The sequence below is a fragment of the Erinaceus europaeus genome, chromosome 16 (genome assembly GCF_950295315.1).
Source record: "Erinaceus europaeus chromosome 16, mEriEur2.1, whole genome shotgun sequence".
NCBI lineage: Eukaryota > Metazoa > Chordata > Mammalia > Eulipotyphla > Erinaceidae > Erinaceus > Erinaceus europaeus.
The window spans coordinates 13,314,448-13,434,705 of record NC_080177.1 but is presented as its reverse complement, the minus strand read 5'-3'; the positions used below and the strand labels follow the sequence as shown (position 1 = coordinate 13,434,705).

The 120,258-nt window shown below is 42.8% G+C and overlaps 3 protein-coding genes across 5 annotated transcripts; all 3 read right to left on the bottom strand.

Moving 5' to 3' along the window:
* Positions 1 to 223: 223 nt before the first annotated feature.
* Positions 224 to 43,065, bottom strand: SORD (sorbitol dehydrogenase). Of its 2 annotated transcripts, XM_007534123.3 has the most exons (9): positions 42,883 to 43,064; positions 23,097 to 23,130; positions 18,477 to 18,641; positions 16,766 to 16,925; positions 13,029 to 13,147; positions 9,675 to 9,740; positions 8,022 to 8,197; positions 2,298 to 2,419; positions 224 to 936 (listed from the first exon to the last, which is right to left on the bottom strand). In XM_007534123.3, the coding sequence occupies exons 1-9, from the start codon at positions 42,943 to 42,945 to the stop codon at positions 771 to 773; spliced, it is 1,071 nt and encodes a 356-aa protein (XP_007534185.1). In that variant the 5' UTR covers positions 42,946 to 43,064; the 3' UTR covers positions 224 to 770. The 2 variants fall into 2 exon arrangements, with proteins under 2 accessions (XP_007534185.1, XP_060030543.1); XM_060174560.1 differs by lacking the exon at positions 18,477 to 18,641 and having other exon boundaries at positions 42,883 to 43,065.
* A 17,892-nt stretch (positions 43,066 to 60,957) lies between these two features.
* TERB2 (telomere repeat binding bouquet formation protein 2) lies at positions 60,958 to 83,672 on the bottom strand. Its single transcript, XM_007534107.2, has 7 exons — positions 83,195 to 83,672; positions 83,016 to 83,097; positions 82,219 to 82,358; positions 79,869 to 79,930; positions 74,135 to 74,220; positions 72,401 to 72,489; positions 60,958 to 62,023 (listed from the first exon to the last, which is right to left on the bottom strand). Exons 1-7 carry the CDS (start codon positions 83,256 to 83,258, stop codon positions 61,881 to 61,883), a joined length of 666 nt encoding a protein of 221 aa, XP_007534169.1. The 5' UTR covers positions 83,259 to 83,672; the 3' UTR covers positions 60,958 to 61,880.
* Positions 83,673 to 88,656: 4,984 nt separating this feature from the next.
* Positions 88,657 to 109,928, bottom strand: TRIM69 (tripartite motif containing 69). 2 transcript variants are annotated; one of them, XM_007534108.2, is made up of 7 exons: positions 109,565 to 109,928; positions 101,912 to 102,385; positions 100,052 to 100,147; positions 97,150 to 97,383; positions 96,201 to 96,223; positions 95,993 to 96,117; positions 88,657 to 89,250 (listed from the first exon to the last, which is right to left on the bottom strand). In XM_007534108.2, the coding sequence occupies exons 1-7, from the start codon at positions 109,568 to 109,570 to the stop codon at positions 88,709 to 88,711; spliced, it is 1,500 nt and encodes a 499-aa protein (XP_007534170.1). In that variant the 5' UTR covers positions 109,571 to 109,928; the 3' UTR covers positions 88,657 to 88,708. The 2 variants fall into 2 exon arrangements, with proteins under 2 accessions (XP_007534170.1, XP_060030538.1); XM_060174555.1 differs by lacking the exon at positions 96,201 to 96,223 and having other exon boundaries at positions 97,127 to 97,383; positions 109,565 to 109,927.
* Between the last annotated feature and the right edge of the window lie 10,330 nt (positions 109,929 to 120,258).

The following is a 120,258-nucleotide window of genomic DNA, read 5'->3' as shown; positions in this document are numbered from 1 at the left end:
AAGAAAAGTTGGTTTTTTGTTTGTTTGTTTGTTTGTTTTTTTACCAGTGGACTGCTCAGCTCTGGCTTATGATGTAGGGGATTGAACCTAGGACCTCAGAGCCTCAGGCATGAGAGTCTCTTTGCGTAACCATTATGCTATCTACTCCTGCTGATCTTTAAGGGGCAATGTTTAAAATGTGTTGAGAAGTTTGCTCTTTCTACAACCAAGGAAGACAAGCAGGTTTCATTTCACATGAAAATTTATTTGTTTGATTGACTTTAAAAGTAAGGCCAGTCCCTTACTTTCTACCTTTACGGCCAAATCTAATACATAAGACTCAAACCATCAACAAACCCCCATCCTAGATCGACCCTGAGTTGCAGGATTTTGTGCAGGTCAGCTTCTGGGCCTAGTTTTTACTCATGAAGTTATCTCTCCTCGGCCACAGTCAAGGTGGAACCAGGAACCCAACAGGCAGCTTTCTTCCCTTACTCATCTCAGGCATTCCAGGAAGAAGGGAGTTCCTGGCACGGACCTGCAAAGCTCTGTTCTACTTGCTGAACTTTGCTCAGTATGAACAGGTTCATTCCAGCTACAAATTTCCCCCAAATTCCCCCCACTGTGTTTTCAGGGTAGGCCAACTTCTCTGTGTGTGATTGTTTGTAAAGAATTACTGATTATTCCTGTTGCTCAAAATGAACTTCTGCATCAAAGTCTACCCTACCTAGTCATTTAGCCCCAGATGCGGGAAGGGTGGGAGGTGGAGGTGGGGCAGAGCCCAATGCGCTTCAGAGATTCTGGTCGCTGGGGTCACACTTGAGCATGACTTTCAACCCCAGCCCCTTTTTGGATGTTTCAAAGGCCTCCAGAGCTTTCTCCAGAGGAAACCTGTGGGTGACTAAGGACTTCACATTCACAGACTTTGAGGCGAGCATTGCAATTGCCATGGGCCACCTGAAAGAGAGCACAAGCATAGCATTCAGCCTCCAGGAGGAAAGAGTTGGGTCCCCAGAATGACCCTGGCCAAGGTCAGTGGGGCATTTTATTCACAACACCGTGGTTCTGTAAGGTTCAGCAACAGTAGAAGCGATCCTTCGATTGGCAATGTGGGAATACCAGTCTAGTCCCAAATTCCCTTCCTTCACACCTATCAGCCCCACCCTCTACTTGGTAGTGCTTGCCATGAAGTCTAGAATTCCTTCTAGACTTGAAGGACGCTGTTGACTGGCTACGGAAGAAGGGCAAACGCTAGAAGAAGAAGCATACGGCAGTCACTGAGAAAGGGCAGATAAACCCCAGGGAAGTGGCCCCTGAAAATTCAGTCACATCCTTTAGCAACTCAGTTTGGCTCTCTGCTGAGGAAATGGCTACAGATTATAAAGGTGGGTAAGGGGCACAGGACAGGGTGAGGTTGGAGCAGCAGAACAAGGGGTGGGGATGAAGGAAGGCCCTCTGATTTCCCAGGGTTTCTGAGGCTCAGGATTGGGAAGTATGGAGTGAGAGTTCTTGCTACATCCTTCTTTCTCTACCTCCATTTAAAAAAGAAAGAAAACTAGGGGAGTCAGGTGGTAGCGAAGCGGGTTAAGCGCAGGTGGAGCCAAGCACAAGGACTGGCGTAAAGGATCCCGGTTCGACGGTTCAAGCCCCTGACTCCCCACCTGCCGGGGAGTCACTTCACAGGTGGTGAAGCAGGTCTGCAGGTGTCTATCTTTCTCTCCCCCTCTCTGTCTTCCCCTCCTCTCTCCATTTCTCTGTCCTATCCAACAACAACATCAGTAATAACAACAATAATAACCACAACAACGAAGACATCAATAACAACAACAATAATGACGACAACAATAAAACAACAAGGGCAACAAAAGGGAATAAATAAATAAATATTCAAAAAAAGAAAAGAAAACTAGAGGGTTAAAGAACAGGAGAACCATCAGGGGAGAGGAGGGGATACGGTGTTCTGCTGGTGGGAATTGTGCAGAGTCGTACCCCTCTTATCAGTGTTTCCATTTTATAAATAAAAATATAAAAAAAAAAAAAGCAAAAAACAAACTAGAAACCTGGCCCCTTAAGGAAATGGAAAAGTCAGGGCATGGGTGATGACCAGAAGACAGTCCAGAAGAGCATGCTTTCAACCCCTACGCTCCTTCAGCTTCTCTGCCCTCTTATGGTCTTTTCCCTTTTGTATGGCAGTCCAAATGGCCAGGGGTTGACCCTTATGAATAAACAGGCAGGGACTCTTGGTCCCAGAGGTCATGTAGGGCCTGCCCTGGTCTTGCTGGCTACCCACCACCCCAATTCATTCACAACATACTCACGTGTTGCAATAGCGAAACACACCCTTGATGTCCACCTCGCGGATGGCTGCATGCACCAGGGGCACAGACACCATCTCAGGGCCCATCCCCACGAGCACCAGGGTCCCACCAGAACGAGTGGCCTAAAGAGGAGGTAAGAAAAACCCGGAAGGTAAGAAAAGGCAGGCTCCCCACTTAACAAACAAACAACAACAACAACAAAGAACACAGTCGGCACACAAATGTCTGCGGATGGCATCAAAGTTCCAGAGCCTGTGAATCCTTCTATGTGGCGGGACTTTCAACAGGCAAACCAGACCCAACAGAGCAGTTGAGCAAATGTTACTTCTAGTCCTGAAATAGTGTACTTGATGAATGGAGGGTTGGAACAGTGGGGCATCTGCTGTTGTGAAGGCTTGACCTGGGGAAAGCATCTTGATATCCCCAGAGACCCTGCCAGTTCCAGGAAAATTCTTACCCAACTAAAACAGTGTGTTCCTGAAATACCCTTAAGAAAGAGGGTATAGCGGGTGTGGGTTTCTCTGAAAAGAAGGTGTGGAGGGTAGGGATGCTTGATGGGTCCCCAATGAGGGTTCTAAAAACAATGGCCTATATTAGCTTCTGTAACCAGCTTGCTGCAATTGCAGTTTTTGCCTTTATATCCAGATGTATGAGAAGGCTCAGGGGGCCGGGTGGTGGTGCACCTGGTTGAGTACACATATGTTACAATGCACAAGGAACCAAGTTCGAGCCCCTGGTCCCCACTTGCAGGGGGAAAAGCTTTGCGAGTGGTGAAGAAGTGTTGCACGTGTCTCTCTGTCTCTCTCCCTCCCTATGTCCCCCTTCCCTCTTGATTTCTGGCTGCCTCTATCTAATAAATAAAGATAATAATAATAAAAAAAAAAGAAGGCTCAGGACTGCTCTCTGAACAGGAACTCGCTGAGAGATAGTTTCTGGCCAGGAATTAAAGACTCTCTAATTTGGACCTTGGTCTGGAGTGGTCTTCCTTGCTTCTACTCCACACACTGTAAAAATATCCCAGGTAACAGGCAAGGTTCTCTGGGCCCCAGTCAGTCTTTCTTCTACAAACAAGGTGCCCCAGCACCTTTCAAAGCTTTCGGCTCCAACTATTGACTTCGGCCACTTCCACACACAGCACCTGTTCCTTTCCCACAACAACAATAAAAAACAAGGGCAACAAAAGGGAAAATAAATAAATTTTTTTAAAAAAGAAAGTATTCTCCCTTGCTTCACATGTTTGAGGTCCTGAGTTGGATTTCTGGCATCCAAAGAAAACACATTTATGAACTGCTATCACACAATGGTCTCTGAGACTTGAAGAAAAAAAGATCTTTCTTAGAGGAAGCTGAGGTATAATGGCTCAGCCCCAGGATTTGTGTTGTATGCTTCACAATGATTTGGTCTCGCTCTCCCCCTGCCAGGAGAATTGGTTTGGCCCTTGCTAGTTTCGCGCCCCTCTTTCTCCCCGCCCCCTATGCTAAGGACGCCCAGAGTCCGAGCAGCAGCCGCGGGGGGGGGGGGGGGGGGGGTGAATGGTTGGGAAGCACATGGTGTGGTGATTTGCCCGCTCGTGAATAAAGATTAAACTGCAGCTTCTCAGCCCAGCCGTGTGTCCTCGAGTCTCTCTCTACCACCGCAAAGCTAGCCCGGCCTGCTGGAGACCCCGAACATTAACAATAAATGGCACCCAACGTGGGAAGCACATGGTGTGGTGATTTGCCCGCTCGTGAATAAAGATTAAACTGCAGCTTCTCAGCTCAGCTGTGTGTCCCCGAGTCTCTGTCTCTGTCTACCGCCGTGAAGCTAGCCCAGCCTGCTGGAGCCCCCAAACATTAACAACAGGTTTGTGCCCTGGAAGTACCAAGGATGGCACTGGGGTAGTTCCATGAATGGAGAAACCATGCTGTGGTATCTCTCCTCCCTTTCTATCTACTTCACCCTGTTCAAAGGAAGGAAGGGAGGGAGGGAGGGAGGAAGTTGAGCAGGGGCAGCCACTCAGCAGTATCACACATTGATTGAGGTCCTGAGTTCATTCTCTAGCACTGCATAATTTAAAAACATATTTTATGTATTTTTAAAATATTTAATGTATTTATCTGATAGAGACAGAAACCAAGAGGGATGGGGGAGGTTGAGAGGGAGAGACACCTGCAGCACTGCTTTACCACTCATGAAGCTTTTCCCCCTGCAGGTAGGGTCCAGGGACTTGAAATAGGGTACTTTTCCAGTATAACATTTGCACTGTCTAATTAAAAACATTAAAGTGCAGGGTTGGGAGATAGCTTATCCAGTAGAGTGCGCACCTTAGTATGTACAAGGACCCAAGTTTGAGCCCCCAACACCACACAGGAACACCATAAATAGCACTAGCAGAAGCTCCATGGGTAGTACAGCAGTGCTGTGGTGTTGCTTCTCCTTTGTCCATCTTTCTCTTCCTCTGTCCTTCTCTCTCCCTCTCTCTCTCAGATTATAAGAAAAAAAAAGTTCATCTAGAGTGATAAATCATGTGAGGCCTGGTGCGAAAACAAACCGAAGTGCAGAGTTACATATAAATCATCTAAGATAGAAATACCATCACTGAGCCAGAGACTATCTCATAACTGGAAAATGTTGCTGTCCCCAGTGGGAAAAAACAGTGGAGAGGGCCAAGAATTGTGAGTGAACCCCAGAAGATGCCTGATGGAAGAATATCCCAGATAAACTGCTTCCCCATGGGCATTTCCTCTTCATCTAGTTTGGACGCCGAGGTATCACACCACCAACATGGTTTCTGGGAGGCCAGCAGCTTGCTGACCACAGGCAAAGGAATGTTTAGACCAGCTGGGCATTGTTCTGGGGGTGTCACAAAGGTGATACCATCTATTTGAGCTAAGTTTTTGCCATCTCTCCTGACAAACATTATCGAGTCATGAGGTGGCAGGAAAGTGATTTCAGGTATGTCGATACAAGGTGTCTCTGCTGGACCTGCCCGCTGACTGAAGCATTCTGTGGAGACCTGTGGGACTATGTGAAAGCTTGGTAGAGCTTAGGGAAAACTCCCCCCATCCTTGGATGGAGGTCTGGAAAAGACACTCCCTTGTTAGCCTCTCTCACAGAGATGAGCAAAGGGGAAAAAGTCTCCCAGACTCAGTTTCCCCTTACTAGACTCTCAAGCCCACAGAGATCTCAGTTTCTCCCTGCTAGCAGCAGTCCACATGGCTGCCTGCTTTAAGGTTCATTCAAAGTTCACATAGTCACCCAGAGTTCACACATTCACCTCACTTTTGATCACAAAAGAGAACATACTCCATCAAACACCTCCTCAACACTAGACAGTAACCTCAAAATGTATTTCCTTATGGCTTTTGATAACTATGATTTACATCAAGCTTTATTTATCTTCTCTCTATCTCACCCTGCTGGTTTAACCCCTATGTTTCTCTCAAATACCTCTGGATAATTCAGTTGCCTGCATCATGGAGAATAATTGTCTTGACCTTTATGTATCACATCAATTCTTGTCATACCAGCCCCTACCATAGGGGCAAGCTGACCTTTAAGAAACCTGTAATTTCTGACGTATTTGAAAAATGTTCTTTGTTTAAGTTTCTCTATATATATCCAAGCCCACCCCTGAATAAATTGAGAGTGTTCGAATTCTCCCTGGTGTCTCTTGTCTATATCGTTGAGCCCTCGAGCTAGCGAGGGAGAACTGGTAGCTTACCTTTCTGGCTGAGAGTCACCCCCCCACGTGAGTACCAGCAGAGCCTTCATGCGTGATGGCTCCACTCCCCACTCAGGAGGGACTCCTGCAGGCTTACAGAGGCTCTTGGGTCACATCTATCTTCCCACCTACTTCAGGAAGCTTGGTGCCAGGCCACTACCATCAATTACCAATAAAGCCAGTCATTCCCAGACAGTTTCCAGGCAGGGCCCAAGAGGATGCAAAGCCTGGCATTGGGAAGCTGGGTGTTCCGCTGCCTCTCTGACCTGCCAATGCTGTGAGTACAGCAGACACAGCCTGCCCCATGCCATAGCACTCACAGTGTCTGACACAAAGCCTGGCATACACCAGAGGTGGGCAGGTCACATGGAAACCCATCACACTCTGTATTTTGGTTTCCCTGTACCCCTTCCCACAAGGCAACCCACATCTCTGCCAGAGAGACTGCCCAGCTGCAGCTGGGAGTTGGGCACCTACTTCCCTTGCTCCCCTACCCTCACCCCGTGCCGTGAAGTCTTGTTAGCAGGAAAGCCTGAGGGCCTCACCACATGGCTAGTGGGGTTGGTTCTCCTTGGAATGCTTTCTGGGGTATGCAGCACCCTTGTACGTACGTGACCAACTGTGACTCAAAAGGAAGGAGGAAGCTGAAGCTGCTGTGGGGAAGCAGTCTAGAGGTGGGGCTGGAGTGTCAGGGTGGCAACCTCAGGGTTCTCCCTGGGCTAGTCCCTCCCACAGCAGCCCTGTCATCTATTCTTGTCCCCTACTTTCCTGCCCCTCCTAAGTGGCCAGACAGACTGGGAGAAGCCCAGGCATTGGAGCACTGTGCTTGAGGCCAGTTACCTAGCTTCTCACTACACCATGTGGAAAATGAGGACTAACTTTTAGGACCACTGAGCAGACCAGGCATTGTGATGTTTTATAAAGCACCTACTAGGGCCAGAGTGATAGTTCAGTGTGGAGGGTGTTTGTCTAGTGATTCACACGGCCCAGATTAGAGTCCCAGGTACCATGTGAGAGGACTACAGTCCTGAAGGAAGTTTCAGTGCTATGGTGTTTCTTCCTTTACCTCTGTCTTTGTTTCTTGCTCAAAAGAAAAAAAGAAAAGAAAAAAGTCACATCAAAACAGTGAACTCATGTATATACAAGTCCATGGCAACACACACACCCTAGCCTAGGGCCCAAGCACTTAGTACAGCTGTCAACCTGGGAGATTTTCTTCCCCCTCTTCTTCCCTCATAGTTTGACCCATCAAATGCCACTCCTACCTACTCCTGCCTTTCTTTTTTTTTCTTTTCTTTTCTTTTTTTTTTTTCTGATGACAGATCTATTTTATTGACATATGAGCAAATAAATGACAAGCTTTTCTTTTATCATAAGAAAATCTGGTTTGGTTGTTTTACTTTTTGAAATTACTACTGCATGTCATTCAGTATCTACTGAATATTATTTTAAATACTCCTGCCCCCACCTCACAAATTTCCCATAAATTGTTGACTGGCTGCGTTGAGGGTAGATTATGTGTTGACAACTTATCTGTAGCTAGTTTGGGAAGAGAACAATGGTCACCAGCGGTGGCTCTGAAGCCCCCCCCCCTTTTTGGCCCTGAAAAGGCCGCAGTTTTTCCTCAGTAAAACAAGATAAGAATTTCCCACCCTCCCCTACTGCGCAGTTCCCGGATTTTCCCTTTGATCCTTTCTCTGCAAGCATGACATTTATGATGGCAGGTGTAATTGTGATAGCAATCCCCCATCCCGAAGGTGTGGGGATATTTACAGAGTTTAAGACTTTCTTACCTCATCTTGCCCTCACAGTTATCTAATAATTGTGTCAGGCAGGTGTCACCACTTTGCAAGAAAGATAAGAAAATGAAGGTAGGAAGAGCTTATCTGTCTTTCTCGAAGTCTGATAGCAAGTCTGCTGGGAAAGTCCGAACCCAGGAGACTTGGCTTCTACCTGGTTCAGTCTCCTGCATGGCGTCCCCAGAGATGGCCCGCAGCCTCGGTTCCCCACATGCCACTCACATAGATGCCCGTCTGGATGGCGGACTCTGCGCCTGTGCACTCGATGGTGACTTCCGGTTTGCATCCTAGCAGGCCCTCCACCTTCTTGGCGACTTCCTGTGGGCTCTCCTTGGATATCTGGATGATGAAATCAGCCCCGGCTTCTGTAGCTCTAGACAACCTTGAGGCAGACAGATCTAAAGCCGAACAAAAGTCTCTTTCAAACTGAGAAAAGAGATGGCTGATGAGGGAGAAAATGAAATGGGAGGGGAAGTGTTCTGATGGTAAAGCTATGGAGTTGTGGGTGGCATTGCTTAGTTCAGCGTATGTTTACTCTGTAGTATCACACATTCCCAGACAGACAATACAGATCAACCCCCCCTCCACACACACACACACACACACACACACACACTTTCATAAAAGAAGTACAGTGCCGGGCAGTAGTGCACCCGGCTAAACGCACATGGTGCGAAGCACAAGGACCTGAGGAAGGATCCCAGTTCGAGCTTCTGGTTCCCCACCTGCAGGGGGGTCGCTTCGCAAGTGGTGAAGCAGGTCTGCAGGTGTCTTTCTCTCTCCCTCTCTGTCTTCCCCTCTTCTCTCCATTTCGCTCTGTCCTGTCTAACAGCAACGGCAGCAATAACAACAACAATAATAAAAACAACAACAATGATAAACAAGGGCAACAAAAAGGAAAAAATAGCCTCCAGGAGCAGTGGATTCTTAGTGCAGGCACCAAGTCCCTGCGATAACCATGGAGGCAGAAAAAAAAAAAAAAGGTACACTGCCAGTGCACATGTGATTTATTATTTTATATTATTTTTATTTTTGGATAGAGACAGAAATTGAGAGGGAGGGGTGAGAGAGAGATCTGCCTAAACCTCTGTGCTTCATAGTTCATGAAGCTTCCCCCTGCAGGCAGGGACATGGTAATATGTGTGCTCAACCAGGTGTGCCACCACCCAATTCCTCTCTCTCTCTCTCTCCTTCACCCTCTCCCTCTCCCTCTCCTTTGCCCTCTCCCTCTCTCCCTCCCTCCCTCTCTCTTTACACAAAATACACTCTTCTATAGATACAACTCTCACATCACTGTACACTCAGTCATATACTTCAGAAATCTCACTTTACCCACATACAAATACTCTCTTACACAGATGCTTTCTTCACACGTACACCCTCTGCACTCAATGTACTTCCTTGTGTACCACACAGATCACACACACATTCCCACACATGCTCTCAAAACCACCTCTCCTCACATGCACACACCCATAGCTCTCACCCAAACCATTCAATTCACACAAACATCCCTTAGAAACTTAGCATCCACCTCACTAACTCCACATCTATCGGTCTCTCTCCTTCTCTCTCTCTCTCTCTTCCTCACCTCTTTGCCTCCTGGGCTTGGTCAGTGTACCAAGGATTGAGACAGTGTGGGTATCTTAGGCCCACAGAGTCCTCACTCAGCAGCCACTCTCTCCCAGAAGTTTCACGTCAGATTGTCCTCCAAAGCCCTATCTTAGTCTTTTTCCTTAGGGGGTTTATCAACCTTAGAGCCCAGGAGATAAGAGGAGAATCCCATTAGAAGCCCAGAATATCCCTCATGTCCTCAAATTATATACCAGTTGTTTTTCTCCCCTCAGAGAAATAATAATAATAAAAAGTTCTTACCAGTTACTACAACTTGAGCTGCTCCCATTGCTTTGGCCACAAGCAAAGTGACCATTCCAATTGGCCCTAAAGAAAGCAGGAAATAAAAGATGCTTCAAAATGCTAAACATCAGCCACCCTTACCTTCCACTCTAGGCCCTTGACAAGAACCATGTCTTCTATGTAGTCTGACATCTATCCCAGTGCCAGCGCATAATAAGATCACAAGGAACTATTTATTGAAAGTCAATAAAATAGCTTATCTGGGTAGTGTGCCTTTTTGGCCATACATATGACCCAACTTTGAGCTTGGCCCCCATCACATTAGAGGAAGTTTTGATGCTGTAAAGTCTTTCCCTGGCTCTCTGTATTTGAAAAGTCCTGAGTCCAGTGACAATAAACAAAGAAACAAACAAAACAAAACAACTTGTTTGTTGAATAAATGAACACACCAGGAATTGTTCTCCACATGAGCTCTGTTTCTCTGCTGAGTCCTCACTGTTCCTTCATAGCTACAACTTAGAAACATTCCTCTTACTGCTTGAGGCTAGCTAATCTCAAAGAACCAGGGGGCTCCAGGAAACATAGTTATTTGGTGAATAAGAATTCTCAGGGATGAGGATAGACAGCATACTGGTTATGCAAAGAGATTACAGTGTCTGAGGCTCTGAAGTCCTAGGTTCAATTCCCTACATAAGCCAGAGCTGATTAAAAAAAAAAAAAAAAAAGGAAAGAATTCTCAGAAGGCATGGAGACATTTTCTTCTCTCTGTTCCCCACCTCCATTGAGGTGACCACACCTCCACCACACCTTCCCAAGGAGGTGACTTTTTTCAGGTGGCCTTAAGAACCCCCCCATCCCCGGGCAATGTTCTGTATAGGCCCAGTTCCAAGATACTCAGGTGTTAGGCATCAGCACAGAGAGCACCTGTTTCCTATTACATCTGCATGGTAGGTGGCACTGTAGTTCCAACACTATTCATTGGATTCACAAGAGGAGGCTATACAGACTACCTTCGGGGGTTTGCTTTTCGGATGCTCTCCTTGGAAATAATTTTGTGATTTTCCCCATAAAGTATGACACTGAAAAAAATACCTGAAATAGCCGAGGCAAAGGGACAACTAGCTAAATGAACTGCAGTGGGATGCAATGTAGTGATTCAAATTTATGTCATAGGAGCCAGGAGCCTGGTTAAGCGCACATACTATAGTGCACGAGGACTCAGGATCAAACCCTTGGTCTCCACCGGCAGCTGAAAAACTTCACATTTGGTGTAGCAGTGCTGCAGGTGTCTCTCTCCGTCACTCTCTCCCCCTTTCCTTTCAATTTCTTTGTTCCATCAAATAAAATATATAAAGTTTAAAAATAAAAGAAAATGTATGTCATGGGTCATCAAAATAGCTCACTTGGATAGTGTGTTGTTTTGCTACGCTATCCAAGGCTTGAATCCAGTCCCATTGAATTAAAGAAAGCTTCAGTGTTGTGGTTCCTTGCTGTGGTTCCTTGCTTTCTGTCTCTTTCCCTCTCAGTTTCTGTCATTCATTCTGTCCTTTGAAAAATGGCATATTTTTTCATCTATAGTCATAGGGAAATATTCGTAATATATTGATTTTTTTTTTTTTAGAAGAGCAAGTAAAAAAGCATATTCAGCATAATCTCATTAAAAGAAAAGAAAGGGACTGGGTGGTGGCACACCTGGTTGAGCAAACATATTACAATGTGCAAGGACTCAGGTTCGAACCCCTGGTCTCCTCCTATGGGGGAAAGTTCCACAAATGGTTAAGCATGGCTGCAGGTGTCTTTCTGTCTCTCTTCCTCTCTATCTCCCCCTTCCTCTCAATTTCTGGCTTTCTCTATTCAAGAAATAAAAATAATTTTTAAAAAAATTTAAAAGCCAAATATTTAAAAAGAAAGGAAAAGAAAAGAAAAATTCTATGCCAAAATCATTAACAGTGGATCTCTTAGGTTGGTGGGTAATGGGACTGTGTGTGTATGTGTGCGTGTGTGTGTGTGTGTGTACTCACATATGCACCCACATGTGGAATGTATGATTTATCTTCTTTATGTCAAAAGGTATCGTGTGGTTTTTAAAGTACCTGTCACCTCAGTCCTGCAGTTTACTGGCTCACTAAAGGAAGCCTACTCTGCACCTGACACCCCCCTCTTTGGAAGCCCTGCAGTGCTGTTTTTGACTTAAACAAAGGAAATCACTTATACCGCAAGGAGTAAGGGCATGCTGCCTGGGCCAATGGCAGGTAGAGTATAAAAAGGATCTGTCTGGGACTTGAGGGTCTTGCTCTGTAAATGGAAGCAGTGGGTGAGAGGAGGAGCCAGTGGGATCAGAGCACTGGCTCCCAGTGGACTAAACTCTGTTCCACTCACCACAGACAAATCCACCTCATTGCCAGATGCACCAGGAGCCCCCTCCTCTGACAAAACTGGACGGTTCCAGAAGTGACCTTCCCCACCCCTTGGCCACAAAAAAACATTTCCCTAGATTCCTGTCAAGTGTTGAATCATAATCCCAGCCACCATACTTAGTAGTATAAGCTTATAACAACTGGTTAAATGAACCACAGAGATCTAATGCACAGTATAACAAATCTGGAAAGGGCTGGTGAATTAGCTCACTTGCATAGTACACTGCTTTGCCACGTGCATGGCCCAGGTTCAAGGCTGGCCCCCACAGCACTGAAGGAAACCTTCGGCGCTGTAGCCTCTTTCACTTTCTCTCTCTGCCTCTCTTATCTTTCTGTCCCTATCTAAAACAAACAAAAAATGAATATAGACAAAAGTATGGTACTATTGTATAATGTGATAAGTACTGCTATAAAGGCAATCAGACTACATGTAATATCTGCAAGGTTGCATGTCAGATTTATGCTCCATCCCCACAATTAAATGCATTTAAATCACAACGAGGGCAACTCAGGACACTGTGCAGAGCTCTGGATTTACAAGCATGTGGTCCCAAGTTCAATCCCCGGTACTGCACATACAAAAGTCCTGTTTTGACTTCTCTCCCCTTCATGACATAAATAAAACAATTCTTCAAGAGAGAAAATGTTAAGATACAGTCAGGAGAGAATGATACAATAAGAATATGCCCTAAAATGAATAAATAAATTCCAAGTGGCGTTCCTTAGTGAACAAAAGGAATATGTGCAGCCTGGAAATAGCATTAATTACTATCAGATCTGCATGTCTTAGTTTATTTAGGAAAGTTCTAGTCACCGAGGGATCGGGCATTGTAATTCTCTTGGATACAGAAAGCGTCAAAGACCACCTTTAGCCTAGGGAGAGGGGATAAGACTGGGCAGAAGGGTCCTCACAACCCGTTAGTGAACTTGTAACTGGGTGTCATCTATTTCTCACCAGCTCCACACACAAGGACCCTGTGTCCCAGGGTGACCCCAGCTCGTCGGCAGGCATAGATCCCCACAGACAGTGGCTCAATCAGGGCCCCTTCTTCAAAGGTGACATTGTCCGGAAGCCTGAGGAGTCATTCAACACATGTAGTTAGTCCCTCTGGGATATAATACCGACAGTAAAAGAACTAAGTATACTGAGCATGGGCTTCTGTGCTGGGCGAGGTGCAGTTTCCATGTATCCTCAGGACAGTTCTGTGGCAAATACTCTTAGTCTCATTTGACAGATGAGGACACCGAGACTTAGAGGATTAATGACTTGCTCCAAAGTTAGCGAAGGGCTCACAAATTTTGAACTGGAAACCAGTGATGTCTCTAGTTCCGGAGCCCTTGCCTACCTCCCTGCTCTGCAAATGGTTTTCTTGGAAGAAATCCCATCAGTGGGTGCGGAGAGTACTTTTCTTAAATGGGCTACCCAGTAAGAGGGGTGGGTGGGTGTGGCTGCCAGCATTAATGAAAAGTCTCAGACAAGAGGTTAACTTAATCTCATTTCAGCACCACCGCTGCTTCTCACATTTAGAAATTGTCACATTTCCCTTTAGCAAACAGTCCAGACTATCAGTAGCTTTTGCAAAACACTGAAGTAGGGGTTGTACTCCCTGTATGACACATTCAGGAAGAACAATATCTAATGGTAGCGGCTGCGTGTTTGTCCCGGGACTGGTTACAAAGAGAAAAAGACATGCCACTGTACAGCTGACTAAATGCTGTGTCATCTTCAGCACGGGCTGCTTGGTTTTCACTTCAGAGTCCGAAGGTGTTTCTGGCCCTATCAACGGCCCACTGATGGGGTCAACAAACATTTGCACAAGGCTTTACAGATTAGAGAGCTTTCTTGCCCATTATCTCACTTAATCCTCACTATGACTTTGTCAGGCAGGAAGAGCTTTATTTTTCACCTTTCTTCTGCAGAAGAGGAAACTAACGCTCAGTGACCTTGGGAGAGGTGCCCAAGGTCACAAGGCTGGTGAGTGGGAAAGCAGGGCTTGAACTCAGGCCTCTTGGACTTTACTTCTTTTGCCTGGCCAACTGTTAGCTACCTCTTGGTAGAATTAGTTCTGGAGTAGATATCCAATTTCTTCCTTTCTTCTCCTCCCTCTTTTTCTTTTCTTCTCCTCCTTCTCCTTTTAAAATTTATTTTCAATAGAGAGACACCAAAGTAGAGGGAAAGAGAGAGAAAACCAGAGCACTACTCAGCTCTGGTTTATGATTGTGTCGGGGATTGAACCTGGAACTTCTAGGGTCACAAGCATGTAAGTCTGGCACGCAACCACTCGGCTGTCTAATTTCTGCTGCCTCCTCATTTTCAGTGCCTCCAAAACATTCCCATGCAGGAATGTGACAAGTTGCCAAGAGAATTAAAGGTGGCAGCCAAACCATGGGCTCGTCCTCTAGGATCTTTCCCTGGCAGTTCCCAAGTGGTCCTCCACAAAACAAATAAGGAGACCTGTGGCTGGTGTGGCTGGCACCTTTTACCCCTCCCCTTGCATCTGCACAACCTTTCTCCCATTTCCCCAGATCAACTCGTGGGGGGAGAGGGCAGGGGGCAAAGTCAGAAATGAAATTATGAAGACCCTCCAGCTGTCTCAAAGACTCCCTGAGCCATATCTTCTCTGACTGGGTCTCCCCAGTTTAGTTTGTGTTGGTTCTAAGCAGAGGGTGACCTTTGGTCAGTAACTGGGTGCTCCGAAGACCTTCACTCTGACTTCTCTGTGGAGTAAGAGCACCAAGGAGAAACGAGACAGGAGAGTGCTTTATCTGGAAGATTGTTCTACTGACAAGGAGATGCTTCAGCGTCACATATGCAGCCAGATTTTGCTTCGTGGGAGAGCAAGCCCGACGGGAAGTAGCGACAACAGGCAGAATCCTGCGACCCAGCTCCTCAGCATTGACCTTGGCAGACTTACTGGCTCCTAACCTTTCTTGCTTTCCTGACTTTATAAATACCAAGGATGACAAGGCAACTTGGTGGTTTTCACAACAGGGTTCAGAGAACAGGCCAAAGGGTTGTAAAAGATGTTCAAGAAGCCAAGGGGGAAGGAGGAAGATGGAGAGAAAACGAGGTGGGTAGGAAAAATAAAGAGGCGGTGGCAACAGCAGAACTGTCATGTAGAGAAACCAGAGAAGACTTGGGTGCAGGGCTGGGCAGGGGGCACACGTGGAAAACAGCCAAGAAGGAGAGGAGAAGGGGAGGTTACATGTCTCCCCAGAGACCCTCCTCAGCCTTCTACTGCCATTGGCTACCAGGAGACCCCTCCCCCACCGCTACCTACAGCCCCTGCCCACAGTCCTTAGCTCAAGGTTGCCTTTAGGCCCAACCCGTAACAACTTCCAGGTCACAAGGTCATGGTCATGACACAGCAAGGCATCATGCACTGAGTACCCACTATGCACTGGTTCTCAGACTGAGTACTTGACACGCCTTTCTCATGAATTCAGCCAATGATGTGCCCGAGTTCATTTGCCTCTTTCATGCTGAGGCTACATTTATTATATCCTTTCTATTAATGCGAGTATTATGTCTATTTTATAGGCAAGCACTAAGTTTAAGTAACTTGCTCAAACACAGTGTTGGTAAATGGCAGAGAGCAGCAGTTAGTCTTGAGTTTGACCACAAGGCTGTTCTGCGTTCCAAAGGAACTATGCTAGGTGCATTGAACTGGAAAGGGCTCGGAAAGAATGGGCTGGCTCAGAAACCCAAGAACTCTATTCAAACAATCTGCTTGCTTCTGGAGCAGGTTCAAACATTGACTTTATCTCATTACAAGGTTTCTGGCCTGGGACTCCTCTCCAGTGGACACGAGAAAACTCTGATCTGTCCTACTGCCCCTGTAACCAGCAGCTGCCCCCCTCCCCGACAATCCACCCCTACAGGAAGGGTGGAATACTGCTTCTACCAGATACAGCGTGTCACCCCAAAGCTATCATGCAAGCTGTGAGCATGGGGAAGGAGTCTGAGAACCACAGCTGCCCCAGCCTGACTCCCAACTCCGCTCAGTGCCGAGTTCGTTTGCCTCCTTCTGCCTCTATCCATCCTTGCACAGGAATGTAGTGCCCGTACCTGCCACCAGGATTCTCGTGCAGGGCACACAAGATAAGGCACGTAGGGCACCTCTTAGCAGCACAAGGCCAGACACACAGTACAAGGATTTCACGCGCATTGCATTATATGACCTTCAGGTGACTGAATGAAAGCGAGGTGGAGGAAGACCAAGCCATCTCCTCAAAGTCACTTGTCAGGAAGCAGCAGGTTCAGGGTCCCAAAAGCTCATGCTCACTGCCTATCAGATCTCCTTAGGAGACCCCAGTCAGTGCAGTTATTGTTTGTTTGTGGTGGTCAAGGTCACTACTGTTTTCTCTTCTCTCTCTTGTAGCTGCAGTGGATGCCAGCAGGATGAATCACAGTGAGTTATCACTAAGACGGCAGGAGAGGACTGAGTGACTTTGCCAACCGGTTCCCAGTGTTGCTCTAGGTGAGGTAGACAGAATGACTAAAGCCAAGCACTGAGAGTCAGTTCTGGCCCTGGTCAGCCTACCTTCCCTCCCATAGGCCTGCAAGGAGTGGAGTGATGCCCATATCTGGAATCGGGGGCAAAAAAGAATAAAGAAATCGCCACAGGGAACTGGACAGAGAAGCAGGGAGGGGGAAGGTGCCAGGTGGCATGGCTGGGCAGGGTCACTGACTTGTAGCAGAAGTCGGCGTTGTGCTTGTAGAAGCGACAGAGGTTCCCATCATCCGGGGGCGTGGCGCAGAAGAAGATAGATGGCGACAGGTTGTACCGGCCGATCTTACAAAATTCATCCGTTTCTCGGGGAGCACCGGGCTCGATGGCAACTCGGTCACCTGGAGGGGAAACACAAGCAGAGCAGAGATGCTGTGAAGGACACAAGCTCCAAGGCACTTACCAGATGGGGAAGCCAGATGTCTGACCCAATAAGCACACACCTTCCGGGGGACCTGCAGTGAACTTTCCTTAAATCACACTTTCACCACTGAAGATGATTTTTTCACTTTGGAACTAAGGATTCTTTATGATTAATCAGAAGGTGTTTTCTACTATTCAGATTTACCCCCCCCCATTCTTAATACATCATCGTAATATAATGTTGTAGCAAATCATAGTTGTAGAACTTTCTTTCTGTCATCTACATTAACGTCCTGACAGAGCCTCTGCTCTGCGAAGCACATTTATACCAGCAATCCTGATGTGCAACTCCCTCCTGTGTATTGTTACTATTCAATTCTTCTTCTGGCCTTCTTCACGTCTGACCTCTTCACTAACTCTAATACAAAGCCATCCTCAAATCCCCTGATGCTGGGAAGCTCCGTGGTTCTGAACACTTGGTCTAGTGTCAGAAGCCCAAGGCAGGCACCCTACCCTCAGCCTGACCAATACATCTCCCTGGGCAATCTCCCTGCTTGACTTTTTCCATTGCTAAAGAGGAAAATAATGCTTGTCTCATAGAGTTGCTCCAAGAATGAAGCAAATAATTAAATATGCAATATATAAGTAGGCATCTAATTAACTTGGAGACTAACAGAGTATATCAGTAGCTACTACTGCTTTTTTTCTAATCTAATTTTTTAAAATTTCTTTATAAGGGATTAATGGTTTACAGTCAATGATAAAATACAAAGCTATGCACCTAACATTTTTGAACCACCATACACAGCTTTAGGAACTTTCTAGATTCCCATGGATGGTGAGCAGATGGCCATCTAGCTTCCTCAGAGTTAGTCGAGTCTTGTCCATTTAGCTGGGTCCACACAGCCTTGTAACTAACACCAGAAGGCACCTTAAGCCAGCACTGCCCACTTCTGATCTCCCAATGATTTGACATTGTCTTCAGGCTGTGCAGTGGTTTCACCAGCTGAGGAAAGTTCAAGCCAATAGCCAGCTATGCCAGGGAAGTTTGGATTAAAGTCACTGAGTTGGAGAGCCTCTGTCTGCCACAGCTAAGAATTCCTCCCTCTGGGAGAATGATTAAGTAAATATTGGTGGTTTCCCTGCCATCCAGTAATAGCAAAAGCTGTACTCAAGGACCTGTTTTTGGCATGTGGAGGCAGTCTGTGGTTCCTGTGCTGGGAATGTTTCCCCAGTTAATTTCTTACTTGTTGGATGAATCAACAGAGGTCTAGGTAGAGTACCCTGAACACATGCCATGTTCTCCTCCACTGCCTCTAACACAGCTATAACTAAGTCACTACCTGTTTTCCCCAGGCCTGTCCCTATCCCTTCCCCTGTAAGACACAAGATCCATGCATGTGGGGACCAAGGCTACCATTGCTCACTGCTGCACCACCTGCAGAGGGCCTGCCCCAGAGAAAGCACACACAGATAGTCACATGAAAGAAATAAATGACTGAATCCATTAGCTGAAGGACTTTGCTGACCTGGTTTGAGGTGTTTGACCAGTGATCCCACTTTCACAACAGTTCCTGAAGCTTCATGGCCCAGCACCATTGGCTTTTTCACAATAAAATCCCCAATTCGACCATGTTGCCAGTAGTGAACATCTGAACCACAGATTCCAACGGAGTGCATCTTTAGCAGCACCTCTGGTAAGAGAGGAGAGGGAGAAAAGAAATGAAGGAGACAAGGGAGAGAACTTGATGTCAAAGGTCAACCCAAATGACGTAAGTCTAACGAGTCTATGTGTCAACTAGGTTACGGTGTTTGGTAAACACTAGATGTTTCTGTGAAGGTAATTAATTCCTAGATGTGATGATCACTTAAATATCTTCATGTTGACTGCAGCATTTATGCACAATAGCAAAGATATAGGGGTAATCTAAGTCTCTGCCAATGGGTGGATAAAAATGAGATATAGAGGGGCCAGGCGGTGGCGCACCTGGTTAAGTACACACATTACAGTGCATAAGGATCCGGGTTCAAATCCCCAGTCCCCACCTGCAGGGGGAAAGCTTCATGAGTGGTGAAGCAGGGCTTCAGGTGTCTCTGTGTCTTTCCCTCTCTATCTCCCCCTACCCTCTCAATTTCTTTCTGTCTCTATCTAGTACATAAATAAAAATTTAAAAATGAGAAATAGATTGATGATAGACTGATAGATTGATAGATAGACAGACAGACAGATGCCAGAGGTTGGCAGTGAGTGAAATGGTGGGAGAAATGGATAAAATGGGTGAATTGAGTGAAAAGGTACAAACTTTAAGTTTAAAAATTAAAAGTCAGGGAGGTTTTGTATGGAGTTTGAGTATAATCAATCATACTGCACTGCATATTTGAAAGCCGTGAAGACAGTAAATCAATCTTTTTTATTTTCATATTTTCTTTTCCTTTCTTTATTGGACAGAGACAGAGAGAAATTGAGAAGGAAGGGGGAAATACAGAGGGAGAGAGAGGAGGAGAGGAACTTGCAGCACTGCTTCACCTCTTACAAAACTTTCCCCCTGCAGCTGGGGACCAGGCACTTGAACCCGGGTCCTTATACATTGTATCATGTGCACTCAACTGGATGTGCCACTATCTGGTCCCCAGTAGATCAGTCTTTAAAGTTCTCATCACAAGGGGGCCAGGTGGTAGTGCAACAGGTTAAGCGCAAAGCACAAGAACCAGCGTAAGGATCCTGGTTCCAGCCCCCAGCTCCCCACCTGTAGGGGGGGGGGTCACTTCACAATCAGTGAAGCAGGTCTGCAGGTGTCTTTCTCTCCCCCTCTCTGTCTTCCCCTCCTCTCTCCATTTCTCTCTGTCCTATCCAACAAGGGCAACAATAATGATAAACAACAAGGACAACAAAAGAGGAAAAAATAGCCTCCAAGAGCAGTGGATTTGTACTGCAGGCACCTCAATGATAACCCTGGAGGCAAAAAAAAAAAAAAAGAAAAAAAAAGAAAAGAAAAAAGTTCTCATCACAAGGGAAAAAATTATGATTATGATAACAGATTTTTAGCTATACTTATTTGGTATTTTGCAATGTATACAAATATCAAATCATTATTTTGTGCACTTGAAACTAACATAACATTATATGCCAATTAATTCCTCAGTGAAAACAAACACACATTTAAATCAGTTGACTGACTAAAGCAGATTACTATCCATATTATAGAAGAAAGCCCCATCCAATCAGTTGGAGGTCTTAAAAGAATAGATTGAGGTTTTCTGAAGAAGGAATTCTTAAGACAATAGTATGAAAGTTCCCCAGGATTTCCAGCCTTCTGCTTATCCCAACACTTTTCAGACTTGCCAGACCCACAGTTGTGTGAGCCGTTTCCTTAAATCTCCTCCCACTTTCTGTATATACATGTGTGAGAAAACCTACACGATAGATCACTTTCTCTCTTCTGTTGCTCTGAAGAATCTTGATGGATACACTGCACAGAAAAGGTATCATTTGTAAGAAGAAATATTTTAACCAGCTAAGAAAATAGGGGGAGAAAAGGTAGGGGTATAGCACAATGGTCATACAAAGAGACTTTTATGCCTGAGGCTCTCAAGTCCCAGGCTCAATCCCCCACACTATCATAAGCCAGAGCCGAGCAATACTCTGGTAAAAAAAAAAAAAAAAAAGAGAGAGAGAGAGAGAGAAACAAAAAAACAAAAAAAAAACACTATTTTCTGGAGGTAACTGTTTCCAGGCAGTTCTTGTCTACTCACGAGAGGGAGATTGGCAGAATCCAATGTTGTGTATCAACACTTTGAGAACTATTAGTCTGTGTTCCTAAAACATGATGTTTTCTTTAAAAGTGCAGCCTTGCTCAAAGATTTCAACTGGCATTTCCCCTTCACAGGTTTGAATAAAAGGGAGATCTGATGGTATTGTTGTTGTCAGTTTTCCAAGCTGAAAATAATAATCCTTTGCTGAAATAAGTACTAAAGGATTTACTGGCCTACTTTGACCGAAATGACCATGTTACAAGTATCTCCCTGAGAAAAAGATCTATCTTCAAAAGACAAAGAGACCCAAAGCTCTGCTGTGCATTCCAATGTCTGGCCCACTAACCTTGCCACAAACCATGGGCAATCCACCGGCCTGTAGAACTTTCTTTTGTCCTTGGTTTTGGGTACAGAGTACAAAATGGCCAGGCGAATTATTAAGATCAAAGGTAGGGAAAAGCCATTTGAGTTAGGAAGATCATCTCAGACCTTCCTCTCTATACATGAAAAATGTGTAACAAGAGAGCCCATGTGACTTGCAAGAACTCTAGCTGAATCATTTGCCATCATTTGCCCTTCCAGTTCAAGGGTGGCAAGAGACCAGAAAGAGGGAACAGACTCTTGCTTCAGAGAGAGAAGTAGTATAAAGATGCTTTGAGTCCAAGACAGGCTTTGTTGGGCCAGTTCTGGAATCAATACCAATTTTTAGAACACAGTAAGGTGTCTCTTTCACAGCTCTGAACATGATTATCTCAATGAATTAAACCCTAAATATACATCACTTGTTAAACACTGACAGAAAGGGCTACTTCTGTATTTTTATCACCATAAATCAAACTGGCCTTTGAGTAGCAAAACTCTGGAACCTGCTTCCAATCTCATGCTCACACTAAAGCTACAGTTCTGGGCTGAGGGGGGTGGGGGGCAAGGCTGAGGAGCACATCCCCAACTCTAGAAGGACAGATAAAAGGGAGCTGTGTGTGGAGTGAGCTGGCTGCACTCTGCCCCTGGCCCCTAGCCTAAGTTCAGGGGCTGATTTTGAAGACACAGATCCCAGGGATGGGAGAGGCTGGAGAACTGTCACAGGATCAGTCCTAGCCATCACACTGTGGCATGACAGACACCGCCCTAGGAAACGTGCAGGTCTGCTCGACCTGGCAGGCTGGTCAGTACAGTGAGAGGCCAAGAGTGGAGCAAAGGTGTTGGGAACCCTGCCCCAGTGTGTTCACCCACTTTCTGCACCTGGTTAGGGCAGTAGGGAGGTACCAGACAGCCCTAGACCAGAAGGTTCTGGTTACTGACAGGATGTTCCCTTTTCTAATTAAGACAGCAATTCTTTTTTTTTTAAAAAAAAAAAATTATCAGTGATTTAATAATGATCAACAGGATTGTGGGATAAGGGGGTACAATTCTATATAATTCCCACCACCACAGTTCCATATCTTATCCTCTCCATTGGAAGCTTCCCTATTCTTTATTCTTCTGGGAGTATGGACCAAAGATCTTTATGGAGTGAAGCCAGTAATTCTTTTTTTTTAAATTATTTTATTTTATTTATTTTTTGTTGCCCTTGTTACAGCCCTTGTTGTTGTCATTATTGTTATTGTTGCCACTGATGTTGTTGGATAGGACAGAGAGAAATGGAGAGAGGAGGGGAAGACAGAGAGGAGGAGAGAAAGATAGACACCTACAGACCAGCTTTGCCACTTGTGAAGCAACCCCCCTGCAGGTGGGGAGCCAGAGGCTTGAACCGGGATCCTTATGCCAGTCCTTGCACTTTGCACCATGTGCGCTTAACCCATTGCGCTACCACCCGACCTCCAAAGCCAGTAATTCTTAACTAAGATATTAAGTTGGTGGTCTGGGAGGCGGTGCAGTGGAGGAAGCATTGGACTCTCAAGCATGAGGCAGCACGTGTACCAGAGTGATGTCTGGTTCTTTCTCTCTCCTCCTATCTTTCTCATTAATAAATAAATAAAAGCTTTTAAAAAAAAAGATAAGTTCTACAGACTCATTCCTTTTAAAAGCCTGTGTTAGGGGTAAGGATGACTCATGATTTGCCAACCTAGATCGGAGCGTGTAGTGGACAGCGTAACCTAACACTGTTATCAAACCAAAAGTAAATGACTCTGCCTCGGGTCTATAAGTTGAACATAGTTTGTCAAAAGCTCTTTGGAACAAGTCAGCAGTTTGGTATGGCAAAGATCCTGGCTTCATTGCTATTTCTTTTGCTTCATGTAACAGGTCAGTGAAATCCACCATTGTCCATACTGTAAACAAAAGACAAGCACCTCAGAGACAAAGTAACTCAGCAGTAGAAAAGAGAGGTAAGGGAGCAAGCACAAGTATCTCCAGGGTAAATAACAAGCAGCAATGAAACAGAAATCAGGACCTACCATTTGGGCCTGGTTCAGGGATAGGGTAGTTCTCCTAAAGGGAAGAAAATAGGGAGAAAAAAAAACATCATTCAGCAAGTACAATTACTTTAATTTTTTTTAAGATTTTCTATTAAAATGTAAGTGGAGTTTCCTTCTAGTATTTTTTCTTAGAATTTCCACAGGACCTATCTATAATGCAGCTGGGTGGGGACCTGAGGAAATATACCAAGAAGTGCTGACTAATTGCTGCCTTTACCCCACCCTCTGCTCCAATCTGCCCAGGACTAAGGAAAAAGTGTCTTACCTGCACCCTGGGGCTGGAAAAGGGACTGCTTCCAGGTCTCTAGGAGAGCCTTTTTATTTATTTATTGGGCAGAAACAGAGAAACTGAAAGGGGAGCAAGAAATAAGGAGGGAAAGAAAAAGAGAGACACCTGCAGACCTGCCTCACAACTCATGAAGCTTTTCCCCTGGAGATGGGGATAAGGGACCTGAACCTAGGTCCTTTTGCATGGTAGCATGAACATTCTGCTAGGTACACCACTGCCTGGCCCTTTGGAACAAACAGCTTTTCATATCAGAGCCTTCTCTCTCAAAAAAAAAAAAATTAAAAACAAAATAAGCAACAACAACAACAAAAATTCTTCAAACCAGATTTGTTTGATCTGACAAACTCATACATGGAAGAGATGAAGATGCTTCTGGCACTTGCTTGTGATGGTTTTTTTTTTTTTTTTTTCTTTCTAGACAGTTTGGAGGAAGTGTGGTTGATCTCTTCTTCCCAAACCTTCCATGTGGCAGTTCAGAGACCCCTTGGGAACACCTGGAACCTACATTTTGGCTACTTTCAAAGGTTTACAAAGCAATCTCAGCTAATCTGGTGTTCACACAGAAGATAATTATAGTTTATTAAGTTCCATCACCACCAACCCCCACTGCCAAATGGCTATGGAATTCCTGGTGACATGGAAGTAAGCAGCCAGAAGAGAGGGAAGGGATAGGAAGTGTTTATGGGGAGTCGGGCGGTAGCGCAGTGGGTTAAGCACACGTGGCGCAAAGCACAAGGACCAGCAGAAGGATCCCAGTTCGGCTCCCCACCTGCAGGGGAGTCGTTTCACAGGCGGTGAAGCAGGTCTGCAGGTGTCTGTCTTTCTCTCCACCTCTCTGTCTTCCCCTCCTCTCTCCATTTCTCTTTGTCCTGTCAAACAACGACATCAATAGTAACTACAACAATAAAACAACAAGGGCAACAAAAGGTAATAAATAAATATAAAAAAAGAAAAAAGAAAATGTTTACGGCACCTACCATGTGTCAGTGCACTGGCCTTTATTTTTTATTTTTTTAATATTTATTTATTTATTTTCCCTTTTGTTGCCCTTGTTTAACATTGTTGTGGTTATTGATGTCGTTGGTGAATAGGACAGAGAGAAATGGAGAGAGGAGGGGAAGCAGAGAGGGGGAGAGAAAGACAGACACCTGCAGACCTGCTTCACTGCCTGTGAAGTGACTCCCCTGCGGGTGTGGAGCCGGGGGTTCGAACTGGGATCCTTACACTGGCCCTTGAGCTTTGCACCACATGCGCTTAACCCACCACCCGACTCCCTGGCCTTTAGATACTCCTTGGCACACCAGTCTACTGGTGAAAAACGCGAGATCGGGAAGCCAAGTAACTCAGTCCGAGTCTTACCAACAAAGAGTAACCCAAGAAGGAACGCAGGTGTGGCCGACTCCGGAGCCTGCTTCCACTGTATCTCTCACTGCATCCCCAAGGCGGGGTCTGCCTTTTCTCCTCCTGGGGTGATACAAGGAGCTGGCAGTCAGGTGAAGAGAGTGGGTGCTGGGCCCTGTGCAGAATGCTCTGGGAGAAGGCATTCCTCAAAGATTGCCTCTTGGTGTACTGCACCAAAGTAAGAGACCCTGGGGTGGGGCGGAGGGTTCAGGTCCTGGAACATGATGGCAGAGGACGGCCCAGTGGGGGTTGAACTGTTATGTGGAAAACTGGGAAATGTTGCACATGTACCAACTATTGTATTTTACTGTCGACTGTAAACCATTAAACCCCCAATAAAGAAATTGAATAAATGAATAAGTAAGTAAATATTGCCTCTTTCTGAAAGCTTGCTCTAGAAGCTTTTATGAGTAACACTGGGATAAAATAATGGTAATAATACAAAAAATACCTGTATGGCAAAAATCATGCCATCAATTCAGTAATAGGTACCCTCCTCTGCCCTGAGCCTGAGGGAGAGGAGGAAAGTGGGAGAAAAGAGGGCAAACAACTCCTACTTAAAAATATATATATATTTATTTATTTATTTATTTATTCCCTTTTGTTGCCCTTATTGTTATATTGTTGTAGTTATTATTGTTGTTGATGATGATGTCATTGTTGGCCAGGACAGAGAGAAATGGAGAGAGGAGGGGAAGACAGAGAGGGGGAGAGAAAGACAGACACCTGCAGACCTGCTTCACCGCCTGTGAAGCGACTCCCCTGCAGGTGAGGAACTGGGGGCTCCAACCGGGATTCTTTTTTTTTTTTTTAATATTTTATTTATTTATTTCCTTCTGTTGCCCTTGTTGTTTTATTGTTGTCGTTGTTGGATAGGACAGAGAGAAATGGAGAGAGGAGGGGAAGACAGAGAGGGGGAGAGAAAGATAGACACCTGCAGACCTGCTTCACCGCCTGTGAAGCGACTCCCCTGCAGGTGGGGAGCCGGGGCTCGAACTGGGATCCTTAAATTGGTCCTGGGCTTTGCGCCACCTGTGCTTAACCCGCTGCGCTACAGCCCGACTCCCTCCAACCGGGATTCTTAACATCGGTCCTTGTGCTTGGCGCCACGTGCACTTAACCCGCTGCCCTACCGCCTGACTCCCAAGAGCTCCTACTTTTTAAATAATCACTCTCTGATATACACAAGAGGTCTGAGGTTCTCTCTTATCTCAGATTACCGGCCCAGTGATAGTGCTCACACTGATGGTAGGTCTCACATTAAATGGTCTCTGTGTATCATCTCCTTTCACCCTCAAAACAGCCCTCTGTTAAATTTTCTACTCACAACCCATTTGCTACATGAGGAGACTGGAGAGTGAGATGATTCAGCAACCTGCCCATGGCAACACAAAGGCAGCAGAGGGACCTGCTGCATCCAAAGCAGCCTGATCTGGAGAAACGGAACTAAAGACCATTTTTCATCATCTGCTGATTGAATGTCTCAAACTTTTTAATGCACAGACCATAGGCTGAGTCTTTGAAATTTTGATGCTCTTAAAAGCTTAGACCAGGGAAAACAGAAGCAATCAGTGACATTACTCTATAAGACACAACTATATACAAATAATGTCAAAGGACATAAATTATGGTGATGTTATGTATGATACAGAAAATCCTAACAAAAGTATTTTCAAAGTTAACCCAATTGCCAAATAATTTGATTATAGCAATAACTATCTATTGCCTCCTTAAACCCTAAAACAACAGGAACCTCCCGCTTCCTATATAAAGCCTATATTTCCCCAGTTCTGGAACCTCTAGGGTGGGGCTCACTTTCCTGCATGCTTCTCTCAATTCATACCAAATGATATTGCATCTGCTGATCTCAACCTAATCAACTCAACAAGTACCACCTCAGCAAGCTTCACTTCAGACTGTGTCCAGAGACATCAGGTGTGGAATGTCAACCCTTCAGCCTCATTACTCGGGTGAGACCTTTCCTTTCATAGGATTCTCTAATTCCATTTCAGGTGGTTCACTTCCTAACAAAGTCCCAAACCAGGTCCCATGAGATAGGGCATATATTCACATGTATCCATAAATTAGGGCAAAATATATTTAAAAGCAAAAGTGCACAACTGTCTGCAGTGAGTCAGTATATGTAGCAAACAAGTAAAAAGACCTAAAAAGACACCATAAAGCTCATAATGAAATAGTGTCTACTTAGACTTAGATACCCTCCTCACCTACTTCCCTCAGTCACTCCAAAACTAACCTTAACAAAGTAAGGACTACAAAAGCTGAATAAGGGCAAGAGATTGGCATACTTTAATGATGACTCTTTAGTCACTATCAGGCCACCCCATCCAAAGGGAGGCTGAACAACATACTCCATCTTCCACCTGAGGAAGATGGGTTCTGAAATCGGGGCAGCTTAGAACATTCCTACTCATGACCACAGAATGAGAGCTCAGATCTACAGGGATGCAGAGGTCACATAGGCTCCTAAGCTGAATATGGGCCCCAGATCACATCAAATCGATGGGGTTTACAGTCAACAATATTTATACACCTTTCCTATATTTTGGAGCTACTCTCTTCCCTGATCCAGCTTTCTGGTCCTTTTTCCAGCCATGACATCATCTCCCCAGACAATAACTTGGGTCCACCTGCATATCAGATGTCAGGCTCAGAAAAAACAAACAAACAAACAAAACACTAGTATAGTCATGGGCCCTTTGGAATACAACTAAAATAGGCCTACTAACTATCTACAAAACAGAGACCCCCAAGTCTTCATCTATACTATTCCAGCCTTTAGGTTCATGATTAGTAAACCAACAATTTGTTTGGCTTTATATGTTAACTCTTCTTTCAGCCACCAGGTTCCAGTTGCTACCGTGATGCCAACTGGCCTTCCCTGAGCAGATGACCCCACCAGTGTGTCCTGGAGCCCCACCCCACTAGGAAAAGAGAGAGGCAGACTGGGAGTGTGGATTGACCTGTCAACACCCATGTTCTTCGGGGAAGCAATTACAGAAGCCAGACCTTCCACCTTCTGCATCCCACAATGTCCCTTGGTCCATGCTCCCAGAGGGATAAAGAATAGGAAAGCTATCAGGCGAGGGGATAGGATGCAGAATTCTGGTGGTGGGAATTGTGTGGAGCTGTACCCTCTTATCCTATGGTTTCTGTCAGTATTTCCTTTTTATAAATAAAAATTATTTATAAAAAAACAAGCAAAGAACATGTTCCTGTGGGTGGGGGTGATAGCATAATGTTTATGCAAAGAGACTTTCATACCTGAGGCTTTGAAATCTCAGGCTCAATCCCCCTCACCACCATAAGCCAGAGCTGAACAGTGCTCTGGTAAGAAAAAAAAAAAAACATACACACACACATTCCTGTTATGCTGGGTGAAATTAAAAATTGCAGGTTGAACCGCAACTCAAGACAAAGATCTTTCTTTCAAACATAAAACAGCAGCACTTGTAGGCAATTTCCCAGGACATGGGTGAGGATTTCTCAGCATACTTTTCATAACCTCAACACCCTATTTGAGGTGTAGGGGTGGAGATGTGGTAAGAGTGAAGCTCAAAGCAGGAGCTGGGTATACCAAATAGGCCCTGGGTCACCAACGATTACTACTGTAAATATTTGCTCCAGTTAACAGAGCTGACCAACTCTGGCTTTAATAAACCGTCAAGGCTGCAATGACTCACTCCGACACTAGAGGGTGCTGTAAACAGTCTTTTTTTTTTTTTTTTTTCTTAGTAACAATACTCATTAGTTATCCCTCCCGGAATATAGATTTTCTCCTTCTTTGAGTCACATTCAGAACTCCACTTAGCTTAGCTTCTGACTGCTTCTCCTCTCAGCAGGGGGCATGCCACCCGAGCACAGGAACTTGTAAATATTATCCTAATCATGGCTGTGGAGTTTCAGAAAGCTAGCAGATCAGGGTTATTAAAGATATCTCACTTCTCTCCCCACATCCCCTCTCTTCACTTGCAAAGGCTTTACAATCTCAGGCACATTCATTCATACTGCTGTTGCTTAAACAGAACTTATCTTTCAGTTATGGGATATAAGGTCCATGGAATACTACTCTGCAATAAAAAAAAAAGATGATATTCTGTCCTTTGGGACTAGATGGATAGAACTGGAGATGGTTATGCTTAGAGAAATAAGTAAAGAGATGAAAAGACAACTACCAGATGGTTTCTCTCATATGTAGAGTCTAGAGATCTGATTCATATGAACTTACAAAAGAAAAAACGCAAAGCAAGCAAACTGTTTCTAAGACTAAGACTTGTGAGAACTATGGTGGTTACCTGGGGGAGGTTGGGAGGGTGAGGACATAGAGCTTTGGTGGTGGGTGTGGTGTGGAACCAGACACCTTAATCTTACAATCTTGTAACATACTATTAACATATAATTTTTTTAATAGGGCAGAGGGTAGATAGCATAATGGTTATGCAAACAGACTCTCATGCCTGAGGCTCCAAAGTCCCAGGTTCAATCCCCTGCACCACTATAAGCCAGAACTGAGCAGCACTCTGGTTAAAAAAAAAAAAAGATATTAAAAAAAATTTTAATAGAATTCATCTTTCTGTGGGTGACAGTAACAAGTGTGTGTGGGAGGGAGAGAGGTTACTTCACTACAGTTCTTTGCTTTCTAGTATCTTTCATTCTAAGTGAGAAAATAGGTGACATATTTTCTCCTCTGCCCTACCATGCACACATACACACACACACCATTTAACTCATTGAAATACACCAAGAAGAAATCTCTGTGGGCATATGGAACCATTGTTACCTCCTGGATCCTAAATGTTATCTTGCCTTTTCTGAAAAGTACTTTCTCCAATTTGCCTCAGTTATCTATTTGCTAAATACATCCCCTTTCTTCTGCTGCTGCCTGCACACCTGAGCACATGTTCTTGGTGAAGGCGTTCCTGAGTTGCAGCCTCAGCCTCAGCATGTGGAGAGACCAGGGTTGGTGCAGTGGTGAGGGAATCGGACTCTGGAACCACCTGTCCACGTGCAGACCCAGGCTCACCGGCAACGGCGGCCCGTGTGATCCCAGGGTCGCTGTGTTAGCCCTTGTGCCCTCGATCTTTGCCTCTGAATAATGATAACGATGAAAGAGATACCCGGCTCAGTAAATAAGCTAGCTCTTAGTACGAAAGAAGGCAATCCAATGGTCTTGCTCTATAATGAACTTACAGGATGGCTGACCTAGCTCTGGATAAACTAGTGCTCGTCCTCTTGAAAAGGGTAACATTTTTTTAAAAATGTTTATTTGTTTATTCATTCTCTTTTGTCACCCTGTTTTTATTGTTGTCGTTATTCTTGTTGTCATCATTGTTGGATAGGACAGAGAGAAATGGAGAGAGGAGGGGAAGACAAAGAGGGGGAGAGAAAGACCTGCTTCACCGCCTGTGAAGCGACTTCTCTGCAGGTGGGGAGCTGGGGGCTCAAACCGGGTCCTTATACCAGTCCTTGCACTTTGTGCCACGTGCACTTAACCCGCTGTGCTACCGCCTGACTCCCAGAAAAGGGTAACATTTTACCAATAAAACATGTTGGGTGGTAGGTGTGTGCTTTGCCATCACCTTCATGTCATTAAAATATATACATTTTATTTATTTACTTAATTTATTTTTATCAGAGCACTGCTCAGCTCTGGTCTGTTGTGGCACAAGGGATTGAACCTGGGACTTTGGAGCCTCAAGTATGAAAGTCGCTGTGCTATCTACCCTGCGCCCTTCATGTCAATTTCAAGAGAATTTGATCCTTAAAAGGCAAGAGTTTAGTCCAGGTATGTGGTACAATGGGTTAGGCACAAAATTCGCAATGCATGAGGTCCTGAGCTCAATCTCCAAGCCTGCAAAGGCACTCTGGCCTTTCTCTCTCTCTCCCTCTCTCTCTCCTCCTTTTTTTGTTTTTTAATGAGATAGGGACATATACAGAAAGAGAGAGACCAGAGCTCAGCTCTGATTTACAGTGGTGCTGGGAATTGAGCCTAGGACTTCAGAGCCTCAGGCATGAAAGTTCTTTGCATAACCATTATGCTGTTCATCCGACTTCCTTCCTCTTGTCTCTTTCATTCTCTCTCTCTACTCCTTTCTTCCTCTTTCTTTCTTTCCTTCTTTCTTTCCTTCTTCCTTTCTTTCTCTCTTTCTTTCTGTTCTTCCAGAGTGCGGCTAAACCCTGCCTTCTCTATAGCCACCCTGTCCATTCTTGTTGTTTTTGTTTGTTTTGGATGAAGAGTAATAAGAGTGGCCTGTGCACTCTACTTGATGGGCTACCACCCAGACCCTCCCTCTTTTTCAGATCAAACGAATAAATAAATAAAATTTACTTGTTAAAGCTAGCATTTCAAAAAGAAACTTGGATTCCAGCAGTGTTTTTAGGCTTAATTCTATCAGCTGTGGGAGAAGGAGTTATGTCCCTTAGAGTAAGGGACAGCAGGCAGGATGTGAGAGTGTGGCTGGTCTCACTTCAGGTCTCCACTGCCCACCTTTGCTCACCACCTACTCCAAGGGCCAGGTGGTCTGCCCACCTGTGGCTTACTGCCTGTGTCCTGAAGGAGAACAGAGCAAGTGACTCTGCTGCAGCTCCCCTCCCCCCTCAACTCCCCCTTTCCTTAAGTGTTGGCAGGGTGTTCTGAGGATGGGAGGGAAACCCAAAGGTTTCCTAGTTGTCCATTTAGTTCTAAGACGTTTTCTTCTAGCCAAGGTGTTCCAGCAATCTCAGGGGCAAAGGACAAGGGGTGGGCATGCATGCCAGAGTCCACAGAGCTCCTCTCCAGCCCAGGCTTTCCGGGCTCCAACCTGCCTTGCTCTACTGATCACAATCTTTCTAAAACACACATCTGTTTGTAGTGCCCACTGGCCCCATACAATTCTAAACCTCTCATATGGTGGCCACCATGCCACTAGTAGTGCCCAGACACACCTGTGCTCATCTGCTCACCTCATCCCATCCCCCTGGGGCCATTCTAAACCCACTAATTCCTCAGCTTGAGGACGAAGGAGCACCTGGATGAGTCCCATTCCTGTGGGGACTTGAGGATACTTAGGTTTGGACATGTTATCATTGTGGTGTCTGGGCACATGCAGGTGGGTTTATCCCAAAGTACTTCTCTTCCTGGGGCTGGTGCTCAGGTGTTAAGGCAAGGCTAGAAACTCAAGAACCTGGAGTGAGAGCAATCACTTGGTTACCTCCTACAACAAGTCCTGTCTGCCTTCACCCTGCTGGGGAGACTATCTTTTCCTTTGAGCTTCTCTAGCACCAAGAATTGAATCCGAATAGAAGGGTTAAAGGACCATTTAATTCGCAGCTGTGATAGACAAACAGACCAACTAACTTAAATGATAATTAAATGATCAATGATCATTTCCTCATAATCTCAAAATACACATGCATACAAAAATATGAACTCTCAGAGCTTTGTTGAATGCTTCTATTCATAATCCTGATTAAGTGTTTACTACGTTTAAACCTATGGCTTGAACCTTGAGAGTGAAGGAAGTTGTTGAATTGAATATCACATCCTGAAATATGAATACATTTTTCCCCAGGAGTCAACGTTTTAAGTGTAAATTTGGTTTTGAAAGGTGGATCAGCTTCCAGGGCCACTTTTAAGAAAGGAATAAAGTGGATACCGACACCGTAAGTATTTATGCATTGTTCTCCTTTTGCTTACCTTGTCATGCAATTATCTTTAAAAAAAGAAATCTGGGGGCTGGGTGGTGGTACACCTGGTTAAGCACACATAGTGTGCAGTGCAAGGACTAGTGCAGGGACTCCAATTCGAGCCCCCGGCTCCCCCATCTGCAGGAGGGTCGCTTTACAAGCGGTGAAGCAGGTCTGCAGGTGTCTTCTCTTTCTCTCCCCCTCTCTACTTTCCCCATAGCTCTCAGTTTCTCTCTGTCCTATCCAACAGCAACAACAGCAGGCACAACAACAGCAATGGATGACAGCAACAACAGTGGAGAAAACGGCCAGCAGGAGCAGTGGGTTTATGGCGATAACCCTGGCAGCAAATAAATAGAGAAAATAAAATAAAGTTTTACTTATCATTAAGGAGAGAGGGAAGAGAAAGAAAGAAAATGAATCAAAGCATCACTCTGGCACATGCTCTGCCAGAGATAAAATTTCATGCCTGAGAGCCCAGAGCCCAATGGTTTTTTTATTATTTACTATCTTTTGTTGCCCTTGTTATTTTATTATAGTATTAATGTTGTCATCGTTGTTGGATAGGACAGAGAGAAATGGAGAGAGGAGGGGAAGACAGAGGGGGACAGAAAGATAGACACCTGCAGACCTGCTTCACCACTTATAAAGTGACTCCCCTGCAGGTGGGGAGCCGGGGATCAAACCGGGATCCTTCCCCGCCCCCCCCCACCCCCCCCCCCCCCCCCGTCCTTGCGCTTTGTGCCACATGCGCTTAACCTGCTGCGCTACCACCCCACTCCTGAGCTCAATGTTTTATCCACTCCACTGTTTTATCCAATATTTTGTGCCACCTCCCAGACTACACTGTCATGCAATTAAAAAAAAAAAATCCCACAGCCACAATTTCTACTTTTCCTCCTCAGAATTGCGCAGCTTTGACTATGTCTTAGGAGCATTAGGACTTAAGATAAATTTTTTAAAAACTGAGACTCACAAGTGTGCTGTTGCTGACGAATCTGGTTGCTCTTGGGGGGAAATGCAAGCTTTGGGCTTCTTGTTTGTTTTTTGGGTTTTTTTTTTTTTTTCCCTCCAGGTTATTGCTGGGGCGTGGTGCTTGTACTACAAATCCACTGCTCCTGGAGGCCATTTTTTTCCCCATTTTGTTGCTCTTGTTATTGCCCTTGTTGTTGTTGTTGTTATTGTTGCCATTGATGTTTTTGTTGGGTAGGACAGAGAGAAATTGAGAGAGGAGAGGAAGACAGAGAGGGGAAGAGAAAGCTAGACACCTGCAGACCTGCTTCACCGCTTGTGAAGTGACTCCCCCTGCAGGTAGGAAGCTTGTGAAGTGACCCCCCTGCAGGTAGGAAGCTTGGGAAGTGACCCCCCTGCAGGTAGGAAGCTTGTGAAGTGACCCCCCTGCAGGTGAGGAAGCTTGTGAAGTGACCCCCCTGCAGGTAGGAAGCTTGTGAAGTGACCCCCCTGCAGGTGAGGAAGCTTGTGAAGTGACCCCCCTGCAGGTAGGAAGCTTGTGAAGTGACCCCCCTGCAGGTGAGGAGCTTGTGAAGTGACCCCCCTGCAGGTGAGGAAGCTTGTGAAGTGACCCCCCTGCAGGTAGGAAGCTTGTGAAGTGACCCCCCTGCAGGTGAGGAAGCTTGTGAAGTGACCCCCCTGCAGGTGAGGAGCTTGTGAAGTGACCCCCCTGCAGGTGAGGAGCTTGTGAAGTGACCCCCCTGCAGGTGAGGAGCTTGTGAAGTGACCCCCCTGCAGGTAGGAAGCTTGTGAAGTGACCCCCCTGCAGGTAGGAAGCTTGTGAAGTGACCCCCCTGCAGGTAGGAAGCTTGTGAAGTGACCCCCCTGCAGGTAGGAAGCTTGGGAAGTGACCCCCCTGCAGGTGAGGAGCGGGCTAGAGCTGTGAGGCACAAAGAACACAAAGTGCGCCGAGCCTGGCTGGTAGATTGTAGCTGACGCGTGAGGCAACACACACAGAAGCTGCCAGGAGCCTTCAGCAACATCCACAGATCTGTGACACTGCCGCAAGATCCACACATAGCGGGACAGAACCACTGTTCTGCTGCCAATGGGACGACACTATCAGGTGACACCTACAGTGTTCAGAAAACAAGCCATCCCTCACCCTCCACCCCCATCACCAAAAATCGCTTCTGTGAAGAAAATTTAACTTCACTGTTTCTCTATTCCAACTTCACAACTCCATAAAAACAAAACAAAACAAAAGTCTGGATTCTCTCAAAACCAAAGAAGTACAAAGTAACTAAACCAGTGAATACAGAATACAGATGAATGCAAGATTATTGCCTGCGCACATAGCACCATGCACAAGGGCCTGAGTTCGAGCTCTCACTCCCCACTGTTGGGTAGTATGCCACCTCCCCCTGGCTTCTGCTTAACCATATGCCTATATAGGATTTACTGAGACCCTCCCATTCCACCCCATCCCACCCCAACTCCCCCTTCCCCCCCCCAGGGGTCTCCTGCCTTGCTGTGTGAGCACTGGCTTTCTACCTAGTAGGAAGGAAGTTTAATTTTCCCTTCCCTATAGCTATTTTTTTAAAGATTTTATTTATTTATTAATGAGGAAGATAGGAGGAGAGAGAAAGAACCAGATATCACTCTGGCACATGTGCTACCGGGGATCGAACTCAGGACCTCATGCTTGAGAGTCCAAAGCTTTATCACTGCGCCACCTCCTGGACCACCCCTATAGCTATTGTATCAAGAAAGAAGAATTCCTGCTTTCTCCACAGGAAGGAGAAAGACTGAGTGTTAGGTTTCCTTCCTGCCAGACAAGTTTCAAGGAGCCAAGTCACCACTGGCCAATAGTTGGCCTTCCATGATGCACAAAGAACTGGGGAGACAGGGGGTCACTTGCCTTCTGTCCCTGCTTCTGATTTTAGGAGCAAGCCTTTCCCACCAAACAATTTCCTCCCCACAAGTTCCTGAAGCAGAAATCATTTCTATCTGTACACCCTGTCTGGCCAGTCCAAGTGATTAGAACAGGAAATCTGGTTTTTCCTTTCAGTTCTCCCACAGAACAGAGTCACAGTGTCCTCTCTCAAAACTTCCCTGCTGCCCTCTCTGGTTTATTACTACTCCTAGCAACCCCGATCGCTAAACCATTTAGCTTATTTACCTTAAAGAAGGGGCAGAGACTTAGAGATAATGGTAAGTAAGTAATCAAAAGTTCGTACTCCCTTTCCTCTGCATCAAAACGGACAGATGGGGAGTCGGCGGTAGTGCAGCAGGTTAAGCGCACGTATGTGGCATGGAAGGATCCCGGTTGGAGCCCCGGGCCCCCCCACCTGCAGGGGAGTCGCTTCACAGGTGGTGAAGCAGGTCTGCAGGTGTCTATCTTTCTCTCCCTCCATCTAGTCTTCCCCTCCTCTTTCCATTTCTCTCTGTCCTATCCAACAACGACGACAACAATAAAACAAGGGCAACAAAAGGGAATAACTAAATATTAAAAAAAAAAAAAAAAAAAAGACAGATGAAGTGGCCAGGAAAGGAAGTTAAGCAGCAGAACCTTACTTGCATACATTAGGTCTCGGATTCCAACCCTGATACCACAGGTGCCAGAGTGATGCTATGATCTTCTCTTTCTCCTTTAAAAATTTTATTTACGGGAGTCGGGCTGTAGCGCAGCGGGTTAAGCGCAGGTGGCGCAAAGCACAAGGACCGGCATAAGGATCCGGGTTCGAACCCCGGCTCCCCACCTGCAGGGGAGTCGCTTCACAGGCGGTGAAGCAGGTCTGCAGGTGTCTGTCTTTCTCTCCTCCTCTCTGTCTTCCCCTCCTCTCTCCATTTCTCTCTGTCCTATCCAACAACGACAACAATAATAACTACAACAATAAAACAACAAGGGCAACGAAAGGGAATAAATAAATAAAATAAATATTTAAAAAAGTTTTATTTACTTATTATTGGATAGAGACTAAGAGAAATTGAAAGGGGAGGGGGAGATAGAGAGGGAGAGAGCCACAGAGACACCTGCAGCTCTACTTCACCACTCATGAAACTTTCCCCCTGCAGGTGGGGACCAGGGGCTTGAGACCTTGTGCACTGTAATGTGTGCACTTAACCAGGCCACTGCCTGTCCCCCTTTCTCTTTCTCTAATTAAATAAAACAAATAAGTAAATAAAAATAAAAGCTTAGATGGATTCTCTGGGGTTAAGAATACAAAAACACAGAGGCTAGAGAGGTAGCCCAACAGTAAAGCATCTGTCTTGTATGAAGCCCTGGCTCCAACCCCCTGGACTATGAAAACAGCAGACAGATTGTGGACTCCACAGACAGTGGAGAGGTGCTTTAGGCTCTCCTTTCTGTGTGTCTCTATCACTCTCATAAAAAGATAAGACGGAGGGGGCCCAGTGGTGGTACACCAGGTTAAGTGCACATAGTATGAAGCACAAGGACCTGGGCAAGGATCCCGGTTTGAGCCCCCGGCTCCCCACCTGCAGAGAGGTTGCTTCACAAGTGGTGAAGCAGGTTTGCAGGTTTGTCTATCTTTCTCTCCCCCCCTCCATTTTTTTAAATTTCTTTATTGGGGAATTAATGTTTTACATTCGACAGTAAATACAATAGTTTGTACAAGCATAACATTTCCACATTTTCCATATAAGAACACAACCCCCACTAGGTCCTCTGTCAGCCTTTTCCTCTCTCCATTTCTCTCTGTGCTATCCAACAACAACAGCAACAATAACAATAGGAAAAAATGGCCACTGCCAGGAGCAATGGATTTGTGGTGCAGGCACCCAAGCCCCAGCGATAACCCTGGAGGCAAAAAAACAAACAAACAAAAACAAAGATAAAATGGAAACAGGGGCCTAACCAGTAAAGCATGCATGAGATGTGAGAGATTTTGAGTGTGCACTCTTGAGCAGAATAATAAAGGAAAAGAAAAGGAAGCAAAACACATAGGCCTGAACTTGGGAGTTTGGAGAATGAGACCGTGCCCCCATGAGAACAGCCACTCTTAGTCTCTTGGCTTTGACCAGATCAAGGAAGAACGTTGTGCTGATAAGAATCTTAGACCTCTATCTTGATGAACCCTAGACATTTTTTCCCTTTTTTTTTTTATTGTTGTAGTTATTATTGTTGTTATTGATGTCATTGTTGTTGGATAGGACAGAGAGAAATCAAGAAAGGAGGGGAAGACAGAGAGGGGGAGAGAAAGACACCTACAGACCTGCTTCACTGACTGTGAAGCGACTCCCTTGCAGGTGGGGAGCCTGGGGTTCGAACCAGGATCCTTATGCTGGTCCTTGCGCTTGTCACCACGTGCGCTTAACCTGCTGTGCTACCGCCCGACTCCTGAACCTTAGACTTTTACCTCAACAAACCTGGCAAGAGGCTAGTGAAATCCTGCTTGACAATTCGATCATTACCATACAAAAAAAAAAAAAAACCCTAACAAAAGGACTTTTCAAAGTTAACCCAATTACCAAATAATGTGATGATAACATTAACTATTGATTGTCTTTTTGAACCCTAAGACAGCAGGAACCTAACATCTCCACTATAGAGCCCCTACTTCCCCCAGTCCTGGAACCCTTGGATAGGGCCCACTTTCCTGTATGCCTCTCCCAATCCATATCAAATAGTATTGCATCTGCCGATCACAACCTAATCAACACAACGATTGCCACCTCAACATGCTTCACTTCAGACTGTGTCCAGAGACTTCACGTGTGGAATGACAACCCTTCAGCTTCATTCTCGGGTGAGACCTTTCCTTTCATAGTATACTCTAATTCCATCTCAGGTGGTTCACTTTCTAACAAAGTCCCAAAACCTAGATATACACCAGTTTCTGTGAGAGAGAGCATATGTTTACAAGTATCCATAAACTAGTGCAAAATAAATACCTGAAAGCAGAAGTACACTAGAGTTTGCAGTGAGTATTCCCCTAACACTTCCTCTCCACTATTCCAAGCTTTGGGGCCATGATTGCTCAACAATTTGTTTGGCTTTGTATGTTAACTCTCTTTTCAGTCACCAGGTTCCAGATGTCATCAGGATGCCAGCCAGGCTTCCCTGGACTGAAGACCCCACCAATGTGTCCTGGAGCTCTGCTTCCCCAGAGACACACCCTACTAGGGAAAGAGAGAGGCAGACTGGGAGTATGGACCAACCAGTCAACGTCGATGTTCAGCGGGGAAGCAATTACAGAAGCCAGACCTTCTACCTTCTGCAACCCACAATGACCCTGGGTCCATGCTCCCAGAGGGATGTAGAATGGGAAAGCTATCAGGGGAGGGGGTGGGATATGGAGATTGGGTGGTGGGAATTGTGTGGAGTTGTACCCCTCCTACCCTATGGTTTTGTTAATTAATCCTTTCTTAAATAAAAAAAAAAAGAAAGAAAAAGAAAATGCAGTAATTCTCCCCCCCAAAAAAAATACACCCCAAGATGCTTCCCTGATATTTTCTGCAATGCTCTGTACGATTTATGTATGTTCATTCTAAGTTCCTCAACAGTGTATGTTCAACATGCTCTCACCCCCATCAAAGGCACTGACTTTTCCTGGAAATCTCCCAAATATGTTTAGACTAGTACATTGCCATCATTCTACCTGGCCTAAAACCAGATCCCCACCTGTCTTTTCTGAAGCTTGTTCTATTATCCATGCTGGCTAGCCAGCTTCTCCCCCCGGAATTCTTTTTTTTCCTTCTCAGTAAAGAGCTCTTGTCTCATCAGCTGTTCCTGTGACTCCTGGACAACATACCCTAGTGGCGGGCTACTCTCTGAAAGTGAGGGGTGCTGACTGTGCTCAGGAGGGTCTGCGGAGGGTCCAGAAGAGTCTGTGTGATGGGCTGCAGGTGTTTCTGAGGCAGCAGCAGCCTCCCTGGCCAGTCTCTGAGGTCCAAAGCTCTTTCTCCCCTTCCTTCTCTAGTGGTGGGTGCTCTGCCGGGTAAGGTCCCCTACCCGTTTCACTCTGCACGCCCCCAGACAGCCTAGGCAAGGCCACCCACACTCCATGTCTCACTAGGGTGCTGCTGAGGCAGGATATACTTCTGTTGTAGAGGACAGTGCTGTAAACTGTGTGAAGTCTGCCCCTTACACTTTTCCAAGGAACTCCTGGGGAAGGAGATGGAGTACTGCTTAGTGGAGGAAATACCTACCTCCCGGGGGTAGGGGTGGGGGGGTGCAGGCAGTGGCTCACCTGGGTGAGTACCCATGTTACCATGTGCAAAGACCCAGGTTCAAGCCTCCAGTTCCCACCTGCACACGGAAGTTTCACAAGTGGTGAGGCAGTGCTGTGGGTGTCTCTCTGTCTCTCTCCCTCTCAATTTCTTTTTGTCTCTATCCAATAAATTTTATATATATGTGTGTGTGTGTGTGTGTGTGTGTATATATAATTTATTGGATTATATGTTATATATATGTATAAAACATTTTAATTATATATGTGTGTGTATATATATAATTTATTGGATTTTATGTTATATATGTATAAAACATTTTAATTTTATATATATATATGTGTATATAATTTATTGGATTATATGTTATATATATATGTATAAAACATTTTAATTATATATATATGTGTGTGTATATAATTTATTGGATTATATGTTATATATATGTATAAAACATTTTAATTATATATATGTGTGTGTATATAATTTATTGGATTATATGTTATATATATGTATAAAACATTTTAATTTTATATATATGTGTGTGTATATAATTTATTGGATTATATGTTATATATGTATAAAACATTTTAATTATATATATGTGTGTATATATAATTTATTGGATTATATGTTATATATATGTATAAAACATTTTAATTTTATATATATGTGTGTGTATATAATTTATTGGATTATATGTTATATATGTATAAAACATTTTAATTTTATATATATGTGTGTGTATATATATAATTTATTGGATTATATGTTATATATATGTATAAACATTTTAATTTTATATATATGTGTGTGTATATAATTTATTGGATTATATCTTATATATATAAACATTTAAATTATATATATATGTGTGTGTATATAATTTATTGGATTATATGTTATATATATGTATAAACATTTTAATTTGAAAAAAGAAAAATACCTTCCAAATCTGTATCTCCAGCACAGGTACTATCCCTGCTGGTACTCCTAACTCCTGGAACCAAACCAAGTACTTGCTCAAAGACCCTTCCCCCTATTTCCATTTTACCTTTTTTTTTTTTTTTTTTTGCCTCCAGGGTTATCGCTGGGGCTTCAGTGCCTGCACTACAAATCCACTGCTCCCGCAGCCATTTTTTCCCATTGTTCTTGTTGCTGCTGTTGTTGGATAGGACAGAGAGAAACTGAGAGGGCAAGGGGAGAGAAAGATAGACACCTGCAGACCTGCTTCACCACTTGTGCCACGGGCTCCAGCCGGGATCCTTACACTAGACCTTGCACTCCGCGCCAGGTGCAACTAACCCACTGCGCTACCACTTGGCCCCCCAAGGTTTTCAAGGTTTTCTTTTTTGTGGTCAGGTAGGTCCACCACCCCCAGGGCTTCTTTCTTATTCCATCAAAGCTCTCACTCTGCCTTACTTACTGTTCACTTCATCTGACCATCTTCCTAGAGCAGCTTAGGGGGTAGAAGCTGGGTTCCAAATCTCCAGCCAACTGCTTGGCAAAGGGCAAGCACCCTCATTTAGTAAGTGTTTGTGGGGTGATGGACTGAGTTTAAAATCACATTGTAACTTATGGAATCACTTTCCCTTCCTTATTGTACCACCTATTTTGTGACAGACACCAAAAGTGTCACTTATATTCCTTGGGTGGAGGCTCCACAGTGAGTGGAGAGCACTGGAACAGGAGCCGAGCTATTGAGTTCTCTTCTGGACTCGGTTAACAACTGGGGATGTCACATTCATCAGCTTGTCATTTTGAGAATGGCATGTTCCTCAATGGGGGAAATGCAGAGTTGACAGGAATTCTTAGTTTGGGGTCCACAGAACTCTAGAAGGTCTCAGAAGAGGCTTAAAAGAACTCTATGGGGAGTCAGGCGGTAGTGCAGAGGGTTAAGCGCACGTGGCACCAAGCACAAGGATCAGCATAAGGATCCTGGTTCCAGCCCATGGCTCCCCACCTGCAGGGGAGTCGCTTCACAAACGGTGAAGCAGGTCTGCAAGTGTCTATCTTTCTCTTCCCCCCGCCCCCGTCTTCCCCTCCTCTCTCCATTTCTCTCTGTCCTATCCAACAACAACGACAGCAATAACAACAATAATAACTACAATAATGAAAAAAAAGGACAACAAAATGAGAAAATAAATAAATACTAAAAAAAAAAGAAAAAAAAGAAGAACTCTATGACTTCTCTGCCGTTGTTGCCACACACTCAGCCTGTCTGCATTCTAGGGAAAAAGACTACAGGTTTCTCAAATAGTCAAGAACTGCTCACCCTTGGTGCATGTTGTCTGGAAAGGGAGAAGAGGCTGAGGAGCAGTGGAGATGGCTGGCTCCCTGCCCACATACTCACTGCCATTCCAGGCCCATCTGAGATGGACTTTGTCAAGGGAGCCCTGGCAGGGCCACAGCGCTGACTCTGCAGCAGCCTGAACTTGGGTGAGCTAGGGAGCAGAGTGGCAGGGTCAAAGAGACTCGTGCATAATGGTCTTAAAGAGACAGGGATGCAGAATCAGAAAGGCAAATGGCTGGAAAGTGAGCCCTGTGTGAGCTAACGGAGAAAAGGAGCTGGAGAGACACAAAAGCTATCAAGACCCAGAAGTCTGACACCTGTGCAAGGAATCCCTGTACTCCTGGTACTCAGCGCCTACTAAGTGCTGAGCATGCTCTTGATCACAATAATCCTGCAAAGGAGGTCTTATCAACCCCAAGCAAGAAAGATTAAATACAAGGCCTTTTTTTTTTTTTTTTTAACCTGAGCACTGCTTAGCTCTGGTTGATGGTGGTGCAGGGGATTGAATCTGGAACTTTGGAGCCTCAGGGAGGAGACTCTGTTTGCATAACCATTATGCTATCTAAACTCTGCCCTCAAGTCTCAGGTTTTATGTGTCTCTCCTGCCCTTCATTCTGCCCTGAACAATCTGTCTAGAGAAGTTCAGGTCCTAAGTCTCACAGCCTTGCTGGTTTCTCTTCTCTAACGTGCAGCGACAAGGGCTTGCACTGCAAATCTGTTGCGATCTTCCTGGGATCCTGCCACGTGCTGGCCGCAAGACTGGGTTCCTGGATGTCAGCTTAGATCCCTGTCCTTAGCACCTTAGTAACAACAGCCAGCCACTCTCCTGCCCTCGACAAAGTAAGCAGCCGGGGTCTGGGCAGCTAGGCAGGGCAATGCGAGGTGGAAGATGGGACCCTGGTGGGTGGGGCAGGGTCGGGCGAGGCTCCCCAATCCCTTTTCCGTTTTACCAGGCGTAGGTCCCCGGGTCCGTGCACCACCAGGGTGAGGTTCTCCGGCTTGGTCGCCGCCATGTCGTTCTCTCGCTCTGGAGCGGGGTCTGCACTTTACCCGACACTCGAAGATTGTGGCTGTTGCAGGGTTGTTGTCTGTTGCAAGGGTAGAAGGCCTGGCCTGGGGGAGGCGGCGCGCGCCCGGCCGGGGGCGGGGCTTCACCTTAACACGGGAAGGTTGAGGGGCGGGGCTTCTCCCTTGCTGTGCCTGGGCTCGCAGGGGGCGGGGCTTCGCTCTGACTTCCAGGACTGGGTCCGCAGGGGCGGGGCTTCGCTCTGACAAATGGGGCGGGCCCTGAGGGGCGCGGTGCTGCTCTCCATCCCAAATGAGCCCTTTGGTACCCCGGAGCTGCTTAGAGAGCCCGGTGCAAGCTGTAGGGTAGCCAACACCTGCCTGCAGAGACCACAGCCACCAACCGGCATTCTCACATGCAAGCTGCTGAAGCGTGAGGAAGAGCTGTGGGAAACAGATTATCAGGCCAGTGGGGGGTGGGGTTGGGAGGGGGTGGGAGTGGGTGGGAGGGATGGGTCACAGTCTTTTGGTGGTGGGAATGGTGTTTATGTACACTCCTAGCAAAATGTAGACATATAAATCAGTAGTTAATTAATATGAGAGGGGAAAATCAATTGTATGTCTCAAAGTTTCTCAAAACACAAACTGAATCTTTTTAATATATAGGCTGTGTATTTGATATGCGGACTCTCTCAAAAGCCTAGACCAAGTAGATTAGAAGCATCCAATAGCACAGCTATATACAAGATACTGGGTACTGTACAGCAAACCCTAACAAAAGGACTTTTCAAAGTTAACCCAATTACCAAATAATGTGATGATAACATTAACTATCGATTGTCTTTTTGAACCCTAAGACAGCAGGAACCTAACATCTCCACTATAGAGCCCCTACTTCCCCCAGTCCTGGAACCCTTGGATAGGGCCCACTTTCCCGCATGCATCTCCCAATCCAAACCAAATGATATTGCATCCGCCGATCACAACCTAACCAACGCAATGATTGCCACCTCAACATGCTTCACCTCAGACTGTGTCCAGAGACTTCACGTGTGGAATGACAACCCTTCAGCTTCATTACTCAGGTGAGACCTTTCCTTTCATAGTATACTCTAATTCCATCTCAGGTGGTTCACTTTCTAACAAAGTCCCAAAACCTAGATATACACCAGTTTCTGTGAGAGAAAGCATATGTTTACAAGTATCCATAAACTAGTGCAAAATATATACCTGAAAGCAGAAGTACACTAGAGTTTGCAGTGAGTATCCCCCTAACACTTCCTCTCCACTATTCCAAGCTTTGGGTCCATGATTGCTCAACAATTTGTTTGGCTTCATATGTTAACTCTCTTTTCAATCACCAGGTTCCAGATGCCACAATATTGGGGCTGAACTATTTTTGGCCTATGAGTATGGATTACATTCCGGAACGCCAATAGTGACAAAATGAGATATGTGTGTGCACGCACATGTGTGTGTAGCAGGGTATTACATAATGTGACAAGTCAGTGGATACATTTGTGCATAGGACTTAAGGAGTTGGTCATGTTCTTTGTTTTGAGACATGTCTTGCAAGGTTTGGCTGTGCTTGGCTGGCTTCTTGAGCAACTTCTGTATTCAACAACTCAACAGTCCTTGTTCAGTACCCGCTTTCACTTATCCACCTACATTTAAAACTCAACTTCCCCTTCTGCCTTGGGCGGGGGTGTGTGTCTCCTAACAGTCTTTTAAACATATCTTTCCTATGAGAGGATCTGAACCTGGAGAAAACCTTTGGGGTGATTTAAGAAATGAGGGCCACAGGGAACTGGGTGGTAGCACAGCAGGTTAAGTGCACATGGACCAGTTTAAAGATCCCAGTTGGAGCCCCCAACTCCCCACCTCCTGCGGGGGGGGGGGTCGCTTTGCAAGTGGTGAAGCAGGCCTGTAGGTGTCTATCTTTCTCTCCTCTTCTCTGTCTTCCCCTCCTCCCTCAATTTCTCTCTGTCTTATACAACAACAATAACAATAACAACCACAAGGGCAACAAAAGGGGAAAACTAGCCTCCAGGAGCAGTGGATTCATATTGCTGGCCCCCAGCCCCAGCAGTAACCCTGGAGGCAAAAAAAAAAAAAAAAAGAAAGAAAGAAAAGAAATGAGGGCCACTTGATGTAGATACTTTTGACTTCTAAATGAAGAAAAACAGGGGTCTGAGCGGTGACTACAGAACACATAGCCCATGAGTGAGACCCGGGGTCCCCGGAACCACATGACAGCATCAAGGCCCATGATAAGTGGAACTCCATGGATGTGAGTGAGAGCCGGGCTTTGATCCCCAGAAGCACATGACAGCATCAAGGCCCATGATAAGTGGAACTCCGTGGATGTGAGTGAGAGCCGGGCTTTGATCCCCAGAAGCACATGACAGCATCAAGGCCCATGATAAGTGGAACTCCGTGGATGTGAGTGAGAGCCGGGCTTTGATCCCCGGAACCACATGACAGCATCAAGGCCCATGATAAGTGGAACTCCATGGATGTGAGTGAGAGCCGGGCTTTGATCCCCGGAAGCACATGACAGCATCAAGGCCCATGATAAGTGGAACTCCATGGATGTGAGTGAGAGCCGGGCTTTGATCCCCGGAACCACATGACAGCATCAAGGCCCATGATAAGTGGAACTCCATGGATGTGAGTGAGAGCCGGGCTTTGATCCCCGGAAGCACATGACAGCATCAAGGCCCATGATAAGTGGAACTCCATGGATGTGAGTGAGAGCCGGGCTTTGATCCCCGGAACCACATGACAGCATCAAGGCCCATGATAAGTGGCACTCCATGGATGCGAGTGACTCGGTGTCTTCCCCTCCCTCTCCTGCCTCTTCTCTTCACTCCTAAAAATATAAATTAAAATTTGGGCCAAGGAGGTGGCTTAGTGGAATATGTGCAAAGTCCTACATGAATCTTGAGTACCACATTAAATTTTTATTTTTAATTTATTTTTACCAGAGCAATTCTCATCTCTGGCAGGAGATTGAACCTGGGACTTTGGTACCTCATAACCATTTTGCTATCTCCCCTGCCCACCACATAAAAAATTAATTATTTACATAAATCAGAATACCCACACCATAGCAGAGGTCCCTAGACCAATGACACAGTGGATACATTGGAGTGGTATTTGTTTTCTCCTGAGCATTCACACTTTGAAACCGTCTTGAAGGTTGTTGATGGGGTGGGGGGAGAGATTTTGAGGTGTGGAGACAATTTTAGAGGTGGAAGAGAGGAATCTATTAGAGGTCTAGGCCCATCATATCTTTAGGGGAATCCTAGGGTTCCCTGTCTAGGGCTCCCCATTGATGGGGTGGCCTAGTAGTGATCAAAAAGGCCACCATTAAGTGATCAATTCTCATGCCCTTTCCCAGCTTTTGTAGGCCCTTCTTTATCTGACAGGCTTAGACTTTCTTCTAGCTGTTAAAGCACTGAATGACATTTGTTGTATCTGAACCAGTCTTAGGTCAATGGGGTCTGGCCTCAAGTTGGGGAGGAAATACACCTAGGATTTTAAAGGGGTCTAAGTTAACCTCTAGTTTTACTGCATTTACTTGTTTGATAATTCTAATAAAGGTTGTCCCAGGGACAATATTTGTCCTTTAGTTGATATATCTTTTTTTTTTTTGCCAGTATATCTCTTTGCCAAATGTATACAGTGCTTCTTCTAAAGATTACCAAGGGCTAACAATAATGTTGATGCTGTTAGAAGAGATTAGGAGATATATCTTACTTTCTTTTGTGTAGTTGAGTAGATAGAGTGTTTGAGGGAAGTGAAATAGGGAGTAGGAGAGAGTGATATCTAGGCCTAAGTGGTAAATGTCTGGAAATTTTATGGAGCCTTCTTTAGGCCATTATACCAGATTGCCAAGGCTATTAGGTCTAAGTCTAATCATAAATGACTATTAAGCACTTTTACTTTGAGGTATATAGTTGCCTGGTAAGGATTCTTAAGAAACGGACAGGTTCTTCTCCTCCTTCTCCTTCTTCTTCTTCCCCTCCTCACCTCCTCCTCTCCCCCTCTCCCCCTCCCTCCCCCTCTTCTTCCTCCTCCTTTTTTTTTTTTTTACAATAAAAAGAAAGTCATTATTATAGTATATAAACAACTTGTTAGGATATTTCCACATGATTTCCTAGTGGAGACAGCACTCCTAGCCACGAGGAGCAGACTTTCCTGGGCATTTCACTCAATACTGATCCGCCTTTGATGGCAGTCTGTTTGGCACAGAGTCTCTGCATTTCTGCCTGACTTCCCCAAACAGCACAACATTTCAAGGTATTTCCTCATCTGAGTACAACTTCAAGAGGTTTTCAGTAAATTCCTGCCTTGAAATTTTATTTGGAGTCTGAAAAAAAATAATAAATCACAGAATACTATTCTTTGGAGCTGTATATTTAAAGGAAAGGAGACTTGACCCCAGAGAACATCCTGTCACAGGTGCTGGGTTACTCCAGGTCTGAAACACAGAGTGTACTGGAAAAAAATCAGTGAGGCCTTTGGTGTTCCAAAGGTCAAAGTAATTGTAGAATTGTGATTTCCAGATTGGTCATTAACTATTCAATTACTCAAACTGGATGTTTGCACAAAAGAAATAAAGACAGAAAGAGAGAGAAGAAGGAGGAGGAGATAAAGAAGAAGATGAAGGAGGAGGAGGAAGGAGAGGAGGAGGAAAAGGAGGACAAAGAAAGAAACTATGAATTTTCTTGCAGACCTTGGAAATGAGATTACCAATGAGTTACTAATAAAATTCACATGGAAGGGGCTAGACAGTGGCTCACCAGGCTAAGTGTGACTGTCACCATGAGTAAGGACCTGAGTTTAAGCCCCCAGTCCCCACGTGCAGGGGAAAAGCTTTACAAATGGTGAAGTAGTGCTGTAAGTATCTCTCTTTCTCCCTCTCTATCTCCCCAGTGTCTTTCTCTGTCTCTCTATTCAATAAAAAAATAAGTAAAAAAAAAAGTTCATATGTAATGAATGAGATGAATATATTTCCCTAAGGGACCGGTAATACATCTACCACTAACAAATCTGAAGAAAGGGTTAGGAGTGGCTAAGAAAAGGGACTCATAGCAGCAGTTCTGCTCTGCAGCTCTGCAGGGGAGAGCGCTTGGTGGTAATGGTGGAAGCACAAGGGTGGGAGCAAGGCGACCCACTAGAAGGTATTGCTGCATGTCAGCAGCATGGCGGCTTGGACAAATGGTAGAAGAAGTATTATTGGTAGAGGGAGTGAAACCAGCAGATCTGAAAATGACTTAGTAACCCCGGGGAACAAAGTACAGATATCATCTTCTTAATAAAAATCCAACAAAAGAGAGAAGAGAACTTTTTTTTTTTAATTTTTCTGATTGGTAGCAGTCCTTAATATGCAGTGGAAACCACTTTATTTTATATAGTGTTTACGCCAAACACTATCTCCACAGCAAAGTTTCTTTTACTCCTGGTTAACAGGTAACAGGCTGGCACAGCTAGGGGAATTACCCTATCAGTGTAATCAGAAGTAACGGGAAGGGGGACAGAGCGAGGTTTTACTACAGAAGACAACGTGACAACTGCAGTACAATGCTACACGACTGGCTTCCAACATGGAGGATGGTACCACCAAATAACGCAGCTCTGCATGTTGGAAAGGTCAGGAAAGTGATTCTTCCCTACGGCCTCAGCGTGCAATATGTACGGCCTTGCAGACACCTTGATGCTGGCCCGCGGATTTCAGGCTTTTGAGGAAAGTTTGAGGATTGACATTAGTTATTTAAATATTTGGTAAAGATTCATCTGTGAAGTCATCTGGTCCTGGGATTTCCTTTGCTGAAAGAACTTTCTTTTTTGTCTGCCTCCAGACTATCACTATCTGCCTCCAGTTATCACTGGGCCTTGGTGCCTGCACTACCAATCCACTGTTCCTGGAGACCTGTTTTCTCCATTTTGTTGCCCTTGTTGTTGTTTATTGTTGCCATTGCTGCTTTTGTTGTTGGATAAAACAGAGAGAAATCGAGAGAGGAAGGGAAGAGAAAGATAGACATCTACAGACCTGCTTCATTGATTGTGAAGTGACCCACCCCCCACAGGTGGGGAATGGGGGGCTCAAACCAGAATCTTTACACTGGTCCTTGTGCTTCACACCATGTGTGCTTAACCCTCTGTGCTACCCCCTGGCCCCCCTTTTTTAAAAGATTTTATTGGGGGGGGCTGGCACTGGTACACTTGGTTAAGCACACATATCACCATGCACAAGGATCCAGGTTCGAGCCCCCGCTTCCCAACTCCAGGGAGGATGCTTTTTGAACAGTGAAGCAGGCCTGCAGGTGTCTATCTTTCTCCCTTTCTATCTCCCACTCCCTCTCAATTTCTCTCTGTCCTGTCAAATAAAAAATAAAGTAGAAAGAAAAAAAAAAAGGAAAAAAATGGCTTCCAGGAGTTGTGGATTCATAGTGCCAGCACTGAGCCCCAATAATAATCCTGGTGGCAATACATGTTTTATTTTTATTTATTTTGGATAGAGACAGAAAGAAATTGAGAGCAGGGGATAGAGAGGGAGAGAAAGAGAGAGGCAGTGACACCTGCAGCATTGTTTCACTGCTCATGAAGCTTCCCCACTACAGGTGGGGACTAGGGGCTGAATCCAGGGGCACAACCACCCCTTCTAGCTGGGAAGTTTTTTCATCCCTCAATCAATATCCTTACTTGTTACTGGCTTACTCAAATTTTCTATTTCTCCACAGATTTTGTAGGATGAATTTTTTATGAAAAAATGTTATCCGTTTTTTTGTAGGCTATTCAGTGTCCATAGTAGTTTCATATGACTGTATATTTCTGTGGTTTCTACTATGATGTCTCCTTTTTACCTGTACTCTTACTTATTTGAGTCATCTGTCCTTCTTCTTGACAGGTAATAACATCTTGTTAATTGTCTTCTGGTTGCTTTGTAGTCCCTCTGTTCCTTACTCTTACTGTCTTCCTTTGTGAATTATGATGGGATGATGCAGGCAAAATGAAACTCGTTTTCCTTCTCATTTATTGAGACCCTTGCAGCCATCTTGGATCCACAAGTTCCTTCTTTTGAGTCTACATGGTTTGTCTGTCTTTCTCATTGCCATGTGTCACCTTAAATGCATTCCTTTTACTCGAGGTTGTCATCCTTATATATTTAAAAAAAAAAAAAAACTTTTTTAAAGAATCTACATGGTAATTTTATTTCATTTTTTTTCAAAATGTGCCACAAAGTATTGGGGAATAGGAGAACAGTAAAATATTCCTGGCAAAGGAAATATTAGGAGTCAAGGCTTAGAGGTGAGAAAATGTTAAGGGTAGGGGCTGGGTTGTGACAGAACTGGCTGAGCGCCCATGTTACAGTGAGCAAGGACCCAGGTTCAATCCCCCAGTCCTCATCTACAGGGGGGAAAGCTTTGCAAGTGACAAAGCATGTTTGCAGGTGTCTCTCTGTCTCCCTATCTTCCCCTACTTTCTTGGTTTCTAGCTGTCTCTATCCAGTAAATAAAGATAATAATGAAACAGAAAAATATATAAAATTTTAAAAAGAAAAGGAAACATTAAGGGTATTCATGGATGAGCAGAATCTGAGATCATTAGTCAGAGGTTTTTGAGCAATGGCTGTAGGCAAAGCTCCTGACTGAGCACCTGAGCCCCCAGCGCAGGCAGATTTATAGTTTACCAGGAGCTGGAGCGCCTCCATGAGGCCTTGTTAGCTTCACACCCTTGGGGTTTTCTTTAGTATATATACTACCTCTAATGTATCAAATACCAAATATTTGATGTAAATCACCTGGACAAACAGCATACTGATTAATGAGCAAAAGCCTAGTTGTTATGGAAGGCTCCACCAGTACAGTCACCTTCTCTTCACCCTACAGACGCTATTTCTATCAGCAAGGAAGCTATCTGATACCAACACAGAAAACAGACCAACTCCCTGTCATGTTTGTCCCTATGAGTTGAGTCACAGGGAAATGCAGAAGGAAGAGAACCAGTGTGTGTGTGTGTGTGTGTGTGTGTGTGTGTGTGTGTGTGTGTGTGTGTGTGTGTGTGTTAATACCCTCAAATGTTTTTATTAGTAACTTAACAGTGTTTTACAAGTTATAAGATTTCAGGGGTGTAATTTCACACCCATATATGGTTTAAGTCACCGAACCCTCCACCAAAGTCACATGCTCCACCCAGATAACTGTAGAGGACTAAGTTTTCTACTGCAGCCTATCTCTGTCCTAGGCTCTAACCCAGCCATTACTGAAGTTCATGGGAGTTTGTAGACTGGTTAGAAGTGGCCAATACCATTGAGAGAGAGAGTCCTGGTTCACTATCAAACTCTGTTTCTCTCTAGTGTTCCTCAAATTCTCTGAACTACCTAAACCTGGGAAGTAACCCTTAGAATAGCACTGTCCATAAAAGTGCAATGTGAGTTTCCAATCCAACTTAAAATTGTCAAGTAGTCAATTTATTTTTATTTAAAAAGTAAGGAGAGGTCGGGGGAGACAACATAATAGTCATGCAAAAACTTTCATGCCTGAGGCTCTAATGTCCCAGGTTCAATCCCCAGCACCACACTAAGCCAAAGCTGAGTAGTGCTCTGGTCTTTCTCTCTCTCTGTACTTTTTCTCTGCATCTCTCTCCCTCTCTCTCATCAAAATAAAAAATAAAATATTTTAAAAAGTAAAAATAAATGTGTCAAATTAATTTAATAATACATTTCCCCTAACTCAATATGATATTCAAAATACAATCTAACATGTAATCGATATAACATTATTATTATTTTTTCTTCCAGGGTTATTGCTGGGACTCAGTGCATTTTTCCTATTTTTGTTGCCCTTGTTGCTATTGTTATTATTGCTGTTGTTGTTGTTGGATAGGACAGAGAGAGATCGAGAGAGGAAAAGATAGAGAAGGAGAGAGAAAGATAGACACCTGCAGACCTGCTTCACCGCTTCTAAAATGACCCCCCTACAGGTGGGGAGCCGGGGGCTTGAACCTGGATCCTTATGCCAGTCTTTGTGCTTCATACCATGTGTGCTTAACCTGCTGTGCTATAGCTCACCGCCCAATATAAAATTATTTTTTACTAAGTCTTCACAATCTGGTGTGTATTCCATATTTATTTACATCTCTACTCAGACTAGCCCCAATTACAAGTACCCAAGAGTTACACGTGGCTAGCAGCAGCACTGGTCTCTAGTTGCTTGACCTGTTGACTTCTTCACATTCTTCCTCCCACTCCCAACAGGAGTAGGGATTTGAGGGAAACTTCAGAGGTCTAATTACTAGGCCACTGGCCCCCTGTGTTTCTGTCTGTCTTTTTCAATTGCTTTTAATTCTTATGAAGTAGATAGAGACAGAGAGCAACTGAGGAGTGAGTGGGAAGTAGAGAGGGAGTGAGAAAGTGAGACAACTGCAGCCCCACCTCAACTCTCATGAAGTTTCACTCCCTGCACATGGGGCCTGGGGGTGTGAACCTGGGTCCTTCTGCATGTGCTCAATCAGGTGTGCTACTGCCCAGCCCCATCTCTCTCTGTCTATCTGAAAATGTCAGATTGAGCGTAAAAACAGAACAATAACAAACAAAAAAAAAAGGAGAGAGAGAAAGAAAGGAGTAAGAAAACAATTCAGGCTGTCAGGGCACTGAGGGAAATATTAATACTTACTCCTACCCTTTGGGCTCTCCCACCTGTGAATTAAACGCAGCATATACAGTTTTTGAAGTTTCTTTATCCAGGTGCTGTATTGGGTGTTCCTGGAACTGCAACTATAAGTAAGAATAATGGCGCGGAGCGCAAGGATCCTGATTCTAGCCCCTGGCTCCCTACCTGCAGGGGAGTCACTTCACAAGCGGTGAAGCAGGTCTGCTGGTGTCTATCTTTCTCTCCCCCACTCTGTCTTCCCCTTATCTCTTCATTTCCTATTCAACAATGACAACAATGATAACTACAATAAAACACAAGGGCAACAAAAAGGAATAAATAAAAAATAAATATAGAAGTAAGAATATCCTTGCTCTCAAGCACCTGACAGGCTACACAAATAATTATGATGTCAGGTTAAGTAATCTAAAAGTTACAGAGGAATGAAGAGTCTGGACAGGGGTAGATAGCATAATGCTAAGAGACTCTCATGCCTGAGGCTCCAAAGTCCCAGGTTCAATCCCCTGCACCACCAAAAGCCAGAGCTGATCAGTGCTCTGATAAAAAAAAGGGGGGTGCAAGCAGTGGCACACCTGGTTAAATGCTCACAATGCAGTGCGCAAGGACCCAGGTACAAGCCCCTGGTTTCCACCTTCAGGGGGAAATCTTTGCAAGTGGTGAAGTAGGGTTGTAGGTATCTGTCTTTCTTTCTCCCTCTTTATCTCCCCCTCCTCTCTCAATTTCTCTCTGTCTCTAGTAATAAATAAATAAAAATATTTTTTTTAAAAAAGGGAATGAAGAGTCTTACAGAGAGGAAGATGGGCTTCAGAGGAAGCTTCATTCCAGCCTATCCTCCAAATACTGCTTGAGGGTAATACAGGATTTGGACAGGAAGGGAAATAACCCTCATTTAAAAAATCTGACAAATAGCGGCTGGGGAGGTGGCCCAGTGGGTAGAGTACACAGTGCAGAACCTAACAGTGCTCTTTCTTGCTCTCACTAATACAATAAAAAACTGTTTTGGGAGTCGGGCAGTAGTGCAGCGGGTTAAGCACACGTGGTACAAAGTGCAAAGACAGGTTTAAGGATCCCAGTTTGAGCCACCCGGCTCCCCACCTACAGGCTTCACCTCCTCTCTCCATTCCAACAACGACAACATCAACAACAATAGCTACAACGACAATAAAAACGATAAGGGCAACAAAAAGGAAATAAATAAATAATATTAAAAAAAAACCAACCTCAAAAAAAATGTTTTAACTGCCACCAAGATTGTCACTGGAGCTTGATGCCAGCACTACAAACCCACCACTTCAGGTGGCCATTTTTTTTCTTTTTTCGTTCTTTCTTTCTTTCTTCCTCTCTCTCTTTCTCCTTCCTTCTTCCTTTTCTTCTTAGATAGAACAGAGAGAAATGGAGAGAGGAGGGGGAAGATAGATAGATGGATAGATAGAGAGGGTCCAGGCAGTAGCAGACCAGGTTAAGTGCACACGTTACAGCGCACAAAGACCTGGGTTCAAGCCCCTGGTCCCCACCTGCAGGGGGAAAGCTTCATGAGTGATGAAGTAGAGCTGCAGTTGTCTCTCTGTCTCTCTCCCTATCTCCTCTCTCCTCTCAAGTTCTCTCTGTCTCTATCCAGTAATAAATAAATAAAAATTTAAAAAGAGAGAGAGAGAAAGAAAGACACCTGCAGACCTGCCTCACCACTCATGAAGCTTTCCTCCTGAAGGTGGGGATTGGGGGTTCGAACCTGGATCCTTGAGCATGGTAATGTGTGCATTCAACCAGGTGTGCCACTAGCCACCTAAATGAATATTTAAAAAGTAATTCTTGCATATGTATCTACTCCACTGATTGATACTGTACTATTCCATCATAAGACTATAATTGTTTCTAAAATTTTGATAGTAAAGAACTGGAAATAAAATGCTTATCAAGAAAAAGATGTCAAAAAATAGTAATATCTCCAAATCACAAGCTATATACAACTACTATAGGACTGAGGAAAAAAAGGCTAGAGAAAGAAATCATCCAGAACTGTATCCACATGGCCATATACAATACCAAGCTTTCTTATCTCACCAGAAACAAAAATCAACTCCAAATGGATTAAGGACCTGGATGTTAGACCAGAAATTATCAAATACTTAGAGGAAAACATTGGTGGAACACTTTCCCACCTAAACCTCAAGGACATCTTTGATGAAACAAACCCAATTGCAAGGAAGACTAAAGCAGAAACAAACCAATGGGACTACATCAAGTTGAAAAGCTTCTGCACAGCCAAAGAAACTATCACACAAACAAAGAGACTCCTCACAGAGTGGGAGAAGATCTTCACAACCATACATCAGACAAGAGACTAATAACCAAAATAGACAAAGAGCTCAGCAAACTTAGCAACAAAAAAGCAAATGACCCCATCCAAAAATGGCCAGAGGATATGAACAGACATTCACTACAGCAGAGATCCAAAAGGCTAACAAACATATGAAAAACTGCTCCAGGTCGCTGATTGTCAGAGAAATGCAAATAAAGACAACATTGAGATACCACCTCACCCCTGTGAGAATGGCATACATCAAAAAGGACAGCAGCAACAAATGCTGGAGAGGCTGTGGGGACAGAGGAACCCTTCTGCACTGCTGGTGGGAATGTAAAATGGTCCAGTCTCTGTGGAGAGCAGTCTAGAGAACTCTCACAAGGCTAAACATGGACCCTTCATATGATCCAGTAATTCCTCACTTGGGATATATCCCAAGGACTCCATAATACCTAATATATGTGTACACCTATGTTCATAGCAGCACAATTCATAATAACTAAAATCTGGAAGCAACCCAGGTGCCCAACAACAGATGAGTGGCTGAGAAAGCTGTGGTATATATACATAATGGAATACTATGCAGCTATTAAGAATACTGAACCCACCTTCTCTGACCCATCTTGGATGGAGCTAGAAGGAATTATGTTAAGTGAGCTAAGTCAGAAAGATAAAGATGAGTATGGGATGATCCCACTCATCAACAGAAGTTGAGAAAGAAGAACAGAAAGGGAAACTAAAAGCAGGATTTGACTAAATCTGGAGTAGGGCACCAAAGTAAAAACCCTGGGGTGAGGGTAAGAGTGGACATTCGGCTTCCTGGGGTGGTGGAGAGGGTGGGGTGGGTGGGTGGGAAGGGACACAGTCTTTTGGTGGTGGGAATGGTGTTTATGTACACTCCTATTAATTTGTAGTCATATAAATCACTATTTAATTAATATGAGAGGGGAAAAATTGATTGTATGTCTCAAACTTATTAAAGCACAGACTGAGTCTTTTTAATACATAGACTAAGTCTTTGATATATTGACTCTCTCAAAAGCCTAGACCAGGGAGAACAGAAGCAACTGGTGGCACAGCTATATACAAATAATGTCAAAGGACATAAATTATGGTAATGTTGGTTATTATACAGCAAATCCTAACAGGGATTTTTCAAAGTTAACCCAATTACCAAATAATGTGATTATAGCAATAACTATCTATTGTCTTCTTGAACCCTAAGACAGCAAGAACCTCACATTTCCACTATAGAGGCTATATTTCCCCCAGTCCTGGAAACTTAGGGTGGGGCACACTTTCCTGCATGCTTCTCTCAATTCATACTAAATAATATTGCATCCGCCGATCACAACTTAGTCAACGCAATGAGTACCACCTCAACATGTTTCACTTCAGACTGTGTCCAGAGACTTCAGGTGTGGAATGACAACCCTTCAGCTTCATTACTCGGGTGAGACCTTTCCTTTCATAGGATTCTCTAATTCCATTCCAGGTGGTTCACTTCCTAACAAAGTCCCAAAACCTAGATATAGACCAGGTCCCATGAGATAGAGCATATGTTCACACGTATCCATAAACTAGGGCAAAATATATACCTGAAAGCAAAAGTACACAATAGTCTGCAGTGAGTCAGTATAAATTTCCTAATGAAATAGTATCTAATTAGACTTAGATGCCCTCCTCACCTACTTCCTATTACAGTTCTCTCACTCACTCCAAAGCTAACCTTAGCAAAGCAAGGACTGCAAAAGCTGAATAAGGGCAAGAGACTGGCATACTTTAATGATGACTCTTTAGTCACTATCAGGACTATCAAGGAGTCCTGAGACTCCCAAACAGACATGATGGGCCCAGACCTCAAATAAATCCCTCTCTCCATTGTTACAGGTCATCTCTATCAGGAACAACAAAAAAGACCCCTTTGTGGACCCCCCATAGGACTTTGCCCTCAACTTAGATCAACAACGGTAGAGAATGTTCCATCCTCTGAAGGAAGGATGGAAAACATACTCTATGCTACACCTGAGGAAGATGGGTCGATATTGGGGCAGCTTGGAATGTTCCTACTCATGACCATAGAATGTGAACTCAGATCTACAGGGATGCAGAGGTCATATAGGCTGCTAAGCTGAATATGGACCCCAGACCAGATCAAATTGATAGAGTTTACAGTCAACAATATTTATACCCCTTCCTCATATTAGGGAGCTACTCTCTTCCCTGAGCCAGCTTTCTGTCCCTTTTCCAGCCATGACATCACCTCCCCAGACAATAATTAGGATCCACCTGCATTTCAGATTTCAGGCTCAAAGAAAAAAAAAAAAAACTAGCTACAGGCCCTTTGAAATATAACTAAAATATGCCTACTAGCTATCTACAAAATGGAGGATTCTCCCCCCCACCCAACGCTTCACCTGCACTATTCCAGCCTTTAGGTCCATGATTGTTCAACAATTTGTTTGACTTTGTATGTTAACTCTCTTTTCAGCCACCAGGTTCCAGATGCTAGCATGATGCTGACCAGACTTCCCTGGACAGATGACCCCACCAATGTGTCCTGGAGCTCTGCTTCCCCAGAGCCCCACCCTACGGGGAAAGAGAGAGGCAGGCTGGGAGGATGGATTGACCAGTCAATGCCCATGTTCATCGAGGAAGCAATTACAGAAGCCAGACCTTCCACCTTCTGCAACCCACAATGACCTTGGGTCCATACTCCCAGAGGAATAAATAATAGGAAAGCTATCAGGGGAGGGGATGGGATACAGAGATCTCGTGGTGGGAGTTGTGTGGAGTTGTACCCCTCTTATCCTATGGTTTTGTTAATGTCTCCTTTTTAAAATAAATTTTAAAAATTAAAAAAAAATAAATTAAATGCAAAAAAAAATACTAAGCTTCCAGGTCTGGCAACATATGGGAGATGTTATATTCCCAGAGGAAGCCTCAATCCAAAGACATGTCCCTCTCTGATTCTGACAAGGAAGGAATAAGTAGAATACAAGGAAGGTATGTTGAAAAAAACTAGCTAGGACAAGGAAATGAAAAGAGACTCCAAAAATGAGAGAGGATAGCAGAAATCACTAGAGGTGGCAGAGGAGCAAGCCCCATTCGAGGGGTTAGCAGGTATTTCTGTTTGAGAAGGCCATGCCATGAAAAAGAATGTAACAGGGCCACTTTGGGAATTCCAGCAGGAAGTGAGTTAGGTGTGTATCACATACTCATGGTGGCAGAGGCAGGGACTAGAAGGAGGAAGAGCCTTCTGATCAAGGAAAGGGGACTCCCCTAGAGAATGTTACATGACCAGGTTTGAGCAAAGTGGCAGATAAAATGATGAGAAGAGATAAACTGGAAAGTTTCCCATGACAAAGGGCATACAGGTAACATACAGGCCAGTCAACATTGCATACTCAGAGATCACAGACTAGACCTGATGCCGGACTGGAGAGATGTAAGGAAAACACTAGAAAAAAAAAAATCTTGCTTGAAGTGTTCAATTATTTTATACATTTTTCTAAATTTTATTTATTTCATGAGATTAAGGTGGAGAGATTCAGAGATGCAGTCTGGCATATGAGGTGCCAGGGGCCAAATTCAGGACTTCATGTGTGCAACTTCAAAGCTGTTCTACCACAGTGTCACGAGATACAGAGTGTGTGTGTGTGTCTGGGGCAGGGTCTTCCATACATGCAATCTTTTTGCTCACACATCACTTCTTCATTCAGCTAGACAGAGAAAGAGAGAACAGTGCCAGAGTTTCCTCTGGTGCTGTGACATTCCTGTACATCCCTTTGTCAGGGCTTGAACCGGAGCTATGTACATGGAAAGGCACACGCCCTACCCAGTGTGCTCTCTCTCCAACCCTAAACATGTTCCATTTTATTAGTCTTTTCAGGAAATAGCTTTCCCCCCCTATTTTATTTATCAGCGATTTAATAATGGTTGACAAAATAGTAAGATTACAGTGGCATAGTTTCACACTATACCTACCATCCAAATTCGGTAACGCCCCCTAACCCACTCCCTACAATAACCACCACAGTTCTCTCAAAGTCTTAGAGTCAGCTTGGTCACTTTTTATTTTTTATTTTTTTGCAAGTTAATGTGCTTCAGTTCCCTATAGTCCACATATGAGCAAAACCATCCCGTCATTGTCTTTCACTTCCTTCATAGTTACTTTTTTACCTTGGTTAGATAAGTTGGCCCTGATTTGCTAACATTTGATTATATCACTCTGTTCATTGTGTCCTCCTCCTTCCTACCTCTTTGTTCCTTCCTGTTGCTGTTGCTTGCATTCCTGGTTCTACCCTCCTACTGATCACCTCGCTTAGAGTTTGAATTCCTTTGCCTTTTCTTTTAACGCAAGACTCTTCAGTAATTCTTGCAAGGCAGGACTAGTGGTGGCAAATTTCTCTAGCTTCTGTATGTTTTTGAAGACTTTTATATCTCCCTCATAATTGAAGGATATCTTGACAGGGTAGAGTGCTTGTGGCTGGCAATTATTTTCTTTTTTTTTTTTAAATTATTTTCTTTTAATACTTTGAATACATCATTCCACTCCCTCCTTGCCTGTAGGGTACGTGAGAAGTCTGATGAATGCCTGATAGGCCTCCATTTATATGCCACTGTCATACTTTCTCTAGCAGCCTGCAATATTTTTTCTTTTTCCTTGATTTTTGATAGTTTTACTATAATCTGTCTGGGTGCAGGCTGCTTTGCACTCCAGAATTTGTATGTTCACTCAGTTTCCTGAAAGTCTATATTTTGAACATTGTTCAGATATGGAAAATATTTCTATGAATTCTAGTTTATTGACATAGATTGATTTTTCAATCTTTATTCTTATTTAAAGTATGTATTTAAGATATTAAGATTTCCTGTAGCTAGGGAGATAGTTGAGCAACAGAATGGTGGGTATGTAATCATGAAGTCTTGAGTTCAATCCTTGACACCAAGTGTGTCAGAGTGGTGCGTTTACTTTATGATAGGAACTAGAATATACTGGGCATTATAGTAGTGAAATTATATTACTTTTTCATTGAGCACTTGCTAAGAGCCAGTTATTATCCCAACCATTTTACAGGATTATATCCTAATTCCTTACAACTTCTCTATAATTTTCGTACTTTGATTCTATTTGCCACAGACAAAGTATCTGGTCCAAGACCACACACGCAAACAAGCACTGCAGTTAGAATTTAAACCAAGACAGTTGATACTGTGCTCTTAGCCACAAATGTGGGAGGGGGGCGGGTGGTGGCTTACACGGATGACAGCACATATTGCAATATGTAAGGACCTGGGTTTGAGCCCCCGGTCCCCATCTGCAGGGGGAAAGCTTCACAAGTGGTGAAACAGTGCTGTAGATGTCTCTCTGTCTCTTTCCCTCTCTATCTCCCCCTTCTTCTTAATTTCTGGCTGTCTCTATCAATAAATAAAGATAATTAAAAAACTGATATATGAATTTTATCTTAATAAAACTATTGAGAAATGATTATTCCATTAAGTTGATGCAATATAAAGTACCATTCTATTCATTACTAAACATTGAGATTATTTCCAGTTTTTCACTCAGCTGAGTAATGATATAGCTGGACACTCCATTTGAAAGGGGAAAATTATTTTTCCGGAAACAAGAAGTTTAATTTCATTATTATTATTGTATTGCCATCAGGGAGTTTGATGCCTGCACAGTGAATCTACCACCACTGCTTGCCATTTTTCCCTTTCTTTTCTTTCTTTTTTTTTTTTATGTGATAAGCCAAAGAGAGACTGAGAGGGAAAGGGAAGAGAAAGAGGATGAGAGAAAGACACCTGCAGTATTGCTTCACAGATCATGAAGTGTCCCCCCTGCAGCTGGGGATCAGGAGCTTGAGCTCTCAATAAGTCCCAATATTCACATAGAAAACACTTATTTAATCTTTTTCAATAATTAATTTAAGATTCATAGACAGGCACATTTCTATACAAGAAACATAAACTGAATGTGATTAATATACAATGTTCAGGAAAGAAAATACTTAATATGTTTCAGGAAAAGATAATTAAGATTTAGTTTTTATTTACAGCTTCAGAAAAGTCTAATCACAAATATGAATATAATTAACAAGAATTTAACATAGGAGAAATAGAAATTTCAAATACTAATGTTAAGATTAGTATTTAAATTTGTACTATGAAATTTGAGTCAGAAAAGAAAATTTGGGATTAACACAGACCAAAATGACCCAAGCACAGAAAAGTTCCTATTGTTAGATAATTCTACAACTGATAAGCGTTAGGGGAAAGTACAGTTTTAACAAGATTATGTTCTCACATATAATGTCATTTTTAATCTCTAAAAAATAAGAAACTCGCCATACTCTGTATAGCATAGCCACACGAACAAAAGAGAAGTCTTAGTACATCTCAGTATTATTTCAGCTTATTTAAAATACAAGCCAAGCACATTGGATTTTTCTGAGTCAACTTTGCAGATCGGCTGCCTACCATACTAGACATGTGGGGAGCTACTGGCCTGAAAAATCAAGAGGGTTGTGTTCCAGTTCTGGTTTAGAACCTAATTAGTCACCCCAAGGAAAAACAAACAAATAAACACATAAGGTTTTCATTTCCTCATTCAAAATAATAAATGGGTTGGACTCAATGTCCTTTTGAGCACTGTGATTCTAAGGTGATTTACAGGTTTGAGATGACATAGCACTTATTCACAGTAGGTGTAAAACACGTATTTGTAGTTAAGTCATTTCCGATATCTTTATTATCAGAAAAGCTGGGAGGACTGAGGAGAGACTAACACAAATGCCAAAATAGAGTGAAATATAATTCAGTGTTTCCTCAAGATTAACTTTGAAGAAGAACAGAAGTCTTCTCTGCTTCCCTATTATTCAGTTCAAATGGGGAGATTTTAAACTCTATACATAGTAATGTTTCATAAACAATGCCTAGGTGTAAGGAAAACAGCTTAATATTTCTTCTTCAATTTGTTTTTTATAGCAGACATATTAATTTCATTTTGAACATGGTATGCCAAATACCCTGAACTTCCAGGAATGAAGTCATGTAGCTCCCCAAGGAATTTCTTCATGGCATTGACGGATATATAACCTACAAAATTGAAAAAAGGAGACATATTTAAAATGGAATTACATGACGATCTTGAAATATCACTCTTCATATTCATTCAAAAGAAAAGCAAACACTAATTCAGAGGGACATATGCACAAGAGTTCATAGTTACATTATTCACAATAGCCCAGGAATGGAATCATCCTAAATGCCCACTGACGACTGGATAAAACAGTTAAAAGATATTGTTTCACTCATATGCACAACTGAACATACTAATGTGAAAAAAACGCCAACTTGTATCTAAGATTGTGGGAACAACAATAGTGGTTATCTAATGGAGTGGGGATGGAGACACAGACCTTTGGTGGTGAGAAAAAAAAAAGGGGGGAGATATAGTGATATTATCCTCAATATTCATTAATACTCAGTATTAATTCTTTTTTAGCAGTGATTTTTGAAACATCCTTGGCTGGTGGCTGCCCTAGCAAGACCATGTACCCAGCTGTGGACAGAGGTACAAGCTGAAATATTCCCAGCAGTGGGAGGACTCTGCTGGTACACTCCTTTGACATTTCACCTGTCTACCTTTTTCTTTCTCCAAGCACAGAGATGCAGGAACAGTAATGTCACCATAAGCCCACCAGGCTGGGACAAGGCAGTGGCACCCTTAGTGAAGTGCACACATTACAGTGTGCAAGGACCTAAGTTCAAGCCCCTGTACCCCACCTACAGGGGGAAAGCTTCATAAGTAGAGAAGCAGGACTGCAGGCGTGTCTCTGTCTCTTTCCTTCTCTATCTCCCCTTCCCCTTTCAACTTCTCTGTCTCTATCCAGTAATAAAAATAAATAAATAAAAATAAATTTGAAAAAAAAAAAGAGATTTCCAGCTGAGGGACATAGCACAGCAGTTCACACAACAGACTTCCATGTTTGAGGCAACAGAGGTCCCAGGTTGAATCCCCAACCCCCAGCACCACCCCAGCACAACACTTATGATGATAAGGCAGAACTGAGAAGTGCACTGGAAAATAATTCTAAACAATGATTTTATATAGAAACTTGCAAAAAGAAGACAAATACAGTGAGAATATTCCCCATGATATCAGCCTGATACTTATCAGGGAACACTCTTCTCCCTTCCCATTTTCCTCCAACCTTCTGTTTTATATCTTCTTTTTAAATTTTTAAAAATTATATTTATTTATTTATTTATTGGATAGAGACAGACAAAAATCAAGAGGGGAGGGGGTTAGAGAGAGGATGAGAGACAGAGAGACACCTGTAGACCTGCTTCACCACTGGCAAAGCTTTCCCCTTGCAGGTGGGGACTGGGGGCTCGAACCCAGGTCCTTGAGCACTGTAACATGTGCGCTCAGCCAGGTGCGCCACCACCCGGCCCTTCCTCCGACCTTCAACCACATTTTAAGACAATATTTGATTAACCACTGGGGTTACTGAGAGCATGATGTGAAGGTTGGGAATGGGATATAAAAATGCACAGGCCATGGGGGCTGGGCGGTAGCGCAGCGGGTTAAGCGCACGTGGCGCAAAGCACAAGGACCCGTGGAAGGGTCCCCACCCGCAGGGGAGTCGCTTCACAGGTGGTGAAGCAGGTCTGCAGGTGTCTGTCTTTCTCTCCCCCTCTGTCTTCCCCTCCTCTCTCCATTTCTCTGTCCTATCCAACAACAAGGACAACAATAATAGTAACAACAACACCGATAAACAAGGGCAACAAAGGGGAAAAAATGGCCTTCAGGAGCAGTGAATTCATAGTGCAGGCACCGAGCCCAGCAATAACCCTGGAGGGAAAAAAAAAATGCACAGGCCAGGATAACTAAACAGCGTGTCCAGTTTAGAGTTCATCACTTCGATTTTATCTATTCACTTACCTACTATCAGCACAAACATCGGGTTGAAAAAGTTAGAACACATTTTTTGCATAGAAAAACAGAAAAAGATTTGGGACCAGGTGGTGGTGCACCTGGTTGAGTGCACATATTAAAATGCACGCGGACCTGGGCTCAAGTCCCCAGTCCCTATCTGCAGGGGGAAAGCATTGAAAGTGTTGAAGCAGTGTTGCAGGTGTCACTCTTTCTCTATCCTTATTACCCCTTTCCCTCTTGATTTCTGGCTGTCTCTACCCAATAAATAAAGATAATTTTTTAAAATTATGTTTTTAAGATATCATGACTTTTTTGATCCAATAACTGTTCTTCCCTAGTAAAGCGGGCAACACTTTCATTAACTTATCAGTGCATTTATAAATCTTATAAGATAATGTTCTTATAAATAAAAAAGTTAATGGGAAATCAATACTAGTGGTTAGTGAACAAAGGTTTGCGGTGTGAGTAACTGTAATGTCATTAATAATCTAAACATGAGTATCAAAAAGAACACTTAGAATGGGGAGAGCTTAGAGCACTTTTAACTTGATAGCCATTGCTTACTGAATGATTATATTTTATGTGTAATGTGTTTGTGCTTTACATTAAAAATGAAACCTAGGGAGTTGGGCGGTAACGCAGTGGGTTAAGCGCAGGTGGTGCAAAGCGCAAGGACCGGCGTAAGGATCCGGGTTCCAGCCCCTGGCTCCCCACCTGCAGGGGAGTCGCTTCACAGGCAGTGAAGCAGGTCTGCAGGTGTCTATCTTTCTCTCCCCCCTCTGTCTTCCCCTCCTCTCTCCATTTCTCTCTGGCCTATCCAATAACAACCACATCAATAACAACAACAATAATAACTACAACAACAGTAAAAAACCTCTGTGGAGAACAGTCTGGAGAACCCTCAGAAGGCTAGAAATGGACCTACCCTATGATCCTGCAATTCCTCTCCTGGGGATATATCCTAAGGAACCCAACACACCCCTCCAAAAAGATCTATGTACACCTATGTTCTTGGCAGCACAATTTGTAATAGCCAAAACCTGGAAACAACCCAGGTGTCCAACAACAGATGAGTGGCTGAGCAAGTTGTGGTATATATACACAATGGAATACTACTCAGCTGTAAAAAATGGTGACTTCACCGTTTTCAGCCGATCTTGGATGGACCTTGAAAAAATCATGTTGAGTGAAATAAGTCAGAAACAGAAGGATGAATATGGGATGGTCTCACTCTCAGGCCGAAGTTGAAAAACAAGATTAGAAAAGAAAACACAAGTCGAACCTGAAATGGAATTGGAGTATTACACCAAAGTAAAAGACTCTGGGGTGGGTGGTTGGGTGGGGAGAATACAGGTCCATGAAAAATGATGAATGAAATAGTGGGGGTTGTATTGCTAAATGGGAATCTGGGGAATGTTATGCATGTAAAAAAAAAAAAAAAGAAGTAGAAACGCAAAGCAGAAATTGACTGAGTTTGGAGTATGGCACCAAAGTAAGAAAGCAGAAGTATACTAGAGTTAGCAGTGAGTACCTCCCTAATACTTCCTCTCCACTTTTCCAAGCTTTGGGTCCATGATTGCTCAACAATTTGTTTGGCTTTGTATGTTAACTCTCTTTTCAGTCACCAGGTTCCAGGTGTCATCAGGATGCCGGCCAGACTTCCCTGGATTGAAGACACCACCAATGTGTCCTGGAGCTCAGCTTCCCCAGAGACCCATCCTACTAGGGAAAGAGAGAGGCAGACTGGGAGTATGGACCGACCAGTCAACGCCTATGTTCAGCGAGGAAGCAATTTACAGAAGCCAGACCTTCTACCTTCTGCAACCCTCAATGACCCTGGGTCCATGCTCCCAGAGGGATAGAGAATGGGAAAGCTATCGGGGGAGGGGGTGGGATATGGAGATTGGGTGGTGGGAATTGTGTGGAGTTGTACCCCTCCTACCCTATGGTTTTGTTAATTAATCCTTTCTTAAATATAAATAAATAAATAAATAAATAGACAACAAGGGCAACAAAAGGGAAAATAAATAAATAAAAATTTTAAAAAATCTTTAAAAAAAATAAAAATAATAAAAATAAAAATGAAACCTAATTTATGGGCTGGGGTGGTAGTGCAGTGGGTAACAGCCTGTGCCTCCCATGCATGCCACCTGAGTTTGATCTCCGACACCACAGGAGAAAACCAGGGACAGAGAACAGAGTAACTATGGGTGGTGGGGCAGTGCTTTGCTGTTTCACTATCTCCCACCTTCTTCTTTTTCTCTCTCTTGCTCCTAAAGATATAAATTAGAAAGTATTGGGCTTGGGAGGTGTCATATTGGTAGACTACATGTATCAGGCCTTGGGTTCAATCCCCAGCATCACACAAAAAAATAACTGAAACCTAATTTAAAAGTAAATATCATATGAAAACAATTCTGGCAGAACTCAAGATTATTAAATTTAAAATATCACCATCAACAAAATATATATGCATATATTTCGATAATTTCTAGTAATAAATTCACAGTTAATGTGAATCCAATCATATAAAATAAAAAGATTAATATCTCTAAAGAGATTTCAATCATACTTATTTACTTCAGAAAAATCTTTTTTGATTTTCTAATTTTGGGCTTATTATTGGATAGAGATAGAAATGGAGAAGGGAGGGAGAGATACAAGGGAGAGAGACAGAGAGACACCTGCAGTCCTGCTTCACCACTTATGAAATTTCTCCCTGCAGGTGGGAACCAGGGGCTTGAACCTGGGTCCTTGTGCACTGTAATGTGTGTGCTTAACCAGGTGCACTGGCCCCCTTCAGAAAAATCTCTTAAAGCATGATTGTTCTATATGGTTCATGATCTTTGCTTAATGAATAGGATTCTCTGTGAAAGAATTAAACTCGTGCAGAAGAATTGTTTAATTAATTGTACATTACAATGTGTAAAGTTTCTAAAGAAGAATTTTTTATTTCTACGGAATAAAAAATAATCACTACACTAGTAAAAAATGTGTTAGTATAGGAAGGGTGGGATGTTTGCTGCACCAAAAATAGATCACTGTAGGGGCTGGGGCGGTAGTGCAGCAGGTTAAGCATAGGTGGCTCAAAGCACAAGAACTGGCATAAAGATCCCAGTTTGAGTCCCCGGCTCCCCACCTGGAAGGGGGTCACTTCACAGGTGGTGAAGCAGGTCTGCAGGTGTCTATCTTTCTCTCCCCCTCTCTGTCTTCCCCTCCTCTCTCCATTTTTCTCTGTCCTATCTAACAATGACATCAATAACAACGATAATAACTACAACAACAATAAAAGGGCAACAAAAGGGAATGTATATATATGTTAAAAAAAATCACTGTAACAACTTTTAAAAATATTTATTCCCTTTTGTTGCCCTTGTTGTTTTATTGTTATGGTTATTATTGTTGTCGTTGTTGTTGGATAGGACAGAGAGAAATGGAGAGAGGAGGGGAAGGCAGAGGGGGAGAGAAAGACACCTGCAGACCTGCTTCACCGCCTGTGAAGTGACTCCCCTGCTGGTGGGGAGCCGAAGGCTCGAACCGGGATCCTTATGCCGGTCCTTGTGCTTTGTGCCACATGCGCTTAACCCACTGTGCTACCTACCGCCTGACTCCCTTACTGTAACAATTTTTTAAGTACTTAGGTTGATGTTGACACCAAGTCCATTTAAACAAGCTTAAACAAAAGGGGAATTTACAAAAAAAAAAAAAGACACTGCTTATCAGCCAAGCTGTAAGAAAGGCAAATATATTGCTGGGCTTCAAAAATAACTACAGTCAGTTCTCATGATTATTGCATTGGTCTCAAGTTTTTCTCTGATGCTAGTTCCATTTTTCTTTCCTGAGGGAAGTTGGCTTTCTTTACATGGTGAAAATAAAATATAATTATTTATATTTGTCAAGTTTTATATTTTAGAACTATGGTCTGAATAAAGATGATTTGACTGGTGTATTTTCTATCTAAAAACTGAAAGAGTTTAGGTCAAGTATTTACTCCTGAATCCCCTGCTAGGGGTGAGGAGCAGGTTCAAGCTTTAGAAAATGTCTGTCCTTGACCGGGAGTATGGACCCACCAGTCAACGCCCGTGCTCAGCGGGGAAGCAATGACAGAAGCCAGACCTTCCACCTTCTGCATCCCACAAGGACCCTGGGTCCATGCTCCCAGAGGGCTAGAGAATGGGAAAGCTATCAGGGGAGGGGGTGGGATATGGAGATTGGGTGGTGGGAATTGTGTGGAGTTGTACCCCTCCTACCCTATGGTTTTGTTAATTAATCCTTTCTTAAATTAAAAAAAAAAAAAGAAAATGTCTGTCCTTGTGTTAAACTGTACCAACCAACCTCCCACAAGGCCCTGAATGACTCCTATTTCTTGATATTCGTGAATTTTTATAGATCCCTTCCACTTTGTACTTGTGTTGGTCTATGTGGTCAACAGCATATGAAATAGAAAGAGACAGGGGGACAGAGAGAATTCTGTCTTGGGCATGTTCTTTCTGTTGCCTTTTTCACTCTGAGGGAAGCAAGATACCACATTATAAATAACCTTTAGAGGGAGTCCCACTTGGTGAGGAGTTAAAACTTTTGATAAAGCACCAAGCAAGGATTCAAGCCTGCCAATAACTACTTGAGTGAGCTTGAAATGGTTTGTCCAGTCCCAGATGTACTTTAAAATAAGTACATGCAAGCTGGCTGACAACTTTACAGCAATCTTATGAGACTTTGAGAGAGAAGTTCCTATCCAGGATGTTCCTACAAAACTGAACTTTTTAAAAAAATTATTTATTAATAGTACATTCCAAGATTGTAAGATTACAGTGTATAGTTCCACATCACATCCACCCTCTTACCTCCCAAGATACCCACCATAGTGCAGACAAAGCTTAGACAGTTTGACTGCTTCTGTTTTTTCCCCAAGTTCATGTGTATCCAATTTCTAGATTCTACACAAGTGAAACCATCCAGTAGTTGTCTTTCATCTCTTTCCTTATTTCACTAAGCAAAGTCACTTCCAGTTCCATCCATTTTATCTCTCCAATTGAACTTCTAACCTGTGATTTGTATCTGATTTGTATCTGGGATTTGTATCTGTGATAACCACAGATACACATTTTAATTCTCTTTTTATAAATAATCTTTTAAAGAAAATTTTACTTCTAGTCAAAAGCCAAAAATCAAATAAAAGAAAGGAATACCGTCCCAACTCCCTTGATAACTTGTGGGGCATTTGACAATGTCTGAAGATATTTCTGATTGTCACAACTTGGAGTAGTGGTGAGAGATAGGATGCTACTAGCATCCAGGGGGCAGAGACTCGGGTTACTGTTAAGCCTCACAAGCAGTGAAACAGTGCTACCGGTGTCTCTCTATCTGCCTCTCCCTACCCGCTCAACTTCTCTCTGCCTCTACCCAAAAGAAAAGATTTTTTTTTTCCTCTAGGGTTATTGCTGGGGCTGGGCGCCTGCACCACGAATCCACTGCTCCTGGTGATCATTTTTCCCATTTTGTTGCCCTTGTTGTTACCCTAGTTGTTGTTGTTGTTGTCATTGCTGTTGTTGTTGGATAGGACAAAGAGCAATCGAGGAGGGGAAGACAGAGAGGAAAGAGAGACCTACAGACCTGCTTCACCACTTGTGAAGCGATCGCCTGCAGGTGGAGAACCGGGGGCACGAATCGAAGAATTTATTTTTTAAATACTGTGGCATATAAGACTGATTCCTGGGAGTCCGGCGGTAGCGCAGTGGGTTAAGCGCACGTGGCACAAAGCGCAAGGACCTGCATAAGGATCTTGGTTCAAGGCCCCGGCTTCCCGCCTGCAGGGAATCACTTCACAAGTGGTGAAGCAGGTCTGCAGGTGTCTTTCTCTCCCCATCTCTGTCTTCCCCTCCTCTCTCCATTTCTCTCTGTCCTATCCAACAACAAAAACAGCAATGGCAACAACAATAAGAAGAATCACAATGATAAACAACAAGGGCAACAAAAGGGAATAAATAAATAAAATTAATGTTTTTTTAAAAAAAAGACTGATTCCTCCTGCTAATAAAGAACTACCTGTCTCTCGGCCTTAGCGCCATCTTCCTAGAACCCTTTGCACGATGAGAGCCAAGTGGAGGAAGAAGCGAATGCGCAGGCTGAAGCGCAAAAGAAGACAGATGAGGCAGAGGTCCAGGGAGATTTGTGCACCCATGGAAGCCACAGGAGCAGAAATAAGGGGTGCCGGAGGCCAGAGGCACTGGTACAAATTGGACTTCTGTGCTGCAGCCTAGAACTTGTTTCAGCGGATCTAGAACCTCATCACCATCTGATCCTACGTGACCATCTTGAGTGACCTTCATTGCTCATACCAAGACACAGTCCCTTTTGCTCCTTTGCCTTGGACTTGTCATTCTGGACTAGTTCTGCTCTCCTTGTGGCTGAATGTAACCCATGTACAATAAATAACCTCTTCTGCTATCTTAGCTGAAGGGAGAGAAAAAAAAAAAAAAAGAACTACCTGGTCTAAAATGCCAACAGCAGTAAGACTAAAACCCTGTTCTAGAATTTGTTGTTGTTGTTGTTTTACTATCAAACACCTAGTCTTATTTGCAGAGATTTAACATTCATGAATTGAACAGAGCCGATTTTGAGAGACAGTTAAGTTCTAGTCAGAAATACTGATAGTACACCCTAAAGCAGAATTCCCACTCACTTTTTAAATTAACTCAAGATGACTTTCCCAATAAGAAGTTATCCCTTTCCGTATAAGCAGATGGTATGATAAGACGGGAATTACTTGTCACGTCACATCAAAATACAGGCATGTGAAAATAAAACTTTCTTTCAAGAGCTGTGAAATTTTTAATGTAAAAATGTAAAGAAAATAATTACTCCGGGGGCTAGGTGGTAGCGCAGCTGGTTAAGCGCACATGGCGCAAAGTGCATGGAGCAGCGTAAGGATCCAGGTTCCAGCCCCCAGCTCCCCACCTGCAGGGGGGTCGCTTCACAAGCGGTAAAGCAGGTTTGCTGGTATCTATCTTTCTCTCCTCTTTTCTGTCTTCCCTTCCTCCCTCAATTTCTCTCTGTCCTATCCAACAACAACAGATATAACAACAACAACCACAAGGGCAACAAAATGGGAAAAATAGCCTCCAGGAGCAGTGGATTTGTAGTGCTGGCACCGAACTCCAGTGATAACCCTGGTGGCAAAAAAAAAAAAAAGAGAGAGAGAGAGAGAGAAAAGAATTATTAAAGAAGTATTCAAGCGAGTGAATAAAGAGAATCTGAAAACTATACAATGGTTTTTACTGAAATTTCAAAAACATACTTTTTCAGGTTTCTGTTTAAAAATAATTTTTAGATAACCTCTTCTTTAAAACCTCTTTAGATAACCTCTACTTAAAAAAAATATTTACTGAGCTGGAGAGACAGCTGATGATTGTGCTAAAGACTCTCATGCCTGAGGCTTGGACATGCTAGGTTCAACTGCCAGCACTACTACAAGACAATGCTGAGCAATGTTCTGGTATTTCTCTCTCTCGCTCTCTCTCCCTTTCTCACTGTATCTCTCATTAAAAAGTAAATAAATTTTTAAAAATTATTTACTGACTTAACACTGGATTACAGTATTGTAAGTCTGATTAACTGACTGATTAATGAGGAGAGTCTCACAACTGTGCCACTTCACTGCTCCCAGGCTTGCTTTTCCATTCAAATAGAGAAAAAAGAGAGGGAGAGACACCTCAGCGTTAGAACTCCCTCCAGGGCCATGGCACTTCCTGTGTGATACCAGGGCTCAAACCTGGGCTGCACACATGACAAGGTAGACCTCCTACCTGGTAAGCTATTTCTCTGCCCCTGCCCCCAAATTGTGGCGCACCTGACTGAGCGCACATGTTTGCATGCACAAGGACCGGGGTTCAATCCGCGGTACCCACCTGCTGGGGGAAAGCTTTGCAAGTGGCCAAGCAGGGCTGCAGGTGTTGCTTTGTCTCTCTCCCTCTCTATTTCCTCCTCTCCTCTCAATTTCTGACTGTTTCTATCCAATACATAAATAAAGATTTTTTTTTTAAAAAAAATCTTATCCGTGTCCCAGATCGTCCAAATATCCATCTCATTCCCAAGGGTCACTTTTCAACTGGTTGCCTTGGGTCTCCCTTCTCACTGTCTCTGATAACGTCTTCTTTTAAGGCAGGCATCTGGGTAGGGAACATAGTGATCCCAAGTTCATACAATGTATCTTCTAAACTAGAACTTTTGACAGTAAAATCTTGATGCTACAGTAACAAGAGTAAACTGGGACTGGCTTATGTGTGTTCAGTCTAGCTATCAATCATCATTTTCTTCACAGAACAGATGGAGTCTATCGTAGGGTGAATTCCACAGAATAATTTGTTCAATGTGTGAATAAATACTGTGAATAAATGATGTGTCCTCCATTTCCATTTACAATGGAGGACTCTGCTTACTAGGAATTTGAAGTATAACAGTTCTATTGGAAAAAAAAATCCCCGTTTCTTGCAGATCTGGATTCATATACTCTAGATTTTATTTTAATTTACCTGTCACCATGTTATTCACTGGATAATTCTGAAGAGGGAAGTACATCTGCTTTTCTACAGCTGGAGTCCTTATAAAATGTTTTTCTGTGCTGTAAAGTGAAACATACAGAAAATCCTATTTAAGTTTTATAAATTAGAAACTACCCCATGTAATATCTGTCGTAATCTATCAATAATCGCTCTTTTGGTCAGATTTCAGTTTTACTGGGTGAATTGTAAAGTGTGAACTTTTGTGCTTCTAAGTTTGTTTTGTTTTGTTTTGTTTTTGTTAAGTTCGAGACAGAAGCAGAGAGAATAAAAGAGACCACAGCACCAAAGCTTCCGTCAGTGCAGCAGAGACCAGGCTGAAACCTGGGTGGGGGTGAGGGGGTCGCTTCACAGGCGATGAAGCAGGTCTGCAGGTGTCTGTCTTTTCCCCTGTCTTCCCCTCCTCTCTCCAGTTCTCTCTGTCCTATCCAGCAACAACAGCAATAACAACAATAACAAGGGCAATAAAAATGGGAGGAAAAAATGGCCTCCAGGAGCAGTGGGGATGCATAGTGTAGGCACCAAGCCCCAGCAATAAACCTGGAGGCAAAATAAATAAATAAAACAAAAAATGTTTAAACAAAATAAATTTTTAAAGAAACTAGTTCATCAGTTAGTAAATGTTTATTCTTATATGCCAGCAGCATAATAAAGGAAAAGATGAGCATCAGTAAGAGCAAAGTATAGTTAATCTATGTTCATATTGCACCATCTGGTGGTTCCACAGAGAAAAAGCTCTAAATAATCTGCATAAGGTTTCTATTCATATCTTTTTTCTCTTTGTTATTGTTCATTATTGTATTGAGCTTACTTTTCCCAGATTTGTAAGTCCTCTTTAAATAAGGAAATTAGTCTCTGTCAAATGTTTCCCCCCAGTGTATTATTTTTCTTTTGATTTGATTTGTGGCATTTTAAAAATGTTTAATATTTAAAAATAATTTTGGTTGTTATATTTATTGATCTTTCCTTTTATGAAATTTTTTTTTTTGCAGGACTTTTTTTTTCCTCCAGATTTATCACTGGGGCTTAGTTGCTGCACTACAAATCCACTGCTCCTGGAGGCCATTTTTTGCCTTTTGTTGTCCTTGTTTATCATTTTATTGTTATTACTATTGTTGTTATTGCTGTCATTGTTGGCTAAGACAGAGAGTAATCTAGACAGGAGGGGAAGATAGAGAAGGGGAGAGAAAGACACCTACAGAGCCTCTTCACCACTTGTGAAGCTTCCCTCTTGCAGGTGGGGAGCCGGGAGCTTGAACCAGGATCCTTGGGCCGGCGCTTGACAGCCATGTGCACTCAACCCGCTGAGCTACTGCAGGGCCTCCTGGACAATTATTTTTTTTAACTCAGTGCCTGGGAATGAATCAAGCATCTGAGCTGAGCAGTGCTCTGATTAAGTGGGGGAGGGAAGGGGTTCTATTTAAAAAGATAGAAAGAAAAATTATGAGTGAAGTTAAAATTAGGGGAAAAAAACTATTTAAATCAAACTCATGACTTTTTATATTGAACAATGACAGCTACTACTTTATCATTTACTTCAGAAGCTAAACACTATCTATATTCCCTATGAAGATTTGAAAACCACTGAAATGGAAACAGTGATAATATCAGTCCTGTAAGACTATAAAAATTAAATAAGAAACATACAGTAGTACTCAAAAATGTCTCTACTGAACTAAATCTCAATGAAGTATATGAAGTCAGTACCTTTTAACTGATTCCTTTTTGGAATCTGTTGCTAGTTCACCGCTTTCCCTAAGGGTGTTGATTTCATTTGGTGTTACTTCATTATGCTGCAGATAGCAAAAGAAATCAGATTTTAAAACAGCCTATCAGTGATCCAACCAATCATATTTTTTTGTTGTTGTTTATTTGCCTCCAGGGTTATCGCTTGGGCTTAGTGCTGACACTACGAATCCACCAGCATTTTTCCCCTTTTTCCTTTTTTTTTTTCCCCCGTTTTATTGGATAGGACAGAGATAAATTGAGAAGGAAAGGGAGGAAGAGAGAAAGACACCTGCAGATCTGCGAAGTATCCTCACAGGGGCTGGAACCCCTTGCATGGGTCTTTGTGCATAAGTGCCATGGGCGTTATTTTATTTTATTTTTGCCTCCAGAGTTATCGCTGGGGCTCGGTGCCTGCACTACGAATCCACTGCTCCTAGAGGCCATTTTTTCCCATTTTTTGTTGTCCTTGTTACAGCCCTTGTCGTTGTGGTTGCCGTTGATGTTGGATAGGACACAGAGAAATAGAGATGGGGAGACAGAGAGGGGAGAAGGCTAGACACCTGCAGACCTGCTTTGCGCTTGTGAGGTGACACGCCCCACCCAGAGGCAGAGAGCCAGGGGCTCAAATCAGGATCCTTACACGGGTCCTTGAGCTTTGCACCATGTGTGCTTAACCTGCCACGCTACCGCCGGGATCCCTTCCCCCACCCTACCCCCTCTTTTTTTTTTTTTTTTTTAAAGTAAGCTGGCATTAAAAGAGGTTGGGAACCCAGAGCACTATGGTAGAGGGAGATGACAATTTTGTGATTGGAAGACGTGTGCTTGCACCTATTTTGGGGATATGTGACCCTGTAGCCCTGTGACGGCAACAGAATTGTAAAGCATTTCTTCAATAAAAAATGAAGTAAATTGTTAGGATTTCGTCATATCGGTGCTTAACTGGAGACACTTTCTCAGCAGAGCATTTGGGGCACTAGTTCTGACGTGTATTCTTTGCCTTAACAATGAGTCTTGAACTCCAGTGTCAATGTTTCACTACTGCTACCATAGCTGCCATACTTGGTAGTTACTATTCTCTCACACCTGAAGGCCATAGAACAGACTTTTGTAAGAGCACAGGAAGAAGTTAGGTGACTAGCAGTAGACTCCCTTCCTTCTTTCCTTCCTTCCTTCCCTAAAAAGGACATGGCAAGTGAACTGATTTCCTCTTAACGATTCAAGAGGATTGTGGATATTTGAACTGTGCCCCATAGTTAATCATTGGGTTAAATCTTTACTCTTATTTCTCAGAATGAAATCAACTCTATTCTGCTACTTAGCTAATGAGAAATTCAATTCCGTTGCTAAAGCACTTTTTTCCAAAAAGGAAATTATAACATTCAGGCAAATTTACAATAAACATGTGCTCAAGCTTTATTCAACTCATTAGTTACTGAAAGAAACAGTAAGGTATTAAAACCAGCCCAAAAAACATTTGAAAAGATGGGTATTTTAGAGATTAGTTAGTTAAGGCAAATTAGGATTGTTGGTCTACATGCAAAGCTGGTTCATGTCTAGTAGGGTGATAAATCATAAACTTTGAAGTGATTTGTTCCACTGTTTAGAAATAATTTGCAGCTCTACTAAATCTGCAATATAACATGTAGTGTCACTAATTCTGAGGCTACTAATAAACTAGTTTAAGAATGAGGGAATAAGGGGCTGGGTGGTGGTGCACCTGGTTGAGCGCACGTTATAGTGCGCAAGGACCCGGGTTCAAGATCCTGGTCCCCACCTGCAAGGGGAAAGCTTCAAAAGTGGTGAAACAGTGCTGCAGGTGTCTCTGTCTGCTTCTTTCTCTGTCTTCCCCTTACTCTCAATTTCTGGCTGTCTCTATAAAATAAAGATTAAATAAATAAATAAAATGAGGGAATAAATTGGCATTGAATTCATAAAACTTAGATTTACTCTATCTAGTTTGATGAGAAAAATTTATAATATTTTACATATATACTTATACTACATAGTTTTAAAGATAACATCAAGAGATTGGAATTTTTTTTTAAAAAGGCTCTAATTATAAAGTAAAACTATGGTTTTATTCTTGTTTCAGTTTTTGTAATTTTTCTTGATATTGTATCAGCTTTTATTCTTTTTTTTAACTTTATTTCTTTATTTTATCTGTTAGAACAGAGAGAAACAGAGGGAAGGGGAGATAGAGACAAAGAGACACCTGCAGCACTGCTTCACGACTGTAGATGGTTTCCCTCTGCAGGTGGGACCAGGGGCTCGACCCTGGGTTCTTATGCATGGTAATATGTGCAGTTAACCACGTATGCTACCACCTGGCCCTTAATTTTTATTCTTAAAAACAAGGAAACCGTGGTCCAGGAGGTGGCGCAGTGGCTAAGGCACTAGACTCTCAAGCATGAGGTCCTGAGTTCAATCCCTGGCAGCACATGTACCAGAGTGATGTCTGGTTCTTTCTCTCTCTCCCCTATCTTTCTCATAAATAAATAAATAAATAAAATCTTTAAAAAAAAACAAAACAAAAACAAGGAAACCAAAGTGTTAACTTAAATGTTCTTAAAATCCTTGACCTGGGGAGTTGGGCGGTGGCACAGTGAGTTAAGCGCATGTGGCGCAAAGCACAGGGACCAGGGTAAGGATCCGGTTTGAGCCCCCGGCTCCCCACCTGCAGGGGAATCGCTTCACAGGCGATGAAGCAGGTCTGCAGGTGTCTATCTTTCTCTCCCCTCTCTGTCTTCCCCTCCTCTTTCCATCCTATCCAACAACGAACAACATCAACAATGGTAATAATAATAACCACAACGAGGCAACAAAAAGGGGGAAAAATGGCCTCCAGGAGCAGTGGATTAATAGTGCAGGCACCGAGCCCAGAATTAACCCTGGAGGAAAAAAAAAAATCCTTGACCTGAGAATTTCTAGGCTTACTATGAGCTACAAATTCAAAAAGTAACAAATTGTTTTATCTTCAAAATAAGAGTATTTAACTATGGAGTTACCTAAGAACTAAAGTGTACTTTTTTTTTTAAGAGAATACATGACAAGTGATTCAAATACTCATACTTATCACATGATACTTAAGTTCTGCCTATCAGATCATCCAGTATCTATCCTTCTCTTTTTTGGCTTATTTCACTTAACATGATTCCTTCAAACTCCATCCAAGATAAGGTGCAGGAAATGGCATCATTTTTAACAGCTGAGTAGTATTCCATAAGCTAGAACAACCTTATTTTTTATGACATTGTTTAAATAACCTATGTTAGTTGTTTTATGGTTAAGTCTCATATTTTAGAATTGTCTTGACTGTTTAGATTTAGATTAAACATTATGAACAAGAATACTACACATATAGGGGCCGGGTGATGGTGTACCTGGTTGAGCACACATTACAAAGCATAAGGACCTGGGTTCAAGCTCCTGGTCCCTAGCTGCAGAGGGAAAATCTTTGCGAGCAGCGAAGCAGGGCTGCAGGTGTCTCTCTCTCTACCTCCTTATCACCCCTTCCCTCTTGATTTATGGCTGTCTCTATCCAATAAATAAAAATTTAAAACATTAGATAAAAAAATAATACCACACATATATAATATTGTATACTGTTTATTATATCAGGTCAGGTTAGACTTAGTGAGGTTATTACAACATTGGTGACACTAAACTTGGCTAGGTGGCACATGTTCATTGTATATTTGCCTGAGTATCTGCTTGATATCCCCACTGTAAAGGTATTTGCTTGCCTTTGTAAATTACCAAGAGGTGATAATGTGAGATCCTGGTCTTGGCATTCATTGATGACCTTTGGCCTAAATCATTTGTTTTCTTGACGGTCACAGGCAAGGAATTTCTATTTTATCAGCCGTTCTATATTTATTTACTAGCTGCTGCTTTTTTTTTTTCACCAGGGTTATTGTGGGGGCTTGGTGCCTATAGAACTAATCCACCATTCCCAGCAGCCATTCCCCCCCCATTTTTCCCCTTTCTCTTTGACAGAACAGAGAGAAATTGAGAGGACAGGGGAGACAGAGAGGGGGAGGGAAGACTAGATACCTGCAGACCTGCTTCACTGCTCATGAAGCATCCCACCTGCAGGTGGAGAGTAGGGGCTCAAACCTGGGTCTTTGTGCTTGGTGATATGTGTACTTTTTTATATATTTATTTTATTTATTTATTCCCTTTTGTTGCCCTTGTTTTATTGTAGTTATTATTGTTGTTGTCGTTGTTGGATAGGACAGAGAGAAATGGAGAGAAGGAGGGGAAGACAGAGAGGAGGAGAGAAAGATAGACACCTGCAGACCTGCTTCACCGCCTGTGAAGCGACTCCTCTGCAGGTGGGGAGCCGGGATTCGAACCGGGATCCTTATGCCGGTCCTTGTGCTTTGCGCCACCTGCGCTTATCCCGCTGCACTACAGCCCGACTCCCGGTGATATGTGTATTTAACTAGGTGTAACACCACCCAGCCCCCACTGCTATTCTTCTAAAAGGAAAAACAAATCCTCTTTTATCCTTCCACTTTTGAAGTATCATTATGGAATCATGAACTCTTTTCCAATTAAAAGTATTATAATCCATAACTGTTATTCTTTCTGATTCTCAAATGATATCAAATGACTATTGCATACAGTTGTTTTTTTTTTTTTGTCAGTACTAGAACTTCTACTCCAGGCAACTGTTTCAGATAGAAAGAGGCAGAAATAAGAGACAGAGAGGAAAAAAAAACAAATAAAAAAACAGCACTGGGAGCGGTGGTGCAGTGTTCTTATACTTTCACGTGCTTTACTAAGGGGCTCAGACCTGGGTTGCGTGCACGTCAAGCCCGCCGCCATCCCAGGTGAGCTATCCTGATGGCTTCTGTATACAGATTTTCAAATAAGCTAAGAGATACGTACATTTGAGGGAAGATGCCAAAAGACATGTCAATTTTTTTTGTATTATACACAATTATTGAGGAAAGTTGTTCAAAACATTGAACAAATGGCTGCAGGTGTCTTTCCTCTTTCTTCCCCCATTCTCCTTGATTTCTCTATCTCTATTCAAAATAAATAAATATTTTAAAAAACAGTAAATTTTCTAGGTGTTTTTTTTTTTTTTTGCATGAATGCATTTAAATTTTACTCACTGAAATCTCACAAATGCAGGATTCCACTGCTCCTAGCAGACTGATTTTTTTTTTCTTTTAATTCCAGATAGAGACAGTGTGACAAAGAGGGAAGAGAGATACACTGCTCCACCATTTATGGAGCTTCCCTTCACCCTGTGCATGGTATTTCCATATGGTACCAAGAATTCACACTTGGATCCTTGTACATGGGAGTGTGCTCACTACATAACTTACTACATAACTTACTACACAGTAAGTTATCTCCCAGCCCTGTGTGAATAATTTTAATCATATAATAAAAGTATCTCATTTTACCAGTGGATTAGTATAGAAACAATGTCAAAGTAGATAATGTTCAATAAGAGCATGCCTTTTAAATTCCTTAGTAGTAACATGTCACAAACTTTTTTTTTTTTTGACCAGAGCACTGCTCAGCTCTGGCTTATGGTGATACCAGCAGTTAAACCTGGGACTTTGGAGCCTCAGGCATGAGAATCTCTTTGCCTAACCATTATGCTATCTACCCCTGCACAAATAAGCATTTAAAAAATTACAGTGCTTTCAAAAAAACTGAAACTGTAGAGTCTAATAAAAAAATTAATTCTTACCTCTTCTATCAGAAAATGTTGATCCTGTTCCCAAATAAAGTTACCAATTTTTCCCCTTATTTCTGTGGTAAGAAAAACAAATTCAATACCACTTCTGAAAGTAAATACAGAATTTTTAGAACTTGCTTAAAGTCTGAGATTTCTAAGTCAGCATTATTTCACTTACATCAAAATCACCTAAGAAACTTGCTTAAAATACCATTTCCTGTTGAATATAATCACGGAGAAGGAATTCAGGAATTTACATATCTAGCAAACTCTCCAGATGATTCTGATGCATTATGAGAATAAATGTATACGTTAGCTGCTAAAGTGTAATGCACATTACATACAGACTCTTCACTAGATGCCAGTGTATTTATGTCAAACATTAATAGACAAGTACCTAATCCAAAATAAATAAACAGTCCTGACTTTGTAGAGCAGAGCTTGCTTCTCAGAATTCAATCACTGACTTTGCTAAATGCAGACTCAGTGAGTATGTAACATGTCTTGTGGGCGTGGCAGCACATGAATTCTACAATGTACAGCATGTCAAAGGACTATGTCATCATCCTAACTCTGTCATCACCAAACTTGCCATAGTAATTTGCTGGAGGACAAGAAGGTAACATTCTTCTAGGTCTATGTTATCTTGCACAGACAATAGCCACTGTTGAAATATATGTCTAGTCCAAACTGAGATGTACTATATAAATAACAGATTTCAAAGATATGAAATAAAGATTGTAAAGTACCTCAATAATTTTCTATTATTTATTGAAACATTAATATGGAAACCACATTTGGTCTCATATTTCTACTATACAACATTGGCCTACAAGGATAAGGATGAATGAGATTTTTTTTTTTAAATGGCATGTTTTCATTCAGATTTTTTAAATTGAAATACATTTTGATGTAAGATACTAAACTCAAAAAGCAGAACAGAGGTGATCATTTAAAATCATATCAGACAGGTGACAGGGCTACCTCTCAGGGACAGACTACTCCATGTTTCTGTGGAGGGTACTGTCACTTTGTCAATAAATCTGTCCTTTGGTGGCAGCAGTAAGTCCTTGCTCTTTGCAAAAAAAAAAAAAAAAAAAAAATCAGACCAGATAGTTATTCTACAACATAAACTTTCTGAATGTGCGTGTCCATGGACTAATAGAACAGTTTTTATATAAATCAATTCTTTTATCCAGTCATTAACTCATGTGCATAACCACTTAATAAAATTCACTGTTCTGAGTAACAGAATTATGAAATACTTGTGTTGTTCCTAAAACTCTGCTCACTGGGAATTTGCATGTCTTTCTTTTCTTTTTTTTTTCTTTTCTTTTGCCTCCAAGGCTCCATGCCAGCACTACGAATTCACTGCTCCTGGAGGCTATTTTTCCCATTTTGTTGCCCTTGTTGTTGCCTTTGTTGCTGTCATTATTACTATTGCTATCATTGCTGTTGTTGTTGGATAGGACAGAGAGAAACTGAGAGGGGAGGGAAGAGAAGATAGAAAGGAGAGAAAGGTAGACACCGGCATACCCACTTCCCCACCTGTGAAGCGACCCTCATACAGGTGGGGAGCAGGGGGCTCAAACTGGGATCCTTACCACGGTCCTTTTGCTTCTCCCCAGGGGCACTTAACCCACTGCACTACCGCCCAGCCCCCTGCATGTCTTTCTAGGAATGTACATATCCACATAAAGACTGGATAATAAAGCAACAACTACAAAAATGAATTTTTTTAAGTTGACCTATAAAAGATAGTATCTGAATAGAAGTGGGTAAGAAATGGTGATCCATTAAGGGAAGACTATGACAAGCCATCTCAGAAGCAAATTATTAACCAGTCCCTTCCTACGTCACAGAGCTGCTAAAATAATCTACGTGAAGGTACTGTCAATATTATTAAAGACAATACAAATGTGTAAGTTTATTATCATAACAAATCTTTAGCAAAAAAATGAGTTATAAATAACAAATTTTTGAATGCTCCCATCAGACTACTTATTTTATTATCACATTAACTGGGAGAAGTTATAAAAATCAGAAAACTTGTTGGATCCTGTATGTTGAGCACCCTGGCTTCAGGGTGCTTGAATTCTGCTTGAGTTCTATTCGCCATTGAAGCACCTGAGTTGGAACCTGACACAGAGTAGGAACTCAGTGACTGTGTAAATGAACAATAAACAAAAGTGGGTTAAACACTCACGACAATCTGATTCAACTTCTATCACTTTTTACTGACTGATAATAACCGATATAAAATTCAAAAATCTCCGATGGACAACAAAGACCTAGTAATGCTGGGTACTTTGTAACTGGATTGGGTAGTTTACTAGCAAGCGGGTGGATGATTTTTGCTAACCTTCTTGCAAGCATGCAGGAGGAAGAAGAAAATGACCTAAAGCCACGGAGTTTTTAATTTTAGCATTAGCTACCGCAGAGAGGTAGTAGGCATGGAAAACTGTAGCGTTATCTTCGATGTAATCAAGGCTCTGGTATATTCTGGGGAGAAGAAAGGAAATATTTTAGGTTATGCAATAAACTAGAATGTGGTCAACCTTTCAAAAACTAACAAATGAATGGAAGTAGGGAGAATTCACTGTAGGTGGTCATGAAATGGGGGGGGGGGCAAGGGGACGCTAGACTGATGACCGCACTTCTCCTTTGCAAACCTAAGGCAAACAGCATCACCAAGGGGGTTCTGCAGGCGGACAAATTGGAGGCAGAGCCACCTGTGTGTTATCACTGCGACAGTGTTGCCAAAAAAGTATTCAGAGCGTGCAAACGCTGAGCTAGTGGCAGTGAAGGACATTTACAGGAGTACGACCCGTGACGCTTAACTACGGATTAATAGGGGGCAAGGGACGTTTATTCTGATGAAACTACCCAGGTTTGAAGACCTGGTGCCGGGATGAGAGGCAATAGGGAGCTGGCGTAAACATACTGAAGATGAGGGGCCTGGAGGGGGAGACAGGTAAGGAACCAGGAGGTAGGAGGCCCCGCCATCTGTCGTGGAGAGGAGAAAGGGCATCTCGGTGTTTCTCCCCCAGCATCTCCTATGTGCTTCTACTCATCCGTATTTATTAGTGGCTTGCAATGTCCATCCCCAGCTCGCGGTCATCTTGAACCGGGAGGCGCATGCGGGTGGCCTGCGGGTACCTCAGTGTGTCAGGGTGCGAGGCATCGCAGCTGAACAGGAAGTCGGCAGCCCCAGGGACACTGATCCTCCCCCCTTCGGTCACTGTGGAGACAAGAACATAGGGCCAGCCCAGCTGCCATCCTCAGGCCCAGGCAGCAGAGGGCAGAGAGAAACTCGCCTCCTCCACCCAGCTTCCTACCCCAGAATTGTTGCAGTTCCCCACTGACGCTGCGGCAGAACCACGCCCGCTGCCCTTGAAACATGGCGCCACCTGGCACAGGAAGTCGTCGTGGGGGCGGAGACTTGGAGCCGAGGCTGCTGATTGGTCCCTGTTCTGAAGTCGAGCAGGATGATTGGTTCTCAAGAATAAAGGGCGGGGAAAAGCTGAGGCCGGGAGGAAGCACCCCAGTGAGCGTTGGACGCCAGTGAGTTGGAGGAGGTCGGGTAGGGGTAGCCACAAAGCCGTTATCCCACTGAAGTAGTTGTCGATTTGTAGGGAGATGTTAGGGCTCCCAATTTCCCATGCCCAAGGACATCAGGAGCCCTCGGCACCACATGGGGAGATTTCCTAAGTGGTGGAATAGCCTGGTGGTGTCTTAGCTCTGTGTCTGAAGTTTCAAAAAAGGGGAGGGGGGAGGAAGAGAAAGAAACAGCTGAGGTGCACAAGACGACAAAGATGGGGGCGTCGGGTAGTGCCACTCCTGGTTGAATGCACATATTTAAGTGCTCGAGGCCCTGGGTCCAAGGCCCTGGTTCCCACCTGCTGGGAGGATGTTTCACAAGCAGGTCTCTCTGTGTGTGTTTGTTTCTGTTCTTTTCCTTCAGGGTTAGTTGGGCTCAGCTCCTGTACTGTGAATCCACTGCTTTTTTCTGTCCCCCCCCCCAACCCCTGCACACACCTGCACACACCTGCAGACCTGCTTCAATACTTCGGAAGCGTTAGCCCTGCAAGGAGGGAGTGGAGGCTCGGACTCGGATCCTTGTGCTGGTCCTTTGTGCCACCACCTGGCCCCCCTCCCTCTCTCTTTTACTCTCCTCCTTTCCCTCTCAATTTATCTTTATCAAAAATAAGTAAATAAGTATATTTTAATAAAAAGACAGTAAAACCAGATTAGGTATTTCCAGGGAATGGAATATTTTGAATAAACTAATTTTCAGATTAGTAAATATTGTTTATTTGAGGTCAAAGATTTATTTTTTGCTGCCAGGACTTTGCTGGGGATTCTTGCCTGTTGGACTTAGCCACTTATGGCAGACTCCTTTTGTCCTTTCCTTTTTCTAGATAGAGGGTGAGAAACAGAATGAGCAGAGGCATGATCTCATTTACTTAAAAGTTCAAAGGGCTGGTTTAGTGGTCATGTAAAATGTCTTTCATGCCTGAGGTACCGAATGTCCCAGGTTCAATTCCCAGTACCAACATAAGCTGAACCTTAGAGGTGGTCAGACAACAAACAAACAAAAAGTAAGAAGTTAAGACAGTATCTTTAGGGATATATTTCTTTTTTTAAATTTTTTTTTAATATTTTTTTTTTATTTTTTTATTCCCTTTTGTTGCCCTTGTTGTTTTATTGTTGTAGTTATTATTGTTGTTGTCGTTGTTGGATAGGACAGAGAGAAATGGAGAGAGGAGGGGAAGACAGAGAGGGGGAGAGAAAGACAGACACCTGCAGACCTGCTTCACCGCCAATGAAGCGACTCCCCTGCAGGTGGGGAGCCGGGGTTCGAACCGGGATCCTTATGCCGGTCCTTGTGCTTTGCGCCACCTGCGCTTAACCCGCTGCGCTACAACCCGACTCCCAGGGATATATTTCTTATAATAAAAATACCAGACAGTAAGTGTTTTTTAAAAATACATTTATTTATTAGATAGAGAAAAATAAAATTATGAGGAGAGAAGAGATAAAGAGGGAGAGAAAAAGAGACACACCTGCAGTACTGCTTCACCACTTGCAAAGCTTACCCCCTGCAGGTGAGGACCAGAGCTTAAAACCTGGGTCCTTGCACATTATAATGTGTGTGATCAACCAGGTGTACCACCACCCAGCCTCCAGACATTGTATTTACTGAAAAACATACCTGTGAATTATTTTCAAAAGACACAAAATGTAGAATAGTGATGGCTTCAGGGATGGGAGAGGTACCCTGAGAAAATATTAAGGTGGGCACATACAGATTATGGAAAATATGCCTATATCTGTGGTGCTGTGAATAAAATACTCTTTTTTTTTTTCTTTAAAAAAATCAGCTTTAGAGTGGGGAGTAGATAGCATAATGGTTATGCAAAGAGACTGTCATGCCTGAAGCTCCAAAGTTCCAGGTTTAGTCCCCTGCATCAACATAAACTAGAGCTGAGCAGTGCTCTGGTTTAAAAAATTTTTTTAAAAAAATTAAAACCAGCTTTATTCTGGTGTGTTATACCCCACAAAAATCTGCCAATTGCAAGTATACAGCATAGTGGTTAGGCTAAAAGGCTCGTGCATGAGATGACAAGGTTCCAGATTCGACCTCTAGCACCACCATAAGCCAGAGCTGAGCTGTGTTCTGGTGAGGAAAACAACAATAATAACATTTTTTTCCAGTTTGGGTTATCTCTGGGGTTCAGTAGCTGCAGGACTCCCCATCCCCTTTAGCCATTTTCCCTCTTTTACTTTCTTTTTGATAGAGGATGAGAGATAAGAGAAGACGACGGAAGGGGAGAAAGAGTGGGGAGAGACACCTGCCCCACTGCTCCACCACTCATGAAATTTCCCCCTTGCAGGTGGTGACCAGTGACTTGAACTCAGGTCCTGGAGCATGGTAACATGTGTACTCTACTGAGTAAGCCATCTCGTGCCTCCAAAACATGTTACTATTGTTGTTGTTATTACTGTCATTGTCATTGGATAGGAAATTGAGAGAGGAGGGGAAGACAGAGGGGGAGAGAAAGATAGACACCTGCAGACCTGCCTCACAGCCTGGGGAGCAGGGGTGAGGGGTTGTCGAACTGGGATCCTTAAGCCAGTCCTTGCACTTCATGCCATGTGCGCTTAACCCACTGCACCACCGCCTGACCCTCATAATATTCAATTTTAATTTATTCATTTTCCTAACACGAGCTAGAATCTATACACATTCCTGCTCATCTTTCACTGTCTCTAGTGTAATCATGACTTTTCCTTATACTTTCCTCCTCTGATCTAATGAACCTTGATTTCCCCTTTCTCTGAACTCTGTAGCACATGTCTATATTCAGAGACAGACTTTGGATATACATTTTCTAGAACTTTGTATGTGACGGAAGAGGTAGCAGTTAGACCCTTTTCTATTCCTCCAGACTTTATTTTTCAGTACGGCATCCTTATTTAAGATGTGCGCACTCAAGTATTAAGTTGACCAGGACAACTCATAGATCCTAGGTATGCACTGGTTCTTCTACGGCTTGAATTGTAGTCAACCTCATAGTGAAAGTCCACAAAATAAACAATGGACCTAAAAACTCCAAGTCAATTGAAGAGGAAGAACAATGGGTAGGGAGTAAAGATGTAGCACTGTATCTCGTCTCTCAATTTTTTCTGTTCATCTGAAACTCTTCACCACAGTAACTAAAATCTTAACCACTAAAAATATTTACTTATGGGGTGGGGCGGAGATAGCATAATGATCATACTAGACACTCATGCCTGAGGCTCCAAAGTTTCAGGTTCAATCCCCCACACCACCATAAAGCAGAGATGAGCAGTGCTCTGATAAAAAGGAAAAAAATAAAGGAAAGAAATATTGACTTATTGAATTCGGACTGTATATTAGCTAGTAAAGTCATATCGATGGTACCGTTAACATGTATAATACGGGGAGGGCGGTGGCGCACCTGGTTAAGCACACACAGTACTAAGTGCAAGGATCCGTGTAAGGATCCAGGTTTTCCCCAACTCCCCACCTGCAGGAAGAATGCTTCACAAGCTGGGAAGCAGGTCTACAGGTCTCTCTCTTTCTTTCTCCCAATCTCCCCCTCCCCTCTCGATTTCTCTCTCTAGCCATTAAAATGGAAAAAAAAAAATGGCTTCCAGGAGCATTGGATTTATAGTACTGGCCCCAAGCCTACAAAAAGGGGAAAAAAATTTTTTGACACTAAGAACATTAGATTTAGTAGGTATACACTAGAGAATGAGTCAGTTGAAAAGGTAAAAATTTTAAATAATAGGAATATTGAGGAGGAGAGGGGGCCGGTGGTGGTGCACCCAGTTCAGCGCACGTAGTATGAAAAGCAAGGATCCAGGTTGGCGCCCCTGGCTTCCTGCCTGCAGGCAGGACACTTCACAGGTCTACAATTGTCTTCCTCTCTCTCCTTCTCTATCCCTCCTTCCCCTCTCAGTTTCTCTCTGTCCTAGCCAATAAAATGGAAAAAATGGCCACAGGAGCAGTGGGTTCGGAGTGCCAGCACCCAGTCCCAGCAATAACTCTGGAGGGGGAAAAAAATGTCGAGGAGGATATACTCAAAAGTAGATGAAAATACTTAAAAAACAAGTGCCCCCATAGACTGCAAATATACCACAGATTTGCTGGACTAAAAAGTATCTTGGGAGAATTCAAACTAAGATTATAAACCAGCCCAGACCATACCCTGTCTTGTTTCTCTCTTTCCCTTCCTGTCTTTCTTTCTTTCTCTTCCTTCCTTTTTTCTTTTTTCATTTTTATTATCTTTATTTACTTATTGGATAGAGACAGCCAGAAGTTGAGAGGGAAGGGTTGGATAGAGAGGAAGAGAGGTAGAGAGACACCTGCAGCACTGCATCATCACTCATGAAGCTTTTCTCCTGCAAGTGGAGACTGGGGTCTTGAACTTGGGTCCTTGCGCATTGTAACATGTGCGCTCAAGCAGGTGCGCCACCACCCAGCCCCCCTTCCTTCCTTCCTCCCTTCCTTCCTTTCTTTCTCCCTTCCTTCCTTCCTTCCTTCCTTCCTTCCTTCCTTCCTTCCTTCCTTCCTTCCTTCCTTCCTCCTTCCTTTCTTTCTAATAGAGACAGGCAGAGAGTGAAAGAGACCACAGCGTCAAAACTTCCTTCAGTGTGGTGGGGACCAGGCTGGAACCCAAGTTTGCTAATTTTCCAGTCCGGTTTTTTGTTTGCTTGTTTGTTTGTTTGTTTTCCTTTTCTTTTAAATCTCTTAAGCATATTTCCTTTAGTCACAGTAACAAAATATTAAATGATGATTAGATAGGAAGAAGAGTATATATCTGAAAATTCTACTAGGATACATCGTGACAGTATGATGTAATTTCTAGACAAGTTTACAAAGGATTCAGGTGCTCCAGCAGGAGGCACAGTGAATAAAACATTGGACTCTCAAGCATGAGGTCTCAAGTTCAATCCCTGGTAGTACATGGACCAGAGTGATACCAGGTTCTTCGCCTCTCTCCCTCTCTCTCTCTCTCTCTCTCACTGAAAAAATAAATTAAGGAACTCTGGTTTGTCCCAGAAAGAGTAGCACGGTTATAAACTTTAACCTCTTTTTTTTTCATGAGCTGAACTTCCCTATCATAGAAGCCCACAGAGAATTAGAATGACATCTCGAAAGACTTCAGGGAAATCTACTTCAAACACTGAGAATAGAATTTGATCTGTGAAACTTATTGTTCTAGAATTGCCCATAAATTGGGAAGAGAAACCAGTGAAGCTGATAAACTATTTTGATACCTCTTTAATAAGACTCTGAATTTACACATTCGTATGAATAATTACTGCGGATGTAAGATATGCAGTGGTTCTTTATTCTCTCCACCATCGTTAAGGCAAGGGCAGAAATAGGGATACACTTTCTCACTGAAAGTGCTACTGAAGGTGTAAATATGGGTCATGGTTTTAGCATTGTAGAAGGATACTTGTCCTCCCTCATAATTCAGAAATATGCCCACTTTGTTGAGGTTGTTAGTTAATTTCAAACTGCAAGATGGAAAATCCAGGGCCTTTAGGTCAGTTTGGTTCCTTAGTCTTAAAAGCCAGAATCCTTGCTCAGGAGTTAGGGGACAGCTGCCCTTCCTAATGATGGATTCTCTGACGACTCCAACTGTCCACTTTGTCTTCTTTGCTACTTCTACTTCCCAGTACCACTTTCCAGATGTGAAGCCTTTAGAGCCCAGCACAGCCACACTTGAGTCAAATCTCTCTGGATCATCAGGTATTGCCTGCTTAATGTCACCATGCCACACACTGGTTCGGTTTTTGGAAAGCACCAGATTTGGGTGAGCTGTTTTAGGGTCCAGGGTTAATGCAGATAGGCCTAGTAAGAAAATGTAAAAGCAGGGTGTGGGGTGAAAGGGATGACTTTTATCCCTATTATAAACAACTATTTACAGACACCAATCCTTTAGTTCTCCATGTATATGTACTTTTTTTTTTTTTGCCACCAAGGTTATTGCTGGGGTTCAGTGCCTGCACTATAAATCCACTGCTCCTGGAGGCCATTCCCCCCCTCCTTTTTTGTTGTTGTCCTTGTGGTTTTTTTTTTTTTATCACTGTTGTGGTTATTATTATTGATGCCATTGTTGTTGGACATGACAGAGAGAAATGGAGAGAGGAGGGGAAGACAGAGGGGGAGAGAAAGACAGATACCTGCAGACCTGCTTCACCACCTGTGAAGCAACTCCCCTGCAGTGAGGGAGCTGGGGGCTTGAACCGGGATCCTTACTCAGGTCCTTGTGCTTTGCGCCATGTGCGCTTAACCCACTGCGCTACCACCCAGACCCCGTATATGTACTTTTAAACAATTGGGGAGTTACTCATATGTGGCTACATTCTAGACAATTTTTGTATTTGTGGTAAAACACACCACTCTTAAGCAATTTATACTCTAATAAAACCATAGAAAGAATACAAATCTATACTAAGACATAGAAGAAAATACAAATGCCTCAGGAGTAAAGACTAGATAAGTTTGTTCTGGGCCAACTTTCTAGATACAGTATTTCAGTTGTGATGTTTTATCAATGGAATCTATTCATGATGTTTTAGGTAAATGACCAAAAAATAATAATAATAACCACTCTGTAATCAGGTTAAAATAGTAGGTAGTATGGGGAATTTGTATATTAGAGACAAATAATTTAAGGCTAACAGAGTAGAGAGGGTAGTGGTAAGAAGATCACAGGACCTTTGAGATCTGGGGTCGTTATGCTACAACTGTGTCCTCTACAAACTGTGTGATTACAGTGGTTATTATTCTGTACTAAATAGTACAAACACTAGAAGATTTCTTAAACTGGTCTTACATCAAAGGTAGTTTGACAAGCACTGATTTAGACAAACCAGTGTCAAGAGTTTAAAAACGAATTTCAAGGGGGGAATGCAATGATGCATCCTGTTAAGGATATACATTACCATGTGTAAGGACCTGGGTTCGAGCCCCCACTCCCTGCATGCAGGGGAGATGCTTCATGAGTGGTGAAGCAGGTTTGCAGATGTCTCTCTCTCCTTTTCTTTTTTCTTTTTTTTTTTTTTTTTCTCCAGGGTTATTGCTGGGCTCAGTGCCTGCACCATGAATCCACTGCTCCTGGAGGCCATTTTTCCCACTTTTGTTGCCCTTGTTGTTGTAGCCTTGTTGTGGTTATTGTTGTTATTGTTGATGTCGTTCGTTGTTAGATAGGATAGAGAGAAATGGAGAGAGATGGGGAAGGCAGAGAGGGGAGAGAAAGATAGACACCTGCAGACCTGCTTCACCGCCTGTGAAGTGACTCCCCTGCAGGTGGGGAGTAGGGGGCTCGAACCCGGATTCTTACACAGGTCCTTGCGCTTTTAACCCCCTGCGCTACCGCCTGACCCCTTTCTTTTTATTTTTTTAAAAGTCTTCTTAACTATTTTTTAAATATTTATTTGTTTATTCCCTTTTGTTGCCCTTGTTGTTTTATTGTTGTAATTATTGTTGTAATTATTGTTGTTGTTGTTGTTGATGTCGTTGTTGTTGGATAGGATAGAGAGAAATGGAGAGAGGAGGGGAAGACAGAGAGGGGGAGAGAAAGACCCCTGCAGACCTGCTTCACCTCTTGTGAAGCGACTCCCCTGCAGGTGGAGAGCCAGGAGCCTGAACTAGGATCCTTATGCAGGTCCTTGCGCTTTGCGCCACCTGCGCTTAACCTGCTGCACTACCGCCCCACTCCCGTCTCTCTCCTTTTCTATCTCCACTCCCCTGTCTGTCGTATCTAATAGGGGGCGAGGGGACTGGCCTCCGTGAGCGGTGGATTCATAGTGCAGGCACTGATGCCCAGTGATAATCCTAGAAAAAAGAAAAGTCCAGGAGGTGGCGCAGTGGATAAAGCGCAGGACCCTCAAGCATGAGGTCCTGAGGTCAAGCCCCAGCAGCACATGTAGCAGAGTGATGTCTGGTTCTTTCTCTTTCTATCGTCCTCATGAATAAGGAAATAAAATCTTGGGGCTGGGCCACAGGAGCAGTGATTCATAGTGCGGGCACCAAGCCCCCAGCGATAACCCTGGAGGCAAAAAATAAAATCATATAAAAAAAATCTTGAAGGAAGGGAGGAAGGATTCGTACAGGGGCAAAATCCCAGGAGATTCGTCGTGTCAAAAAAAGAAATAAACGAGGGTTGGGCGGTAACGCAGCAGGATAAGCGTACATGCCACAAAACGTAAGGACTGGTGTAAGGATCCCTGTTAGAGCCCCCGGCTCCCCACCTCCAGGGAGGTCGCTTCACAAGCTGTGAAGCAGGTCTGCAGCTGTCTATCTTTCCTCCTCTCTCTATTTCTGTCTGCCTTATCCAACAACAACAACAGTATAACAACAATAACAATAACAACCACAACAAGGGCAACAAAATGAGAAAAGTAGCTTCCAGGAGCAGTGAATTTGTAGTGCTGGTACCAAGCCCCAGCAATAACCCTGGAGGCAAAAAGGAAGGGAGGGAGAGAGAGAGAGAGAGAGAGAGAGAGAAAGGATGTAAGGAAAGAAAGGAAGAGAAGGGAAGGGAAGGGAAGGGAAGGGAAGGGAAGGGAAGAAGGAAGAGAGATAGAATGAAACGGAGCCTGGCTGTAGCGCGGCAGGTTCAGCATACATGGTGCCAAGCTCAAGGACCGGTGTAAGAATCCCGGTTCGAGCCCCCAGCTCCCCACCTACAGGGGAGTCGCTTCACAGGCAGTGAAGCAGGTCTGCAGGTGTCTATCTTTCTCTCCCCCTCTCTGTCTTCCCCCTCCTCTCTCCATTTCTCTCTGTCCTATCCAACAACAACAAAGTCAACAAAAATGGGGGAAATGTCCTCTGTGAGCAGTGGAGGCATAGTGCAGATACTAAGCACCAGCGATAACCCTGGAGGCAAAAATAAATATATATAAATAAATAAAAACTTTCACAGGGCAGAAAAGGCAGGGTACTACCACTTAGTTCTGCATAATATACTACTGAAAACCAAACCCACAACCATTAGCATGCAAGTTCCGCAAGATACCACTACACTGTCTCCTCAGCCACCCATGTCGAAGTATTTAGCCAACCAGCAAATTGTCAGCTCCACCTTTAAAAAATTTTCTGAGCCTACTTAGAATATATAGATGGTTAAGTTCTACGAGTACCACAGGCTTAGCTGGGCTTTTTTTTCTCTTGTCAAGGAAATGAGCCTCACAGATGTGTGATACCACTGCTGAACAGCTTCCCCAGGTCAACTTTATCATCCTTATTTATTTATTTATTTATTTATTTATTTTATCAGAGCTCTGCTCAGCTCTGTTTTATGGTGGTGTGTGTGGTGGGGAGGGGGATTGAACCTGGGACCTTGGAACCTCAGGCATGAAAGTCTTTCTGCATAACCATCATGCTTTTTATTGTAAAGAGAGAGGAGAGAAAGAAGACGAAACACTGCAGCACCACTCCACCATCCATGGAGCTCCTCTAGTTGCTGGGGCTCGAACCCTGGGCCTTACACATGCTAGGGCATATGCTATTTCTTGGTCCCTACTGCAGTAGCTTTTTAATTGTTCTGTTTTTAGTCCTGCCCGTCTACAAGATAATGAAGTCATCTAATTCTCCCACTAGGTACACTCTTCTGCTTCCTATAACACCCAGGATAAACTCCTGACTCCTCTGGAGCAAGCAAACCAACATGATCTTTCCACTTCTCTAACCAGCATCTCTGACTACATTTCCCTCGTTTACTCAGCTACCTCTACCTTCTTAGCTGTTCCTGAATATACCAAGTTCATTCCTGCTTCACTTTCTCTTTATTTTTTTTTTCAAGATTTTATTTACTAATTAATGAGAAATATAGGAGGAAAGAGAGAAAGAACCAGACATCACATGTGCTGCCGGGAATTGAACTCAGGACCTCATGCCTCATAGTTCAGTGCTTTATCCATTGCGCCACCTCCCGGACCACTGCTTCACTTGTCCCAAACTTTTTTTGTTTTTTCTCTCCTTGTCCCAAACTTTTTTTGTTTTTTCATATCATCCCCTCTTACACTATTCAGGGCTTTGTTTATGAACTTTCAGTAAATGTTAATGACAGAATATAGGTAGAGGGAAGAAGGAGGTAGCATAATGGTTATGTGAAAGACTTTCTTGCCTGAAGCTCTAAAGTTCCAGGTTCAACCCCCACCCAGCCACCACCCTAAACCAGAGCTGTGACGTGTTCTCATAGAAAGAAGAGGAATACAGGCAGGTATAGATGTGTTCAATGCATAATTCTTTCAAATTTTCTCTGTGATTAAAGATACTCACAATAAATATGGGGGGCTAGTTACCTTCTCAGAAAGATTTTCTCTAGTCATTCTATCTACAATGGCATGTTCGTCTATCCATCTGTTTGCATTCTTCTCCAGCTATATTTTTCCTTGTGAGTGATACTCGAGTATACTCTACTTCATTTTCTGCACAATGGTTATCACTATGTGAAACTATTCAGTCTTTCAACATCCAGCTCCTTCACTAGGATATAACTTTAGGAGGACAGGAACTTCATCTGCTTTGTAATTTGTCTTCAGAATTTGTGCCTAGGTATTCATGTTACTGTTCACTGCATAAATAAATGAAGTGTAAGTTGCATTTGAAATTTTGACACTAGATGATTCTACCATATTTAATAATCCTGCTGTTCTTGGCTAACATGTAAAAATATATAGATTCATTTAGTAGTTTACCCTCTAGTGGATAAATCTTCCACAAGCTAGCACTAGCTTGTCCTTTTTGTTCTGTTCGTTGCTCCCTTTTTTTTTTTTTTTTTTTTTTACCTACTGCTCTCACCAACCCTTTCCATTTTGGAACTCCTTCAGAATTCTGTTGTCAGATTCTTACTTTAATAGAAATCTGACCTTCAAAAGATGATAAAGCTTTTCATTTTCTGAAATTAGATGTCATAGGTCCAGTAACTGTCACTGCCACTTCTAGACCGCTGCTGTATTCCTTGTCCTCATATAAAAAAAAAAAAATCACTGTTCATTTAAGAGCCTGGTAGTGGTGCACTCAGTAGAGTGCACACTTTCACATGAGCAAGGACTCAAGTTCAAGCCCCCAGTTCTTACTTGCCAGGAGGGAAGCTTCACAAGCAGTGAAACAATACTTCAGGTTTCTCTCTTTTTCTCTCACTCATTCTCTATCTCCTTCCCTCTCAATTTCTCTATCAAGAGAAGTGGCGGGAAGGTCATTGGGAGTGGTGGCTTCCCTGTACAGACGCCAAACCCCATTGATAATTGTGGTGGCAGTTAGAAAATGCTGTTCATTTTAGGCTTTTGTCAATTTATTTCATGTTCCTCACTACCTCTATTTAATGCTCTTGTGTATAAATGTCCTACTTACATGCCCTACACATCTCTCCTCTCTGCAAACCAGTCCATTATCCCAAGTGATTTCATTACTCTGAATATTGCCTGTCTTCATTTTTTCAGATCTTAGGTGCTATTGCTAGTGACTTTTGACTCCATTACACTATATCTATGACCATATTCTGAACTTTATAGAAACTCATGATTCTCAGAAATGTTAAATATCCCACTCTTTTATTCTCTGAGCTTTCAAACTCTCTACCTACCCATAGGGGGGAAGCTTTGGTGCTACAGCCTGTCCCTTCCCCCCTACTTCCGTGTGTGTGTGTGTGTGTGTGTGTGTGTGTGTGTGTGTGTGTGTGTAAAATCCCAGTGCAGTGAATTTGTACATGAAAAGGCTGTCTTTAGGATATGACTCCAATGGCAAGGGAAACAAAGGCAAAAATAGACAAATGGAACTACATCAAACTAAAAAGCTTTTGTACAGGAACAGAAACCACCACAAAAAGAAAAAGACAATGTACTCACTAGCAAAAGGGACAATGTCCACATTATAAATAATGTAACAACTTAATAACAAAAAAAATCCAATCAGAAAATGAAATTGACAGAAGATTTGGATAGGCATATCTCAAAAAACAACCATACAGGTGGCCAGTAGGCACATGAATACATGAATAGATGTTCACTTTCACTTTTTATTCACTGAACTCCAGCCATAATTCTGGTGGCAATAATTTAATAAAACAAGCATTATGCTAAGCAGAAAAAGTGTATAATTTATAATTCTAGTCATGTGAGATTTTAGAAAAGGCACAACTAGAATTGTGTATAATCAGGGTATAGAATAGATCTCAAGAGGAAATAGGTTAAGAATCCCAGGAACAGGGGCTGTGCAGGGGCACAGCGGGTTTAGTGCACATGGTAGGAAGCGCAAGGACCTTAGTAAAGATCCGGTTCGAGCCCCCGGCTTCCCATCTGCAGGAGGGGGGGGTCCGCTTCACAAGAGGTGAAGCAGGTGTCTGTCATTCTCTGCCCTTCTCTGTCTTCCCCTCTCTGTCCATTTCTCTCCTATCCAACAACAACAATGGCAATAAAACAACAATAATAATAACAACGATAAACAAGGCAACAAAAGGAAAAAAAATAGCCTCCAGGAGCAGTAGATTTGTAGTGCAGGCAATGAGCCCCAGTGATAACCCTGGAGGCAAAAAAAAAAAAAAAAAAAAAAAATCCCAGGAACTAACAGCTACTGTCCATGATACCTGGAGAGAGAGTGGACTCCATTTCCCTCCATATCATGTACTGGATAGGACCTCTGAACAGACCGGGATTCAGCTTTCTGGAGATAAGTTCCCTGGGAGACAGTGCCCTCATTCCTTTGTCCAAACTGCAGACGACATAAATAAATTTATTTTTAGGCATCCTCTAGGGACTGAAGGAAGGGTATTAATACCATAGAGAAGTGCTTACCTATCCAAGAGAACTGTGATATCCTAGAAGAGAAGGGGAGAAATAGAGAAGTTAAATGCCAGTTCGTTAACTCTGGAAATGTCTTTCTTAAGTATCAATTCTGGGAACCTGTATAGATGGCTCTTGGCCCATTACCACCAGCTCTTTTAGCCCTCTGCCTTTTCTGACCTGCAGCATTCATCAATCCCAGATTTAACCAGATTCACCTTGCTTGGACCTTCTAGAGTGCCCTTACAGGGAACAAAGGAGAACTTAAAATCAAGCTATTTTTTACTGATATTTCTACATAGTTTAGTAGAATAGGAGGGAGGGGAAAACAAGAGGTATTCCACCCCAAAGGTCGTTTGCCTCACTCTGGCTAATTATGCTTCTGCATGCTGAGGGGGGTTAGCAATGCCTCTTTAGAGGTGAAGTTTCAGGTAGCAGATTGACAAGCAACTTTTCAAACAGCTCAATTTATGAATGCCGACAAACTACACAACTTAGACTGTTACATATGATTTTGAGAAATAAAGCTTCTAGGTTCTGTATGGGGGAAATACAATGTTGGTATATAATGTTACTGATGGCGTTTTGCTATGTTTTCTTTTTTAAATATCTTTATTATTGGATAGAGATGGAGAAAAATTGAGAGGGAAGGGGGAGATAGAGAAGGAGAGAGACACCCGCAGCCCTGCTTCACCACTTGTGAAGTTTTCCCCCTGCTGGTGGAGATCAGGGGCTTGAACCTGGGTCCTTGTGCACTGTAATGTGTGCGCTCAACCAGGTGCACCACTATCTGGCCCTTTTTGCCCTATTTTCTAGGAGAGTGAAAGTAAAGCTTTCTACTGAGTATAAGACAAACATAATCTTATGCTTTCCCCAGAGAATTTTAAAAGCAGCTTTGCCCTCTCCTGGTGGAACCCCTCTTACCCTCCCTAGTGTACCCATAGTTGGTACAGAGCCTCACTTGGAGAAAGTCGAAGGAGTTCTGCTGGTCCATCTGTGACTGTATCCTCATCAGCATCTCCTTGGCGAAAAGATACTGGTCTTGAAGCTCGTTCAGATTCTGCTCCATCTCCTCACTCAAGGCCTTCCCTTCTTCTCGGAGCTCATTTAAAATATCCTTTTCTTTGTTGTGCAGGAACTGATGAATCTTTAAAAACTCCAAGGAGATGTGTTGCTGCAGCTGTAGCTTGTTTTCCTAGAAACCTCCACGACCGTCACCATGGTAATTATTGCGATTAGCACTTGAGGGTGGGGGCCCACAGGATCAGCACTCACACAACTTGGGAAATGCATTCAGGTGCTGCTGAAGATCAACACTCATCCACACTAACGGAGCCCTTTGGGAGACCTACTCTATATCTCCCAGCTTGTTTCATAGTTCAGGATCAGAAAATGCAAGCTGGATAAAAGGGGACATGAAGAAGTTGATGGATCACTTGTATTTTATGATCCATCATTATAATTGAACCTTTCAAATTGTCTTTTTTTTTCCAATTTTTATTATCTTTATTTATTGACTGGATAGAGACAGAGAGAAATTGAGAGGGAGGAGAAAACAGAGAGGAAAAGAAGCAGAGAGACACCTGCAGCCCTGCTTCACCACTTGCAAGGCTTTTCCCCTGCAGGTGTGGGTCCGGGGCTTGAACCTGGGTCCTTGTGCACTGTAACATCTGCTCTCAACCAGGTGAGCCTCCCAATGGTCTTTAACTAAATTAGAGAGCTTAGTGGGTAGGGTCGCCTGCCTTGCCCTGTGTCTGCAGCCCAGGCTCATGCCTCAGGACCACATAGCAGGGGTATCTCTCCCACTCTGATTCTCTGTCTGAATGGGGAAGAAAAAAAACAAAAAACAGGCTGGAGTGATGCAATCCTCCATGAAGAAAGCCTCAAAAAACAAACGAAAGTTTTTCTTAAGTTCACACTTCTCTATTTTTCCTTTTACCTTTTTCACCCCTATTTCTCATTCTTATTTGCTGCTCATATCTCCTCTAACTGAACTTTAGAGTTATTTGATATTCAACTGTGGGCTCTTTCATCTTCTCACTTTACATTTATTTTTCATTAATATTCTCTTCTCCCACAGCCTTAAATAAAATCCTTATTTGCAACCTACACCAGTTTCTGAGCTCCAGATTCCTATACACAACTGTCTGTTTGACATCTGTACTCATCCCCTTACATTGAGCCAATTGCTATGTCTAGGTAACTTTTATTTCCAGAGTATAGGTTAAAACTTTTTTAAAACCACCAGCATCATTTTGTAGAGTCACTTCAGTGGCCTTTTAATTGTAAACCATGACACTGTTTCTCTCCAGTCCACTCTCCAAACAGCCACCAGACTGATTTTTTTTTTTTTTTTTTGCCTCCAGAGTTATTGCTGGGACTCAGTGCCTGCATTGTGAATTCACTGCTCCTGGAAGCCCCATTTTTCCCATTTTTTTGCCTTTGTTGTTGCCCTTGTTGTTGTTGTGATTGTTGCCATTGCTGTTGTTGTTGTTGTTGTTGGATAGAGAAATCAAGAGAGAAGAGGGAGACAAGAGGGGGAGAGAAAGACAGACACCTGCAGACCTGCTTCACTGCCTGTGAAGCAACCCCACTGCAGGTGGAGAGCCGGGAGCTTGAACCAGGATCCTTACTTCGGTTCTTGTGCTTTGCACCATGTGTGCTTATCCCACTGAGCTACCACCCGGCCCCCTGGTATTTTTTTTTTTTTAATGAAATGAAATGGCAGCCTACTTAGACCTAGTCACAACATGAAGTTCAAAATTTCAGGCATTATCTACAAAGACATGTAAGTGGACCTCTTCAATCTTATCTTACACACCATGATCCAGCTTTCTAGAGCTTTTCTCTATTTAAACATAGCAACTGACTCCCTATTTCAGGACTTTTCCATGTGTTCTTCCCTTCTTTATAGAATATTCTCTGCCAGGTCACTCTCATGTTTCCCTCATAACATCACTTTGTCTAAGCTGCTTATCCCTTAGTCTCTGTTTTTAATAGGTAACTTCTTCAAAGAACACTCCTCCCCCATTTAGATCATGCTCTCTCCCATTGAACCCTATATTTTCATTCATAGTAATTACCGCAGTTGTTGTCTTTGTTGGTGGAATTATTTAATCACTACACCTCCCACTCTAGTAGAATATAGTATCTGGTATCCTTCCTAACCCACTCATAGAATATTTGTTGAGTGAAGGAATGTCTACTATAATAACTGGTCTCTTACAATGTGAACAAGATTATCTGGAGACATCACTGTTTCCATCTACCCTTGTCCTCTCACTATTCATACTCCAAATGCCAAATTCCAGAGAAGACTCTTCTCTGTAGAAAAATTAATAAACAGAACATCCATTTTACACCTTCTTTGGCAAGTTTCTAGTCACAACTGTTGTCCTAGAGCTCACGTGAAGTTGCAAGCTAACATAATAGTTTTAGCAAATGCTAGAAAAAAAAAAATCAAAGCAGATGAGGAAAGCCAGGAAGCTGAGAAAGCCTGGCTGTAGACCCAAAGAACAGGGAAAAAAAAATGTCTTTGGACTTAGTACTCTCTAGTGAATTTATCTGATCAGTTAAAGTAACAAAGCAGACAGATCACAACCCCACAAGAGAGTGAACTATCAAAAGAATCTGCACTTTAGGGGAAAGGTTAATTTGCTCATTCTGTTGAACACCTATTGTTCTACTGCCATCATTCTTTCTGCCCTATCATGTTCATTTTTTTAGTTCTATCGGATATGTGCCACTTAGTATGAGGTAGGTAGATAGACAGACAGAAGAAAGATCTCTCTACCCACATAGTTGAAGTTGCAAGGAGGATGCATTGTGTTTCGAACTTAGAACCCTTCGACCCTGCTCCTCACCTTGTAAGCAGCAATGGCATCTTTCTGCATGTTCTTCAGGGATTGAAGCTCCTTTAGGGTTGCCTCCAGTTGACCCTGGTGAATGTTAAGCTCCTCCTGAGAAAGCCACATTGAATTAACCCATACAGATCTGGGATATGAGGCCCATAAGGTACCTCCAAAGTCCAGGGTATATATATATATATATAACCTTGCTGTAAAAAGTCTTCCTTTTTACTGTATTGTACTCCCTATATCTTCCAAGACTTAGGAAGAAATTACGAGCATCCAAGCATCAGAAATATTTGGGGGGGGGGGCTGGGCAGTGACACACTTGGTTAAGAACACATGTTACCATAAGCAAGGATCTGGGTTCAAGGGGTTCAAGCCCTTTTCCCCCACCTGCAGGAGGAAGCTTCATGAGCAGTGAAGCAAGTACTGTAGGTGTCTCCCTCTCTCCCCAACCCAACCCCCCCCCCAATTTCTCACTGTCCTATAGAATACAGGGGGGGAAGGAATAAAGAAATTTAAAAAATTTAAAAATTTAAAAAAAATTTTAATTTAAAAGAAAAAGGAAAAAATGGCCTCCAGGAGCAGAGAGTTTGTGTTGCAGGCACAAACCCCAGCAATAACCTTGGTGGCAAATAAATAAATTGCTTACTTTTACTCTCTTTTAGTTAATTGCAGGTATCTAATGAAAATAACAGGATTTTTCTACTCTAGTTGCATTATTCTCACTATCTATGTTTAATTTTTATTGATCTCACTTAAAATATTTATTTCTTCCTTCTGCCCATCCAAATTCAAATGATTTCCCAGTTCAAACTTTCTTTCATCATACACTCCCTACTTCAGTTTTCTCTAGTCTCTGAAATTCTGGTGACAAAATTTAATACTCAGTAATTGGTTATCTTACATTACTTCTGTTTTACTCATTGTAATGTTACTAAATGTTAATGATTTCATAGCAAAAACCATTATGTGATGCACCCATACTCTGCAGTGTTTGATAGACTGCTGTCATGGCAGGATTTAGGTAAATATTTGATTGACTGAGGGAGTAGGCCAGAGCTTCTCCACTGTTTCTTTCCTATAATCAGCAACTCTTAGGTAAATGCAAAATATATTGTATTTTCTGAGCACTCTAGATTTTCTTAAATGATCATCAAAATAAGGAGGTGCAACTGGAAGAGTGAGGAAATCATACAAAAGATTCTGCCCGTTATGCTGGTGCAGGGGATTGAGCCTGGGACTTGAGAGCCTCAGGCATGGAAACTTTTTTGCATAACTTATGTCTCCCCTTCCCTGTCAGAACTAATTTATCCAGAAAGCTACCTGATTTTTTTGTTGTTGCTATTTATTGTTTTGATTCTTCCTGCAATTTGTGCTAAACAATTTGCCTTCATCATTAGTTAAAAAATAGGCACTCCTAGTTCTCTCTTCGCATATATAGATAGAAAAGGAGCAGCTGATCAACCTTCACTTTTGAGAAGGTAGTTACTAGAAATATTTGGCTGTTCTACCTAATTCTTGTTCTTACTTTTAAAAATTGTTTTGGCAAGGCCGGGTGTTGGCGCACCTGGTTGAGCGCACATGTTAACAGTGCTTAAGGACCCGGTTTGAGAAACATTTTTATTTTTATTATGGATGCACTTTTCTTTATTTTTAGAAAGAGTAGAGCTATAAAGGAACTAACTAGGCAAACACTTGTTGATTTTATGTTAACCGAGTTGTCTACTCAACCACACTCTAATTGGTTGATTTTACAGGTCCTGAAGTTTCATTACATTCTACTACTTATAATATGATCAAAACTTTAAAAGAAAAAAAAAAACTGCCTGACTTTCTGAAGTAGTTGTTCAAGGTCCAGGGTTCACCTACCGTGAAGAAACTGACAGCGTCAGAGACCAGCAGGAACTCTTTAGATTGCTCCGCAGACAATCGAGCATCTTTGCATTGAAAGCAGATCAGCTTCCCATCTGGTTTACTAAACAGTTTCAGGTTCTCTCCATGCTCTGGACACTGCGGGTGGCTCTTGAGTGAGTGTAGCTTCTTAATCTTTTCAACCAGCTTCTCTAGTACCAGGTTGAATGTACAGTTGCTATATGGGCATAGCATTTTACACTCAGGACAGAATGTCTCCTTTGCTTGCTGCTTCCAAAAGTTTTGGATACAGGCTTGGCAGAAGTTGTGGCCACAACTTAACATCAGTGGATCACGGAACCAATCATTACATAGTGGGCAATGTAGCTCCGTAGATATGTCTTGTATCTGCACTTTAGAGGGTATCTGGGTGACCAAATCGTCCACATCAGTGTAGTTTTCCGAGTTGATTGTGGAGGTATGGCTGGAAACCTTTGGGATTGAACAGCTAGAATGAATTTCTCTTAATTATTGTCATTTTCAGCATTCCAGGAACGTAGGCTCCCATTCCTAAAGGAAACAGGACTTGCTGCACCCAGAGAAGGAGCACTGTCGTCTCTCTTGAAGACTTACTTGTTTAATTAAGGAGAGAGAGAATAAATCAGAGTCACTGTAGCAACTTCAAGGGATAGAACTCTGGAAATCATGCATTCAAGTCCTATACTCTACCACTAAACCAGCTGCCATAATCTGCCCTTTGAATGTGATCCTATAAATTTAGTGTTTACTGATGTCATAGTTTACCACGTTTCTTTTTTTATACGCTATTTATTATTTATTAGGCAGAGTCAGAAATAGATGGGGGAAGAGAAGGAGGGAGACCTCTGGAGACCTGCAGCATTGCTTTATTTCTCATGAAGCTTTCTCCTTGTAAACAGAGATTTCATTTCAAAAATTATCTAAGCATTATTATTTACAGTGCTGGGGACTCACACATGCCCAACTCCATCACTTCCAGGCAAAATATCTCATTCTTTTTATTTCAGATAGACGGGAGACATCACAATACCTGAGCTTTTTCCAGACACCATGCTATTTCCATATAATGCCAGAATTCATACCTAGGCTGTGCACATAGCAAGGCAGTGCTGGTGAGATATCTTCCAGTCCTCAAAATGATTTAAATTTTAATAGAGAACTATGCTAAGTGCATATAGTAGTAAGCATAAGGACCCAGGTTCAAGTCCCTGACTCCCCACCTCCAGTGGGAGGGGGAGGGGCATTTCACAAGCAGTGAAGCAGGTCTGCAGGTGTGTCTTTCTTTCTCTCTCCCTCTCTATCTCCCCCTCCCCTGTCAATTTCTCTCTGTCCTATCAAATAAAATGAGGGGGGAATGGTAACCAAGAAGAGTGGATGTGTAGTACCAGCACCAAGCCCCAGCAACTGGAGGCAAAGAGAGAAAGACAGAGAGAGGGAGGGAGAAAGAACGATAGCATAAAGTCAAAGAAATTGTTTTCATTGTACATTCCTCCTTCCACTCACTTTCTTCACATATCAGTTGAAATATTTATTTTATGCTTCTATTCTAGTGATTGCTTTGGGGGGGGATTTCTTAAAATGTGGCACTTGGAAGTGAACCCAGGGTCTTGTGCATGTGCACTGAGTAGCCTCCTGGGTGCAATTTTCATCCTTATTTGTTTATTTATTTATTTATTTAAGGGTGAAAGAATATAGAGAGTGAGAGAAGTATAGAGAGAGGCGAGATATTATAACACCACTCCACCATCCATGGAGCTCCCATGATGCTGTGCATAGTGTTCTAATGAAGTGCTAGGCTCAACCTCAGGGCCTCAGGCAAAGTAAGGTGTGTGCTCTACCCACTAACCTCTCAGACCTACCTCCTCCTTTTATATTATTTCATTTTGTTTTATTTTATTTTGTTTTTAAGATAGAGACAAAGAGGTAGAGAGAGTGAAAGAAACCACAGCACCAAAGCTTCCCTTGATGCAGTGGGGGCAAGGGGACCCTGGGCTGTGCACATGGGTCCAAAGCAGCACACTATCCAAAAGACCTGTTTTATCAATACTCCCCCTTTTTAAAAAGCACATTACAGGGGCTGGCTGGTGGCAAACCCGGTTGAGTGTACATGTTATAATGCACAAGGACCCAGGTTTGAGCCCCCGTTTCCCACCTGCAGGGGAAAAGCTTTATGGGTGGTGAAGGAGGAGGGCTTCAGGTATCTGTTTCTCTCCCTTTCAATCTCCCCCTTGCCTCTCAATTCTGGCTTTATCTATCTAATAAATAAAGATAATAAAAAAGATTTAAAAATTAAAAAATCATTTCAATTAAAAAAAACACATTACCAAGATAACACATAGATAGAAAAAATGCAGAATCATAACTATACAGATCCATGACTTTTCACAAAATGAATGTAGTTGTGTATTTTTTTTACCAGAGCACTGCTCAGCTCTGGTTTATGGTGGTACAGGGGATTGACTTTGGAGCCTCAGGCATGGGAGTCTGTTTGCATAAGCATTATGCTATCTCCCCCTGCCCAGCTGTGTAACTGTTATGAAAGAACATCCCAGAAGCTCCTCGCCAAATGCCTCTTCCAACTCACCATTCTTCAGCAAGGTGATTGCTAACTGTCTACATTCGTTTTGTCTGTTTTTTGTTTTGTTTGTTTGTTTGGTGGGTCAGTTCATTGGTTGGTTTTCTCAGAGCACCTGCTCAACTCTGGTTTATGGTGGTGCTGGGAACTGAGCCCCGAGAATGAAAATCCTTTGCATAACTGCTATGCTTTTTCTCCAGCACTGCCTGTTTTTTATTTTTGTATAAATTCAATCATAAATGTTCCACATCCCTACTGACAATTAGTATAGGTATATTCGTTTTGGTCGTTCTGGTGGGTGTGCAGTAGTATTTCATTGTGACTTAAATCAGTATTTGCCCATGACTATGGATGCTGGGTCCATTTTCATGTGTTACTTTAATGCTGTGTTTTTAATATCTTGTTTATTTATTTATTGCCTCCAGGGTTATTGCTGGGGCTTGGTGCCTGTACCACAAGTCCACCGCTTCTGGAGGCTTTTTTTTTTTTATGTCTCATAATTTCTTTTTTTTAATAATTTATTTCTTTATTGGGGAATTAATGTTTTACATTCAGCAGAAAATACAATAGTTTGTACATGCATAACATTCCCCAGATTCCCATTTAACAATACAACCCCCACTATGTCATTCATCATCTTTCATGGACCTGTATTCTCCCCACCCACCCCAGAGTCTTTTACTTTGGTGTAATACTCCAATTTCATTTCAGGTTCGACTTGTGTTTTCTTTTCTAATCTTGTTTTTCAACTTCGGGCTGAGAGTAAGATCATCCCATATTCATCCTTCTGTTTCTGACTTATTTCACTCAACATGATTTTTTCAAGGTCCATCCAAGATTGGCTGAAAACGGTGAAGTCACCATTTTTTACAGCTGAGTAGTATTCCATTGTGTATATATACCACAACTTGCTCAGCCACTCATCTGTTGTTGGACACCTGGGTTGCTTCCAGGTTTTGGCTATTACAAATTGTGCTGTCAAGAACATATGTGTACACAGATCTTTTTGGATGGATGTGTTGAGTTCCTTAGGATATATCCCCAGGAGAGGAATTGCAGGGTCATAGGGTAGGTCCATTTCTAACCTTCTGAGAGTTCTCCAGACTGTTCTCCACAGAGGTTGGACCAATTGACATTCCCACCAGCAGTGCAGGAGGGTTCCTTTGACCCCACACCCTCTCCAGCATTTGCTGCTGTTACCTTTTCTGATGTATGACATTCTCACAGGAGTGAAGTGATATCTCATTGTTGTCTTGATTTGCATTTCTCGGACAATCAGAGACTTGGAGCATTTTTTCATGTGTTTCTCGGCCTTTTGGATCTCTTCTGTGGTGAATATTCTGTCCAAGTCCCCCCCCCATTTTTGGATGGGGTTATTTGTTGTCTTGTTGTTGAGTCTGGCAAGCTCTTTATATATGTTGTTTATTAAACTCTTATCTGATGTATGGCATGTAAAGATCTTCTCCCATTCTGTGAGGGGTCTCTTGGTTTGGGTAGTGGTTTCTTTTGCTGTGAAGAAGCTTTTTAATGTGATGTAGTCCCATAGGTTTATACTTGCCTTAGTCTTCCTTGTAATTGGATTCGTTTCATTGAAAATGTCTTTAAAATTTATGTGGAAAAAAGTTCTGCCAATATTTTCCTCTAAGTATCTGATAGTTTCTGGTCTAATAGGAATGATCCTATTTGAATAGGCTTTATTCAAATACACATTTGAATAAAATGTGTATTCCAGTTTCTTGGGATGAATGACTCTGAAAATGTCCAATAGTTCTAGTTTATCTATCTCTTCATTTAGCTCCCTTATGTCTTTACTGATTTTCTTCCTGGATGATCTGTCAAGTTGAGATAGTGGGGTGTTGAAGTCCCCTACTATGATTGTGTTACTGTTAATATATTGCTGTAGCTCTTTCAGTAGAAGTTTGATGTATTTAGATGGCTTCTCATTGGGTGCATAGATGTTAATAGTTGTTAAGTCCTCTTGATTGACTGATCCTCTGAGCATTAAGTAGTGTCCATTCCTATCTTTTTTAATCTTATCTATTTTAAAGTCTATCATGTCAGATATGAGAATAGCTGTTCCTGCCCTTTTTTGTGGGCCATTGGCTTGAATGATAGTTTTCCATCCTTTCACTTTAAGTCTGTGTTTGTCTTGTTGAGTTAGGTGAGTTTCCTGTAGACAACATATTGTTGGGTTGTGTTTTCTGATCCATCTTCCTACTCTGTGTCTTTAGGTGAATTCAGGCCATTGACATTTATTGATATCAAAGACTGAAGATATTTTAACGCCATTCTTGAAGAATTTTAGAGTGTTTTGATATATGTCCTATTTGTGGTGGTCTGGTTGTTTATAGGAGACCTTTCAGAACTTCTTTCAGGGCAGGCTTGGTGATGGTTGCTTCCTTCAACTGTTGCTTGTCTGAGAAGGTTTTGATGCTTCCATCTAGTCTGAATGACAGTCTAGCAGGATATAGTATTCTTGGCTGAAAGCCTTTCTCATTGAGCACTCGATAGATATCTTGCCATTCTCTTCTGGCCTGTAGTGTTTGTATGGAGAAGTCTGCTGCTAATCTTATTGGTTTGCCTTTATAGGTGACTCTTTGTTTTTCTCTTGCAGCCTTGAGGATCCTTTCTTTATCCTTATTCCTTTCCATTCTAAGTATGACATGTCTTGGTGTCTTTAGGTCTGGGTTAATTCTGTTTGGGACCCTCTGGGCTTCTTGAATCTTTATGTCTTTGGTGTTGTCTAGACTAGAGAAATTTTCAGCTATTATGGCCTGGAGAATGCTTTCTTCCTCTCCTTCTCTTTCTTCCTCTGGTAAGCCAATAATGCGTATATTGTTTCTCTTGAAGTCATCCCATAGGACTCTGTTGTTGTTTTCAGCATCTCTTAATCTCTTTTTGAGATCTCTTACTTCTTTTTTAGTTGTCTCTAATTCATCCTCAATCTTGCTAATTCTGTCTTTAGCCTCATAGATTCTATTCTCTCTGCCCTCTACTGCTTTCTGGAGTTCATCTATTTTGTTGCCCTGCTCTGATACTGTTTTAGCTTGTTCAGCTAGTTGCCTTCTTAGCTCAGCGATTTCAGCTTTCAGCTCTCTAATAACCATGAGATAATTAGAATTTTCTTCCATATTCTCATTTGTTGTTCCTGCATTTCTGATTACAATTTTTTCAAATTCTTTACTCACTCCCGTTATTATTTCCTTAACTAATGTTTGGATGTTGAACTCGTTGTTTTGTGCTTCACCCTCTGGAGGACTTTTAGCTGGACTTTTGTCCTGGTTCGAGTCTCCAATATTTTTTCTTGTTGTTTTAACCATTTTATATATTATGTTATGAGTTCCCTTTATCAGTACTTTTCAAATTATTGATCACTATTGCCTGGATTGACTTGTGTCTAAGTAATTTAATTAAAGGGTTTACCGTGGTGGAAGTTAACAGTTTTTTCAATCCCTGAGTTGGAGCTCAGTGGTGTAAAAGCCTCTTTTTTTTTTCCTTCCATATAGGCTATGGGAGCCTGAGGGCTTTTAAACTGTCAATAGGCTTCTTAGCTTTATCACTGACTCCTGACCAAGAGATAAAGCAGGGTGTGGCAGAGATAATCCAGTGGTTATGCAAAGAGACTTTCACAGCCCCTCAGCTATGCCACCGAGGTATAGGTCTTCTCCTGAGTTTCCCGGTTAGATCTCTGTCCCCTGGTGTCCCTCCCTGTTGCTGCTCCAGATTCTGAGGGTAGTAGCAATGGAGACTCTGAGTTGCACTTGGTGAGTCTCTGGGGAGTCCTTTCCTCCCTTCAGCTGTCCCCTTGTTGGTGGAGCAGACTGGAGGTGGTGTCTCCACTGACAAACTGTCGAACTGTTAGCAGTCACTTAATCTCTCCTTAGGCCCCTCTCTCCTCTCTGTCACCAGCCACGCGTGTTTGTACTCACGGGTGATTTACTGGGTTTCTGTGGTCATTCTAGTCCTGTCTTGTTTCGGTCCGGGTGGTCTCCTTTGGTATTCCTAGTTGATCCGGGAGAGGAGAGGAGAGGAGAGAAAGCGATCTGCTGCTTTCTCTGGAGGCTATTTTTTTCCCTTTTGTTGCCCTTGTTGTTTTATTGTTGTTGTGGTTATTATTATCATTGTTATTGATGTCCTTGTTGTTGGATAGGACAGAGAGAAATGGAGAAAGGAAGGGAAGACAGAGAGGGGGAGAGAAAGACACCTGAAGACCTGCTTCACTGCCTGTGAAGTGACCCCCCTGCAGGTGGGGAGTGGGTGGCTTGAGCCAGGATCCTTGAGAGGGTCTTTGCATTTCATGCCATGTGAGCTTAACCCACTGTGCTACTGCCCGACCCCCAATATCTTATTTATGTATTAACACAAGATAAAAGGAAGGAAATGAGGGAACCAGAGCATCACTCTGGTACCTACGAGAGTGAGCATATTTGGCATATAACTGGCATATTTTCAGCTTACTAGATATTTCTAAACTGTTTTAAAGTGGTGGTATCAATTTATAATTCCATCAGTTTCGTCCTGTCTCTCTTTAGTCCTACATCTAATTGTCCGTGTACATTTCCCCTTTTGTGTAATAGCCATGCATTTATGCAGGCTCAAAGCCCCAGCAATAACCCTAGGGACAAAAAAAAAAAGTTTAATTTCTGTGAGAATTAACTATGCCTTAAATAGATATGAATGTATAATGAGTAACAGTGTACATACGTGTATGAGTTAACACACATACATGTTTGCAACCCAAAATAAAATTATTACAGTTATTAGGAAAGTAAATTTGTGTCTAAAATTCAGTTGAATTTTTAAATTAGTTTTTACTTTTTATTAGTTTTTACTTAATTTTTTTCAATTTGTTTCAAAAGTTTGTGGTGGGTTTCATTACTTTTCTAACAACTTCTCTTATCTAAAAAGCCTCAGTGATTCTAAGGTCTGGAGAGCATATAGAAGCTATTAGCTGCCACAAGTTAAATTATTTTCCTGAGTCTCTTTTCATATTCAAAAACACATACCCTTTTCTACAATCAGGTAGAAAACCAAATGAGCCATATAAGTTATCTCACCTCCATGAAGCTCAGTCATCAAGCCACCAGGTGGCAGAAGCAGGTACTTGGAAGCTCAGTTGAGGCAGGAGTTTGAAAGCTCAATAATCCCCAGGTTGACAGCACAGCAGGAGTCCAAGAAGTGTTAGCTAGAAGTGGGCTCAGAGCATGACAAAAGGAAGAGTGCAGGAGCCGGAGAGAAGGGTCAAGGCCTAGAGAGGTATGGCAGATTCTGTGACAGTTTGTCAGTTGCTTTGATCATCATTAGCTTAAGAGAAAGAGAACCTTCAATGGAATGGCCTACCTGCCCATCTAATCTTATAGTTCACATATCCTCATTTCTGAACTAAAATAATGAAACAGGAAATGAACACAAACCATAAAACATGAGCAGTAACCTCCTCATTCCTGCTCACGACCCCATCACCACACTGAGACACCAACTAAGTGACTTTATACAGAGAGCTAGTCCACCTGTCAGACCTCGCATTTCATTGAAACAGCCCCAATCTGTTTCTGAGAAAGTGTCAGATATCAGACCTTAAGGAAGCAGGATGAGAAAAGCCTCATTTCAAACAGCTTTCTGCAGCAGTTTTAACTCCATCAATGAATGTGAATTCCTAAGACTTTCCTTCCATGTCTAGAAATAGGTGATTCTAGAGCCTGTCTAGCAAAGGATCCCACATTTCACAAAATTTCCTGGTGACACTTCAAGTTTTGATATTACAATTTACAAACAAGTGGGGGTGGGGCAGTGTACAGTGAGTGATGTGTAGGACACATTATTGGCAGAGAGGGGGAAAGTTAATATGTTAATACTTCATAGCATGATTATTATTATTTTATTTTGAATAGAAACAGAAAGAAATTGACAGAAAAGAGGGAGATAAAAAAGGAGGGAGGGAGGGAGAGAGAGACCTGCAGTATTGCTTTACCACTCATGAAATTTTCTCCCTGCAGGTGAGGACTGGGGGCTTAAACCAGGGTCACTGCATATTATAATATGTGTGCTCTACCAAATGTGTCACCACCCAGCCCCCATACTATTAAGATTAAAGGAGATAATTTATGTAAAGTGCTTAATGTACCTGACACATAGTGAGTACCCAATAAATGATAATAGCTATTATTATTTTTTCTTTTTCTTTTTTTATTTTTTATTTATAAAAAAGAAACATTGACAAAACCATAGGATAAGAGGGGTACAACTTCACACAATTCCCACCACCAGAACTCCGTTCCGTATTCCATCCCCTCCCCTGATAGCTTTCTTATTCTCTATCCCTCTGGGAGTATGGACCCAAGGTCATTGTGGGATGCAGAAGGTGGAAGGTCTGGCTTCTGTAATTGCTTCTCTGCTGAACTTGGGTGTTGATAGATCTATCCATATTCCCAGCCTGTCTCTCTCTTTCCCCAGTGGGGCGGGGCTCTGGGGAAGCGGAGCTCCAGGACACATTGGTGGGGTTGTCTGTCCAGGGAAGTCTGGTTGGTATCATGCTAGCATCTGGAACCTGGTGGCTGAAAAGAGAGTTCACATATAAAGCCAAACAAGTTGTTGACTAATCATGAACCTAAAGGCTGGAATAGTGCAGATGAAGAATTGGGGGGTCCTCCATTTTGAAGATAGCTCGTAGGCATATTTTAGTGATATTCCAAAGGGCCTGTGGCTATACTAGTTTTTGTTGTTGTTTTCCCTGAGCCTGAAATCTGATATGCAGGTGGATCCAAGTTATTATCTGGGAGCTATTATTATTTTTATTACACTAGTATTGGTGTGATAATTCACAAAATTCTGTTCCCTCAAATTAACTCTCTCTCCTAAGATACAGAAAAAGATATAAGTAGGTATTAATCTTTAAGTGTTCCAACAAAGTTGAATATGGATTGAAAGTTTAATTTTCTTCCTTTTTTTTTTTTGCCACCAGGGTTACCACTGGGACTTAGTGCTTACAGAGCCCTACCATTGCCAGTGGCCATTTTCCCTTTTTCTTTTCTTTTCTTCCTTTCTTTCTTTTTTAAAAAATATTTTCTTACTTGGATAGAATTAGAAATTGAAAGGGTGGGGGAGATAGAGAGGAGGAGGAGACACCCACAGCACTGCTTCAGCATTTGTGAACCTTCCCCACCTGCAGATAGGGACCAGAGGTTTGAACCTGGGTCCTTGCACATTGTAACATTTGTGCTCAACCAGGTGCACCATTGCTGTGGATCCCCCTTCCTTCTTTCCTTCCATCCTTCCTTCCTTCCTTCCTTCTTTTTTTTTTATCAGAGCACTGCTCAGCTCTGGCTTATCACCTTAAGTACTGCTTGTGAAGCTTCCCCCTGTAGGGTACTAGGGTGCTAGGGGCTTGAACCCTGGTCCTGGCTCATGGTAATGTGTGTGTTTTACTAGGTGAGCTACCACTGGACACCAGATTTTTCATCTTTTGACTCCAAGAAAGCTACTGTGAAGATAAAGTCTTCCTCGTTTATGTTTTTTGAAAGTACCTATTTTTATTTTGTGCACAGGCATGAAACTGTAGAGAAGTCCTGGAAGCAGAAACCTGGTCCTCTTAACACCTTTCTTGAGCAGCTCAGATTTTAGTTTGCCACTGATCAGCGTGGTATGGGGGCAGGTGATTGAACCTGGGACTTCAGAGCCTCAGACATGAGAGTCTTTTTGCATAGCCATTATCTATTACAACCATGCTATCTACCCCCACCTTGGTTTCCATTTTCTACTCTGTAACCTCTGTGGGTATCAGAAAATGACAGCTATCAGATCACCAGTACCAGTTCTTTGAAAGAGATCATTTGCCATACCTCCACTAAAAAACCTGACCCCTGCCTAGTGCTAATACTTTAAATTCCTATCAATTTTCTTCCCTGAGGAGCTGGGCTAGACTGTTGTCCAACACGTCTATGGAGATAGAAATCAGAACAGTGGTGGCCCGGGAGGTGGCACATTGGGTAAAACATTGGACTCTCAAGCATGAGGTCCCGAGTTCAATCCCAGGCAGCACATGTACCAGAGTGATGATGTCTGGTTCTTTCTCTCCTTCTTTCTAATAGGGCCCACAAGTGTTTTAGTTGTTAGCTGAGTTTGTGATGCCCGATATGCTACGTCACAGAGTAATTCACAGTCTCTAAAGTAAATTATACAAAATGATCTGTTGAAATGTAGGAATATTTAGGACTTAAATTGATTTCTAATTATGTTCTTTTTCTTTCTTATTTCAGTTTTGAATATACCAAGTAACCTACAGAAAAAAGTATACCACATTTATCTTACATTTTCTGTGCTGAGTTAAGCAACTGAGTCCAAGATTTGGGACATTCCTGAGAATGCAATGAGCAGACAGGCCTGACACAATGATGGGCACTGCTCCAGCAGCACAACTGAACCTTGATGGTAGGATCAACAATGTTGCAACCACTGTAAGTAACAGGACAAGCTTTACTGCACATTTCATTCTGAGGAGAAAGGAAAACCCACCATGAAAAATCGCACCCTCTCCAATTCGAAGGTACAGGCAAAAATGTGAGTGTCCTGTCATTCTCTGCAAAAGAAAGAAATTGAGCATGTTATAGGGAGGCAGAAGCAGGAGAGGTCTTCCCAAAACCTATGCCCTAGTTGGGCTGCTGAAACAACAGGGGATGGTTATGTTTCAATGTGTTTGTTACACTGAGAAGTAGGCTAACTCACTGATGAACTTGTGTGGTGGGAACCACACACCTTTAGAGCCAGGATGAAGGTAGCCCATTGGGCTTGACAGGCCAGAGAGCACAGAGGCCACAAGTCCAGATTCCAGTGTGCTTAGGAAACTTGTCAGGAAACTAGCCTCAAAGGTTAGCAGGAGGCACAGAAGGGCATGGTGCCTATCTCTGGACAGGTGCTTATAAGGAACTCCACCCCAGGGGAATCAGGAAAATCAGAGAAGCCCAGAAACGGCACTCTGACTGCCCCATTCATGAACATTTATGCTGCTATAAATAAGACCCCATATAGCAGCTGCTTACACAGGAATGAAGTCTACTTATCTCTCAGTAAAAATCCAAATGTGTTGGTTTCTTTTTTATATTTATTTATTATTGGATAGTTGGATATAGACAGAGAGAAATTGAGAGGGTAGGGGAGTTAGAGAAGGAGAGAGACATCTGCATCACTGCTTCACCACTTGTGAAGCTGTCCCCGTGCAGGTGGGTACCAGGGGCTTGAACCTGGGTCCTTGCACACTGCAATATGTGCATTTAACCAAGTGTTAAATTGCCTCCCCCCCCCCAGATGTGTTGATTTCCAAATGACTGTAGGTCTTCCAGGTTTCTTTCATCTATCTGCTTCACCATGTCTAGGATGTTGTTCTTATTTACATGATCCAAAATGCCCACACATGGCAAGTTAAAAATTGATCACTATGAGAAAAAAGGGGTAAAAATGGTTTGAGGATAGCCAACCTTCTCTGGAATCTGACAACCAAGGTTCAACTCTGAAGCATAAAACCAAAGAAATTTAAAAAGCAGGTTCTTGGTATGTAAGAAATAAAAATGTTTTACATACTCCATACAGTCATTTTTAAAAAACACAATTTTTGAGTTCAAAGCATTAAAAGTCAAACATCCTGTAGTTTCTTCTTATACTCATGGAAAAATCCAACCAGGTCTGTTAGTCCTGAGCCGCACAGCACATGTCATATGTAAATGCAGTAGCACTGATGGCAATTGTTTTTTTCATAACAAACTGGGAAGTTTTGGGCATATTTAAGGAAAGTTTGGATACACTAACTACAGAAGATATGACCATATCCTGTAAAGTATATGCATTGTCTATTTCGTACTATTTCCAAACACCCATTCATACAACTGCTGCATTGGATATAAGGAGGTAGTGTGCAACTGAAGTTCTTTCTTCCAAGGTATTGTGGTGGTCACTGTTGATCATATATACATCTCAGTTCCACATTAATCTCTCCTTATCTCAGCTTACCACATAGCTGCCAGTTGGGCTTTGGAATGACCTTGTATTTCCCCCTTGGCCTACTTCAGAGTCCTGATGAGTTAGGTCAATCCTAGAGGTCCTAGAGATTCCAAGGTGAGACTGACTACTTCATCACTTTCCCCAGGTTCTATCAGTTCCACACCTAAGGCCATCTCACGAGTTGAACCTTCTTCCCCAGCTGTACAAAATTCTTGGGCTGACATGGACCTCACTATGCACATTCTTGTATTCATTGCACTTTTTTGATCCAGCCTTAAAAAAAATTAAAATGATCTGTACCAAAATTTGCAGTGAGTGTGAAAGTCCTCAGTATCTCACAGCTGCTGTTGAGTCTCTGACTTATGTAAGAATTTAGATTCTTGTGATCCGGGAGGTGGCGCAGTGGATAAAGCACTGGGCTCTCAACCATGAGGTCCTGAGTTTGATCCCCAGCAGCACATATACCAGAGTGATGTCTGGTTCTTTCTCTCTCTCTTCCTATCTTTCTCATGAATAAATAAATAGTCTTTTTTTTTAAAAAAGAATTTAGATTCTTATTTTGCTTTGTCAGAAAAGTCATGATGTTTTTTTTCTGTTTCTCAAGTCATTTATTTATATAAAGAACAAAGATCAATCAACAATATAATGCCCATTTTGCTCGACAACCTTTTGCCATCTTTCAGTGAGCTTCATGATTCCTCGTTCATAGAAGGACCCGTCTTTATCAGTGAAAAACTTAACAAGGTGCTGATTTACAGCCTCATCTGAATTGAACGTTATACCATGCAGGGAGTTTTGAAGAGAACGAAACAAATGGAAGTCTGACGGTGCAAGGTCAGGAGAGTGTGGTGGGTGAGGCAACACATCCCATCCAAGCTCCAATAATTTTTGATGGGTGATCAAACTTGTGTGTGGTCTCACATCATGATGGAACACAACTCCTTTATGACTAACAAGTTCTGGACGTTTTTGGATAATGGATTCATTCACACTGTCCAGTTGCTGACAGTACACTTTTGAATTGAGTGATTGGTTCCTGGGTAGGAGCTCAAAAAACAAGACACCTTTAAAATCCCACCACACTGACAGCATAACCTTCCTCTGATGAATGTCTGCTTTCAGTGTTGTTTGAGGCAAATCATCGCGCTGAGACCAAGACCGTTTGCGCACTACATTGTTGTAAACAATCCACTTTACGTCACCAGTTATCATTCGATTCAAAAAAGGATCTTTTTCCTCACGTTTAATGAGCATCTCACAGATGTTTATACGTGCTGTCAAGTGCACTTCTTTGAGTTCATGAGGAACCCAAGTATCAAGCTTGCTTACATATCCCAGCTTCTTCAGGTGGTCATGAACACTCGAATGGTGAACGTTCAATGTTTCTGCAATCTCTCGTGTTGTGTAACGTGGGTTTGACTCGATCAGTGCCTTTATTTTGTTGTCATCGACTTTGGTTGGCCTCCCTGACCGAGGAGCGTCGTTGAGATCAAAATCGCCAGCACGGAATTTTGTGAACCATCGTTGACACTGACGTTCTTGAAGAGCATAGTCACCGTAAACTTTACGCAATTTTCTACAAGCTTGACGTGCGTTCTTCCCTTTACGGAAGTAAAACAGTAAAATATGGCGGAAATGCACAGTTTGGTCTTCCATCTTCAATTTGTTAAATCTCCAAAGCTCAACCAAATCGCTCAATTTCTTTGTTCTTTTTTTTTAATGAAGCTACAACTGTCACCTGTCAAATGGCATAGCAATAACTTAGATCTGAATAACTAGTACTTCTAAAAATGAACTAGTGCTCTCTGTTGCAAAAATGTGTCATGAGTTTTCAGCAATCCAGTATTTGAACACTGACTTTGACTGCAGCCTCTGTCTCTGCCTCCACAGGATATTGGGGGTGAGAGTCACTTATAAAGCCGCCCAATATGAAACTTTAACTGAAAGAAAAAAAGGTTAAGCTTTAGTAATATTTAAAATGTTTACAGTAGTATATAAAACATAGAGAAAATAGCACAGTCAAAAATTATATGTAGTTATGTATTTAATCAAAAATTAAAGTCAGTGTCCCTCCTCATTTCATGTTCTAATGGTAGTGGGGAGAAGTCCAGGAGACTTTTACATATAAAGAAATGTAAAATCATTAAGTTCCAGGAAAGGGTCACTACTTCATTCAGTATACATTATAAGAATCTCAAAGAGGGTGCTGGGCAGTAGCGCAGTGGGTCAAGCGCTCGTGGTGCAAAGCACAAGGACCTGCGTAAGGATCCGGGTTCAAGCCCCCCCCTCCCCACCTGCAGGAGGGTCGCTTCATAAGCGGTGAAGCAGGTCTACAGGTGTCTAGCTTTCTCTCCCCCTCTGTCTTCCCCTCCTCTCTCCATCTCTCTGTCCTATCCAACAACGACATCAATAACAACAACAATAATAACTACAACAATAAAACAAGGGCAACAAAAGGGAATAAATTTAAAAAAAAGAATCTCAAAGAAACATTTATTTTATATAAATTTAAAGAAAAGGAGGCCAAAAAAAAAATCTCTGCACATTTGCATTTCTTTTTTTTTTTTGCAGCCAACATTTGCATTTCTAATAGCAAATAACAGATGAATGTTTGATCCAACTGAACCAGGATTTCCTTTTTTAAAAGAGGGAGCAAGAGCTCTGGTGGTCAGAATGGTGTGGAATTGTTCCCTATTATCTTGTAATTTTGTAAACCAATATTAAATCACTAATAAAAAAAGAGGGAGCAAGTGTGATTTAAAATTGTATCCCACATTCTATTCTGGGAAAAGGTGTGTGTATGTGTGTGTGTGTTGTTCAAGTATTCACCACAGAGAGACTTTGTTCAAGTCTAAGTTCTATGACCTAGTAAGTGACCTAAAGTTAAAGATCTCAAAATCTCAACATGTAAATTCTTTTTCTTTCTTTCTCTTTCTTTCTTTCTTTCTTTCTTTCCTTCTCTCTTCCTTCCTTTTTTACTTATATTTTGCAGAGCCAGGGCCTCACACACAAGCGATTTTACTGCTCCCAGGCATATATATATATATTGTCAAGACAGTGAGCTGTCTCTATGGCCCATAAATCTTTTTAAAATTTTATTCTTTTTTTCTTTTTTTGCCTCCAGGGTTATTACTGGGGCTCGGAGCCTGCACTATGAATCCACTCCTCTTGGAGGCCATTTTTTCCATTATTGGTGTTGCTGCTGTTGCTGTCGCTGCTATTGTTGTTGTTGGATAGGACAGAGAGAAATGGAGAGAGGAAGGGAAGACAGAGAGGGGGAGAGAAAGACAGACACCTGCAGACCTGCATCACCGCTTGTGAAGCGATTCACCTGCAGGTGGGGAGCCGGGGACTCAAACCAGGATCCTTGCCCAAGTCCTTGCACTTCGTACTATGTGCGCTTAAACCATGTGCTACCGTCCGACTCCCAAAAATATTTTTTGTAATTTAAAAATAATGCATTAGTAATTAGGGAAATGCAAATCAAAGTCATAATGAGTTACTATTTCATACCTACTAAGATGATGGCGTTAATAAAAGATAATAAGGGGGCCAGGTAGTGGCTCACCTGGTTGAGTGCACACATTACAGTGTGCAAGGACCCAGGTTCAAGCCCCTGGTCCCCACCTGCAGGGGAAAGCTTTGCGAGTGGTGAAGTAGGGGCTGCAGGTGTCTGTCTCTCTCACTCTCTATTTCTTCCTTCCCTCTCGATTTCTGACTGTCACTATTAAATAAATAAAGATAATTTAAAGATAAAAATAAAAGATAATAAGTGTTGACAAGAATGTAGAAAAATTAGGAATCTAGCAAATTAGAAATCACACAGTGTTGGTGGGAATGCAATGTGGTGTAGGATTTCTGGAAAACAGTCTTGGCAGTCCCTCCAAAGGCTAAATAGTTACCACATGGCCCAGCAATTAAACTTCTACACAAGAAAACTTTGTCTACACCAAAAATATCTACATCAATGTTGATAACAACCACTATTCATAATAATAAAAATGAAATAATTCAGGGGGCCGGATGGATCTCAGTTCAAGCCCCCAGCTCCCCACCTGCAAGGTGTTCTTGTGAAGGGGTCACTTCACAAGAACAAGGGGGTCACTTCTCTGTCTTGCCCTCCTCTCTCAATCTATGTCCTATCCAACAGCAATAACAACAATAACAATAAGGCAACAAAATGGGAAAAATGGCCTCTAGGAGCAGTGGATTCCTAGTGCAGGCACTGAGTCCAAGCAATAACCCTGAAGGGAAAGAAAGAAAGGAAGGAAGGAAGGAAGGAAGGAAGGACTCAAATGCCCATTACAGGGGCCAAGCAGTGGTGCACCTGTTTAAGTACACACATTACAGTGCGCAAGGACCCAGGTTCAAGTCCCCACTTCCCACCTACAGGAGGAAAGTTTCACAAGTGGTGAAACAGGGCTACATGTGTCTATCTCTCACCCTCTTTATCTCCCTCTCACTTAATTTCTCTGTCTTTATTCAATAATAAATAAATTTTTAAAAATCAAATGCCCATTACTGATGAGTAGATAAACACAATGTGATATATTCATACATTATTCAGCACACAAGAAATAACTTGTTGATACTTGTTATAATACAGATGACCTTGGAAAGCATCACCTTAAATGGCATGACAGTAACAAGAGACCACTTCATGGATAATCCCAATTATATGAAATATCAAAAATACACAAATCTACAGAGACAAAAGTCAGTGGTTCCTTAGGGCTGAGGGAGGGAGGCATTGGGCAATGACTGCTATTGAGTCCAGGGGTGGGGAAAGGTGCTTTAAAACTGAGTTGATGATTATACAATTCTAAATATTCTGAAACCTACTAATTTGTAGACTTTTAATATTTCATTTATTTTTATTTATTTATTAGGTAGAGACAGAAAAGTGAAGAGGGAAAGGGGAGAAAAAGATAAGTGCAGCATTGCTTCACTATTTGAGAATCCCCCACCCACCGACCCACACCCTCTCCTCAGGTCGGGACCAGGGGCTTGAAGCCGGGTCCTTGTTCATGGTAACCCGCCATCACTAGGGGTGCTACCGCCCAGCCCTAATTTGTAAACTTTTTAATGCCGGACTAGGGACTGCTCATGACTGAACTGTGTACTTGAGACAGGTAAGTTGTTCAGTTTGTGAATTACATTCCAGTAAAGTTTTCCCCAGAAACACACAAACTGCCAACAGAAATGTTATACAAGAGGGCTAGGCGGCGGCGCACCTGGTTGCCATCCGCAAGGATTGGAATTCGAGCCCCTGCTCCCCACACCTGCAAGGAGGGAGCTTCACGAGTAGTGAAGCAAGTCTGTATGTGTTCTCTCTCTCTCCCTTTCTTCTTCTTTGCCTCCAGGGTTATCGTTGGGGCTCTATGCATGCACTATGAATCCACTGCTCCTGTGGCCACTGTTTTCGATTTCTTTTCTTTTTCTGGAAAAAAACTGAGAGAGGAGAAGTAGAGAGTGAGAGAGAAAAATAAGACACTACAGACCTGCTTCACAGCTTGTGAGGTGTCCCACCTGCAGGTAGGGGATAGGGGGCTTGAACCAAGATCCTTGCGTGGGGCCTTGCGCTTTGGACTATGTGTGCTTAACTTGGTGCACCACTACCTGGCCCCCTCTCTCTCCCTTTCCGTCTCCCACTCCCCTCTCAATTTCTCTCTGTCCTAGTCAGTAAAATAGGAAAAAGAAAAGAAAAAAAAGTCACCAAGAACGGTGGAATCCTAGTGCCACCACCAAGTCCCAGCGATAA

Bases quoted from the DNA above. Each gene is read 5' to 3' on its own strand.
- SORD (XM_007534123.3), bottom strand. From the start codon at position 42,945: ATGGCGGCGACCAAGCCGGAGAACCTCACCCTGGTGGTGCACGGACCC. The intron at 13,148-16,765 runs GTCAGTGACCCT...ATGACTCCTCAG, and splicing joins AACGCCGACTTCTGCTACAA to GCTTCCGGACAATGTCACCT. The intron at 937-2,297 runs GTGAGTATGTTG...GCTCTCTTTCAG, and splicing joins GTGTTTCGCTATTGCAACAC to GTGGCCCATGGCAATTGCAA.
- TERB2 (XM_007534107.2), bottom strand. From the start codon at position 83,258: ATGTTTCAAGGGCAGCGGGCGTGGTTCTGCCGCAGCGTCAGTGGGGAA. The intron at 74,221-79,868 runs GTAAGAATTAAT...TGCTATCTGCAG, and splicing joins AACATTTTCTGATAGAAGAG to CATAATGAAGTAACACCAAA. The intron at 62,024-72,400 runs GTAAATTAAAAT...TCAATTTTGTAG, and splicing joins AGTGAATAACATGGTGACAG to GTTATATATCCGTCAATGCC.
- TRIM69 (XM_007534108.2), bottom strand. The intron at 96,224-97,149 runs GTGAGGCTCTGT...CTTCTCTTCTAG, and splicing joins ACTCCTTCGACTTTCTCCAA to GATATCACAGTTCTCTTGGA. The intron at 96,118-96,200 runs GTAAGCACTTCT...TGTCGTCTGCAG, and splicing joins ATCACAGTTCTCTTGGATAG to TTTGGACAAAGGAATGAGGG.